Source organism: Misgurnus anguillicaudatus, chromosome 5 (genome assembly GCF_027580225.2).
Source record: "Misgurnus anguillicaudatus chromosome 5, ASM2758022v2, whole genome shotgun sequence".
Classification (NCBI taxonomy): domain Eukaryota; kingdom Metazoa; phylum Chordata; class Actinopteri; order Cypriniformes; family Cobitidae; genus Misgurnus; species Misgurnus anguillicaudatus.
Window position 1 is genome coordinate 24,036,035 of NC_073341.2, and position 121,896 is coordinate 24,157,930.

Consider the following 121,896-nt stretch of genomic DNA (forward strand, 5'->3'; position numbering starts at 1 on the left):
TCCATACAGATTTATTACCAGCATTTTAATTCAGAGGTGGATTCCAGTGGGAGGAGGAGGGACATATACACTTTTTTTTTTCAGGTAATAATAACTTGTTTGTTTGTTTGTTTGTTTGTTTGTTTGTTTGTTTGTTTGTTTGTTTATTATACTTTGTATCTTGTGTAATTATTATAAATATTTTTGTTTATTAAAACATTTAATGAAAAAATGTAAACAAGGAACTTTTTTCTCCATACAGATTTATTTCCAGCATTTTAATTCAGAGGTGGATTACAGTGGGAGGAGGAGGGACATATACACTTTTTTTTTTCTTTCAGGTAATAATAACTTGTTTGTTTGTTTGTTTGTTTATTATACTTTGTATCTTGTGTAATTATTATAAATATTTTTGTTTATTAAAACATTTAATGGAAAAATGCTAAACAAGGAACTTTTTTCTCCATACAGATTTATGGCCAGCATTTTAATTCAGAGGTGGATTACAGTGGGAGGAGGAGGGACATATACACATTTTTTTTTCTTTCAGGTAATAATAACTTGTTTGTTTGTTTGTTTGTTTGTTTGTTTGTTTGTTTGTTTGTTTGTTTGTTATACTTTGTATCTTGTGTAATTATTATGAATATTTTTGTTTATTAAAACATTTAATGGAAAAAATGCTAAACAAGGGACTTTTTTCTCCATACAGATTTATTGCCAGCATTTTAATTCAGAGGTGGATTCCAGTGGGAGGAGGAGGGACATATACACATTTTTTTTTCTTTCAGGTAATAATAACTTGTTTGTTTGTTTGTTTGTTTGTTTGTTTGTTTATTATACTTTGTATCTTGTGTAATTATTATGAATATTTTTGTTTATTAAAACATTTAATGGAAAAAATGCTAAACAAGGGACTTTTTTCTCCATACAGATTTATTGCCAGCATTTTAATTCAGAGGTGGATTACAGTGGGAGGAGGAGGGACATATACACACTTTTTTTCTTTCAGGTAATAATAACTTGTTTGTTTGTTTGTTTGTTTGTTTGTTTATTATACTTTGTATCTTGTGTAATTATTATGAATATTTTTGTTTATTAAAACATTTAATGGAAAAAATGCTAAACAAGGAACTTTTTTCTCCATACAGATTTATGGCCAGCATTTTAATTCAGAGGTGGATTACAGTGGGAGGAGGAGGGACATATACACACTTTTTTTTCTTTCAGGTAATAAAAACTTGTTTGTTTGTTTATTATACTTTGTATCTTGTGTAATTATTATGAATATTTTTGTTTATTAAAACATTTAATGGAAAAATGCTAAACAAGGAACTTTTTTCTCCATACAGATTTATTGCCAGCATTTTAATTCAGAGGTGGATTACAGTGGGAGGAGGAGGGACATATACACACTTTTTTTTCTTTCAGGTAATAATATCTTGTTTGTTTGTTTGTTTGTTTGTTTGTTTGTTTGTTTATTATACTTTGTATCTTGTGTAATTATTATGAATATTTTTGTTTATTAAAACATTTAATGGAAAAAATGCTAAACAAGGGACTTTTTTCTCCATACAGATTTATTGCCAGCATTTTAATTCAGAGGTGGATTACAGTGGGAGGAGGAGGGACATATACACACTTTTTTTTCTTTCAGGTAATAAAAACTTGTTTGTTTGTTTGTTTGTTTATTATACTTTGTATCTTGTGTAATTATTATGAATATTTTTGTTTATTAAAACATTTAATGGAAAAATGCTAAACAAGGAACTTTTTTCTCCATACAGATTTATTGCCAGCATTTTAATTCAGAGGTGGATTCCAGTGGGAGGAGGAGGGACATATACACACTTGTTTTTCTTTCAGGTAATAAAAACTTGTTTGTTTGTTTGTTTGTTTATTATACTTTGTATCTTGTGTAATTATTATGAATATTTTTGTTTATTAAAACATTTAATGGAAAAATGCTAAACAAGGAACTTTTTTCTCCATACAGATTTATTGCCAGCATTTTAATTCAGAGGTGGATTCCAGTGGGAGGAGGAGGGACATATACACACTTGTTTTTCTTTCAGGTAATAATAACTTGTTTGTTTGTTTGTTTGTTTGTTTGTTTATTATACTTTGTATCTTGTGTAATTATTATGAATATTTTTGTTTATTAAAACATTTAATGGAAAAAATGCTAAACAAGGAACTTTTTTCTCCATACAGATTTATGGCCAGCATTTTAATTCAGAGGTGGATTCCAGTGGGAGGAGGAGGGACATATACACATTTTTTTTTCTTTCAGGTAATAATAACTTGTTTGTTTGTTTGTTTGTTTGTTTATTATACTTTGTATCTTGTGTAATTATTATGAATATTTTTGTTTATTAAAACATTTAATGGAAAAAATGCTAAACAAGGAACCTTTTTCTCCATACAGATTTATGGCCAGCATTTTAATTCAGAGGTGGATTCCAGTGGGAGGAGGAGGGACATATACACACTTTTTTTTCTTTCAGGTAATAAAAACTTGTTTGTTTGTTTGTTTGTTTATTATACTTTGTATCTTGTGTAATTATTATAAATATTTTTGTTTATTAAAACATTTAATGAAAAAAATTGTAAACAAGGAACTTTTTTCTCCATACAGATTTATTGCCAGCATTTAAATTCAGAGGTGGATTACAGTGGGAGGAGGAGGGACATATACACATTTTTTTTCTTTCAGGTAATTATAACTTGTTTGTTTGTTTGTTTGTTTGTTTGTTTGTTTGTTTGTTTTGTATCTTGTGTAATTATTATTAATATTTTTGTTTATTAAAACATTTAATGGAAAAATGCTAAACAAGGAACTTTTTTCTCCATACAGATTTATTGCCAGCATTTTAATTCAGAGGTGGATTACAGTGGGAGGAGGAGGGACATATACACACTTTTTTTTCTTTCAGGTAATAATAACTTGTTTGTTTGTTTGTTTGTTTGTTTGTTTGTTTGTTTGTTTGTTTATTATACTTTGTATCTTGTGTAATTATTATAAATATTTTTGTTTATTAAAACATTTAATGAAAAAAATTGTAAACAAGGAACTTTTTTCTCCATCCAGATTTATTGCCAGCATTTAAATTCAGAGGTGGATTACAGTGGGAGGAGGAGGGACATATACACTTTTTTTTTTCTTTCAGGTAATAATAACTTGTTTGTTTGTTTGTTTGTTTGTTTGTTTGTTTGTTTGTTTGTTTGTTTGTTTGTTTGTTTGTTTGTTTATTATACTTTGTATCTTGTGTAATTATTATAAATATTTTTGTTTATTAAAACATTTAATGAAAAAATGTAAACAAGGAACTTTTTTCTCCATACAGATTTATTTCCAGCATTTTAATTCAGAGGTGGATTACAGTGGGAGGAGGAGGGACATATACACTTTTTTTTTCTTTCAGGTAATAATAACTTGTTTGTTTGTTTGTTTGTTTATTATACTTTGTATCTTGTGTAATTATTATAAATATTTTTGTTTATTAAAACATTTAATGGAAAAATGCTTAACAAGGAACTTTTTTCTCCATACAGATTTATGGCCAGCATTTTAATTCAGAGGTGGATTACAGTGGGAGGAGGAGGGACATATACATTTTTTTTTTCTTTCAGGTAATAATAACTTGTTTGTTTGTTTGTTTGTTTGTTTGTTTGTTTATTATACTTTGTATCTTGTGTAATTATTATGAATATTTTTGTTTATTAAAACATTTAATGGAAAAAATGCTAAACAAGGGACTTTTTTCTCCATACAGATTTATTGCCAGCATTTTAATTCAGAGGTGGATTCCAGTGGGAGGAGGAGGGACATATACACATTTTTTTTTCTTTCAGGTAATAATAACTTGTTTGTTTGTTTGTTTGTTTGTTTGTTTATTATACTTTGTATCTTGTGTAATTATTATGAATATTTTTGTTTATTAAAACATTTAATGGAAAAAATGCTAAACAAGGAACTTTTTTCTCCATACAGATTTATGGCCAGCATTTTAATTCAGAGGTGGATTACAGTGGGAGGAGGAGGGACATATACACACTTTTTTTTCTTTCAGGTAATAAAAACTTGTTTGTTTGTTTATTATACTTTGTATCTTGTGTAATTATTATGAATATTTTTGTTTATTAAAACATTTAATGGAAAAATGCTAAACAAGGAACTTTTTTCTCCATACAGATTTATTGCCAGCATTTTAATTCAGAGGTGGATTACAGTGGGAGGAGGAGGGACATATACACACTTTTTTTTCTTTCAGGTAATAATATCTTGTTTGTTTGTTTGTTTGTTTGTTTGTTTGTTTGTTTGTTTGTTTATTATACTTTGTATCTTGTGTAATTATTATGAATATTTTTGTTTATTAAAACATTTAATGGAAAAATGCTAAACAAGGAACTTTTTTCTCCATACAGATTTATGGCCAGCATTTTAATTCAGAGGTGGATTACAGTGGGAGGAGGAGGGACATATACACACTTTTTTTTCTTTCAGGTAATAATAACTTGTTTGTTTGTTTGTTTGTTTGTTTGTTTGTTTGTTTGTTTGTTTGTTTATTATACTTTGTATCTTGTGTAATTATTATGAATATTTTTGTTTATTAAAACATTTAATGGAAAAAATGCTAAACATGGAACTTTTTTCTCCATACAGATTTATTGCCAGCATTTTAATTCAGAGGTGGATTCCAGTGGGAGGAGGAGGGACATATACACATTTTTTTTTCTTTCAGGTAATAATATCTTGTTTGTTTGTTTGTTTGTTTGTTTATTATACTTTGTATCTTGTGTAATTATTATAAATATTTTTGTTTATTAAAACATTTAATGAAAAAAATTGTAAACAAGGAACTTTTTTCTCCATACAGATTTATTGCCAGCATTTAAATTCCGAGGTGGATTACAGTGGGAGGAGGAGGGACATATACACATTTTTTTTCTTTCAGGTAATTATAACTTGTTTGTTTGTTTGTTTGTTTGTTTGTTTGTTTGTTTGTTTGTTTGTTTGTTTTGTATCTTGTGTAATTATTATTAATATTTTTGTTTATTAGAACATTTAATGGAAAAAATGCTAAACAAGAACTTTTTTCTCCATATAGATTTATTGCCAGCATTTAAATTCAGAGGTGGATTACAGTGGGAGGAGGATGGACATATACACATTTTTTTTCTTTCAGGTATAATAACTTGTTTGTTTGTTTGTTTGTTTGTTTGTTTGTTTATTATACTTTGTATCTTGTATAAATATTATAAATATTTTTGTTTATTAAAACATTTAATGGAAAAAATGCTGAACAATCAACTTTTCTCCATACAGATTTATTGCCAGCATTTTAATTCAGAGGTGGATTACAGTGGGAGGAGGAGGGACATATACACATTTTTTTCTTTCAGGTAATTATAACTTGTTTGTTTGTTTGATTGTTTGTTTGTTTGTTTGTTTATTATACTTTGTATCTTGTGTAATTATTATGAATATTTTTGTTTATTAAAACATTTAATGGAAAAAAATGCTAAACAAGGAACTTTTTTCTCCATACAGATTTATTGCCAGCATTTTAATTCATAGGTGGATTCCAGTGGGAGGAGGAGGGACATATACACATTTTTTTTCTTTCAGGTAATAATAACTTGTTTGTTTGTTTGTTTGTTTATTATACTTTGTATCTTGTGTAATTATTATGAATATTTTTGTTTATTAAAACATTTAATGGAAAAAATGCTAAACATGGAACTTTTTTCTCCATACAGATTTATTGCCAGCATTTTAATTCAGAGGTGGATTCCAGTGGGAGGAGGAGGGACATATACACACTTTTTTTTTCTTTCAGGTAATAATAACTTGTTTGTTTGTCTATTATACTTTGTATTTTGTGTAATTATTATGAAAATTTTTGTTTATTAAAACATTTAATGAAAAAAAAATGTTAACAAGGAACTTTTTTCTCCATACAGATTTATTGCCAGCATTTAAATTCAGAGGTGGATTACAGTGGGAGGAGGAGGGACATATACACTTTTTTTTTCTTTCAGGTAATAATAAATTGTTTGTTTGTTTGTTTGTTTGTTTTTTATACTTTGTATCTTGTGTAATTATTATAAATATTTTTGTTTACTAAAACATTTAATGGAAAAATGTTAAACAAGGAACTTTTTTCTCCATACAGATTTATTGCCAGCATTTTAATTCAGAGGTGGATTACAGTGGGAGGAGGAGGGACATATACACATTTTTTTTCTTTCAGGTAATAATAACTTGTTTGTTTGTTTATTATACTTTGTATTTTGTGTAATTATTATGAAAATTTTTGTTTATTAAAACATTTAATGAAAAAAAAATGTTAACAAGGAACTTTTTTCTCCATACAGATTTATTGCCAGCATTTAAATTCAGAGGTGGATTACAGTGGGAGGAGGAGGGACATATACACTTTTTTTTTTTCAGGTAATAATAACTTGTTTGTTTGTTTGTTTGTTTGTTTGTTTATTATACTTTATATCTTGTGTAATTATTATAAATATTTTTGTTTATTAAAACATTTAATGGAAAAAAATTGTAATCAAGGAACTTTTTTCTCCATACAGATTTATTTCCAGCATTTTAATTCAGAGGTGGATTACAGTGGGAGGAGGAGGGACATATACACATTTTTTTTTCTTTCAGGTAATAATAACTTGTTTGTTTGTCTATTATACTTTGTATTTTGTGTAATTATTATGAAAATTTTTGTTTATTAAAACATTTAATGGAAAAAAATTGTAATCAAGGAACTTTTTTCTCCATACAGATTTATTTCCAGCATTTTAATTCAGAGGTGGATTACAGTGGGAGGAGGAGGGACATATACACATTTTTTTTTCTTTCAGGTAATAATAACTTGTTTGTTTGTTTGTTTGTTTGTTTGTTTGTTTGTTTGTTTGTTTATTATACTTTGTATCTTGTGTAATTATTATGAATATTTTTGTTTATTAAAACATTTAATGGAAAAAAATTGTAAACAAGGAACTTTTTTCTCCATACAGATTTATTACCAGCATTTTAATTCAGAGGTGGATTCCAGTGGGAGGAGGAGGGACATATACACATTTTTTTTTCTTTCAGGTAATAATAACTTGTTTGTTTGTTTGTTTGTTTATTATACTTTGTATCTTGTGTAATTATTATAAATATTTTTGTTTATTAAAACATTTAATGAAAAAAATGTAAACAAGGAACTTTTTTCTCCATACAGATTTATTGCCAGCATTTAAATTCAGAGGTGGATTACAGTGGGAGGAGGAGGGACATATACACTTTTTTTTTCTTTCAGGTAATAATAACTTGTTTGTTTGTTTGTTTGTTTGTTTGTTTGTTTGTTTGTTTATTATACTTTGTATCTTGTGTAATTATTATAAATATTTTTGTTTATTAAAACATTTAATGAAAAAATGTAAACAAGGAACTTTTTTCTCCATACAGATTTATTTCCAGCATTTTAATTCAGAGGTGGATTACAGTGGGAGGAGGAGGGACATATACACTTTTTTTTTTCTTTCAGGTAATAATAACTTGTTTGTTTGTTTGTTTGTTTATTATACTTTGTATCTTGTGTAATTATTATGAATATTTTTGTTTATTAAAACATTTAATGGAAAAAATGCTAAACAAGGGACTTTTTTCTCCATACAGATTTATTGCCAGCATTTTAATTCAGAGGTGGATTACAGTGGGAGGAGGAGGGACATATACACATTTTTTTTTCTTTCAGGTAATAATAACTTGTTTGTTTGTTTGTTTGTTTGTTTGTTTATTATACTTTGTATCTTGTGTAATTATTATGAATATTTTTGTTTATTAAAACATTTAATGGAAAAAATGCTAAACAAGGAACTTTTTTCTCCATACAGACTTATGGCCAGCATTTTAATTCAGAGGTGGATTACAGTGGGAGGAGGAGGGACATATACACACTTTTTTTTCTTTCAGGTAATAATAACTTGTTTGTTTGTTTGTTTGTTTGTTTGTTTGTTTGTTTGTTTGTTTGTTTGTTTATTATACTTTGTATCTTGTGTAATTATTATGAATATTTTTGTTTATTAAAACATTTAATGGAAAAAATGCTAAACAAGGAACTTTTTTCTCCATACAGATTTATTGCCAGCATTTTAATTCAGAGGTGGATTACAGTGGGAGGAGGAGGGACATATACACACTTTTTTTTCTTTCAGGTAATAATAACTTGTTTGTTTGTTTGTTTGTTTGTTTGTTTGTTTGTTTGTTTGTTTGTTTGTTTGTTTATTATACTTTGTATCTTGTGTAATTATTATGAATATTTTTGTTTATTAAAACATTTAATGGAAAAAATGCTAAACAAGGAACTTTTTTCTCCATACAGATTTATTGCCAGCATTTTAATTCAGAGGTGGATTACAGTGGGAGGAGGAGGGACATATACACACTTTTTTTTCTTTCAGGTAATAATATCTTGTTTGTTTGTTTGTTTGTTTGTTTGTTTGTTTGTTTGTTTGTTTGTTTGTTTGTTTATTATACTTTGTATCTTGTGTAATTATTATGAATATTTTTGTTTATTAAAACATTTAATGGAAAAAAATGCTAATCAAGGAACTTTTTTCTCCATACAGATTTATGGCCAGCATTTTAATTCAGAGGTGGATTCCAGTGGGAGGAGGAGGGACATATACACATTTTTTTTCTTTCAGGTAATAATAACTCGTTTGTTGGTTTATTATACTTTGTATCTTGTGTAATTATTATGAATATTTTTGTTTATTAAAACATTTAATTGAAAAAAATGCTAAACAATCAACTTTTTTTGTTTTTACGGATTTCTTATCTTTTATTGTCTATGATTCTTACAGATATGGGAAATGGCTACGAAAGACAACATTTCGCACCTCGACTGTCATAAAAAGAAACGCTATACTTAAAAAAAAACTGGTTAGTTTGATGCCTACTCGATCCCTGATGCGTTCTTCTAGCCGTTAACACTATTTTTACAACACTAAGAAGGCTCGACACAACATGAAACTTTGCTCGAAGTATCACCTGAATCTCTACACATGAACGCGAGCTTTGAGAACATTGTTTGTGTACACAGTGTTTACTAAAAAGAAAGGTTTTGAACAACTGACTTTGGTTGTTTTGGTGTCCGCTCGTCATCTTTGCCAGATGTAAATAATTGATCTCCGAATGCGAATGAATGAATCTTATATGAGGCTCCTTTTTCAACTAGAAGGTCAATATTGTTTTTCACTTGCGACAAAACAACGAATTATATGGAACTATGCTTTAGGAGATATCCATCTTTACTCTCCTCCCTTCTTACATCGCATTCGGAGATCGATACATCTTGACTGGGAAGAACAAACAATGTTCTCAATGCTCGAGTTCATGTGTAGAGACACAGGTGATACTTCAAGCAAAGTATCATGTTGTTTCGAGCCTTCTTAATGTTGTAAAAATAGCGTTTTGATGCTCACAACATATTGAATGCATAGCTTCTAGTTCTTTTGCGACCACTTCAGGTACTCAAAATGGCAGAAGACAAGTGAGTGACTTCAGCTGATATTCATGTATAGAGGGTATGCACGTGACGTCACCTTCGGCAAAATGACTGTGGTTACGCCCACTGAGTGGCAAAAGACAGAGCGGCAGAATTTATATCTTTAATGTTGACTAAGTAAGGCCATGTCAAAGATTGAAATCAATGTGAAATTCAGATTTGATGCTCCTCATCTCATAATTATATTTTAAGACTATATAGGCTATGTAATGTAAGGGATGGTGTATCAAATTAGCAGAGAGTTACATCCAACATTAAATGAACACAGATCAGACAGTCCCTACAACATTTAGCCGCATGCATAGACTTCCCTCTTAATCTGTAACATTTACGTTTTTTTTAAGCTAAACTAACTCTATCTTGTACGTTGCTCTAATAAAAAGGAGTATGAACATTTGGGTCCCTAAATGCTGTGAGTTGATTCTTCTGACAGGAGCAGAAGGGAGATTTGGATCTATTGCCAGCAGGCTGTAACAGGCAGATGGGTTTACACACAAACAACAGAAAACATCAAGAACATCCAGACTGGCACAAACAGGAACTCAGTGAAGACAAAGTCTGGATAATGAGGCGCTGCTAGCAGGAGATGTTAATTCATTCTGTGCTATGACAGGACAACTGTCCACTCGGATTGTACATTGTATCTCTAAACTTTCAAAGACATATGTGACCCTGTCTGTGAAATCCAGATAAAATCTGATAATTATGATTTCAATCACTGATTTAACTTTAAATTTAATCTTTGACATGATGACCTTACTCAGTCAATATTAAAGATGCCAAGGTTAAATTTACACACAATGGTAGGATGATGATTTTATGTAGAAAACAGGAAATCCCCCCAAAAAAGACTTTGGCTGGGTTTTTACAGGCAGGTTCGCATATGATGATAATTCTTTATTGTTTTAAGTAATTGCACCATGACTATACGACGTAACAGGATTTATGTTTAAATAAGTTTAGCTTGTTCAACAAAAAAATAATTCAAGATAAAGAAAAACAATCAAAAATGAAACATTCAAGCATTTTTATTTAATTTATTTTTTTGTCTATTTTACTGTTGTTCTTTAGAGTGAGATTTTGTAAGCTACCATCTAACTGTAATAAACTATAATCACCAGCAGATGGCGTACAAATGTCATAGCATCAAAGCTAAATAGCAAAGAATGACAATACTATTGTAATGAAATACTGGTGTACATATATGAAGCACAAATATGGTTTGAAATAGCGTCTTGTATTATTCTTACAGTGTATTCAGGCTTCACATAGTATAAATACATTTATTCCCTTAAAAGTGAAACGATAACACTGGTTATACAAGAAACTGTATCTCAAAGTGATGGAGAGACTGTTCCTATCTCTTTATGCTTAATCAGTAACAGCCTTCAGCTTATTAGTAATATAACACATAGAGTCGGTTCATATACATTTACGCATTTGTCTGATGCTTTTATGCAAAGTCAAAGTGCATTCAAGCTTGTGATTCAAACCTTTGCACAGCTAACACAATGCTCTACCGATTGATCTACAGGAACACCACGTACTTTTTCCAATTTAATTTAAAGCCCTCAAGCATTGTTATTCTATTTCTATGTTCATTTTTCTCTTGTATTATTGTGTAGGATCAATAAGAACAACTTGAACCTCAGAGTCGTGTGCTAAAGGTTGAAACTCGGTAGGATGTGTGTTATCAGGGCTCTTCACTGAGAGTTGAGTGGTTTAGGGTTGCATGTTCAATATTGTAGATGTATGGTGTTTAATAATTGATTCTTATTGAATCCAGTGTTTCCACAAAGAAATGAAGAGCAGCATCACCATTAGAGGACTTTAGTTACACTGACCACTTAATTGTATGTTGATTTTCTCTAGTAAACTTCTCACAAAACAATACTCTGTCTGAAGAAAAAGAATGGAAAGAATGTGCATTACAAATTTTACACTATTTACCTGTAGACCTAATTTTGCGGCAAGTGCAGACTTAATGGCACACTCAGCCCCTGCTGTTCTGCATGGACAGTTCATGCATTTTTTAATGTTTTCATCTCCGGTCTGACTCCACATAACATTGAAAACATGGCCCATAACACCATTGATCTTTTCCTCGACTCACTCACTTTGTCTCTCTGCTTGTCTGTCTGCGTGCCTGTCTATTTAATGGACCAATATTAGGTCTCTCTCATTGGTGCTGGAATGATGAGTAAAATGATTCTTGTAACCGTTCTGTAAGATATGGATTTGCTAACCAAAATGATTTTTGCATTTGGTTTACTTTTGTAAAGCACACTGTAATATTACCCAAGAAGACTTTTAGAAAGTCAATTTGTAAAGGTTATATAAACTCTGATAGAATCATGATGATGCAATATTCTTAATATCTTTATGTCCGTGGTTGTTATGGTGTTTATGTGAAAGTATTAACTATTTAACAGTTCAAATGCCCTTAGAGCCAGACATCTCTCATATTTACATATGTAGATGCATCAGATGTGGGAACTGTTAAAATGATATAACAATGAATTCACAGCCATCTGTTAAATCAAAAGGCGACTGAAAACCTGTAAGACAGTAAAGGTCCTGACTCTTGTTACCAATTTCCTGAATAACAGTCATAACTACTCATCTCTCTCTCTCTCTCTCTCTCTCTCTCTCTCTCGCTCTCTCTCTCTCTCTCTCTCTCTCTCTCGCTCTCTCTCTCTCTCTCTCTCTCTCTCTCTCTCTCTCTCTCTCTCACTCTCTCTCTCTCTCGCTCTTTCTTTCTCTCTCTGTCATCAGTGTCATTCAGCTCTGAGTGCTGCATCTTTGTAAGGCCAGAGAGTAACATAAAATCAATGTTTCATTAACTTTTAATGAGTTAGACTGGCTTAACAGCACCAAAACAGATGCTTCAGTGCCAGCTTTCAGGCTGACTTTAGGTGCTGACTTGACAATAGTTTTGATCTTTTTTTGGGATACTTATAGTCTTGATGCATGTTGGGAAGGCTGATCACAGTTCAACATCTAATGGAGATTCTGAGATAAGTGTAGTGAGAGTGGAGCAGACAGGAGTTGCTGATTTGTGACTTTGTATTTATGACGTACATTTCCCGGCTTTGGATCTAAAAGTTGGAGGGCAACTTTATACCATCAGACACAGGAAGTGTCCCCCTTAAACGGAACGGCTTGAAACATACTAAATGGTCATTTTTCGTAAATTAAAGACAGGGACTGGGGTAGGTTAGGGCAGTGGTTCTCAAACTTTTTCAGCATGCGGCCCCCCTTGTGTACGGTGCATTCCTTCGCGGCCCCCCAAAGAAAATTTGTGACAAAAAACAGTTCAACTTTTTAATAAAAAACATATTACATTATACAAATAAGTAGTGCTTTTGTTTAGTATGATAAATTAATGTATTTTATAAAATGTCATAAAACTGGGGCCCCCTGGCATCATCACGTGGTGGGGGCCCCGGCCCCCAGTTTGAAAACCACTGGGTTGGGGAATTCAATATACAGTTTGTAAAGTATAACATGAGTCTATGGAATTAGACGTCCTTGTATACCACTGTGTGTGTGTGTGTGTGTGTACCTGGTAATTATCACGTCGTGGGGACCAATTGTCCCCATAAAGATAGGTATACCAGTGTTTTTGTGACCTTGTGAGGACATTTTGATGTCCCCATGAGGAAACAAGCTTATAAATCAAACAGAATGATGTTTCTTGAAAATGTGAAGTAGCAGAAAGTTTCCTGTGATGGTTGGGGTTAGGGAATGGGGTAGGTAAGGGGAATAGAACATACAGTTTGTATGGTATAAAATGCATTACGTCTATGGAATGTCCCCACAAAACATGGAAACCAGTGTGTGTGTGTGTGTGTGCGTGTGTGCGTGCGTGCGTGCGTGCGTGCGTGCGTGCGTGCGTGCGTGCGTGCGTGCGTGTGTGTGTGTGTGTGTGTGTGTGTGTTCTTGCTCTAGCCTATGTCTAAAAAAGGAAGGACAATAAAAAATTAAAGAAGGTAGAGCAATAAAAAAGAACAGGCGCATCAGACTGCTTGTGCTATTGATTTTATTGTTCATAAACATCACTATTGGCTTTACCCCTCATAACAGGCAAAATGTAGCATCAGAACTGGAAAAATCTATATGTCTACACGTAGAGGAAGATAGAAGATAAAGAGAGAAGGCAAGGAGAAAATGAGAGACACTTTGAAATCTCTCAAGGACCATATGGAGGGCTGTGAGTTGCCTACCATATGCTGAAGGCTTTTGTCATGGAAATAACTCTTTATTTTTTTGGCACTTCATGTTATTGTTCAGCCAGGCTGGGCACTTCCACAAAAGAAAATATAGAAAGAGGGAGAGAGACACGGACAGATCCTTATGAACAGAGAGAATGATTAGCATTGTTAATATTGCTGGTAGCTACAGCAGGTAATGAACCGATGGAGTCCCTGATCCTTTTCGGTCTGTCCAGGGTTCGACTGTTCAGAAAAGGTTAAGCAAATGTTTCATGCGATGTCTCATTATTGCTATGGTCTATATACACATATATTTACACTTGTTTCAGGAATAATGCTTTTAACTTTTGCTTTCTCCAACTTTACTCAGGTTACTCACATTTCTTTATGTTTGTGGAACAAATCTTTTTTTATATATAAGAGATGATGGTAGTCCTTTGGAATAGCCATTTTAAAAGAAATGCTAATGGTTTTCATAATAAAAATACCCTCTGAATTCAAACTTTATTCTAAAGGCAATGGCAAATATCCAAACCTAAAGTAACTTTTAGGTCAAAGAAGACACTGTGTTGACTTTCCACTGGTGGTGCGTCTGAAATATGAAAGATGCAGAACAAAAGCAGGATGGGTGTCCAACAACGATGCAGAGTTCGGCTAGGACACGGCGTGCCGATGTACCATGGATTGATAAGAGATGAAGTGCGGTAGAAAAGTGGGAGGGGAAAACTCATTATCTATTCCCTGCAGGTTTTGGCCCATTACTGAGATTGTGCCGTCCTTTTTACAATATGCAAAACGCTGACAGAGCCTTTGGCTGCTGCTACTCGACCTTTCTTACAAGGTCAAACACAGACTCAATTATGTTCCTTGACTACTGTCTGTCCACCAACACCTGTTAACCCCTTATGGGAGTGGACATGCATGTGAAATATAAACATGTGTTTGCATTTACATTTATGGACTCTTTCATGCAAAAATCAACTTAGAAATGTGCTAGTCATATGGTTTTCTATAGATCAGTAAACTCTGATTGGATGAACTGCATGGTAAAGGACTGCAAATGCACACCTGTGACTGCTCATTCGATTTTAATGCACACATAATAGCTATGCCTACACTTAACAGCCTAAGTTAGGATAATGAATAAAAACATAACTATTTATTAAGCATATGGTGCTTTTATCATAGTGCTGTTGCAGCAGTTTCATAAAATTATAAAAGTCCATGCGGTAATTTACCATAATAAAACCAAATTTAATGCACAGCTTGTCATGGTTTATTGCTTTACGCTGTTTTTCTCCTTAACGGTGGTAATAAAATGTCTGTGTCGTAAAATACACAGTTTGGTTAATATTAATTGCGACTGTCTCTGCACCATAGGACAGATGTAAAAGAGACTGATTATATGATTGAGCCTCTCATCCTTTCATCTCCAAACACCTTGATGCCATATGCTCAGTTATTACCAGCAATTCTGCCATTAAGCCTCTATTTTGTTTCATCTCCGTCCTGAACTCAGCACTCAGTCTGGCTGACTGAAACACTCGGATTGGTCAGTGAAAGGGGCGGGGTTATTTCTGGGTGTGGGATTTGGGACTGGGGGTCACCGAAACCCATATTCATATCATCGTATGCCAGCTGCAGCTTTGGGATCCATTTGGATGGTGAGCTAAAAGCAAATGCATGAAATACTTCATGCGTCGGGATAGTCTTTTATAATTACATTCGATATTGCAAAGATGTTAGACAGTAGTAATAAGTTTGTGTTGATGATAATAATACAAGTAAAAAAACCTAACCATTTTGCTCTTACAAAAAGGCTGCACATTTATTGGATGTGACTAGTTAAAATTATTGCTGCTGATTCCATTATTAAAATGTCATTTTGTATGTACAAAAAGAGCAGTTAAGGTTGGCTCCTACAGGGAGCAGTATAACTTCATTTTGCTGTGCATGTCATTTGGGATTTCACTGGTGTGTGTAGATGCACAAGATATTTATGGAATACTGAATTGCTTGACATTTGGAAATGAGATGAGTTGTGATGTCACACAGATGTGGGCGGAGTCACAAAAGCACACCATTTACTGACGCTATAGGCAGGAAATGGAGTAGAAACAACGAAATGGAGAAAATGACCTTTGAGATATTAAGGAGGTTTCGTTTATTGCCCTACATTGACTGCTAACAGGACAGCTGTGATTATATAAGTGGCTGTACCTAAGAAGAATTATTGCCCATTATTCAAAGCATCATCACCTGAAATTCCTCCGTCTTAAACACTGCATACCGTTCCTCTCCAAAAGACTAAATTCCCTCTACAGCTGAATCATGCATATAAAGAGTTTCATTAAAGAGCAGCATCTTAAAAGTTCAACGGCAGTTCAGAATCCATTACACAAAAAGAATAAATAAATAGGTGCATAAATAAATACACATTAATAAATAGGGAAATGAAGATAGATAAATAAATACATAAATACTTAGCAATACTGAAATGGTAGAAATGAGGTTTGTTTGATGGGTGCTTAAAGAGCTCGAGCAGAGGTTAGGGGTCATACCTGCCTCTGGGTGAGGTAATCATGGAGCAGGAAGACAAGGGGAGGAGCTCCTGTCATGGGGAGCACATGCAGTCTGGTTAAGTGTGTGAATTGTGCAGGAAGACCACCAGAGATGTTCAAACTCTGCTGCGATGTCATTGAACGTCTATGTCGTAATGAGAGCGCTTGAAATGTTCAGTCTCAAGTGCCGTATCCTCTGGGCGGCAACCGCGGTAAACTTGAGCAATGGCCACTCTTCTCTATTTTACAGCAACAGTTACAGGAAATGATTGGCACAATAAATAAATAATTAAATAAATAATTATGGAACTAAGGAATGATGGGAATATAAAAATAACACATATAAATAAAATACCAAAGTGTAACAAAAGTTTTCACCTTTCCAGAGGTCTACAATCTTTTTTTCCTTTTCATTTTTTGCAAATACTGTCAATATTCACATTTTCGTAAAAAGTTCACGTCGGCAGTTGCAAAAGAATTCAAAATAAAAGAGCAGCATAAAAATACAAATTGATTTTCATTTCTCAAAAAAGCGTGTTGTTGTCCTTTTTTATGTTTTTTTTCTTTCATATTTGCTATAAAACATCAGGAATCTAAATATTATTACTATTGTTATTAATAGCATTATGTTCATAAAAATTTGCATGCCAGGCCTCATAATTGAAAGAGTCTTTATGAGTCTTTTTTTACCAAAGAAAAAATCCAGCATCTATTCATTATTGTCTTCTTATTATTGGGTTTGTTTGGTTTTTTCTTGGTGAAAATATTGCTTTCTAAAAAAGGGAGAGTGGGGGAAGTTGTGGAGGAGTAAGTGGAGGAATTTCGAGAGTGTTATCATTTATCTCTTCTTAATCTTTCTTCTCTCTTATCCTGCATCTGGTGTTGTTAATTTTCAGATCCGGATTCGTCCTCGTCTCCAGAGCCTCTGAAGCAGGCGGATTCGTAGTGCTTGTTCAGGTACGACTTCAGCGCAAAGGTTTTATTGCAACGTTTGCAGCTGTAACTTTTGAAGGCCGAATGTGTCTGCATGTGAGCTCGTAGGTTGGATCGGTCGGCGAAGGCTTTTCCGCAGTGGGCGCAGGCAAATGGTTTCTCTCCTGTATGCGATCTCATGTGCCCCTGAAGAAGCCACGGCCGGCTGAAGGCTTTGCTGCACACGTGACATTTGTGCTTGAGGTCATGAGTGAGAATATGCATGGCCAGCGCAGGCATGGACACGTAGACCTTGTCGCAGGTGGGACACTTGCGTGCCATCTTGCTGTCGAGGCTACGGTGAGTCTGCTTGTGTCGGCTCAGATTGGAGGAGGTGGCGTAGGTCTTTCCACACTCGTTGCAGGTGTGTCTGGCTCCTCCGTTGCTGACCCCGCCCACTTCCTTCTCCTCCGGGTCTTCTTTACTTACTTCTGCGACCTCTCCCTTCCTTCTTGAGCGGCCGTCGGATATAAAGAACGCATCCATGGTGTAACCCTCGGTGAGGGATTCGCTCTCGCTGCTGAAGTATCCACGGGCCGTGAGGCCAGACTGAGGACTGTCCGGATGCTCCAGGTCCGGTTGACAGTATTCCCCTCCACCACTGCTGACTGGGGAGTACAGTGGATCTGGCAACCCAGACCCAAGCTTCATGTCGGCCTTCTTCTCATCAGAGTATGCAGTCGAACTGATGTAATCCTGGATGTAGCCTGTAGCAAAGACAGATTATGCATGAGCAAAATATTCATGTATTACCCTCCTGCTTCTCTACGCAACTGTAGATATGTGAAAAACAATTAAAGACACAGAACTACAGACAATGCACAAATGATTAAGCTTACAGGTGTGATAATGGACAGAAAAAAGAAACGGGAACCATGATGTTTAAACCTGATTAATGGTTGGCTGATTAAGCAGGTTAACTGTATTGGAGGCATAAGTGTCTGATTTCTCTCTTTTATCAGATGAAGAAGCTACTCTGTTTGTGATAGGATTAGCCTAGTGGCCCTTGTAGAGGTCTGTGTTTATATATCCGTTATAAACAATACAATGCTGAGAGGTTTTCATTCAAAATGGTTTCAAACTGTTTAAAGGGAAGTAATTAATTCAATGGGACTTTTTCGAAACACTTTCACTTCCATCAAAAGAGAACTGGTGTTCTTTCCCAGATTTTAAACTACCAAACCCCCCTTCGCATTGTTTATTTGAAATATGACGATATCTTTCCTAAGACAAAATATCTTATTCTTTATGTGGACTGAAACAAATAAACTCCTAACTAACTTCTCTAAACAGATTATTGGGGCCTATTGCAGAGAGGATCGAGCCTTAATGCATCGTGAGGGTCATTTAGGAGCCGCTAAAAGGATTTCTGGCAGCCGCGGAGCCCAGACACACATTTATCGACATTTGAATTTAACAGACATAATATGGCTTCCAAGGTGCCATGTCTTCGAATAAAATGTTTTTAATTCAATAAGCCCTTTAAAAGAGAAACCCAAAGGCATTTAATACACAGCACATGATCAGTTTGAGTGCTAATAAACCAATGAGACTAATGCTGCCCATTACATGCTATCAGAAATTCCCCACTTCCCAGTTCTAAAATAATAACTAGAGTTTGTCGCGTTCAAGTGTTTCATTGTCGTAAAGACACAGGATTAAGGTATTTTGATGGTATTTTTATATACTGTATAATATGGTTCAAATGATTATTTATATACATACACATGCAGGACTTTTTACAAGGCAATGTAGTTGTAAAAACTTATAAAAATATCTGTCACTACAGCAATTCTCATCCACAATGTTCAAAGTTTATGGTCCACAGAAACTTTGTATCAAAATTATTTTGGAGTTTCCCAGTGGTAAATTCAACTTGATATGGCGTCCAATGCCATTTCCCAACTAGGTAACCTGTACGATAATTTCAACAGAACATGAAGGCACAATAAAGAAAGCAAAGTGCATACTCTGTGGCATAAAGTATTCATTTGTAATCAAAGTATTCAAAGTATTCACCATATTAATTTATTACGATTTTGCAGTAGGCTAAAAACAAAACTTTGCTGTATTGCGTAGGAGTTAACAGGTTTGACATTTCGCGGTAAAAAAAAAACCAAACATTTCGCTTTACTTCCGGGTTAATTTACCTAAAACTTTAAAGATTTGTTTCTTTGTTTGTTTATTTAGTATTTTAAAAAATGTTTATTTAGTTAAATCTTAGTCGTAATAAAATATGTGCATAACAAGTGTCAGTCAAAAAGGACTCTCGTATCGCGTTTAATGCCCAGTAATGCTGTTAAGTCAAACAGCTGACTGTGTGATTCTGAGACGCCGTCTTTGTCTCGTGTCGTTCCTCGAGAGCTTATGAAAAGGCGATCGCGTGTCTTTAAGCGATAGAAATGTCTCTTTAGCATTCTTGTCAGCTATTCACTGATGTGACATGCGGTGTTGTTCTTCCTTTGTTTGGGGGGTCTTGATGCTTTGACCTTCACGATGCAGCAAAACATCAGCCTGTCACAATAATGACACACATTCATATAAACCGTCGATGGAAAACAAGATACGGTTCGTATTCATTAAAAGCCAATTTTATTTTAAAGTAAGATATTTTGCCATTAGTATTTCGTGGTGTAATTTAAAGCAACACACACAGCTAAAATAAAACCTTTGATTATAAATTTAATTCATGAAGAGCAGCATAGCTTAAGCCTTAAGAAAATAAGCCATGTTTTTAAAGGTTAGTAAAAGACCAGTAATCATGTTTTTTTTATTGTTTATCATTAGTATTGTATTTCCATACTCTTACTAGTTTTTAATATTAAGTTTTAATACCATAATACAACTATGATTATAATCAATTACTTTAGTATATTTGTTAATATTAACTATAGTAAACTGTAGAAAAATCCAACATACTATAGTGTTTTTAACCTGTTAATAAAGTATGCTACAGTATTAACTAAATTGATCAATTCACTAGAGTTAATGCTACAGAATGCTGTAGTACATTAACAAAGTGTAGTTATTAGGCTACTATAATATACTACAGTATACTACAAATTACTACATTTAAATATAGTAAAAACTTACAGTAAATTTTCACGTTGGTAGTAAAACAGTGGTTAATTTCCATACAGGAAAAGTTCACGTAATCTTACAATGACCCAAAAATATAGGTAAACAACAACTGTCTGCTTTTGTAACAGGTGGGAAGATATCCCTCATGTCTTATCTTGCTTATCCATGAAAAACAGCAGATCATAGAGAGCCACACATCTGTTCTAAAAATCTGCCTGTTAGGACAGAGAGCTCGCAAACTCCCTTTAGTCTCACTATAGCTTAGTTTAGCTCAGCCTGTCCCATCATATCTACTTATGGATGCTGAGCTTACTCTCTATGTGATGCTATTTGTGTGTGTGCGTGCTTCCTGTACCCTGCTGCCTCATGTGACAAAAGTCATTGCTGCCGCAAGCATTTTCATCCCCTCTTTCTCCTTATCTTTCCTTCAAGCCGTACAATACTGTACTAAAATGTCTCGGGAGACGTCGATGATGGCTGAAATTCGAACCCACCCCCTATTCCCCCAATGGCACTTAGATTCATGTGCCCGGAAGCAGGAGCGAGAAAAGGAGAAATAGTTAGATGAGGAGGATGGGGGAGGAGAAAGAGCGAGAGAGAGTGTGTGTGTTTGGAGCAATGTTGTGGGATGTTGCGGAGGGGGGGGGGGGGGTTGGATTGAAACTCAAGGGCAGTATGAGCTAAGGACAAACACAAAACACCAGCATCTATGCGCTTAGCTTGACTCTCCGTGTGTTAGCATTAGCTGTTACCGACCCTAAACTGGTATCAGCCTGCTGCCTTTCACATGGCTTTATTCGGATAAGCTGATCTCCCTTGCATGACCTGATTTGCTTCAGCACATCTGCATGTGTCAAAAATACAAAAACAAATAAAGGTTTTGGGGGTACAATGGAGGAAGATGAGGATGGGGGGCTGGGGTGAAAGGATGGAGGCTTTTAGGGATTAGTTTGGATCTTAAACCAAAACAGAACGGCACATTTTATGTAACATCTGCTGGACTTTACACAGTGCTCAAAACACAGCGTCAAATCTGACTTCTGCCCTTACAAAAGGATATTTTTGATATTTTATTAAGATTTGAAAAACAGGTAGGGCAACTGTATGTGTAGCTGCATAAAAACAATATCTGAGACAGGCACCATACTCACCATTTTCACAAAGCCGGACACCCAGGCTCGTCGTGGGATCGGAACGGGAGCGAGTAAAAGAATCTTTGAGCTGATCATGATGATGATGGTGATGATGATGATGATTAGATGTTGTCACGGGAGACGAGGAAAAATCATCCAGCTTGATTTTCTTTACCAGAAACGAACGCGGCATGATTCACACACGGTCGCACGCAGACGCAGCAGAAATCCCTCACATCGGCCGCAGACAGAAAGCCAACACAGAAAAATATCCCGGAGAAAATCTCGGTGCTGTCCCGCTTGAAACGTCTCTATTCCACCAACAAAAGAAGCTCCACGTCCCAGAAACCACAACAAAACAAAGAGTCAATGTAGGAAATAAAGAGCACACGGGAGGCGAGAAAGATGTCTGATGATTCAGGACTCTATGTGTGTGTGTGTGTGTGTGTGCGTGTGCTTGCTACTGTACACACACACGCCTGCTACGCTTTGGAAAAAAAGGGAAAAAATTCACTTGTTCAGCACTGGATAGCTCCTAGCCTGCAGCGGAGGCGGTGGAAAGGATAGAGAAGAGAGAGAGAGAGACAGAGAGAGAGAGAGAGAGACAGACAGAAAGAGGCAGAGAGAGGAGAAACTGTGAGACTAGCTGAGATCAGCAGTCAGGCAGGTTTTATAGAGGCAGGCGGTGGGAGAGAGATCAGGTGGTACATCGCAATGGAGCTGCTCAGCATTAATCCATCAAACATCCCTCGGGACACACATCACATTACTACTGAACCGTCTGTGCCTTCACACACAGGCAGACAGACAGACCCCCCTCTGATACCCCCCACCCTTCTCTCACTCCCCCATTCAATGAGAGAGAGAGAGAAAAAGAGGTGGAAAGCCTGAAATGTCACGCAGATCTCAAACTGAGTTGATATAACAATCCGCATGCATTCTGTCCTATTCTGTTCTGTTCGCCGTCCCGTCTGTCTCACTGACAAGCGAATCAAATACCGACGATTGGCGCGCCGTACCTGCTTCCTCTTTCTCTAAATCAGCAACGTCAGTTATAATTCATATACTCTTCCTGTGCATTTTAACCTGCTGCATATTCTTGAATAGCAAGAGCCCATTAACCGTAATGTATTGGAACTTTTTTTGCCACTCGAGCAGCTTTGCAGCAAATCTCTAGCACGTACATACAGTACACTACACACAGGATTGTTTCTTTACATTAATGAGGACTTCTGTTTATTTGAATTATACTTTAAATTCCATGTCCCGTCTCAATTCCAAGAGAAAACACAAACCGATTAATATAAGTAAATAAATGCACGATAGGTTGCTTTGATTAAAAGTATCTGCCAAATGCATACATGTGAACTAACAAAGACCTGTTACATTATTAGATCAAACATGAATTGGGTATGAGCCAGGACCACCTTGGCCTTTGAAAGCCTGGTTGACCATGCACACACACACACATAGCAACAACAAATGGATATGTGAAGAATGAGGGAAGGTGCAGGACACACTTGCTGATGGATCCTCGCAGTACGGGATGATGTCGGCATCTGCCTGCATACTACGGCTTTTATGTTCTACATGTCTTTGTGCTCGTGTGTAAAGCTAGAGGGAGTCTCTGAAACCTGCCCCCATTCACTTAATGAAGTGTCTGAATACATCACATGCCAGTCTCTCTCGCCCTTTCTCTCCCTGCGAGCAGTTCTCTAAAATAATTATTGTACAACATAAATGGCTTTTAGAATTGATTTCATTTCATGTCTGTAACATTACTTGGATGTAGATAATATATTAAGAAGGTGTATAAATTTGGATGCAAATTATCAATTGAATATTTTATTTGTTATTAAAATTAATTAAAAACATGATGGTCGTTTTTAAAATTGTAGTAATTAAGAGTAAGTAATCAAAAAATCTTTATTTATAAAATGTACCTATTATCATATTTTGTCTTTATATCTATTAGGGGTGGGAGGAGATCTCACCACACAAGATTAAAAACTCGAGATTTATCGTCGAGGTGAGAACGGTTTTGTTATGTCAGACAAAAGTTGAATTTGTTTCAAAACCTTTTATAGTGCATACATTATACATTATATTATTCTGTCATTCACTTCGTGTGCTATTTGTTGGGGTTTAAATGGAATTAAATGGCGTTTGGTCAAATTTTTGCATGTCCTCAATGTATAAGTGAAAGTAAAATAACAATGGGCATATCTATCAATACGCCGCCCTAGATCAATACATTTTACATATGTGTATAAATTTATATATATACAGTACTGTGCAGAAGTCTTGGGCCACCACCACCAGACTTGTTGTTTTAGAAGTTTTAATGTCCATCCATATTTATTTTTCAATCTATTTTATTAAGATACAAACAGAAAATGCAGGAAATGTGTACATTTTCAGGACTAAATGTCTTCTTTAGGCATCGTCTGTGTTTAGTGTGACCTCTCTTGGCACTAAACACATCTTGAGCGTTTTCGAGCAGAATGAAGTAAAAATACTAATTTCTTTAAAATGAGAAATTAGGATTTAATTTTATTTAGGTTTAGGAAGCCCTGTAGTTTCCTGCTATTGCTCAAGTGGAAGGGGAGTTTACCCTAAAAACTTGACACATTTACATTTTTATACAGTTTTTCTTGTATTTTCTGGATGTATTCTATTAAAGAGACTGAGAAACAATTATATATGATCACTATAACATTGCAAAAACAACTAATGTAATTCTGGCATGGTGGCCTAAGATTTTTGCACAGTATTGTGCATATACTGTATATGCTTTAAAATATACTGTATGTATAAATCTGCAGCAATGTACAGTCAATAAATAAATATAAAAAAAATTTAAATTAATATTTTGCTGAATTTAACTGACCCTTGGACATATGTAGCTTTTCCATTTAATATTATTCCAATGGACAAAATCACTGAAATTATCAACAAGTGAAATGTTACAGGTTGTGTGTATGACCCCCCCCCCATCCACCCATCAAACACACAAAGACAAAAATCCCAATCTTTCATTTGAGCATCTGGTCAGTGCCCCAGGACAGGCAGTTCCCTATACCCCACCCCCAGTGCCTGCGGGCCAGATCAGATCTGCCTGCTGCGTGCTATGAAAGGCTTTGGGTTTCATCCAGTGATTATTGTTTGGGGGGATTTATTCTGTATCTTCATCTATCTCATCCTCAGATAAAGCTACTTTTTCTTCTTCTCTGTTTCTCTCTCACTCACTCTCTCACTCTCTCTCTTTCTCCTCCATCATTCTGTCTGGAATGTTTCCTGTTTCTCCGGTCCCTGGTGTCTGATTCTCTTTACCTTCTATGTGGTTTCATTTATCCAGTATGTTCTTCTTGCGCTGCTCACAGGAGAAACACAAAACCCACGTTGGGAGATGCTGTACTCCTCTTTCCTTCCTCTCATTATCCCTCTTCTCATCATCCTTCTCTCTCTCCCCTGCAGTCTCTCATTGTTTTGTGATTTGGTAAGTCATAGTACACCATGCCTTCCTTTAATGTTTCTCAGTAATAAACCGAGATTGGATTTTGGAGCTTTTTGGAGGGTTGTAGCAGAATTGTTTCTGCTCATGTTGTAGGCTGTGTTTTCCCCTGGAGCTCTGGAGAGACTGTCTGAAAGCATCTTTACAGTGTGTTCTGAAACCTTTTGTCCTCTTTTTCCCTGTGATGCTTTATAAAGACTTTATAAAATTAAGTTGTTTATGCTGGTTCTGCTTTTACAACAAAATATGTTGTTACTTTTTTTTAATAAAAATTAAATATATATTTGGAAGCCAACATTAAGCCATTACATTGCAAGATTCGTGTTGTATTAAGCAATGACATATTGAAAAGTGGCAAATTGTTAGATGACAGATATTGTGTATTTTCACCTTTAGGCTCAAAAGGTCAATACTGATGAAGCAATGACACTTGTAGAGGCCTCTGATCACATCCCTCTCTGTTCTTGTCTAAGCCGCTAGATAGCACAGCACTGGGCCTCAGGGGCTGAGAGTTATAAATCCAGACAGTGAACACTGTGGACACATTTGATATATCCTTCAATATATCCCTAGATTTGTCTCTAACCTCATAGTTTCAGGTGTGTGTATAGTGCAGGACTCAGTAAGAGAGAGAGAGAGAGAGACTGTAAGAAAATAACAGAAAGAAAGAGTCGCTCACTCTCTCTCAAACAGGCTCCAGAGATGCCATTTTGGGCCAGATGACAAATGGCTCCTGTCTGCATTGCTGAGGGAGAGAAGCATGCTGGGAGATTGCTCATTTCCACATAATTACCCTCCTTCTCTCTCTCTCTTGAGATTCAAGATTCTTCCACTTCTTTTTCTTTGTTTTTGCTCTATTGTCTGTCAGTACTAACACAGTCCAGAGAGTTGATCTTTATTAACTTATGCTGTGTCTAGTCAACAAAAGTACAAAATATAGATTTTCGATGTTGTCCAAAGTTTTTCAGACAGTCTCAAATCTAATATCTCTCATCTTAACTTTTCTTTTTAATTGCCTTTCTGTTCACCATATTTTTCTTGTTTCTGGATAAACTTACATAAATTGTACATATTGGAACCAAATGTATCTATAGTCTCACAAAGTTTTGTGATATTGTCACGTATTTTTTGGATTCTTTTTTCGTGATCGTATAACGAATTCCTGTTTTCGTGTTATTATCACGTATTGGTTACTCAACTGCTTTTTCCTATTTTTAAACCATTGTCGCTTCGGTTTAGAGTTAGATTTGGTGCTTGCATTAGAATGTTACTTTATATATTGGTTTATACTATTTTTTCTGTTTTATTTTTTTATATGTCGCCTGGCGTTAGGGTTAGAGTTGGGTTTGGTTAGGGATGTCATTTTATGTAAATGTAACCCTAAACCGAAGCGACAATGATAAGAAAATAGAACTAAACAGTTGAGTAACCAATACGTGATAATCACACGAAAACAGGAATTCGTTATACGATCACGGAAAAACGCAAAAATTCGTGATAATAGCACGAAAAAAGAATCAAAAAATATGTGACTATATTACGAAATTTCATGAGACTGGGTAGACATATTAGGACCTTTGTAAAGGGTACTGCCCCACTGACAGCATTTATAGACTCTCAGGTTGTTTTCACATCTGTAATTCGGTTCATTTGGTCCGGACCAAAAGCAAAAAGTGATACATTTTAACTTTTTTAGCAGTTTTGGTTCCTTTTTACACCACACTGATTGCTCTAATCCGCACCAGTTGAAACGAACCAAAAGTCTGTCATGTGAAGAGATCCACATCACTCATTGGCCACATGTATTTGAATGTATTTGCTAAACTGCTTCTCGATTGGTCAGAATCAACGTGCGCAAAATTCCAACAGAACCGTGGAAGTAAACAAAAAGAAGGAAAATACAGCAAACACCATGGACAGACGGCTGCACACTGTAATTATGTCTCCATTGTTGTTTTACATATTTTATACAGCACTCTAGACACGTGTAGATACTGACTACCAGCGGTCTGCATGTGTGTTTGCACGTCGACACGGACAACGACGCAAAAGTTTAAATGCTGGAGAAAGACACCGTAGGATCTATGCACAACTATAACGAGCCCTGTAGGCACAATAAGCCCTTAAGTAAATATTGGACAGATTTTGGGATATAAATAAACTGATGGGTTGTATCAGACCAAATGCTTGGTTGTTACAAAACATGATAGGGTAAATTAATTATATTTTGGTGAAATATTTTGAAAAGTTTTATGTCAGTTTATCCAAACATAGTTTCATGTATTCACAATATTTCCATGTTTTAAAACTAACAAACATGGGAAAGGGTCCGAGATAAAACTTGATTTCCAAAGAAACGCATTTATTAGGTTGGATAATAAAAATACACAGTCAGAAAAGAATGGTCCCTGGGTGTCAGTACCCTTTTATAAAGTACACCTTTGTACCTAAAGATTTCATATTAGTATTTTTGATTTACATATTGATACCAAATGTATCTGGTACATATAGGACTTTTGTAAAGTGCCAGTTTTTTTTGGACCATTTATTGTATAGCTCAACTGTAGTGCAGGGTGTTAATAATCTTTAGAGATGCATAAATTACATAAACTACAGGGTTGTGATATTATCACAGGTAACACACATTACATAACTACACGCGTACTTAAACACGTATAGCTTGAATTCACTGTAAGTGGCTTTGGATAAAAGCATCTGCCAGATGCATATGTAAATGTATCACTTAAACTGCGAATGGGGTAAAAATTAACTCTGGCACATTTGTTTTTGTAATGAGACCTGTCAGCCACTAGCAGAAATTGTGTAATCACACAAAAACCAAAATTAGACTGAATCGGCTCTTGTCTCTGTTTAGTCTGAGATGTTGAATAATAGTATACATAATTGATGGCGTTCGTTTCGTCTCTTCAAAACGTCTTCAGAGAATGAAGGGCCCTTCAGCGATGCCTGCACTCAGCCAAATTACACTTAAGTACCTGCTCAATATTTTAACAGGACTCTGAAGTCTGGTGGGTGGGGGGAGTTAAATGATGGGGTAGGGGATGCAGGTGCCTTTATATATGACAGAAGGACTGGGCAGAAGCTCTTGATAACACTGCTAATGGGCCTCTTAGTTAAATACAACCTATTCAAATCCTGAATCCTGAATAGCTCGTTTTCACAGCACTTTTACACTTCCTACACGCTAGACAATCCATTTCATCACACGTCCTGCTTTCATAGCTGTACAGTTACACAATATTTAATTTTAGTATTACTCCTCGTGTCAACTTTGTCAGCTCGCAAATTTTATGACTTCATTCATGTAACTTGCTAACAATCAGGAGCACTTAAATAAGTGGCTGCATTGGAATGACAATGTAAAGTGTGTTGTCAGCCTGCAAAGAGAGCATCCATCCATGATTACAGACCTGTACGCTGCCATCTAAATGACTTTCCCCACTCCAGAAGTCCCTGAGGGTAAGGAAGGTTATTTCACAGGATGTGATTTTTCAATTTGTAACATATGATCAATGATCCATACATAAGAGTCATGCAGTCAAATAGTCATGACAATGCATATCTGCTCATAAAAAATAGCATTTTGACAATTTAGTCAAACCTAAAAAAAAAATGCATTTCATAAAATATTCAAGTGTCATCTGCAAACAATGAGGCTAAATTTGGTCACAGAAATATTGTTTTAAAAACTTTCACTTTGAAACCTGTTTTCAAAAACGTTATGTTCATGCCCCCAGAATGCCTTTGTTGTGTAAATGAACAACCAAAACGCATAAAATGTATCTTTAAACCAATTTTTACCTGTTCTATTTCAGTTCACACAGGTGACCTGATGTTTACGGAGCCCCTAAGGGGACAAGGAGCAACATTAAATAAAGTTTAGTTTCACGTGCGCACGTGAAACTTTTGCGTACTCACGTGAACGTTTCGCGTGCTCACGTGAACGTTTCGCGTGCTCACGTGAACGTTTCGCGTACTCACATGAACGTTTCGTGTGCTCACGTGAAACTTTCACGTGCGCACGTGAAACTTTCGCTTGCAAAAAAATTTTTGCACATGAAGGTTTCGCGTGAGCACATGAAACTAAACTTAAGATTTTTTTACTCCAATGTCACCTTAGGGACTCAGTAGATGTTAGTAATTTAATGTAACATTTTTTGGTAACAATGACACAAAAATTTAATAGAAGTGCCAGGATCTTAAACGGGATACAAAATAAATTGCAAAAACAATGACATTCAATAAAGTCTTTGACAGTCACAGCCAGTGTTGGGGGAAAGTTACTTTTAAAAGTTATTCATTCCAATATTAAGTTACTCCCCAAAAAAGTAACTAATTGCATTACTTAGTTACTTTTCATGAAAAGTAATACTTACTTTACTTTTGCATTACTTTTTCTTACTTGGCTGAATCTTGATCTCTTTCAGGCCTTGCAGGTGTTTTTTATGACTGAGAAGTTCTGCATTCAGAAATTGCATATTTTCATCACAAAAATGTCGAGCTCTGGCCTGCAATCGTCATTTCTCAAACTGTTCCCGCACAGGCTCGCACGCATAACGTACGTAGAGTACTATGTTCAGTTTAATTATTAATAATTATATATTTTTTAAAATCAAATTAATTAAATTGAAAAGTAACTGGCATTACTTTTTTTTAAAAGTAACTCAAATATTAATGTGTACATTTATAAAGTAATGCGTTACTTTAATCGGTACTTCAGAAAAGTAATATTATTACGTAATGCACGTTACTTGAAATGCGTTACCCCCAACACTGGTCACAGCAAACATGGGACAACGGTATGTTTTAATTTCTGTATTGAGCTCCAAGGAGGACAACAAACATAAAGATCAGAGTGGAGACCCTGTGGGCTGTTTCTGATCCTCACGGTTTTGTTCTGGTGTTGATTTGCAGCTTGTCAATGCACAAATTGACTTCAATCTTCTTGATTTTATTGAAGACTGACCCACTGAACCCAGAGATCTATACACCTGCTGCCCCAAACAAACACACACACACATGCACGCGCACACGCATACAGGGCTAAATAGAGATTGGCACAGGGACAGAGAGGGTGAAAGATGGTGTAAGAGAGCAAACCCGAGTGGTGCTCTTATCTAGTAAATCGGTTTGAATTGAAGCATCTTGCAGACTGTGTATGATGAGTGTGTGTTGTGTTTGAGTGAGTGATGCGTGAGTGTGTGTGTGTGTGTGTGTGATGGGGGTAGGGTGGAAATGGGATGGGGTGGAGGGGTGCTCTTTGTTCCCAAATCCATCTGCTGAAACATAACAAAGGGTAGTAAGAGAGGAGAGAGAGGGAGAGGGGGTGCTGAGAAATACTGCACAGATTGCCTGATGTTGAACGCTTGATGTGTTTGTATGTGGGTGTGCTGGTGTGTGGCTGAAACAATTTAATCTAGTGGTAAAGTGTTGTGGTGTGTTTTACCGTTGTTAAACACATTTCACTACAGGGCAAAGGTTGGCTTTTTCGATATGTGGGTGCAGGTAAGGAGGCTTGGATGAGGTGCAAGCTTAGAAAATTGGAAACTCGCTATCAAATAGCTGCAGAAAAAAATCGATGGAAAACATCCTGAAGGATTTATTAATGTGTTAAGATGAAGGTATACTGTCGCAAAATTATATAAATAATACTCCAAAGCCTAGGTGGTTGTTTAGTATGAAACTAGTTTGCTATCCATATCACCCAATGCATATATATGATTTTTTTATACATCATGTTAAACCACAGAATATAATGATATACCCAACTATACCCATTTTTAATCTTCAGCATTAGAAGCAAATCACTCTAATTTAGCTTTAGGGACACATAAGCGCGCAGCAGGCATTTTATATTGCTTTTGAAGGACAAATGCTGTTGCTGAAGCTCTGTGTTTCTCAGTGCACCAAATGGTAACACGTTAGCTGCTTTGCAGATTTTATGAATGTCATTAATGGGTTGTAACAGGTGCTCTTTATGCTTGCAGAGGCAGAGGTGCGTGTTCAGCAGAATCATGAGAGACACATACCCAACACTGACATGTGTGACTGCAGATCTCTTATGGACCTGATTATGACCCTGGAAACATCACTGATTTGGCCATCTATGGGATTAATTACTGCACCACCCGGGAGCGCATTAGTCTGCCGTATTAGTCATATCGCCATGATCCATGTGCATTCACTAACATTGAAAATACAACATTCATTTTCTATCAAGCCATTATTTTAATTTTGTCTTGAAAATTATTTAAAAGCTTTTTTAAAGTATTTAAAAATACTGCATTATTCAATCATGTCCAAACCTTTATTATTGCATCTCTTTCTTTATGTGTCTGGTGCAACATTAAGGTCAGGCCTTGATGTTTCATTATTCGTGATTTCTTTGTATGAGGGCAATGCCTTAGGCACTCACAGTATATTGCTGCAAAAGTGTGTGAATGGTTGACCATATGCTTTAAGAACAGGGCCATGGCCTAATTTCGAAATAAATTGTCCTGTCTAAACATAACCCAACACACACTTGCACATGTGCATAAATATACAGTATTGTGCAAAAGGCGTCAGACACCACCAGCTTTGTTGTTTTAGCATAATTTTAATGACCATCTTTATTTATTTTTCGCACATGCACTTCTTTAACATAAAAACAGAAAATACTAGAAGTATTATACGTACACAAAATGTAAAAAGACAAAATTATTTGAATAAAATAGCTACTTCGGGCAAAAATCTGAATGTGACCGCCTTTAGCACTAATCTCAGCTTGAACTCTTTTAAGGAGACTCAAGTCCTGAAATCATTACATTAGAAATAAGAGTTTTGTTAAATTTAGGTTTCAGTGAGCCTGCATGTCCCTGTTGTTCCTCAAGTGTAAGGGAAGGTCACATTGAATACTTCACACTTTACTATATTTTTATTATATAAAAATAGAAAAAAATGTCAATGCTGCATACAAATGTCATGTATTTTCTGGTTATAGACTGAGAAAAGTTGTTATGTGTCATTTGTTCAATTGTGTCATTTTTAATATGACATTGTTTGAGGTGTCTTTCTTATGACAACTTGACATAAACCAATACATCATAACTTCATAAATCTGTCATAAACATGACATAGCAGAATAATTATCAAACTTAAGAAACTACCTAGCTTTATGTGTTATTACATTACATTAAACTGTAATTAAAATGTAATTACGTGTTAATACTCTATAAATAGTTTTATAACAGCATCATGAATATTTTTCTTGACCTCAACTACAGTGTTACAAATTGAACTTATCATTAAAATATAATTAAGTGGTAATACTATGTAAAATAATTTTAAATACCTTAACAAAATGCAACTGACACGTCAAAAGTTTTAGGTGATTCTGTCTCCAGATGCAATCAAATATAATTGTATCAATTTTAATAATAATAATAATAATAATTATTATTATTATTATTATTATTATTATTATTATTATTATTATTATTATTATTATTATTATTATTATTATTATTGGAGGATTGATTTTATTTCTCTAACACCTGGAAAAAACATTATGAACCGAAGAATATTCATAACACTGTTATAAAACTATTTGACAGAGTATTAACACTTAATGACATTTAAATGACACATTATATTTGTACCACTGTAGATGAGGTCAAGAAAAATATTCATAAAACTGTTACCGTGGGTTTACACCAGCAGCGTTTGAGGCGTCAAAACGCGTCTACTGCGTCTAGTTTGCCGCTTGAACATTTTGAGTTAACTCGCTTCATTCGCATGTGAAAGCCGCACGTGAAATTCTAGTCAAAGAGACATTCATGCGGAAATTTGCCTCATGTGAGGGGCTTTTGCGACTCTGCTCGCTTCCTGTAATCACGTCATTACTGAGCAAGCTCCTGATTGGTTAATGCGGCGCGTTTTTCTGCCAAAGCTCAAATTTTCCAACTCGCGCATTTGCCGCGACAACGCTCAATTTGCGTCTTTACATTGACTTAACATTGAAATCACTCACGCTTGACGCCTCAACCGTGGTTGCTATGAACGCAGCATTATAAAACTATTTGACACTTAATGACATTTAAATGACAAATTATATTTGTACCATTGTAGTTGAGGTCAGGAAAAATATTTCTGATGCTGTTATAAAATTATTTGACAGAGTATTAACAACTTATGACATTTTAATGACAAATTCAATTTGTATCACTGGTAAAAAGTGGTCAGTTATGTTGTCTTGGTAATGTCAAGTTGTCATGACAAGTTATGATGTATTGGTTAATGTCAAATTGTCATAACAAAGAAATCTTAAACAATGTCATCTTTACAACAAAAATGACATAATTGAACAAATGACACTTAATGTGCATAAAATCTCCTTCATGTTCATGACACGTGGCATATCATGATTATGAAGGTGTCATGTCAGTCTTATGAACACCCCTTAAGTAAAGTAAAGCCTTCCGCGCCTAAGCCCAAGTGAACCACGCCCCGGCCCACCTCTGCAACCTGGCCGCGGCGCGATTAACCATTCCGCGCTCGGGCGCGAAACAGAGCGATCACACTTGTCAAACAAACCAGGCTTTGGGGGTCAAACGCGCCCGAGCGCGGTTTGGTTTGGATAGTGTGAGTGCGCCCTAAGACTTTTGAACAGTACTGTACACCATACACACCGGCTATATTTATTTGGGAATGGGGGGGTGTTTTGTTTAATGTTTCACATGAAAAAAATCCTAATTCTTGTCCACACATATTCTGTAAGATCATTCATTTGATCTACTAGTGCATCCCACTAGACATTATTAACGTATTAGACAGATCACTCACACGCACTCAGTCCAGTTGGTATTTTATGCCACTCAGTTGTCATCCTTATCCACTTAAGGTCACTTTGTTTCTTTTTAAAGACTAAAAATGGAAATGTGGCTTTATAAATATGCATGACCATGATTGCCTCCCAGCACTCAGAGAAAAATATTTAGCATCTATGTTTATTCAAAGGTTCATTTTTCTGTTGAATTCTTTTTTGAAGATACTTTTCTCCTGCAGAAATATCAGATGTTTCGGCACAGGGTGACCTTCCGGAACATGACAGCTTTCAAAACTTAACTGTCTGTGTTGCACAACACCTTTGGACTTGTGCAACATGTGAATTGTGCAGCCAGCACAGCAGAAAAACATGTAGAGTTTAAACTCGCTGAAAGACTCACAGAACAAAATCCTGTGGGGGAGTCAGACATGCTCAACCTGTAACTTAAGGTGAGGTGTTATGGTGTTATGGTGTTATAACATGAGAAATGCAAGTGTGGTTGAATAAACAACAGTATCTCAATAAATGAGAAAGAGAGAGAGAGAGAGAGAGAGAGAGAGAGAGAGAGAGAGAGAAGCATTGGCCTGAATGTAAAATTCATCGTATATTGTCTGTCCTATTTTTTTCTTCCTTTTTTGTGTTTCTTCACTGACCTTACTATATAGAAACCATTGGGGAATTAAAAGAAAGTCAGCAAGTACTCTAATATAAGAAGAAATGAAAGTTTTTTTTTGTGTGGAGGGGTTGCATTCCAATATTTCCCCCTTAATTTTTAATAATAATTCATTTCTGCTTATGCTTGAATTTTGCCGTTTTCAGTGTTTCTTTTAAAGTTTGATTCTCTCTATAAAGTATAAACACCGTGGACCTGTAACTTTGTCAAAATATTGCTCTGTTTGGTTGAGAAACCCAACCAACCTTGTTTTATCCACCCCCAAGCAACATTGCCTCAACCAGTAGCTGACCAGTTGGAAAAAGGGAAAGCATTCAGAAATCTTTTTTTGTAAATTATAAAACATTTTACAAATCTATTTATTTGTGTTAATGCAAGAACATATTTAACCTGCAATACAGGGCAATAATTTTTTTTCATAAATTAAAGTCATTCCATATCAGGGGTCACGGCAACTTGATTTCATGCAGAATGCATTGTGCCATGACAGTGCAAGTTTAGAAAGGATAAGAGAGAAATGTGCACACAGAACTCAATGACAGCAGAAATGACTCTGGAAAGGTAAGAAACTCTCTGAAGGTTACCATGGTGATGAGCTCATAGTGTTCATGTGGCTCGGGTCCAAATGGACAATCTCTCTATCCATTCATTATATAAAAACAGTTTCCTTTCCAGACATGAGTAAAAATCATAAATCAGCTGGACGAGATAGACATAGCAAAAAAATCTGGGAGTTAGAGGTTACATTTATATAGTGGAAGGAAATAGAATATACACTTTGTACAGAATAAAAGTCATTAAAGTTCCCATAAAACGAACACCTGTACTCTAAGGAAAAAGGTACCAAAGTTGTCACTATAAAAGGTCCTAATATGCAGTGGCGGCCGGTGACTTCTTTTTTTGAGGGCCCTCGATGCGAAGTTCGTCACAACATGTATGTAGCCGTCATGTGTGTGGTTCTTGGTTTCAGAATATGTGTTTGGCGGGCCCAGTGGACCTGTGTGCATCACGTGTCTTGCCAAAATAAGTGCCTGCTGCAGACGTGTCTAAAGTGTTTAAGATAAAAGAGACGCTCGCGTTTGCCAGATACTCGCATAATCTCATGCGTAATCAAAGTTTACTGTTACGGGAGTGTCTTGCATGTATTTTGTGAACGCGAGCATCTCTTTTAGCATAAACGGTTTTGATTTGTGTGCAGCAGGTACTTATTTTGACAAAACACGTGATGCACATGGTTCACATGACGCAACAAACACATATTTTGAAAACACGGCAACACACATGACACTCCGAACACTTATTTTGAATTTGCGCCCCTCGGAAGAGCAGTCACGAGCCGCCATTGCTAATATGTACAATTTTCATTTTAAATGCTGGTTTGCTTGCATCTGAGCATTACACACACACATATACCTTGTTTACACCCACTGGTCAGTTAGATGGGTAAAACACATTAAAACACCCCTGAGCAAAAACTGTTCTGCACAGTGAAAAGATAAAATAATGCTCAAAACAGAAGTCTCAATATTAGCCATCTGTTGTGGAGAAATGTGTTATGTTACCTCTAGAATGTCCTTATAACACATTCGCATAAGAGGCGATCGCTGAATATAGCTGTGTGGGACTATCAGAGTGACTTACGTTCTGTTGCATTATCGTGCCAGGCTCATACTAATACAGTTAATGCGCTATTCTCCAGATGTGCCTGCCGTCAAGGTCATCTGAAGGCTATAACGCAACACTCATTAGCATTCAAGCAGACTGAAGGGAAATTTCTTAGATTTCGTCCTCTTTAGAGATCCGCAAGGTGGGAAAGCTGCTGTTGGGAAATGAAACATGAACTAATCTCAAAAAGGTCTGCCAACAGTTTGCTATTACATTAAGGGGTTTAAAGGTAAAATTCACCCAAATATGAAATATACCCACCCTTATGTCATCCCAGATGCGTATGACTTCCTTTTTTTAGCTGAACATATGTTGACCGCCATATAAGAAGATAACATGATAGTATTTGAAATTAACACTATTGAAAGGATTTTCATATTTGGGGGAACTATTGCATTAACATCAGACAGATTGTCAGTCTATCTTTATCTCCTTATCAGTTGTCACGTGTGTCTCAAATGCCATGTGTGCTATGAACGCAGAAGGCCTTTTGTAAAAGAGTTGTATATATCATTAAACAATGATACGCTGAAGATTTACTGACCTTAGAAATGTACGGACCACAAATTCTTTCAACCATAAGTGAGCAATAATGAACTCAACACAACAGACATACAGGCTCATACTTCCTCACTGTGTTTCACATCCTAAAAGGTCCCCATATGTCTCAACACACACCGTCAGCAAATAAAGCATCCCGGGGGAGTTAGATGACCCTCGCCGGACCTCTCCGCTACAATAAAGCCAAAAAAACCTTTACATCTGCCTGACAGTGTGAATGACATAGAGAGGAGTTTATTAAAACGTCATTAATGAATGCGTTACCGTAACGCTTAAACAGCTGAATGCAGAGAAGCAGCTGATTGAACTCGAGAGGAACGGCCAGACACCATCTACGATGTGTAGTGTTTTATAATGATACACTTTGTAACATAGCACCAAAAAACAATGATCGTTTCTGTTAAATTTAATTTTCTTCTTTCAGAAACAAAGTGGGTTGTCACCCTAACATAAGTTGCAGGTTGCTGATAATCAAACACAGTATTTTAGTACAAATTCATTGATTTACACTAGCACACTTGACTGAAATGTTAACAATGATCTTAAAAATCGTTTAATCTAAAGGTGTTTGGTTAAATACTTGAAATTACTAGACCAAAATATACCAAATAATTTAATTTCTGTTATTTTAATACTCATTTTTATAGATGACTTTTAGACTGATTATTGAAGAAAAGCAGCCAGTAAGAGCCCATATTCAATGTAAACTTCTCAATATTCTAATAAGGTGAAACTTCAAGAAGCTTCTTGATATGACATGAGTATGGTTTTGCATCTTCTAGGCAAGGGTGACTGCACTTCAGATGATAAAATATAACAGAGTTTTGGTTACAACATAATTCCCACAGTTACATTTGTGTTATGCATGGTTTGTATGAGTTTATTATTATTCTGTAATGTGGAAAAATATAAATAAATAATAAAGGAGTGTTTCAAAATTTTGACCAGTGGTGTAAAGTATAATCTTACTGTATTAACTATTTCCCCGCCATTGACGAGTTATCTCGTCAATTAAGAGACAACATTTGCATAAAAAAACATGTTCCTGATGAAATTTTATGTTATTCTGTAATACCACAATTATTCACATTATCCACTTACCCAATTTATGAAAAAACTGAAGCCAAAACATTATTTACTAATTTTAAACTCAGTTCTGAATCTGACCTCTAACAAAATTCCTTCACAAAAATGCAATTATTTAAGCTTTTTGCTAAAAAAAAAATTTTTAAAGAAAATATAATTTATATCTTTAATATTGAAATGCATTGAATGCACGCATGTTAATGTGCATGTTTTGTACATCCTAAAAGGTCAGTTTTCATATTTAGTCTATGTAATTGTATATTATTGCATTCCATATGCCTTTCATAGTATCTACAGTTTCAGCAGTGACAACATAAACAAGCGGCTGTCGCGGTCCGCACGTAACTTCCGGTAAACTCCGCTAAGAATACATAACAACAAAGTTCTTTAAACGTAGTTTATTTATATAATAAGCAAAAAACAACACATAGATTACAAAGGAAACCAAAACATTTGTTATTTTCGACGAGCGATTTGTTCAAGAGATCAGTTTAGTAACTAGTCAGACCATTAAAAAAACGAAACCTGAAGTAAGGTTTGGATCCAGACGTGTATCACGTGCGTCCGATGAAACCGTCTATACTTTAAAAAATAAAGGTGCTTAAAAAGTCTAGTCAAAAGGTATGATATATTAGGGGAGAGCAGGGCAAAGCTTTATGGCTTTGGCTTCATCATTGAAAAAATATTTAAGTTAAATTAATAATTTTTTACACATTCAACACGCACACACATCTCTGCTACAAATGAACACTTAAAGTTTGTTTGTGAAAACAACCGTTATCGTACAATTATACCCAAACTGACAGTAGTGCAAACGTCACAACATACCCATGTGGGGTTAATTGTTACAAACAGAGGGTTTGTTGTAACACCTGCAAGAAAACTTTGTTTAAACACAAATAATTCAATAAAATTCTGTTTATATACTAAAAGTGGATATTGTTTATATATCTGCCTATAATAGATAGATATCCACACATTTATTCATCCATGATCCCTCATAACCATTCTTGTATTATGCATCAATGATATAAATAGATTTTTTTTAAAGGGGTGCACAATTAAGACAAAAAAAATCATAATTGTGAGTTATTTCCCTTGATATTGTATTAACCATTATTATTTTGATTAATTGTATTGACATTGTTTTCATTTCATTATCATTGTATACTGAAGGCTAAGTTGTAACACTGTGTGACAACTAACCCTGCTGTGTAAAAATGTTTTCAAACCTAGCTATCAGTTATGAGTAGATGACATGTTTCAAAATAATGTTATGTTTTAGGTAACAAGACAGTGAGTAAAATAATATATACAGTAAGGTTGGATTTGGTGACTTTGCACACCCAACTCAGATGAAGATGAAGAAATTTACTTCCATGCCTCCAAAACACTTTGTTCAATATCTTAATGAAAAAACATCAAAACTTTTCACAAATAAACAGGAGATCATCTTGACAGTAGGAGAAAAAGACCAAAAGCACAGATTGCTCGGCCATGTATAAATATGTATCGTAGCCGTGTTACAATTAACCCCGCGTTAGTTTGTGCCCCGCTCACAGAACCAAAAATAGTTCTTTCATCGCTTTTATGCACCAGTGTATAAAGTCTTACAATCACACTGTCATTATATCTTTCGCATTTAACTGGGTTGGAGTGTTCGCACACTGTATGTTTTCAGTAGAGTCTTTACATGTTAGAAGACTTAAGGGCATGTTCATATCAGCGAAGTTCAGTCTAAAGCAGATGGAACTCGCAGCAGTGATTTTTAAAGAGCCCTCTACCCTCTGCAGCTCTCACGTGATGCAAAATAAGGAAACCAGGTGGCAACACGCTCTCAGACCAGCTGGAAGAGTGAAAGACCATCTGACACTCAGCCAGAAAATCATACACTCTCTCCACCGAACACTTTGCATGTCAATACCAGTGTCGCACAATGGGAAAGAGAAAGACAGAAAGAGAGAGATGCAAGAAATTGAGCTAATTATCCTGGCATTCTGTTATTTCTATCCCATTTTTCACAGCTCAACAATTGGGACTTTAAATGGTTAAACTAGCACAGTGGCTTGTAAGGGCCCTTATCTTGTAAAGTGGCACATAGTTGGTGTGGATGTGAAGAGGGTTGTAAAAGGTCAATTAAGATAATTCTTTAATATACACTTTACTTTCAGACTTTGAGGAAACTCACAAAGATTTCTGAAATGTCACATATAAAACATTATAGAAATGTACATTTCTTATAAGTTGTATTGTCTGAACTACCATATGATCATCAGATGTTTCATTGTGGAGATTTCAGGAAACGTCTGGTTTCCCCTGAGATGCTGACTACAGTGAAGAGGGCATCTGCATGATCTCCTGACCTCTGACCTCCAGGCTTTGCATAGGGTGGATGGATGGAGGGTAATTTAGGCTTTTTACGCCCCGTTAGGATCACTCAAGCATTCCTGAGTGCCCAAGAATCAGGGTCAGCAGCTGACACCTCTCTCACTCTCTGTGTCTCTTTAACTCGCCGTGTCTCTCTTTCTTTGCCTCAGGAGAACAGGATGAGTGAACACTGCTCGTTTTTTGTCTTCCCTCATCAGTTAATCATTTCTGCCTCTCTGATCACCTGTAGGGACTCGAGCATGAGCAGAGGGATCTGTCTGTGAAACCTACCATAGTTATTGGTGGGACTTTAGGTTCAGTAATTTCACTTTATTGGTCAGTAATTGACTTTATTTACACAAATCTTACTTTAGTCATTTCATTGGTATTTAACAATATTTTGCAGCCTTTTGCTACAAAACCTACATGACAAAATCTCCAATCACTCTTCTCTGTCCTTTCTGAATTAAGGAAAAAGGCTCAAACATTCAGTTAATATCCTAATATATTCAGGTAAAAAAAACTCTTGCAAAATAATTCTTCTGTATAGGCTGTCATTGGTGTTTTGAATCATTTGAATCATCGTCTAAAATAATTGTACATTTTCTCTGAGTGGAAGAGTTACTGATCTTTGGCTAGTGGCCCTAGTGGTTACAAATCTGGGCTGGTGACTCAAGGGCTGCCTGGTCCATTCTGAACTGGTGTGACTGGAAATTTTACTGGTAATCATGCCCTAGCAAAGCAATTTCAAAATGCTACAGAGGTGGTTAGGGTCTCTGCTACCAATTCACTGCAGGTTGCTTTGACTAAAAGCAATTAAAGTCCCAGCTAAATGGTGAGTTATAAATTATACAAATAAAATATATGCAATGCTAGTGTTTATCTATATTAGGCTACACTAATTATCTCCACTCGGTATTAACGATGGCCAGTTGTCGTGGATCTATTACTTTGCATAGATTTCTATTTCAGGTCGCTTTTAACTCATTAGATTCTTACAACAGCCGATGTAAATTCAGGCCATCTTCAGCAAGAGTAGAGCTGTCTACAAAAAAATGCAGTAAATGAGCGCCATCTAGTGATGGCAGGTAAAAGTGACAAATGAAAAGCACATACCAGTAATATTAACCTGAGTCAGCGTTTATAACACATATTTACTTAGTGATGATAAGCTAATGAAATTTAATGATAATGTCTGATGATATCCTCCTCCCACAATAGTTACGATAATTAAATGTTTCACAATACCATAAATAATCCACAATAACATATAAAAATACAAATAGTGAATTTATAATGGACCAAAGGGTAAAATAAAAAAGCAGAGCAGACAGTTATAATGAGCATTCGTTGTTGCAAATATCACCAGACTGGAAAAAGTGAAAGATGTTAACCAGAGGAAACATAACAACAGAGCCCAACAACGATCCTGCCTGCGCTGCCGCTCCACACCACACGAGAGCGCTGTGACTGCGGTCCCGGAGAATCACACCCACCATCACCTTCACATAACACATCAGGCCAGTAAAGAAAACCCACGACAAAACCTGAAACACAAAAGAACATTTGTACAACACTTTTTGTACAACTCGCATACTGTCCAAAATCGCATAGTGTAACAGTGCATACTGAATTAATTTTTTTTTTTGTGGGAAAGGAGAGTGAAAAGTTGATGTGCATCTTCTAATCTTGATCTTGTTTTAAAGAAGACACTTTATTTTTATTCACTGAAGTGTCTGGAGGTGAAAGTATTCAACAGAAAAATAGTTGTTACAGCAGTTTAAATTTATTTTAAATAATTAAAATAATGGAATAAGGTATGTATTATATATATAAAAAACCTACAAATTAAAATGTTTTATGCCAAAAATGCTAAAAGCATAAAGCCACAAGTCTTAACTAGTTCTCATCAAAATTTTAACTTTAAATTCCAAAAAATTATGTTTCTGTCACACTTTAGTGGTTTTACCAACAACGGCCACCAGGTGTCAACGGTTTGCTTCCTACTCTTTTCACAAATAAATAAATTACTGTAACTGCATTATTATTATTACTGCTAAAAGCTTTGGAAATATGAATTCTACATTCTTAGAGCTTTCCAATGATATATAGTTTGTCATAATTTTTGAAGATTTAATGCATTCCTATAAGGGGTGGGGTCATGTAACAAAAAACTCTCACTACATTATTTTTCCCCAAAATGGAGATGAGATATGAAAACTAAACTCTTAGAGCTTTCCAACGATATATAGTTCGTCAAGTTTTGGTTTAGAATAGGGTATTAGGGCTATAAATATGTAAAAAGAATGTGGGCCTGCCTGTGGGCCCATGACATTTTAGAAAATGACTCTCACTGTCATAATGGTTCCAAAATAGCAATGAAATATGAAAACAACACTCTTAGAGCTTTCCAACTATACATTGTTTCTTATGATTAGAATTTACATGCAAAACATTGAAGTAAAGTATAGGCGTCCCGCTGCCGGGACAGTGACATTTAGCATGATTATTAATATTTTGAGGAAAACTATTTTCATAAATTATTCACTTACTCTCCCTAAATAATTATTTTTATAAAACACTGTTAAAATGTTTATTCTATAGGCTTAGACCTTTCCATCGATACATGGTTTATCCTGAATCAATTCAAAAATTAAATTTGTAAAGTGCATTTTCATGAAAAAAAAATGTGTGACAGTTAAAGGGGTCATATTATGATTTTTTTAAAGATGTAAAAAAAACTTTGGTGTTCCCAGAGTTTAAATTAAAACTCAATTGTGCTGTCAATTATTTTTTTTCTCTCTCTTTCTCTCTGCACTGAAAGGCAGTGCTGTGGTTGGATAATGCAGATTAAGGGGCGGTATTATTGTAAATGGCCTTGCTACCTACGTCACAAAACAGGCGAAATCTTAACGACCTATTTTTTCACATGCTTGCAGAGAAAGGTTTACCAAAACTAAGTTACTGGGTTGTTCTTTTTCATGTTCTCTAGGTTGATAGAAACACTGGGGACCCGATTAGAGCACTTAAACATGGAAAAAGTCAGATTTTTACGCTATGACCCCTTTAAGGAGTTAATTAAAAAATGCCGAAACAGACCATCTGGGTATTTCTCCCATACTGTTTTTTTTTTTTTGCCTTTTAAGCTTTCGGACATAGGCTACTGCTCATTTCCTATACTAATTGTTACATATATAGTATGGAAGTAGACAAATTCGGATGGATCAGGGTGGTCTGACATATAAGATTAAAATAATAACTAAGAGATAAAAAAGAAAGTATATTCTCTCTCACCTCATTAGTCAGCATTATTGATGCAAGCAAATGCAAAACTATGTTTTTTTTTTTGTGCATAATGAATCTCTCATATTCATCCTTTTTTAGCCAAGAAAGAGATTTTTATATTGTGTAGTAAAATAAACCACAATGAATCTTTTGTATTTAACGGTATCGAGACAGATCCAAACATTAATACGATATTTATCTACAACTGGACAGAACACCATACTAGGTAACTTACGATAAGAGCACTCCCTAGAGGCGTATCTTGTAGTAATGGACAGGGACTCATAGCAGCCATGGCCATATTGTACCCTCCAAAAACAGATCCCAGCAGACACAGGAATCCCAGAAGTACTAAAGAGCTGAAATAGAGCATAAACTCTTAATGTTACATTGCCATCATTAAAGACCAGAATCACTGTGCTTATCAAAATCAGAAAGAATTGATAAATTCTTTATAAAAAGAATATTATGGGTTAAATAATTCAAATTTAATATTCTGATATAATTAATGGAAAAGTTCACCCAAGTATGAAAATTCTCTAATAATGTATTTACCTTTGTGCCATCTAAGATGTATTTTCCTTACTTCAGTTTTAACCATTTTATATTAAAATACAATCTGGGATGGCATTCAGAGTAAATCTAAATCTAAATTTCCAGGCTGGTTAATACTTGGAGCTCAATTCAGCTAGCAAAGCTAGTCAGCCATCAGTCTTTCTGGTTAATCTAGTCAATCAAGATAGTTTTGCTTGTTGAACTAGTGACATCTGATGTCAAAAACAAGCACACCAACACCCAAAACATGGCATATGCTAGTAACCAGCAGTGCTGAAATATATGTACATTATATAAACAATGCTCATAATTGAAATTAAAGAGCGTTTGGGGAAAAACATTGCAATGATGCAAGCCATTGGATTGGCTACTGACGACAGTGCAGCTGAGAGGTGATAGGCCATATTTCCATAGGGCATACAGGAGAACGTCTGCACAGATGGCAACAGCCCATTTGTCACTCCATTAACCCACACTATCAATAAATACATAAATGCAAGCTGGTAGCTGCTATGCAGAGTTACGGGAAGTAGCAATCTGGTCTTCTTTTCAAATTTCTCTTCACTGTTTTTGCATGCAGTGAGTTCCACAGGGCTTTCCAAACCCTTGCAGACTGTCGCCACATCATCTGGAACAAGATTTTCAGAGGAGAGTTCAAAGGTACGAGGCACACGATTTAGCATGAAGAAAGCACCTAGACTTATTGCTGTCATTACTGCCAGGAATGAGAAAAAGACCTCTGGCGAGAAGTTGGGAGGGAGGTACCGTGTCTCCACCACAAAGCTAGGTTGTCCAGGCTCTGTAAGGTTATCCGGCACATACGAGACATTGACACATTCTGACATCCCAACCCCTTGCGCCAGCGCCACCAGGCCTGGAACCAAACCGCTCAGACCCTCTCCAATAAAGTACGTGGTGATGTATTTGGCAGGAAGTTGCATCATAAATGGCAAAAATGTGACAGAGGAGGTGCAATCGACAAGGGCGAGAAAGAACGTAAGGATAAAAAATGCTGTGCTACGTGGTTGCCCCAAAATTACTGTGGTGTTCTTCCAAAACAAAGCTAGCAGAATGCAAGCTGCAATACCAATTGAAAGGACCCCATAGATAACCAGATTTTCCCGTAGTCGACCACGGCAGAATTGATGTGCCAGGGTGACCACCAGAGGGCTGAGATTGGCGAGCTGAATGATAACTGTGAGGTAAGAGGGTAGGTCCCATCTCTCCGGCAGTATATTGACTATCAGAGGAAGCTCCACCCATAAGCCATTAATGGAAATCCAGGAACCCACACCAAAAGCACATGCCAATGCATGGATGTACAAATTCATTCTGATTCACTGTTGATTCTTTATCAGGAATTGAGTAAATTTAGAGGTTTAAATATTTTTCTCTCCACAGATTTTGTCGGTCAGTATCGTGAGCTGTGTCACTATGGTATCAGGTTTGGTGTCATATCAGATCAGTTCAATTTGATTTTGATGTCTTCGTGCTGTCCAAATGAGGACATCAGATGATCACCTTTATAAAATAACAAAAGGAGAAATGAAAAAAGAAATATTGAAGGTCTGGTACCAAGTATGTGCAGCTTAACAGTATGCCTACTTAATAAAGTATTACATCTGTATGGTGTATTATTGGACAATTTGCAATTTCAAGGTTGTGCACAATAATAATCAAGTGCAAGACAGCAAAATATAAAATAAAACAGTTAATAAACAAAATAAAAGATGAATTATGGATATAGCTTGCTCATTGTGTACAGGATAAGTCTAAGGTTTGTAGCAACCATGTGAACCTTTTTAAGAAACTGACAAGTTTATGACCCTGTCCATGTAAAAAACTATACTTTTTACAACAAAAAATTTAAATAAGTGAACTAGAAACCCATGTATTCAGGACTCTGAAAACACTTTGATCAAAGAGAACAGATAGGACATCATTGCATTTGCATGCTCTTCCAAAGTTCCAACTTGATAACAGTGGTGGCACATGTTCAAGGTATTCGGTCATTTTTTAGCTTTATATTTAATTTATATTTCAAAATGGTATAAATTATAGCTACAAATATAAATCCTATACATTACAAATAGCTTTGTTTTGTTTATCTTTCTGGTTTCTTTACTGGATCAGCTTTAAACGAATAAAATACTCACAGTCCTTCTGAGGCAATGAGCCACATTGAGCAGCCTGTTCCTCTTGGCACATACATTAGTTTTCTTTACACACAGGTAAGTCATAGATTCACCTTTCTTTCAGCCTTTCGTCTGGTGTCCAGCCGTTACAAGTTAACTTGTGAATTGTAACCTTAAGTCTAAGATGTCAAGAGTGATTTATGATTTTAACCTCAGCATAAATTTGTAGGCGGGGAAGTCTGTACTTGATCAGCCGCTGTAATGAAATGTGTTACTCTGTTGTCAGGTGACCGAATTACAGAAAAACACATTTTGGTAATCTGTGCAATTCAAGATGGTGTACTCAACTAGAGCTATAATGTCATTTATTATCTATCTATCAAAAAAAAAGGTATAAGAAGGAACAAAAGTTGTCACTGGGGCGGTACCTTTTAAACAATAAATTTTTGTACCTATAAGGTGAATATATTAGTACCTGAAAGTACACATTGGTCCAAATTAGTACACATTGGAACTTACGAGGTACATACTGGTACCTCAAATGTACATATCTGTATCAAAATGATTATCTTGATCTATTATCTTGATCTAGAACTTTGAACACTTTAAATAGAACACTTAGTAATAAACACACCCAGTACTGAATCTTCATAAAACATTAAACATGTCCTATTTACTTTTATGCTCACTTTGAGCAGAAAAACTCCAAACGAATAATCACAAAAGAACTTGCTTGTGACAAATAACAGCTTATTCAAGCAAACAAAACATTGGCAGCCTTTCTATGGTGTGACGTAAATGTACAACCTTTATTACTGATTAACAGCTTATATTAGGCATGAGCAGGGTTTCAACTTTTACCTAAATATAAAGGATTGATTAAAAAGTATTCATAATTCTGACAGACAAAAGGCTATGAAATATAGATAAAATATAAATTTGTACTTAAAATTAGATTTATTTATTTAAAAAATGCTTTAAAAATTTACATCTATGTGAAAAAGTCTTGTCTTAACAGGTTTTTTATAATAACATCAATATTATTCTGTTGACAACTTATTGCTTATTGTGATGTTTAAACACAAAAACAATTTTAAGAAAGATCTTTTCTCTCAGATACAATGACAATGAGATTCCCCTAAGGCATCTTGAACTATAAATAGCACAATTTTAACTGAACTGTAATTGCCTCTGTAACTATTTACTGAATGTCGATACACAAAATATTCAGCATGTTTTTAAAATATATTCATAATCTAAATTATAGTTTGATCTTGCAATGCTTATCCACTGAAATCATTCCAAAACACAGATCTGTAAAACATTAGGAGTCTACAGAAAATCACACAGAATGCATCTGTTGTCATGTATTGTTGCTCAACACATGCTTTATTTCCTATTTGGTTTAGGCACAATATTATAAGAGTTAGGAAAATAATGCATTGGAGCAACAGGCGTATCTGTGCATGAGAGTCAGTAACTGAACTTTGGAATGAAAGGTAGGCTAAAGGTAAATAAAACAGGATCACGTGTTACATGAATTTCTCCTCAAGGTCTTTAAAGTGGGTTAGTGTTTTAAATCAAGAGCATGATGTTGGGTGGTTGCAGAAATTTCTAGAATTTGAGTATGCAATTGAGACAAATTGGTAAACAGTGCTTCCCAAACCTGGTCCTGGAGGCGCCCCTCCCAGAAAGTTTTAGATGTCTCCTTATTTAACACACCCGATTCAACTCATCGGCTTGTTAGGGAGACATGTTTACCATTTTGGAAAAAGGCTGATAAGTTGAATTAGGTGTTTTAAATAAGGAGACATCCAAACCCTCCGGCAGGTGGGCCCCAAGGACCAGGATGGGGAAGCACTGAATTAACAGATAGCATTTTCCTGGTACTTCCAGTTCCAACGCTGTCTCACGAGAATTCGTACATATTTTACGAGTTGGCTCATTCGTATTAATTCATACAACCACATTCGTAAGTTTTGGTATACGGTTTGCCTTGACCCCTGTGACGTTGGGGTTAGGTGCGGTGTTAGGTTTTGTTGTTGTTGTTTTTTTTCATTAAAATCATACGTTTTTGCATGATTAACTTCTGCACGAATTAGCCAACTCATAAAATATGTGAAGCTGCCCTCCAAACTGCAGTTATCTTGCATGCATGTTATTTATTTATTAATATTTTTCTTAACACCATTCTAGCATCTACGGCTATATTTATGGCGAGAACCGGGTAATCACAAGTTAATGCACACAAGTTGATCTATGCATACATTGGGAAAAGGACAATTTAGCATCTCCAATATATGGGTGATTCTCACGAAACCATTGAAACACCACGGCACTAATGATTTTAGCTTTAAAATGTGTAATATAGTAACATTAAAAAGCATCAGAATTAACACAATACTGTGTTCTACCTTGCACAATGTGTGATTTCAACATAAGAATTTATAATTGTACATTTTATCTCATTTTCTGCTGAAATTCTCATTACTGCAATGTGTCCGGCTGTGTTTGAACATGCGTTATGTTGTAATTTAATCAAATTAACACAAAAATATTAAGAAAAAAAATAAATGGATGTTTTGCTAGACTACTTTAGATGACAGAAAAAATATTTACTGAATATTCATGTATAATAATAATGAAGAAAAATTAGGAAAATGATGTGTCCATGCCTGATGTTCTCATCCTCCGCAACACTTTTTGAGAACAGTTTAAGCACACATACTGATTTTTAATAAAGTTTGATTTTGAGTGACCAAGCACATGGACCAGTTACTTCAAGATGGCTACCAGGTAAGATCATTTTTTTACAGTTAATTTGAAATATTGTCTTGTCAGAATGCTTACACGACATTTTGATTATCATTACCGCAACAGATGCTTATTAAATGTTAATTTAATTAAAAGAAGCATAATACTTTGATTTTAAATGCATGTGCAGAATCTCCAAATTATGTTCTTCAGGTTTGTCATGTCATTTTGAAAATATGTCAGTGTTGATGTTTTCTGACTGTTGCGGTAATGAGATTTTTTAGGACTAATTTTTAAAAGTATGTTACAAAAAGTGTTAAATGATAAGTAAAAGTTTTTAAATTAATGTTCCCATTTACTGCAGACTTTGTTTTTCAATGTCTGGTGGGAAAAAAGTAAGCAATTTTTACATTTTCATGCTTGACATTTTTAAAACCAAGTTTTCGTGAGAATCACCCATATCCTTACTTGCATGTTTTTGGTCTGTGGGAGGAAAAGGAGTACCCGAAGTATAAACCCACACTGACACGGGGATAACATGCAATTTCCACTCATCCTATTTTGCGTAAGATGTGCACAAACATGAACCAACCATGTTGGCTTGACAGGCAAAAAGCAAAATAAATAACAGATACAAATCAGGCCAAAGTTCTTTATTAATTTCATTATAAATATGAACTTATTGACATAAAAGTTTTCAAAACAGGAAACAACAAAAAGGCATTAAGGCGTTATTAACATCTTTTTAACAAAAAGCCATCCTAGAAAAACCTATGTCAGTTTACTGAACGGGAGACTTTAAGGTGAATTGCAAAATCAGTTGACGCTGCGTTTTAAAAAGCTTCTCCCAATAAATCTCTAAGGATGAACATTCAGTAACAAGTGTGAATGCCAATGGTCATCAATCAAATGACCCAACAGCTGCGGCAAGTTCTCTCCAAGTCCCCCCTGTATAAGGGATTGGCTTAGTTGTGTTATCTGAAGGAAAATACAATATTTTTGAGCAAGCACAATGGGATTAGTTCAATATCCTAGCATCAACAAAGACAGATCTTTGTTTGCTTGCCTCAAATTAACTTTAACACTCTACACAATCAATAACACAATCAATCTATTATCACAACATCAATTTTCCTTACGCATTGCACACAAATCTAGAATCTTCTCTTTAAGCAAAATTCAGTAATGGCACAACCATATTCACAATCCGTTACGCTGGTGAAGTGCTTAATTATCAGACGGTTCTGTGAATTAAATAATTTATACCTTGACATATGATATGATCATCGATGCACAGAAGTCTAAAATTGTATGAAAGTAAATACAATCCTATGACAAAAATTTTATCGAATCTAAAAATTGGTTTAAGCTCAAATTCCCTGTACAGTCAAACTTTCCACTGGAGTGTCCTCTTCACATAACACCAAACACACCACAGACCTATCAGCTAAGCAAAAATAAATTTGGCATCTGGTTTAGTATAGAAATATATAAGATATTAGTCGAAAATACTACAATATTCCACTGAACAAACCTTCCTGAATTCAGATGAGAAGGAAAAAACGTAACACATGACGCACTATGAATCAGATCAAAACACTTTTCTTCATGTCCTATTTTTGAAGTTCTGGCTGACCTCATTGTAACAGTTTCACAACATGGACTGAGGAATGTACGTTCTGCAGAGCTGACCTATCTGTATTATTATCGTACTGACCTATCATTGACCTAGTGAAACAAACTGTCGCTAACAGTAACAAGACTATTAAAGTTTGGCATGAAAATGCACACACAAGTGGAGAGAAAATCAAAAGTAAGAGTATGATAAAATCATTTGGTGTAAACTGGATGTGATAGTTATTCATATCTAATCATGATTGAAACAAATATTAAACCGATTGCAAAAAATGGCACATCCAAAAACAATATATATAAAAATTCTGGAGGTACAGAGCCTCGCACATTTCCTCTTTACTCTTACTGGAGGATTGTTACAATGGTAACCACACACAATGAATACTGGCTAAACTACATTGCTTGAAAAGCAACACTTATATTTAAAGCAAAGCCAATATATTTTATTATTATTATTATTATTAAAGATTATCCTTATTATTTCTCCTATTTACTGCTTTAGATAAATATAAAGTAGAGTAAAATAACAATCTTCTAGTTCACCATTATTAGAAATTTATACTGGAAAATCTGTATGTTCAATAACTGTAAGCAGTTAGTTATGAGACAGCCAAATGTGATGGGTCTGTCTTGTTTATCATGCCATAACTGCCACTAGTATTAAATGAGAACATGCTAGCCTTAAACGTTTCACCTTAAACTAGCTGTGCACATCTGTAATGTAACGTATGCAAAACTAAACCTAAAGCAATGGAGTGTACGTTAAAATTTTCTGGACAGGCTTACTTAAACCATTACTAAGAAGAGATGAATACAAGATTAAAAAATGATACATGAGACCACAGAGGAATTTCATGGGATCTACATCTGAGAGTCAAGCAGCAACGTCGCTCTCATGGTGTATTTACACTGTAGGTACAAACACTAATGACCATAACATTGATCTACTTAAAACACTTCTAACAACGCAACGCTTACGGTCAACCGCTACTTGCCTACAGCACCTCTGAATTTGCAACTGTGCTTCAAAAGAAAAGTATAAACAGATATTTCAGATATTTATACAAGTGCGAGGATGAGGCCAAGAGAAGCAGTTTCTTTACTGCGATTCATTTTTTAAGGCGTACTGAAGTAAGACTGCATACTGTATGATGTTGCTCTGTCCATTAAGACACAAGCAACAAATGAAGACACAGGTTCTCAGCCCTGTACCCCCAAACAAGAAGAAGGTGAGAGCAAGAGAGATCAGTCCCAAAGGTCAAACCCAAGAGTGCAGAAGCTTTGACAGCAGTTCAATGTTAAAGAAAACTTGTCCAAAAAAGAGCTTGTTCAAGTATTGACACTCTGAATGATATTTTTTGCACTTTAAAAAGAGTTTTAAACATTTCCCAGAAGTTTTCAACGAGAAACCGTGTATGTTTAGATCAATAAAGTAAGCAGAGAGGAATATTGCTTTCAGTAACATCGTCAACCCTCTTTCTTTCAACCTTTTTTTAAGAATTGATGGCTTTGATGTCTTGCCATTCCTCTTGCGAGGGTGGAGAATTAGATGGAGGACAGAAGATTCTCCTACAAGCGGATCTGAGGTAGGGGAGGTGGTTCAGTGGCAGAAGATCATTACTTGGTTTTCTGGGCCCATCTGAGGTCATCAGATCTGGGCTTCTCTCCGGTCAGACTTTGGATCAGATCTTCCAAGCTTCTCCAGAATCCCAGTTTCTCCAGTGGATAGTTTAACCAGCCTGCCAGACAACAAAGAAAAATGCATGAAATACTTAAAGAGCATGTAAGCGTATGAGCATGTGGTTTGTTCACAATGGTGCAGCAGATATACCTGTGGTAATGCAGAAGTATGTTTCGTGAGGTGAAACGTGGTGAACTCTATGGTGTTTCCGTGGTAATATAATGTGACAGTCCTGAAGAAATGTCACCCATCGGGGGAGCCCATAATATGTGTGCGACCATTTATGGATCTGATTGGTCAACGTGACAAAAATGGCTAAAGCAAAAACATAACAGTACCAAGGGTAGTTTCGGTAGATCTCCGCTGGATAGAGAACAAGAGCGAAAGGAGAAGTGAGAAACTCAGATCCTCAAAAATTTAAAACATTTTGATTCAGTATTTGTGTGTATTAACATGATTGACATCTTACCTGGTGGCAGCATCAGGAAGTTTGCCGCCATTTTAGCCAGCGGGATAATGGTTAGCATACAGTTATCACCATTCGTCTCAATGAAATCATGCCGTGTGATAGCTGTTGGATCAATGTGGTGCTCTCGAAACGGTCGAATAAAGGCCTGGAAGTTAACCAACAAGGAAATTGTATTCATTTTTCTATACTATAAATAATTCTGCCAACGCAGCTTTTTTCAGAGAATGGCCAGTATCTGGTTCAACACTGTAGGGATTACAATGTATGGTGGATATTGTACTCATATACAGACATGCACTAAAACAGAAATTGCTTTTTGACAATTAAATGGTCTAAAATACTTTTAGCAACCAGTTATTGAAAGTTGAAGCCAGCTTTTGGTATTATATATAGTTCAATGTTATACATTAAAGGATTAAAAAAAATCCAGATAATTTACTCACCACCATGTCATCCAAAATGTTGTTTTTTGAGGAAAACATTCCAGGATCTTTCCCATTTTAATGTAACAGTTTTAATGCAGTTTACAATTGCAGCTTCAAAGAACTCTAAATGATCCCAAACGAGGCATAAGAGTCTTATCTAGCGAAACGATTGTGATTTTTGACAAGAAAAAAAAACACCTTTAAACCACAACTTCTCGCCTATCTCCGGTCATGTGACGCGCCAGCGCAACCTCACGCAACACGTCATCATGTCTAGAGGTCGCGGAGGACGTATGCGAAACTACGCCCCAGTGTTTACAAGTGTGGAGAAAGAGGACCGTTCCGACGTTGTTGTATGTCGAATGACACTAATTAATGTCTTTGTGCCAGTTTATTGTTTAAAAATGGTCCGCAAATGTCCGTTTCATATATGTAACACGTGACCTTTTCACGGCATTACGCAATTACGTGAGGTCGTGCTGGCTCGTCACAGGACCGGAGACAGAAGAGAAGCTGCATAAAAGTGCTTTTTTTTTCTTGTCAAAAATGACAATCATTTCGCTAGACAAGACCCCCATGCCTCGTCTGGGATCACCCAGAGTCCTTTGAAACTCTGTTGAAACTGCAATTTTAAACTGCATCAAAACTGTTATGTGTTGGTGTCCATTAAAGTCCATTAAAATTAGAAAAATCCTGAAATGCTTTCCTCAAAAAAACATAATCTCTTCTCGACTGATCAAAGAAAGGCATCAACATTTTGGATGACATGGTGGTGAGCAATATATCTGGACCCTTTTTTTTTAAAGAAAATTGACTAATCCTTTAAAAACAACACATTCACATTTACTTACATTTGTAACACCTTCATACAAATAGAAACTAGTCCAATGATACTGATGAACTTAATATGTATTTGTTGTATTATAAATAATTCAGCAGTCCAGACATGTATACAAGCGTGACCCAGTAATGAGTGAAATCCTAATCACAGACAGGGTGGCAAATGTTAACATGACCTCTTGACCTTTTGACATGCAACATAAATGAATTAAGGAGAAAGAAACAGTGTTTCATCCCAGTACCTTTCCAAAGATGGCCATATCTACTGATCCCCATGTGTCAGCACCCCAGTGGACCAAACCAGAAGCGAAATCTGCTGTCAGGATCCCTGCCACTACACTCACATAACAACACACAGACCAGAAGCAGAGATCAATTAGACACCTGATGCTTGACGTCGACTAGGCAAGCTGTATATAAAATCACTTTTAATGTCTTATCACAAACTCAAATCTCTTTCAAATTCACATGAAAACATTTTTTAACTATTAGATCATAACTTTTGTGTTGTGTATACCTGTACCCTATAACATTTTATTTGTGTGTTTGTGTGGGTTTGTGTGGGTTTGTTTATTGTACCAACCTATGCCCAAGAGGATGTACCAGGTGTGTCCCAGGTGGAAGTATGTTACCAGGTAACAGAAGTTAAAGGCCATGAGGGTAAAGCAAAGAACCACACTGATCCATTCCTGACATCTTTTTCCTGAAAGAAATAAGCCAAAAACAAGTCAAAACTTTATACAAAGCCAACATTTTTAATCTAATACAAACTAAACACATACAAGTCATCTAAAAAGAAAGCATGTGTCATCATAATTCATCGAACAACCCTCATGAAAATTTACCACGATTCAGACGCTTTTATTTCTTATTGAACTGTGTAACTATATTTATGTGGATTACATTTTCACAAAATCTACCAGAAAGAAAATATGAGGAACATAATCACATGATGTTTTTGTGACAGGTGTAGCTTTGGGGACAGACTGGCTTATCTTGATTCCTGTGCACCCTGTTACGAAAATGAATGAAAAACAGTTGAAGTCCTGCCGTCAGCATGTGTGACAACAATTTGTAAACTTTCATAAAAGTTGCCAAGTGTTTATCTATCAGGTCTTTACTTTAAGTGAACTGGTACCAAAGTGCATTGACAGCATCTCTTTGGAGTAATGCAGAATCTGCAAATGAAAGTTCTGGGCCCAGTAAGCAAAACCCCTTAAAGGGATAGTTCACCCAAAAATGAAAATTCTCTCATTATTTACTCACTCTCATGTCGTTACAAACTCACAAACACAAAGGAAGATATTTTGAGAAATGTTTGTAACCAAACTGCGCGTTTACCCCATTCACTTCCATAGTGTTTTTATTAAGTGAATGGGGTCCATGAATGGTTGGCTATTTCTCAAAATATCTTCCTTTGTGTTCATCAGAACAAAGACATTTATACCGGTTTGTAACAACATGACAGTGACATTCACACAGAAATTCGCGTCATGGTAGGGGCTTCTGCGACTCCGCTCGCTTTCTGTGATTACGTCACTAGAGCAAGCTCCTGATTGGTTAACGCAATGCTTTTTTCCGCCAAAGTTAAAATTTTTCAACTCGAAATTTTTCAATGAGACAGAATCGCGTCTACCGTGCCGCGCTAAACACCTCATTCGCGCCGCAAGACCTCCAGACGCGCGTCAATACATCTTCACATTGACTTAACATTGAAATCATTCTCACTTGACGCCTTCACCGCGGCTGGTGTAAACGCAGCATTAGTCTTAATCCCGGAGTATAGTCTGTTCATTTACGTGCACACGAATGTATGCGTACTGTCAAACGCACAGCCTTACAAAGTTGAGATTATTTATCTCGTAAATGTACACAAACGTTCAAGCATGCGCATTGCTCAAAATGTAATGCATCCCCTGGGCTACATACTACATTTTCTTGTACGTGCATGTGCGACCTATGCGTACAATGTACGTCGCGTTTCAAAAATCCGGCAGTGTGTGTACAGAAAGCAAACACTGTTCTGATGACAAATATAGAGTTACACGTACTCTACCAGGACCCTCGCGTATGCATAAAAAAGTGGGACTTAAGAATTTATCAATAGTTTACATTTACTGTATTGATTCCAAACCATTAGTTAGCAACACAGTGCAGTACAAATTCTGAAGGCCCTGAGTAGACAAACAAAATACAACCTAAACTTAAATGAGGTATTTCAAGGCACTTGAGTGGGTCTTTAATAGGAACAAGCGGTCAATAACCAATACAGTAGACAGCTTGTATAAAATAACTATTTACAGAGTACTGGCGCGTCAGATGTTCAGACAAACATAATCACAAATAATTGTAACTGTTAAGCAATCATCCAATCCTTCAGAAGTTTTCAACAGAAGGAAATGGTTACGACAGTAAGCTTGTGGGTCAGTTTTACAACAATTTTTTCAGTCACATTGTTTCCTTACAAAGATGCAATTGTGTGCAGAGGGGAAATTCAACTTTGGCCTCCATTCAGAACAGAACCATTTCCTAGCCAGAACAAATTTGAAGTGACCAAAACAACACAATTCACAACACGGTTGGCACAGGACTAAATCTAAAAAAACTGTGCTCTGTTGAAGTTGATCTGATCTAATACCAAGAATCTGAACACTCCCTCTGTTACTATGGTGACTGTAAACAGCACTAGTAGAGGACAATGACGTAAAGCTGGAGGACACATGAAACAATGCAACTTAATGGAAGTTACCCACATCGAAAACCAGCACCAGTCACTGTCCATTAACCACTGGAAGCACATCACCCCACCCACATATACGAACTCATATTTCTATTATAACACCTAAACCACACCCTAAAACTGGTCTTACTGTGCTGGTTTGTTATAATTCCTTATTGCAAATATGTCCTGTCCTTTTTATTTGTTTATGAGTTTGTTTATGTACTATATATTTGACAGTCATCGCAATGTCAAGAACAGGGGTGTCAAACATACGGCCCGCGGGCCGCATACGGCCCACAAAGGTGTCCAATCCGGCCCGCATGATGATTTATTAAATATGAAATACATATTTTAAAAACCCTTTCAGGCGGGTGTCTAGTTCGTTTTTAATATGAGAGACTTGCGGAAAGCAGCAAAACGCGGAACATAGACTAAACACGGTGCCCAAAAATCTTGCTGTTTTATTGTTACTGCTCCGCTAAAGATCCACTTATTCCGGTGATCCACTTCGTGTTTTCCCGACCGCTCCGCAGCATCTCTGTGTCCACTCTCTGCCTGTAGAGTGAAGACGACAGTTTCCGAAGTTCGTTGCATTAACAGGTAGATTAATACATTAAATCAGTTGTTAAACAACAGAATTATTAATTTGGAAGTTTGTTTATGTATTTCTTCCGGTAATGATTTGCTGTCGGTGTTTTAAAAGTGCTAACAAGTGCTAGCAAGCAAACAACAACAAAATAGCCACATTCTTATTAACGTTACAATACATGTCTAATCGATTTAATGTTCCCGATCAGATCTAAGTTAATATAAACACTAAATTTGCTGTTGTTGGCACACTTTGTAGACAAAAAATACAAAAAACACCAATGCCTTCACAAAATAACGACAGAGAACGGAAAGAGATAAAGGCAGATCAACATTGCAAACATGGATTCAAAGCTCCATCAAGCCAGCAGGTAAATCATATTGAATATTTACCAGATTGTCACACTTTAATTCTTGTTATTATATTTCCCATTATAATCACATGCTAGTAATATAACACATCATAATATTTTATTAAAACCATAATAATAGTACCAACCCCCTTAGTGCCCTTTTTGGTTTGGGCCACTGCCCCATCTAGCATTTTCATTTTCTAAATGACTGTTCTCATTACAAATATATTCCAAAGAAAAGTGAATGATTTATAAATAATTTTGCCATTAAGGAATAATGCAAAAGAAGTTAAATTAAGGCTTTTCAACCTAAGGCCAGTGGATTTTGTACAGATGTAAATTTGTGTGTATAATATGTACAGTATGAGTGTGACCTTATGAAATGTAGTTTTCACAGAGCTGTGTGTTTCTTTAGTTTTCTTGCTGAACAAACGAATTAATTGGTTTGTTTAGTTAATATTAACACAATTATTAGCACACTAAGGTTTAAAAAAAAATATCCGGCCCTCACATCATGGCGTTATTTACCATCCGGCCCTCAGCCTAAAATGAGTTTGACACCCCTGGTCAAGAATGTTCTCAATATACCTGAATTCAACCTAAATATGTATATATATGACATATACAACATTAATTCCTATTAAGAGAAAAACAGCTCCATGAACTGGCTAACACTCTGCTTTAGTGTTTTGTTTGATCTTTGTTGGATGTTAGGAGTTATTATTAAAACAAAGCTGATCACTTGTCAACACCTCCAAAAACTACTTTTCTCATAAGTCAATGACAATTTTGTGTAGTTCACAAATGTCCTTCTCTGTATTGAAAACAATATATTACTCATATTATGTCTAGCATGACTGATTGTCACACTTCCTGCCACACAAACATCACTTAATCTTTCCCTTCATTCTACAATAACAACTGCGCCGCGTTTGCCCCCACAAACCTGATGTACACGCGCTTTGCTACGTGTAGTGTCCGACCACTCTCGGGCAGGATGTGGATGGTCAAGACCTATGGTCGTAGTGTTAGGGTTGTTCCAGCCAAAAATCATCACTGACAGTCCGTTCAGTCCGCTGTGTGGGCAGAAGCGGGCATACACCGGTGCCGAGGAGAAACAGAAAACCAGTTAAAATTCTCACCTGGCGAGTATAACTCCGCTAGCTCTCGAGCACCCGCGTGCTGTGGTCCCCATCTCGCGCCCGGCTGATCCGACCCACTTGCTTTGGATGTATGAAAGTTTTCCGACGAACTGCTTTCGCTCTCGGGGCTCGCCATATTCAGTTCGGGTTCGGACGCAGCGGATGCGTTAATTCCGCATCCTGAACCACACGCCTCTGTCCGCCCTGTTCCGCGTCTCCTCCCTCCACCAATCGCGCTCGTTCCGCTGAGGCATTCAGCCAATCATAAATTGGATTGTCCCTGTACACAAAAGCATGCAGACCAATAGAAAGAAAAAATGTTCTGGCCCCACCCGTATGCAACCAATCAAAAAAACATGCAATACTGATGGGCGTGTTCGACTTCATCGAGAGCTGCGCAGACTGGTCGGCGTATGACATCAAGTGTCGCGAGAGTCTTTCGAAGGTTCTAGGCTTGCTCGAGTTGAACTTATAGCCTAAAAAAAAAACAAAAAAAATAACTCTGTTGAACTATACTAGCCTGCCACCGACTGGCGAGATCTGCCGGTTGCAGGTGTGGGAGAAGTAAATGAGTAAGTTGTTATATATTAATGACTTAGTTTACATTTTTGAGAATGTTTTATGCTTCCATTGATTAGAGTTGAATCTGTACAGTGAGCTGTTTATATTTTACACAACAGAAAAGTTTCACAAGTTTACCACTTCGATCGATTTGTACATACGGCAATTTATTAATAAGCCAATTTAGTTAATGAGCACTTTACCTTTTTGTTGATTGTACTTATAAGATGATCCATACTATGAAAATTTACATTTTTATTGTTTAATTCAAATCTGTGTATGACAATCAGAAAACAATATCACACAAACAAACATATGGGTAGCCTAAAGCTAAACCCTACTGAAAAAAAACAGCTTAAACCAGCTCCTCAGCTTATGGCGTGGCAATCTGGTTTTGCCTTGTTTTGGTCACTTTTTAAGATGAACTTGGCTGGTCAGGCCCATCTGACTCACCAACTTGACCAGCTTTTCCAGACTGAGAGGACCAGTCCCAGATACTGTGGCACACATCAAGAGAGATCTATTTAATATCTGTGTTTAGACATCTCCAAGATGTATTTTCTGAGTGTTTGCTCATCTGCAATACATCTCTGAGACATTTTCTGAAAGATTTCATATAGACATACAGAAGATGTCTGCAAGATATTTTTGACTTAGAATGTGTGTAAAACAACTTTTTTAAGACCTTTATCAGTTTTTACATACGAGATGTATTCCAGACCTTTAGCAGACATCTTACAGACATACCTGTGATATCTTGGGCTTAAACCAGTTACTGCCACCTTAAACCAGCTTAAGCCAGCTACCAGCTTATGCTGGTTATATCTAGCATGTAAACAGATGTAATAATAAATAACAGCAAAACCGGAAATCTATGTAAAACAGAATTCGGGAGGATAAAAGTGGTCTATCCATTAGGGTTGGGCAAAAAAAAGAAAGATCTGGAACATCTGAATCGATACCCAGCCCTCCGTCCTTCATCTCTGTCCGCACCGTGAGTTTTTGCTCCCTCGTTCAGTCCATTGCCTCATTCTCAGTATATCTATCCCAGTTAAGGAGGGGGGAGTAGCCTACTCTAGGTTTGGGTTAATATTTTGAGCTCAGATGCCAAGTATGCTTAAAGGGAACATATCATGAAAATCTGACTTTTTTCATGTTTAAGTGCTATAATTGGGTCCCCAGTGCTTCTATCAACCTAGAAAATGTGAAAAAGATCAACCCAGTCAGTAGGGGTGCGACGGATCACAAAACTCACGGTTCGAATCACATTGCGGTTTTTGAGGCACGGGTCGGATCATTTTTTCGGATAAGCAAAAAAAAAAGGATGGGTAAATCTAATAACAAATCAAGAAATTACAAACATTTATAAAAAGAACAAAGTTGCACATTAAGTAGGTTTAAAATTATCATTAGGATGATCACGTCTGACTGGAGCTGGACCGGACACATTCAACCGCATGTTAACATGTTATAATAAATTGTCTATAATATGGTATTTTGAGCTAAAACTTCACATACGTACTCTGGAGACACTAAAGGTTTATTTTACATTTTTAAAAAGTATTGTGAAATGTCCCCTTTAATTTCATATTTGATTACATGTTCATGTAATCAGAATGACCTGCGAAAATGCAGAGATGATAGGCTACATTGGGTGCATTCAGACACAGAAAGAAAAAAACATAAAAAATACAAAAGCTTAACATATTTATATTAAAATCAACAATCACAAAGAGCTAAAACACTGGGACAGACGCTGAAACCCTTGATCTAGCAGTAAGGTTGCTCTTGTAATGCCATTCCTTACCTACCCGCCAGATGGCAGTCTAGCCGCAACGTTGATGGAGCATAAGTGCGTATTGTGCAGCGGCCAACGCCTGCAGCTGCTTGAAAATGACGATAATTATTAAATATAAATGTAATGTTTGGAAAGGTCGGGGATAAAACAATACAGTATATTTATAATCTGCGTGAAGAAAAAAACAAACTTTAAAGCGCACCCAAATATTGCGTATCATGATCTTTCAGTGAGCAGAATGGCAATAATAGCATAAAGTAAGCCAAACTGCACTTTAAAACGGATTTAAATGCTTTCGGCGTTATTTTCATCTAATATTGATCAGATTGTATTAAATAGATTTTGATACGTTTACGTAAACGACGCCACTCGGTGTCCGTTGAAGATGAAACAGGTGTTTCTTAAAAGCATAAAACTGTCTGTCTTTTTTTAAGCTGTTACGTTTATTTCCTATTGTTGTTGTTTAGCTACCAGTGTGTTGGACCCCAGTTTGGAGTCGTGAGTCTGTCTGCGGTCAAACCAGAAAAACACGTCACATACCATAGACAATCACCGCCCACTTTCACAACTCTATAAACACCCCAATCCGAGATATGGGAACTGACTTCTGCTCTCCAGCGCGCGCTGGGTAGGCAACCTATTACCCAGATTACGCACATTAGACATCACGCACGCATCTAGTTATTTTGCAACTGCAAGACAAGTTGTTTAATTTAAGTTTAAGGTCTGCGTTGCTGTCATTTTCACTTGCGTTCGCTATACTTCAAGTTATCAGGGCGGTGAAACCCTGACCTCCGTCCTGCCGCAATCCGGCGGGTGTTAAGATCCATGGAAGTGGCCGGTTTTTACGAGGGGGACTACCTCGCCTTTCACAGCACCCATACCAACGGCAATCCGGTCAGCGACGGTATTTGCAAGCAGCCCATTAACGGCTCCATGACGAAGCTTCATGACATCTCTGAGCACGAGAAAGCCATAGACATCAGCATCTATCTGGACTCTCAGTATCAGCACCTGGCCAGCCAGGACGAAGCCCGGCACCGCGGAGTGGGAATCTACAGCGACTTTCTCTCGGAGGAAAGCAAGAGCAAGAGAGCGACCGCTTTACAGAACTACAAGAACTACATCTCGCTGACCGAACGGGACCCGAACCAACTGGCTTATCCTGAGATACAGGAGTCGCGCATAGACGCGGTGTTCAGTCCGGACTTTTTGGGCAGCTTCGCCAAAAGTACCTGGCGGCACGATCACAACGAAGAGCCACAAATGGATGGTTCCGGTGGTTTTGACATGCGCTCGTATTTGCAGTACCAGAACGCTCCGAGCGGCAGCCTGGGTAACATATCTACCGCGTCCTCCTCGTGCTCGAGCCCACCGGGCACACCTGCGCCGCCAGGTAAGGGGAGATCGCCTCAGCCTGGCGGCAAAATGTCCTCTGGTGGCAAGGGAAAGAAGAGGTTGGACAAGGAAAGCGATGAGTACAAACAGCGGCGGGAGAGAAACAACCTCGCTGTGCGCAAAAGCAGGGACAAAGCCAAAAGGCGCAACATGGAGACGCAGCACAAAGTGCTGGAGCTGGCGGCGGAGAACGACCGCTTACAGAAGCGCGTGGAACAGCTGTCCCGTGAGCTGGCGACGCTGCGGAACCTGCTCTCAGCTACCGGTCAATGCTGACGGGACTCTTATACAGACAAAGACTGTTAAAAGACTTTAAAGAGTGCCGAATTTACAAATAAAGTGTCCTGTGATCGATTATGAACGAGCGATCGCTCGTTCAATGCGTTTACAACCGAGAGAAAACATGAATGTTGACTGTGCGCCTGGATTGCGCAATCTCTCAATCGTGTGCTTGGTAATTTGGAAAGCCTGTCATGTATTTCGTCTGTAAAGTATTTTTGTACGGGTTTTAAAGTGAGATATCTACTGTTTAATATTCTGTTATTTAAATCTTTTTGCCCGTATCTGGGGCAGTGGTTGTCATGGGAAGAGTTTTACTGCAGAGGTATGATGCAACTCATTGTAACAGTATTGGAAACGCAGTGAAGTAGTCTTATAAAGACGGTAAAAGTACAACTGGTCTACTGCTATATAATATTTTATTGAATTAAATCATTTTTACGCCACTGAAATCCTGTGTGTTTATCTGCATTTTTATTGCTGCTATCATAAACAAGTACACCTTTGACTGCATGCAGGAAGATTCATTTCACACACACCCACCCACAGCTGCTGAGATTCAGATTGTAGCCTGCAGGTTACTCCTGCTTTCACCTTCATTTTAGTTCTTTCCTCACCCATCTAATGCTTGCCACCACAAATTTCCCTATTTTTAATCGAAGCCCTTTCTTTTGGTTTCAATGGGCATGAAATTGGCTATTTGATAGAAGTGCTGTGTTTCAAAATTGAGAACATGAAGGCTATTTGAGATCTGTGTGAGTCACGTCAGTACAAAGGTACAATTATCTAAAATACACAGACAGGGTCCACAATCCAAAGAGTTCAGTGATCCGTTAAAGACTCTGGTTCAAGGCTAGATAAACATTGAACTTACTAGCCCTTTAAACACATACACACACACAGTTTACAGGCTGCCTGATGTCTTAGCACTGTGTGGAATAAATATTAAACAGAGTTAATATGAGGATAAAATACTGCTTTTAAGTGAAATGATTTGATTTCAAGAATTATATAAAGCATATTAAAAAAAAAAAAATCAATATAAGGTTTGTATAATCAAGACTCATAAGTCAACATATGATGACCTTCAGATTAAGTACAGCACTCAAAATCCTCATTTGAGGCCTATAGGGCAAGATTCACCTGCTCTGGGCCCTTGTCAGTGAATTAAATTAGTTATTAATTTATAGATCTTGTCTCTGAAATAGTTTGTCTAAAGCAACCAAATTAAACATTGCACTGGGATAGCTGCCACATCATACAAACCCTTATCTCAAATAAACATTTCAACAATTGTAAACTGTTTCTGTTGCATGAAGGCATGAAGCTTTTGAAATATGGTAAATTTACAGTCCTAAGCAGTTGAGGTGGGTGAACTTGATTTAAGCTATTTTTAAAAAATGCTTGAATCAAAGTTACATCGAACCACAGACAGAAATTTCAATTCCCTTTTCACGCCGAAATGCATGTAATTTTCATCTTTCTGTAAAATATTTATTATAGGGATCTAGGCATGTACACCCTTAATAATGATGGTCTGTTTTGGGCTCTTTGGTTTTACCTTTAACATACACAGAAAAGGTTCGCTGTAGAAGATACATTTCTACAGACTATAAAATGGTAAGAAAAATGGTTCTTTTAAGATCCTTTTAAGAGCATTGTTCTCCTATATGGTATAGTGAATAAGAACCCTCTAGAACAGGGATGGGGAACTCTGGTCCTGGAGGGCCACTGTCCTGCACAGTTTGATTAGGGTTGGAACTAAACGGTGCAGGACAGTGGCCCTCCAGGACCCAGGGCTCCCCACCCATCCAGAACCTTGATTTTTGAAATTGCAAGGTAAAGGGAAACTTTAAGCTGTTGAGGTGTGACTGTTCCTGCTCAAGTCCTGTGGAAGGAAATGAAACCTGACAGACAGGTTGAATGACCCGTCAGTCAGGGAGGAGAGTAACTAATGCTAGGTAGACAAGGAGCAGTTCATCACCATGACAATAGAAGGCGGAAGAATGAAAAAGAGAGGAAAGGAGAAAATTATTTAGTTTCTTAATTTATGCATCAGTGAAAATTTTAAATATGTGATCAGTAGCATCTATTTCTAAGAAACTCTGCGGTAGTACAGTATATTCAGCTCGCTGGAATACAGTCTGACAAACAATAAATAATGATGTTTTGTCCTGACATCTTTTCAGATTTTTAGCCTGGTTCATGTTTGGACTGTTATAATTTCCACAATGCCTTCAACATACACTCAGTATTTAATGTTTATTCATGGTGTGATTAAACTGATCGACTTAAATACTTTCAAAATACCAAAATGTCACATTGTACCAAACTCACATTGTTTCGCAAAATTTTTTAATTGAAATTTTGTTGCTTGAAAGGGAACCTTTAGAGCTGTGAGAAACAACGACAAAGGAGGAAAGGGTGTTGTTTTGTACAGTGTATTTCACAACATCGTCCTAGAGTGGAGAAGGATCTGAGTTGCTCAACACTTCCAACTTCCTTCTATCTGTGCATGCATGTGTGTGTGTTTGCATGAATAATGTAACTGCTGCTTTTGATAGTCTCAAGTTAAAAACATTTCATAGTACAGCACCATCTTAATCTCTACATAATTATCTGCTATCTAAATATTAATTATGAAAGAAACATAAAGTTAACAAATGGCATGTAATTGGATATATCCTTTTTAAAACCTTTTTTTTTTTAGAGTTTTTAAGTAATAGATTTTAAGTATTTTTACACTTCAATAAAAAGTTCTTTAATCTACACTCTAAAAATAAAAGTGCCTAAAAGGTTCTTTTACAGCGATGCAATAGAATAACCATTTTTGGTTTCTCCAAGAACCAATTTTTCGTTACCTTTTTATAATCTAAAGAACCTTTTTCCCCCCATAGAACCTTTTGTGAAATAGAAAGGTTCTTCAAAGGTTCTTTTTGGAACCATTTAGCCAAAACTGGGGTTGCGTCCGAAAACTCAAAATTGCTGCCTTCTGCGGCAGCTTTCCAAGGCAGGAAGGCATCAAGGCATGTCCAAATCCAATGTTAAGTTTACTTCCTGAGTCCTGAGATCGTCTCCCACAATTCTATGCGTGTGCGCGCATGTGGAATGTGATTGGTCAAGCCTGGTCACATTCTGAAGGCTGAAGCACAAATTTAGTGTAAATACATTTTTAATTTGTACACCTTTTAATTGGATTTTTTAGCGAGAAATTAGTATTGTAGTCTTAAAATATGTAATTAGTTATCACAAAGGCGCTCTCTGTTTATATTCAAACACGCTGCCTTTGAAGTGTGTCTGAAAGCGTTTCTCTTAGCTGCCTTCATGCCTCCAAAGTCATTGCCTCATGAGGCAGTGAGGCAACAAGTCAGCTGCCTAACTGTGGATTCACACCAGGAGCGAGTTCAATGATTTGTGCAAGTAGATTACATACAAAGTCAATGCAAAATTGCGATCAAACGCGTCCTCAGGTGGGGCGATGCAAATGACACGATAAGGGTGGTGTGTTTGCCGCAAAAACACGTGCTACTCACCTCAAACACGTCTTCGTCCCCAAGTTGAAAATATTCAACTCTAGCGAAAATTCACATGACACGAAGTTTAATCCCCTGAGTAATCTAGAGCGAGGAACGGTATGCCTGCGTTTGGTGTGTACGTAGCATTACATGCTCTAGATTACTCGCTGGATTTAACTTTGTGTCATGCAAATTCTTCGCTCGAGTTGAATATTTTCAACTTGAGCAAAGACGCGTTTGAGGCGAATAGTGCGTGTTTTCACGGCAAACACGTAGCATACATTTTCGGATGCAGCCTGGTTCTTCTATAGACCATTTCATAGGATGCACGTGCGGTTACACGATTACGCGTCTGGTCGGAACTTTACTTACGGTACATTCACATGGGGAGTAAGCGTTAACGCTTCCTATTCACTTTTATTAGGTGATTTCGTCATGCGTTGCCAAATGGAATTGTGGATCCGTCGGCGCCGCATAACTGCCGTTGCTCGCTTTAAAAGTTGAAAATTTCTCAACTTTTCAAGCGGCAACGCGTGTGTCAGCCAATCAAAATGCTTTATGCAAATAACCTAGGAAGAGCCAGCCAATTACGTTTATGGAAGCATCCGTAGCGGCCACTGTGATTGGCTGTTGGCCACGCTTCAGACAAGCCTTCCATCAAACATTAACGCTTCTGTTCTGTGTGAATGTACCGTTACTGTTTCAGTTTTTTAATGGTCTGACTAATTGCTAGTTGAACTCTTGAATAAATACTTCATCGAAAATAACAAATGTTTTGGTTTCCTAGGTAATCTACGTGTTGTTTATTTTGCTTGTTATATAAATAAACTACTTTAAAAGGACTTTATTTATTCTTAGCGGAGTTTACCGGAAGTTACGTGTTGACCACAAAAGATGCTTGTTTATGTTGTTACTGCTAAAACTGTCTATCTATAGCATCATGAAGCACCGTTACTATAAAAAGTGTAATTATAAGATTAGAAGCATCAAACGTTGGTTTCACTCATTGATTTTAATCTTTGACATGGCTTCACTCAGACAATATTAAAATTATCAATATTATATTTTTTGATTGATTTGAAGTAGATATGAATGAAGTAGAAAAAAGTAAATCATGAAAAAATGACATCACATTTAATTGAATATAGATATTTGTATCTGAAAGTGTAAATTTTAGCTACAAAAAAGTGCAGTTTTCATTATTCCATGACTGTAACAATGATTCACATACATTTCATATGTCATCATACAGCTCTCTATATTGACATATGTGTCAGCCCTTTCATTCATATATAAAAAGGAATTACTGTTGTGTTAGTTTGTCCCAAAATACAACCTCAGGAACGATGCACGCTCACTTAGGGGTTTCCAAATTCAGGATTTAAAGTTTCCTTTCCCCTTTTACTAGAGAGCAATGCCCCTCCCGCTTCCAGGCAGGATTTTACCGTCAACAGTCTTGCGTCGCTCAGTAAAGGAATTGCTGCGTCACGCTAATATGATCCAGTCTACACTGGATTCTCATGCCTTCATCCCACGCACTATAGTTTACCTGGAAAAATAAAACTACTCCTCATACGGTATATTGTGGCTAAATAACTTCATCTGTTTCTTTAGAATCACTTTACAAATTGGCAGTACGAACTTTCAAATGTTTTCAATTATACCACACGCAGATCTTATGCCTTCTTCTCATGATGTCCTCTCACTTCCCTAAAATGACCCTTTCCTTGAAAACATATGCTGAAAGGAAAAATTTCTCTCAGCTGGTGCTCATTGCAAACAATGGGTTAAGGCCTTATTAAAAGTTGAGCATATATGCACCATTTTGGTTGTTCTGTTATAACTGCTGTGGTTAAATATTAACATGACCATTGTCACTACAGACAAGGCCAACATATCAAAGGTGAACAATCCCTGAGAGGGAACATTAATAAATCAATGAGTTTCGTACACCTTTCTAAGTGGTCAACATAACTTTTCAAGATGTTTGCTTTGAGCAATGTACTAGAGCGAACTTATGGGCATGAGTAAACATGTTTTTTTTATTTTTGTGGGCAAAAACATTGCTTTTATTAAAATCACTAACATTATATAAACCAACCAGAGGAAACAGAGCCAAGCTCTGGAATATTCCAACTCCACACTGTTGACAAAAGAAAGGAGAAAGTTTTTTACTGAAGCTGGACCTGAAGTGTGCCTGGCAGGTGCCCACATACGAGCAACCCAAATCCTATTCAAAAACTATGACAAAAACATATAAAGTGTTAATGCGAAGTTAAAGTAAATGTTAGTTTATGATCATTGCGGTGTACTACACGCAGTGGTCATGCAGGTTTGTGGGAGGGTCCGGGTTTGGCAGTTTGAAAATGCTTTGCTAATATTAAAGCCACTCATTCATTCATCCACCACTTCCCCATTTCTCTTTCTTTCCGTCCCCATGTCTTCTGATTCTCCTGGACTGGTGTAGATGACATTGACGACGAACATCCGGGGTCCTTGCGGCTCGATTGTCGGGAACTCATGCGGCTTCCGCAATGGCCGTAAGGGGTGGAGCAATGACCCAGCAGGACACTGGCCCAGATTTCGACACTGTTGCACTTCTGCTATTCTTCTGACGCTTGCGCAGTGGCTTACATCCACCGCCATGGTGTTGGGTTGTACTGGTCACATCATGCAGAACTGGGTTGAGTAATTGACAGCCTTCCTGTTCTTGCAACACAACAGAATAGAACATCAGTCATAATGATCATGCCATCACTGACCATGCATTTTGGAGCCTCACTTTTAAGGGAAAGTTTACCCAGATATGAAAGTTCTCTCTATTTACTTACCAATCATGCCATCGCCATCAGAAATATGACTTCCTTTTTTTCAGCTGGAAACAAATTAATAGTTTCATATACAATTCATAACAATTAAATCATATTAGGGGTCAACATGGTGAAGCACCAAAAAGCACATCCATTCATCATTATAGTAATCCAAATGACTCAGTGGGTTCATGTATTTCTTCCGCAGTACATTTTGTGAGAGAAAACAATTTGTGTTTTGAGCTTATTTAGTGATAGATACGCGACGGGTATGTGTAATAATAAAAAATAAAAAATGAACTTAAACATTAAAGAGCACCTATCTTCTAATATCACGATTTGACATTTCCTTTGGTGTGTAGGTGTATTAGTACATAACGATATGCATAAGGTACAAACCCCAAAGTAAACGATGACGCGAGTTATATAAATATCATAATATAAATATTTATATAAATATACATAAATATATTTTCTTCAACTACAACGAACACATGGATTGTATAGGCAACAGTTTACTTCCTGGGATTTATGATGTAGACAAGACCGACATTATCATAATTCCTCCCACTTGGACTCACAGGCTGTAAGTTAACTCCTGTTAACATTGCATTTTGACCGAATCTTTCAAACATGGTAAGGAGCGTCACATTTCCAGCTGAAGTCAGAGGTATTCAGGCCAATCACAATTTACAGATTAGCTGGCCAATCAGGGACACGGCGCTTTTCAAATCGATGAGTTTTGTACAAAAAATTTGCGTTTTAGGAAGACAGGAATATCAGGAGCTACATAAATGTACGCTATGTGGAAAATATTGTGTTTTTTAACCTTAAACCACACGAACACATTGTACCATCTACGCAAAATAAAGTTTTTAGCAATGAAATAGAAACCTATTAATTTTTTTTTTTGTTGTTATTGGATTATTGTCATTTTCTCTCCTTTTCTAAATTTTTGCATATGATTGTCTTTCTATTAGTGCTGCGATACATTTTCTGATTAATCTTAGCAGTGTTACTGGACATGTTTTAAAAGATTGATCGGGATCAATTGCAATACTGACGAGCCGTGGATAATCTATGTGCGCTTATTTCTTTCATTACGGAATGTCACTGAAAAAGTACACCCCTGCTAATGTACGACCCACAGCACAGAAGAACGGAAAATACAAAAAAAGAAAATAGTTTTCATTTGTTTAAATTTTCATTTTTTAAATTACATTTAGTAAAAGTAAAATTAAGAAAAGGAAAGAAAATGAAAATAATCCAATTTGTGTTTAGTTCATTTAAAAAAAAAAAATTTTTTCATTTATTGTGAAGAGTTACAGGACTCCGATGGATATGTGAAGTATTAAAGGAATATTCAATTTTCTTAAAAGAAAAATCCAGATAATTTACTCACCACCAAAATGTTGATGTCTTTCTTTGTTCAGTCCAGAAGAAATTATGTTTTTTGAGGAAAACATTGCAGAATGTTTCTAATTTTAATGGACTTTAATAGAACCCAACATTTAATACTTAACTCAACACTTAACAGTTTTTTTCAACGGAGTTTCAAAGGAATATAAACAATCCCAAACGAGGCATAAGGGTCTTATCTAGCGAAACGATTGTCATTTTTGACAAGAAAAATAAAAAATATGTACTTTTAAACCACAACTTTTCGTCAAGGTCCGGTCCAGTGCGACCTCACGTAAATGCGTGGTGATGTAGGGAGGTCACGTGTTACATATATAAAACGGACATTTGCGGACCATTTTAAACAATAAACTGCCACAAAGACACTAATTAGGATCAGTTAACATACAACAATGTAGGAACGGTCCTCTTTCAACACGCTTGTAAACACTGGGGCGGAGTTTCGCGTTCGTCCTCTGTGACCTCTTGACGTCATGACGTATTGCGGTGACGTAGTGGGGTCAGCTGGCGCATCATGACCGGATCTACACGACGAGAAGTTGTGCTTTAAAAGTGCATGTTTTTTGTTTTTCTTGTCAAAAATGACAATCGTTTCGCTAGATAAGACCCTTATGCCTCGTTTGGGATTGTTTATAGTCCTTTGAAACTCCGTTGAAAAAAACTGTTAAGTGTTGAGTTAAGTATTAAATGTTGGGCTCTATTAAAGTCCATTAAAATTTGAAAAATTCTGCAATGTTTTCTTCAAAAAACATAATTTCTTCTCGACTGAACAAAGAAAGACATCAACATTTTGGATGACATGGTGGTGAGTAAATTATCTGGATTTTTCTTTTAAGAAAATGGACTAATCCTTTAATCGCTATAAACACTCAATGTTTTATTTAATATTATGTTATGAGAGAACTTTCATATTTGAGCAAACTATTCCTTTAATGAGCCATTACATAAAAAATAATATCAAATGTTACTTTAACTTAACAAATTAAGTTAAACAATTTCAACTTGTTTTAATAGGTTATGTCAACTTATCCCAAGTTAAATAGTAAGTTGAATTGACTTGCAAAACCAAGTTCTTTTAACTTCTTGCTGCATTTTGCTGCATCAAATAGTATTAAACTACACACACACACACACACACACACACACACACACACACACACACACACACACACACACACACACACACACACACACACACACACACACACACACACACACACACACACACACGTTGTTGAACCTGTTAGTAATATGAAGCGTTAATCATAATAATAATAATAATAATAATAATAATAATAATAATAATAAATAAGAAAAACAATAACTCAATAAAACTGTGATTACATCACTTAAAAAAAAACTCAACAGTAGATAAATGTAAAATCACAACTGGACATTTATTTAAAAAATATAGCAGAGCATTTTTGTGTAATTAAACTACACTGTAAAAAATACTTGCCTTACATTTTTTTGTTGAATCAACTCGGATTTACAAGTCATTTCAACTTACTATTATTTATCTTGATTAGAGAGTTGTTATAACTACAGGTGAGTTGTTATAACTTATAAAATTAAGTTGACTTTTCTCAACAATATTTTATAAGTTGTGACAACTTATCTCTGTTGACATGACTTGTAAATCTGAGTTGATTTAACAAAAATTTTTAAATTTTTTTTTTTTACAGTGTATGAGCTGTGTTTATATGCTCACCTTAGCAAGCACCGCAAATGAATAATTTCCAATTTATCTGTAATTCGCACTTGTGAATTACTTGTGATTAAACTGAAATTTATCAAAAGCAAGTTTTTAACGGCAATATAGGACCAGAAACTTATTTTTGCTTGAGGCTTCATGTTTTTTTTTCTCCAAATAGTCCAAGACTTTCAGAGATTGATCTGTTTCTTGCGCTGATGATGTCACTATCTTCTTCACAAACGTTTATTTCCACCTGCCATCTCTCCATCAGCGAGCAGCGAGGGGCTCCCAGCCGCCCTAGCGTAAAGGTTGCATCTACACACTTCACCTTTACCATGAGATAGACAGCCGGTGCGGGCGGCTCAATATAGGCCACTGTCAGGATCAGAGGATACTGATATTGGTTGTGTCTGCATGTGCATGTGTATGTAGGCATGAAAAAAGCTCACGTGATGGAATCTTAACTGTCTTAAAAACACACCGTGGCACTCAGCTTAGCCCACATCACTATATTGGATCTCTTCCTTCCTGGAGAGATAACATACACAAGAGATCGCAGAAGAAAGCACAGAGCGTAGAAAGAAAGGTACACGCATGTCACAATTTCAACTGACGACAGCTCTCGATAACACATTGGAGGCTACTGTGTGCATTTAATGACCGATGCACTGCTTTATATTGAGTTCCTCGTACGTACTTTATTTCTGCGTAGATAACATTTATGATCACATGAGAGGGCAAGTTATGGAGGGTGGGACTTATTACAAACCACATAGAACACAATCGGTGACATATTGGCTTGTTAAACTCGAAAGGTCTTGAATAATGAAAAGCTTTTCCTTGCAGTACTGCGTATGTGTTTGAACTTTAAAAACCAGAAGAATCATTAGACACATAAAGTTAGTCCTTGACTTTGGGTTATCTCTGTTTCTGACCCAGGGTGCACTCAAAAATCCCCTATAGCCCTCTGCGGCATTATGTCTGATGAGTTGGCTTTTGTGCAGTGTTGTGTATTGTGATGTGCAGTCGGGAGGTAACTACTAGTGAAAATAAGTATTCCATAAAATCTATTATTTTGTAGTGCATCGCGGGAATTCACAGCTGTGAGCATTAAACATGAAACCCCTGTAATTACTCACTTTTACTTTTCTTTTGTATGAAATGAGGCAAAACTGAAACAACAAAACCCAGTCTGAGAACTTGAATGAGCGATTGCAGAGACAAATGCTGCGGGTTTCTGCCCCTACTCCCCTGAAACCCCAGACACACCCATTACAGCCAGACTTGAGTCAGATTTTCACAAGAATAATGCTCTCACACGCTAATACGGGATACTCAGCATTAATTTAGCTGGATATTATGAGCATGTTGGAGGTTAGCTTTAATCTCCAAGCGCCGTTGACCCCCGAGACAGTGTCAGAGATGCACAATAAACATCTTGGTATGGTTTCCATTGTTAGTGTGAAACTACAGTTTCTTGATCCGTGCTATAGAAACCTTCCCGGTGAGTTTGATACTGCACTGCATATAACTCCATAATCTGCAAACGTAAATAAACCGAAAAAAGGTCATTTTGTCTAACAATGATTTTTTATTTCAACTTTAGACTTGGCTTAGAAATCCATGATGCAATCTGGGAAAAGATTCCCGGTCAATGAGACGTAATGAGGAATGAGCGGACCTTATGTAGGTCATTTGTGGGTTTTCTGTCACGAACTCTGCAGCGCCTTAGAGGCCATCTGCCAAGTCATGTCTACTAAGAAATTTAGTCATGCTAAACAGAATGGAAAATGTGAATGTTTGAACCGATTAGTGACATACATTCACAAACAATCACGATGGATGAGGTGGCCTAAAAGTTCATGTTGTTATGATAAAAATACACAGCTGAGTAACACAGAAGCTGAAGAGGAAATAAAGCCTTCCTCTTGACCAAAACACTAAAGCCCAGTTTTCTGCATAGAGATATCTATAGAGTGCCCGGTGGCCAGGGTTCAGCTTAAGAGACGCTCGGGCGCAGTGTTGGCACTTGCCCAATCGGGCCAGTGCTTCCCCTCAGTCACTAAAATATATTTTCTGCATTTGTCTGTATGTATTCTTATGCAATGTTACCATTAAGACGTTGCGAATGTTCACTTCTCAGCAATTTCATGAGGTCTCTCCTACCTTATCCTTATTGGCTGTTGTGAGCACTGTTGCGTGTTACGTCAGTGGGTAGAGCAAAGAGACATTAAGATGGCAGCGGCCCCATCTAATAATTTTTATTCTCATTTGCACCTTTTTTACTAAAAAACAGAAATGTTCTGCAGATGGTTCTTTATGGAACCACATAGCTGATAAATTGCATAGTGTAGGACCTTGACTATTAAAAGTGTATTCTGGGAATATTTTTGGAATCTACCACCCCTCCCAGGGCCCTTATGATGCTACGCTTTCTTTGCCAAAATACCAAAACCGACACATGGTAAGAGTTAGAGAACATGCTGTTTTGCTTCATGTCCTGTGTTTGAAAACATCCCCCCTATCAATCACATAAAGTGGAGCGTTGCCGTGACGACCGTGATGTAAAGGTGGTGAAAAAAGAACGGTTATTATGGAAGATCTCAAGTTTTTAGCAGGTCACCGTGCAGCATTTACATCGCCAAGCCTCTGCACACGTCAGTGAGCGCGTGTGTGTGTTTTCACCAGGAGGAAGGAAGCGATCGTCGCACATAAGGGGAAGCACCGAGCCTTGCTGTTTACGTAAACTGCAAGTCAGATTGCTTTAGGGTGTCATAGAGTACATGCGCATGGGGCGCACACAGCAAACAGGAAATGACAGCGCACACACTTGTTGCCATGGTGATCAACCTCAAAAAAACAAGATGCGGTTGAGGGGTGCCCTCAAACAGACCGACAGCGTCCCTACACACGATGGACAGCGACAGAGTTTTTCCATTTACTTAATCAGAAAATAAACAAAACAATGGAACCTGCAAATTTATTTACCCAAGTCATATGATATTTTGTGATTGTTTTGTATGCTGACCTCATTTTGACTATACAACTTGAAGAAAGGTCACAGAGTTCAAGATGAGGATCAGTGGCCTTTACTCTGCAGTGCAGTCAAACATTAGTTCAAAAACTTTGGTAATACTTTACAATCATTTTGTATTTGTTTGCATAGTAAATGCATTAGCTAACATAAAGTAGCATAGCAATTTTTCTCTTTTTTATAAATATTTATAAAATTAATCATGTTAGTTGTGCATAATGCATTAACTAATGTGTTTTTTTTTTCATTAAGTAATGTTAAAAGTTAAAACTTGATTTTAAAAATGTATTAGTAAATGATGAGATGAATATGAACTACGATGAAGAAATGCTGCAGTAGTACCTTATTGTATATTGTTACTGATATTTTAACGAAATATCAAAGCATATAATAAGATCTGAATTTAGCAATTTTGCTCATTAGCTCCTATTTTTAGTTTGTTTTAAACTTTGTTAAGGTTTTACTGGCTACTTAGACTTTGTTTAAACATCTGCTGTTTGACACCGATCAAGAGTGAGTCAGAACGTGAGTCAGCCTCAGTTTTTTTCTCTGGAGTTTCCTAAATCACTTGCTCCCAGGAAATATTCAGGATCAAACGGAAATGGGAGGAGACTAAAGGAGGGACATACAGTAAAGAGAGATAAGGAAGGAACAAACCCATATTAATGCTATGACGGTGAATTGCATAGGACATTAGGCCAACACCCACTTAACAAATTAAAATCAAGCCTTGGTTTACAAACAATGCGAGAAGTGTCACCATGAGAAATAAAAAAACCGGGACAAAATAATAACAGCTTGGCTTACTCTAAAAAATGCTGGGGGGGGTTCAACCCACTGCTGGGTCAAAAATGGGACAAAACCAGAGTCTGGGTAAAATTAACCCAGAAAATGTTTATATCCCTGCTGGAGAAACCAACATACCAGCAAGACCAGCATATTTGGTGTTTTGGTGCCGGTTTGCTAGTGACCACCAGCTAAACCAGCACCAAACCAGCATAGACCAGCATGGGAATTATGCTGGTCTATGCTGTTTTTTCCAGTAGGGATTTGATCCAACAATGTATGTTCAACCCTTTCAAGTTGAAACAACCCAGCATATATACAACTCATGGCTGTAGCCAGGCCAGGGTTTGTATATTAGTGAGTCCCAGGGTGATATTAAGAGTTAACAAATGCAGTCTGTTTTGTCTGAACCTTTTTCTTTTTTTAAGCTTTGGGTACACACACTTTGGGGTGTGGACATTGTTATATAGCCCCTATTTATTTTAGTTTAATAAATGTAAAATCATAAACACATAATATTTTATGAACAAAAACTTTATAGTAGAAAAACCAACATACCAGCAAGACCAGCATATTTGGTGTTTTGGTGCCGGTGTGCTGGCAGCAAAACCAGCACCAAACCAGCATAGACCAGCATGGGATTTATGTTGGTCTATGCTGTTTATTTCATAGGGATTTGATCCATGTATGTTCAACCCTTTTCAGTTGAAACATCCCAGCATATACTACAACTCATGGCTGTAGCCAGGCCAGGGTTTGCATATTAATGAGTCCCAGGGTGATATTAAGAGTTAACAAATGCAGTCTGTTTTGTCTGAACCTTTTTCTTTTTTTGCCATTTTAAGCTTTGGGTACACACACTTTGGGGTGTGGACATTGTTATATAGTCCCTATTTATTTATTTATTTAGTTAATTAATAATAAATGTAAAATAATTAATACATAATATTTTATGGAAAAAACTGTATAGTAGCCTATTTTAATCAAGAACTTTTGTGCTCTTATGAATTTCTTCAGCATGACTTTGTTAAACTTTAACACACTGAACGAAATGACAAAGCCTATCTTTCTTCATGGCCAGCGTTTGCATATTTGGCATATTTTATTATTTTACCCGTGTTATATTCTATTGTTTTTTAAAAGTGCTGATACAGTTTCTTGAAGAAATAATCATGATGATTGTTGCGTTTATCTTACCGAATGTAGTAGCATCCTGTCAGCAAACCTGCCCGCGCTTAATGATGTGCCTGTCAGTTTAAGTGCTTGTCGCCCAGGGGTCAGATATTAGTTCGGAAAAACAAACAAAAATAATAGGCCATAAAGAGCCAAATTAGTTCACACATTGTCTTTCAGAAATAATACCTCGCTAACACTAACCTGCACCTACTCCTCACTTTAGACATTTCCAAAAATGTCACATTATTTCAACACTCCGTCTAAAGACTATTTTATTAATGGGATCTGGCACCCTCAGCGAATGCTGCACCCACGCCCTCAAACACGTTTGCAGCGGCTTATACGCAATATGAGTCGTTTTAAATGATTTAGAGTCAGTTTCCCAGAAGGGTTTAGATTAATCCAGGACTAGGCCCTAGTTATTTTAGAAAATGTATGTAGTTTTTTTTTTACAAACAAACCTTGAGACAAAACGATGTTATGTCAGTGCAAGGTGTTTTGAAATTAAAGCAGCTCAAACATACATTTTTAGTCTGGGTCCTGCTCAGAAAACAACCCTTTGTCATTTAAAGAACTTTAAATGTATATTTTTAATATAAAAACCTTATAGCTGGCTACCCTACATGTTGGGTCCATTTTAACCCAATGCATGCTGGGTTGAAAATAACCCAGAAATTTTGTTCACCGCATGTAAACACAGATTTAGGCCCCGTGGTGTCACAAGGACCAGAACAATGTTCCCGGGCCGCAAATATGCAACAAAACAATTAGCACGTGAATGATACCTGAAACCTGAGTTTCAGGTTTACTGCCTTTTTAAGGACGTTCCGGAAATTAAGCCCCGCCCACCCGTGTATTTTCCCAAGTAGTTGGATCAGCTTGTTCTGTCTTGTCTGTCTTACGTCAAAGTACCACGAGTCTTAGGGAGTGCCCTGACTCACACTCACACACACATGGACAAATACACACAAACACATTCCTAAAAGAGTGTGAATTACATACTGGGTACACACAAATGCATACTTATGCAGACACTCATCCCGAGTGTACTTTTAACCCACAATAGAACGTGATTGCACACACACAAACAGAAATACATCATACGGCAAGTTTATCATAACGTCAATCTTCACTATTCCAGAACAATACAATCAATTACAGTGATGACATTTCTCATCATTTTAAATCCTATACATCCTTATTTACTGTAAGTTTCTATTTCCTGTTGGTTCACATCCAAGTTATCCAGCCTATAAAGACAATCCAATTAAAAATGTCCTGATATTACTTTGATCCAAATAGTAAATGGCACCTGATGTCTGTGTGCATGTGTGCTTGTTGCCTGTCAGATTTGGGACATTTACAAATAGAACTTGATAGATGTGTAAATAGGTTTAGAAATATGTAAAAATCTATAATTTTTCAATTTTTTTCTTCTTTAAAAAAGAAAGAGGAAAATGACATCCATCAAAATAAGAGAAGAATTACAAGATGCCACTGTTACATATAGGTTAGAACACAGGAAATGGGATGAACTGTTGCTGTCATAAATCATAGTGTTACCATTGTAATTGATACATTCCGTACAATCTATTTACGCACGTGAAACCACATGAAACAATGCCGTAGTGTCCTTGGGTATTTAATATATTATACTAATTACTACACTTTGTAAATGCATACTTAATATATTACTTATATACTTATATATATATTGAATTAATAAACTGCAGTAATAACTGTAATAACTGTTTACTATGGTATGTATTTGTAAATGTGTTTTTACAGTTTACTATAATAATACTAATATATAACATACTGTTTTTCATGTCGGAGGTGGCAAATTAAATATGACCAGAGCATCCTAAACTAGAAGAAACTAACACAAACCAGTAAAGGAAACCACAAGCCAGCCCCCTTAGACCAGAACACACCAGAACAGTCAAGCAGCAAACCAACTGAAACTTGAAGTATGAATCACATTAAAGTCTCTTTCTCACATTTAGGAATAGATTAAAACCTAATTTTTTTAGTGATGAGTCCAATCAGCATAATTTAAAGTCCTTGTTTGTCATGAAAATACATAAAAATGATAAAGTTGTTCTAAATCACCAATTTGGGAATTTTTGTTTTACAAGCAGGGATAAATAATGGAAATGCATGTGTATGAAACCCAATTTCTGTGTGATGACACACAGAGGCATGTACACACAAGAATGAAAGCTGCTGAAGGGTGAAGTGGTTATGCAGAAGATCTTCAGAGCCGATGAATGAGTTACTTATACTACAGCGCCCTCTGCTGGCCACTTTTTATTTGTCCGACAAAAATTGCGTTTTTTTAGATAGCACATTTTGGTATTTTTTGTCTACTTGCAAACACATTAATTAATGCTTAACCACTAATCACTTCACATTTTCATTTACATTTAATATTAGTATTTAGTCTTTAATGCTAAATATTAGAGAAACGTACCACACCACCACAAAGGACCTTAAACTAATTCTTTATTCTTCAGAAAAAAATTAATCAAAATAAGAAACCCAAAACAATTAAATCAGAGAAATATGAGTTTATTATATCACAGAATCTGTATATTCTGTTCAAAAATAAAATTTCAAATGTCAACATATCCAACTCGAACATAGTATATGCTTTTATTACAAAAACAAACAGATAGTCAATATGAAGAATAAGACAATGGGATGGTGAGGAAAAGAAAACAGAAATTCTTGAGCCTTAATACATAAAGACCCAAGAACTTGATTGGTTCAACAATTGAACATTACAAACAAGGACACAGACAAATAAATTTCTCTATATATGTGTGTAAATAAAGCTGGCAAGAAGAGACATTTTACATTCAGTGGTCCAGCTATGGGACCAGATTCCAGGAGTCAGTCACTACAACGGGCCCCTCAAAATCAAAACCCTTGTGTGAATCACTTAAATCCATCTACAAACTGGAAACTACCCAACAACCACCATTCTGGATTGGTCAAGTGGTAGTGGAAATGTTACCACACAATGCTAAATCACAAATAAATTGGTTTCATTTAAGGACGAACAATAAACTGAAAATGAATTTGTCTGGAGGTTACTGCATTGGACTTTCACATGTTTACACTGTTTAAAAGTAACAGTTCATTATGCAGTGTGGCTCGATTTGGTTTTGCCCATTAAATATTTCCTGTTAATAATTACTATGACAATAACAATAGTAGAATAAAACATTAAAAACACAGACAGCTCACACCCACTGGTCTTTTCTCTCTCATTCATTCTGTGCTGGTGTTTTATTTTTGGTTAATACAACCCTCTTTTTACTGTTCATCAAGCACCTGTATTGCAGCAAAGAAAAATGTGAGGCAAAAGTTAAAATTCAAAGCCCCATCAGTTGCACCTCTAAGATGAAACATGAGTGCTAAATAGGCTTTATGCCCAGCTGCACTACTTCCCGAACTTTATCATTGGACAAACTGATTAATCCAGGTGTGCCCGACCTCAGTAGTCACAACAACAATCAGACACACCTGGATTAATCAGCCCGTCCAACAATGGCAGACAGGAAACAAAGAGCTGGCCGAAGCCCAGGAAGCAGTGCAGCTGGGCCTATTCTGCCACCTACTTGGTTAACAATTTACCAGTCATCTCTATGCGAATACTGAGGGATGTCCATTACATTCTGGTTACATTAAACTTAAAGGGCGCAGTTATTTTTATTGCATTAAACTTCGGGATGAGATTTCACTTCTGTGGCCCAACCACCAGTTCCAGCATTTTGAAATTCTGAACCTTATGGGAAAAAAAGAAAACATTTGTCCAAGGAAAGAAATACAGGTTGGAAAAAAAACTCTCCAGCAACAATTAAATGGAATGAGAAGACGGCCTATCAGTCGCTTTGCTTGTTTCGCGAGTTACATTATTTCTCATACAGGTGAAGAGCCGGCGTTACCTTTGGGTTTGTATAAAAGCTAAAGACACAAAAGATGGAAACGGAAAAGGAGGAAAGGTTCAGTCAGCTAGTTTGGGATGTTTCCACAGAGCCACCTGATGGAATAACAAACATCCCAGACCGTTTACGAACACTTTCTCTGACCCACACAAACACACACACACACACGCACACAGGTATCCTATTATGTACAGCAGGTTTGTGTGTTCAGCATGTATAAGATGCCCCCAACTCTGAGAAGAGCTAAACTTTTGTGAAGCTCCATTTGGAAACATAGTCATCATATTAAAAATGCAAAAAATGACAATTTAGATACATATACACAAAAAAACTCCCTTGTTGACTGCAGCAATAACAGTTTTTTTTTGGGATCTTTACCTGTGTTTAACATTGGGTAATAACACCTGAATTGTGAGGCCCTGAGGTTTTAAACGGACACACGTTTATTAAGTGCATGTAAGGGTGTATACAGACGACAGCAGTTTGGCTGAGAAAAGTCACTTGAACTCTCCCCAGATGTTTTCATTTCGAGAGCATGAGACAGGCCCAGCTGAGAGAAAGACAGGTCCAGCTGAGAAAGTGTGAGTGTCTGTGTGTGTCTGTCTCTCTCTTCCCCCAACAGCCAGCAGATGGGGGAAAAAGAGAAAGGATAGAGATAAACTGAAATGGAAAAAGAGCATCAGTGGACAAAGGTGCGGTAACAGATGTATGCACCTACAGCCAGCACCGTACACATGCACGCCTTGAACAGAAGGGGGCTCCAAGCATTGTGGGCAGCATCTTCTGGTGGAGTTTTGGGTGGGGAGCGAGCGGGTTTGGGAGGGGCTTCTGCCGCGACGATCGGGTTTTCATGTTGTCCGCTTGACAGTGTTGTCGGTCCGACCTCACCAGCTGTCCTTTTGCGAAGTTCTGGGCCGTCAGAGAATACTTGGGGTGCCCTAAAAGCACACAACAACAAACAATTACAGAGTAATTGGTTTGGGGGATGTGGCAGCAAGATTTCAATTTTGACATGGCCTTACTCGGTCAATTAAAGATAGCAAGATTTTAATTTCACAAAATGTTTTTAGATTATGCATGTATGATTATTTTATGTTAAAAATAGTAAATCACAAAAAATGACTCGCATGCAGGGTCACATATTGTTATGCCATACATAATGAGTGGTTTACCTGTTCGCACAGATTTCTACGTTGTTCGTCATCTCTGTAAAGAAGCGTGCAGGCTCAGATTTCACCTTGTCACCCGTGCCATTAGGGGGGTCTACTCTGGGTGGCGGTCTGGGAGGAGGAGTAAATTGAGGGGGGACATCCTCTTCATTGGATAACTCTTTCCATGACTCCTACTCATACGTGAACACATGAACACATACATTTTACTTAAGGATACATCTATAACATGGGTTACTTAATAACAAACCTTTGTTTTATTCTATCTGGGGCACAAGAAATAATTAACCACGAAAAGAAAACATTTCTGCATTATAACATGAGCAGCATGTTATTTCAACAACAGTACAGCGCTGCCCCACAAAGGCAAAGCGCAGTAACTACACATTTGGTCAAAATTAAGTTAAGGCTTGAAATGTCTTGTGACAAAGTCTTTGTTTATACTAGCTGGTTTGACTAGCTGGTTTGGAAACTTTAAGGGCATTTTTCTCAGTTTTAGTGTTTGCGTAGTTACTGCATTTTTCATTAAATGTTGCACCTTTAGGTTATTAAATTTTTTATCTACATATTAATCAGCATCAATTAGTGCTCCTGTATAGGTAAGTGGTAAAGCATTGCATTAGCACATCAAAAGTCATGGGATCTAACCTAGGGAACACCAATGCTGATAAAAAATTATTGTGATGCACTGTAAGTCGCTTTGGATCAAAGTGTTTGCCTAATGCATAAATGTAAATGTAACAAGAACATGTTATAAATGAAAAAAACTTTTTGGATATAATCAATTCTGGTATGAATGGCAAGAAAAGACAACTCTGAAATTAATAGTTAGCCTGTTAAATGTTTTATGTTTAAAATAAAAACACTATGATATATTATGTATGTTTTTTGAAGATTTTCATTTAAAATATCAAAACGGTCCATTTTCAGTTTCACTGATATTAATGTAAAAATAATAAATGGCATGAAAACATCTGATCTTATTTTCAAAATGCATATTCAGTTGGGCTCAAGTTCAACTTATAAAATATTTCTTTATTGAAAAAAAATATTGTCCGAACCTTCGCTGGAAAGGAAATACAGAGACTGGGCGTCTTGGTACTTTACTTTAATATCTGGTCAATAACATTGCCAACGGAGTTCAGAAATTTATAATAAAAAAAAAATAGGGATTAAAAATGGTTAGTTTACCCAGAATTAAAATTCTGCCATCATTTACTCACCCTCATGTCATTTCAAACCTGTATGACTTTATTCCATGGAACACCAAAGGAGAGGTTTACCACTGCCTTCCATACAGTAAAAATGGATAAGGAACAGGGACTGTCCAAGGGTTTAAAATTAATCCATATGACTTATAAACGGTTTCATCAGACCCAAGCGCATTGCCACAGACACTCGTCTGGCCCGAAATTAACATCCAGTCTGTGCTTGTTTATCGGTCTGAAGAGTGACCAAACTGACCTCTAAAGAGAATTTAAAAGAATTTAAAGAGCACCTATTATGTTGCTAAAAACAATGCTATTGTGTGTATTTGGTGTAATACAATGAGTTTCGGTGGTTTATGGTTCAAAAACACCTTATTTTCTAAATACCGTACACTATTTTTGCTCCTCTATGTCCTGCGCCCTGAAACGCGTTGATTTTGTACAAAGCTCATCGTTCTGAAAAGCACAGTGTTCTCCGAATGGCCAGCTAACCAGAACGTTGTGATTGGCCTGAATACCTCTGTCGTCAGCCAAAAAAATTTCGCTCCTTACCATAATTGGAAGATTAGCTCTCAATGCAAGACGTAACAGAAGTTAAGGATTACTAAAATATGAAAACTATGTCTGCATTTGTGATCGTAGAAAAGACAAACAACAAATGCTACTCCGCACTGCACAAAACTTGCGTTTGAATCATGGTTTAGTCAGTAGTAAACTCTTAAAAAAAAAAAAAGACTTACAGGCTGTGAGTCAGAAGCGGGTGGAATTATTATAATGACCGTCGTGTTAACGTCAACTGGCCGAGGAAGTAAACTGTTGCCTACAATTTGTGTGTTTGTTGTAGTCCAAGAAAAGAGAATTAAGTTGGAAAAGATTAAGCCGTTTGCACACAGACATTCCGGAAAATACACAGAAAATGCATCCTGGATTTTTCTGGGATCGTTTGATTTTTTTTGTTCATTCACGCTGCCAATGATTTGCCGGCATCTGCAAAGACACGTGACCCGTTTAAAGTCCAGCACTATCTTCTACGCAGCGTCTGAAGTTTACATATTATTTATTATTTCTCTCCCCGGAAACCACTCGCGTGCATTTTTGTTTATGATAAGACTATAAAGTAGCGCGTGACGCACCGTTATGCTGGTGAATGATCTCAGCTTCAAAGTGGATATTTGCAAGCTCCCTGATCTCTGCTTTAATCCAGCTTTCAGACATCTCATTGTGATTGTTAATATGCATTTAAACCTTCGTTTTGTGGAGCTGAGCGATATTGTTGGGATGACGCACGGACATTTTAAAAGGTTTATTATAAGCTCAAATGAGCACGTGACGCGATATTCTTTTATGCTGATGAATGTGCTATGCTTCAGTCCAGTTTGCTGACATTTCTTGTCGTGAATATTGTATTGCATGTAAATCCCTCATTTTAAAGAGTTGAACAACTTTATGTTGCCATTACACCAGAGGTGGGTAGTAACGAATTACATTTACTTTGTTACATGTACTTGAGTACATTTTTTGGGTAACTAGTACTTTTAGAGTAAATTTAAGGATAGGTACTTTTTACTCTTACTCAAGTACATTTCTAGTGAAAAAAACTGTACTTTTACTTCGCTACATTCGGCGGCGTTACTGCGCTACTGTCAAGTGGTATTAATTAATTAATATATTTTAAAAAAAGTTTATAGGGTGTGTTCGAAAGTTTCGCGAGACAGGCTGCGTCACGCTTTAGCGCGCGCGACCGCGCATAGATGATTGGAGAAGCAGATGAGGGCGCGTGTGCATTGTGCGAGATATCGGAGGCAGATCATGCATGGCGGCTTCAAGTTCGGTCTATGTTTTCACTACAAGAGGTCAAAAAGAATAGTTTTTAAGTGCGATGCATGCTTTGTTCAATAAACGAGCTGACATCTCAGTGTACAGGAATTCAAGATCCAACCTGAAGTGGTAAGTCACAGTAATGTCTATTTGAACACTATTAATGGTCATTTCACACACTGTCCGAGTTTTTTTGCCATATGCACTCTTGTGCAAGCGATGACCAAACAAGTGTAAGTTAAACCATACAAACAGCACGTTCACATCTGCACATGTCCATATCATTTCCCCACAACTAAACAAACTGAACAGCATAATGTAATGACGTCTTGCATTTATACACAAATCCGGACACCTCACTAATGTGTAGAAAATACATTCAAATAAAAACGGGATTGTATTTTATTTAAATCCTTCCTAAATAATGAATGAATAAAAATAAAAGAATAAAGTTTGATTTTAAAGAAACATGTATTATATATTATAATAAATGTAGAGTTGATTTGCACAAACAGATAAGTTCCATATGAAATTCTAAAATAATAATTTTTATTAAGCTCCTGTTTATGTTCAGTAATTGCACTTTAATGGCAATGAAAATAACCTATTCATATAAAAACATGATAACAAACAGACACACACATTCTTTGTTTACTGTTTGCATGTTTAAAGGCAGATACTGACAAGTTTGTGTTGTGAACATGAAAATAAATACAGAGTTAACCGTCAGAAAAACATCTGTGTTTTTGTGTGTTTGAGATTTTTTCTCAAATGACACGTTATGTGATGTTAATGTACCCATTGCAGGACTGAGATAGGCTGCTTTACTTGTATATAAGCAGAACAATGAGACTTTTAAGGAGAGGTTTGTGAAAACCCTCCAAGTAGTCTGAAATTCAGTGCTTTTGCGCTACTTCTTTATCAGATCGGAAGTAACGAGTAACTAACTACTTAAATAGTTTTTTCATCTAATACTTTTTTACTCTTACTCAAGTAAATAATTAGATTGATACTTTTACTTGAGTACATTTTTGTATAAGTACTTGTACTTTTACTTGAGTACAGATTTTGGGTACTCTACCCACCTCTGCATGACACGCATGTCCTCACTACGGCATGCGCGTCATTGTTTATGCATCTCATTTATCATTTCCTGATAACTGCTTCAATCTAGTTTGCGTCATTTTTCGTCGTGAACGTTGATATGCATGTAAATCTCTCGTTTTAAAGAGCTGAACCATAGCTTTTGTTGTGATGATACGCACGTCCTCACTACGACATGCCCATTACGGCATTGTTTCGGCTTCTTGTTCACACAGAGGGTTTTCCGTGTATCTTACTAGGTCCTCTTTCCGGCAACGATCCCAGAAGATTTACGGGACGTGTTTGCGTTCACACAGAAGCTTGTCTGGCAATTTTACGGGTATTTTCTGGGACCAAAGGTCTGTGTGACGTCATCGTTTACTTTGGGGTTTGTACTTTTTGCATATTGTTAACTTGTACCAATACAAACTTACACACCAAAGGAAATGTAAAATCGTGAATCGAATAATTGGTGCTCTTTAAGAATCTAAATCTTACATTGTATACATTCATTTTACACAGTAATGTTAGCTCAGTGTAATGGTTAATACACTTTAGCTATGATTTGAACTTAGGGTGTTTTCACATCTGTAGTTCGGTTCATTTGGTCCGGACCAAACGCAAAAAAATTATACATTGTAGCTTTTTTTAGCAGTTTTGGTTCCTTTTTTATACCACACTGTTGAAATAAACCAAAATTCAGTCATGTGATAAGATCCACATGTCTTTGAACGAATTTCCTAAACTGCTTCTCGACTGGTCAGAATCAACGTGAGCAAAATTCCAATGGAACCCCGGAAGTAAACAAAAAAGAAGGAAAATATAGCAGACACCCTGGACAGATGACTGCGTGCTGTAATTATGTCCGTGGTTCTTATACATGGTTTGTATACAGCACTCTAGACAAACTGTTCATTTCCAGAATGAATCGCGAATGCGGCTTAAAAACAACGTTTTAATGCACTACAAACGGCGAAGACACTAAATTTAAAAAGCACCCTAAGGTAATTTACTGTTAATTTGTTTTGCGTGTTTTCAGAAATTATCTTCTACTATTGCTATTGATTCTTTGGGGAAGTTTACTGAAAGTTATGTGTGGTCCACAAAAGCTGTTTGTTTATTGTTATTAAAATATGTTATTTTGGCGTTCTAAGGAAAAAGTCACACTAGATCTTACAGACATAGGGATTGGTTGCTTTTTCTGTTCCTTTAAATTACCTGTATAGAGGTGTCTCCCATGATGTACTTGGCTCCCTCTATGACCGCGAGGTAAGAGAAACGAAGCTGATCTGCTGTTTGTATCAGACCCATGCGGTATCGCCGCATTTCCAACAAAACCTCTCGGATACGGACCGATGATGGATCTTTCCTTTGAGACATCTGAAAACAAAACACACAATAGCACTTGGAGATGTTGTGCTGAGCGGCAACTGATGGTATAATCTGCTAACAGCAAACTCTGAAGTGATTGTGTTATATCACATTTACATAAGCAACTGAGATGTCCAGCAGGCATTCAGACTAGAGATGTCAAGTGTCACCACCAACTACAGTGGAGTAAGTAAAAAAGTAACAATACCTATTATAATAACTTAATATGCTACTGAAGTTATGTCATAACAATCAAGCTAGTATAAATACAGCTTATATAAAAACAGTAACTAGTTTATCCTCTTAACGTTTACTTAAAAACTTTAACTGTTGTTAACATTAGAACTTTTCTTCATTTGTACTTTTATTTGTGTTTTAAGTTTACATCTGATAATATTTATTTTGATATAAACTATTAAAATGTTTTAAAAAAAAAAAAAAAAAATCACCAGTAAAAGGCAGGTGTCTACGAGGCAGAAAGTTCCAGAACGGCCAATACCAGCACTGCAGTGGACCACAACAGGGCCGTGGTCCGGGCTCAGACAGCCCGACTCGCGCACTTTAAACAGAAAGTTGAGAAAAGACGCAGGTGATTCAGGTACACCAAAATCTGGCCATGTGGTGTAGTGGAAATGAAGAATCTCCCGTGTTTCCTGTGTCTTTAAACATACAACAGCATAACATTAGTCACAATGACCATACAGATTGTCATATATAAGCTTCACAGCCCTGTTCGACATGATACTCTATGAGTGCGCCATAGAGCTACAGTGTATACTTTTGAAGGTATTAACCTACAGAGATGAACAACTATAAATAGTTGTTTCTGTATATTAAGCATAGAAAGTGAATTGGGAAAAGACCAAGCATCTCACCGACAGATTTTCCAGCTCCAGCAGTCGCACCGTGTAGTACGACTTGACATCCTCCGACACCAAAGTGAGTTTGAGGTTCGTGTCCTCAAACACCGCCTCCTTCTCTTCTCGCTGTGGCCAGTACTGAGCACACTTTATCTGCGTACACCAACCACTTTCATTATACACACAACAACAACAAAACCCAGCCAATATACTCACTCCACATGAATAAGACATGTATCACAGATCCAGTTATGAGGCATGTTTCTCTTATCGAGCCTTTCTCTATAACACGATTCAGCATCACGACCCCTCGACAGCGCTGCTCCCATACCATCTCCCAGAAATGACCACAGGTATTCGGTAACGGACCCTGAATGCATAAACACAAACACTTAATCCACCACAATTCATTTGCATTTACACGATTGAACATGGCCATTTGTCCTGAAAGTTCTTGAGGTGTCAAAAAATTGAGTTGTGCCATGTCTCGCGGTTTTAAAAAGTTTGACCGCGTCCTGCATGAACGCCCTCTAATCCTCTCCGGAGTATTGAGCGCCGCCCCGGTCCGCAATTCAACGTCAATCATCTTGACACAAATTGCCATCTAAGAAATTGCAAGGTACAGCTGGAATTTTGCCAAATAACCAATCACAAAATTAAAAACAAGGGATGGATGTGAAATATTGTCAATTATTCAGTCAGTTTTGAGTAGCCTTGTCCAACCCTGCAACATATGGGTAGTTGACATGTAAATGTGTTATATGTTGTGAAACAGCTAAAATTAACGAATTAAAAAAACTCAGAATATACAAATAGCTTGAGAGAGGTTTATCTTAATGTTAGAGCTACAAATAACATGAGAGAGTTTTGTGTTCAATTTTTTTTTAATTTTTTCTTAATTTTGCTATGTCACAGCATTTGACACATTTACGGTTTCAGGGTTTCCCGCAAAAAAAAATTGTTAGTTAAGGTGGTAGGGTTGGGCAGGTGGGTGATTTCCGGGGGGAAATCATATCAAATGGCTAGTTATCCTCCAGACGGACCACATCTTTCATTTCGGCTGTGTGTGTGGCGCATGCCCACTCACGGTGTGAAGCACGTTGGCGCTATTTTCCGAGATGCACTTGACAGCCTTTTGTACAGCAAATTTTTTTTTTTTTTTTTGACAACCTAGTTAAGGCGGTAGGGTTTCCCAGCTTAGGCGGGCCACCCGAACTGCAAAAGCACTGTGGGAAACCCTGGGTTTATTTGTCAATTACCCATATAAACGTTTTCATCCGTTGTCGCGGTTACAAATCTGGACAGAACTTAATTTCTGGTCTCTGTTTGTTTGGTTTGATGGTCTGTCTAGTGGCTTAAACTGAACTCTGCAACAAATATCTCTTAAAAAATAAAAAATAAAGGTTTCTTAAAGACAAGGGAAGATGGCAATCATGGATCGCCGCTATGTAAAGGGAGGTTAGCTCAGTGCAGTGCAGTGTATCAGAAATGAATGACTCTCAAAGGACTCTATTGTTATTGGTTCTTTGTGGAAGTTTACCAGAAGTTACGTTTGTTTCACAAAAGCCGTTTGTTTATGTTACCACAACATACTGAAAACATCTACAGAAGTATATGCATTTGAGAGACAATTATAAAACATCAAACAATCTAAAAAAAAATTAAAATGACTCTTAACGCAAGAAAGATGTGCGGTAAATCTCACTTGAACAATCCCACATAGTCTTTTTAGGTAAAGGGCAACGAAGCTGTGGGTGTGCATTTTGTTTCGCGTTTATGTCCAACAAAGCTCTGACTGAAAGAGGCCGGCAGGTTTAGACGAGTCTGCTGCCGTCTCCAAGCATCAGTGTGCTAATTTATCACTACAATAAAGAAACATGTCGTGCTGACGCAATGCCAGATTTCACAACATTACCCACTGTACTCTTCAGATATGCATACGAAAAATCGCAGAAAGATGTCACAAGCATCAAAGCTTGACGTCACTGTAGTAAGTTGGTGAGTCATGGGTGACCTAAAAGTCATGGCTGGGCAGGTAACACACATGATCACCACATTTCTCTGGTTTAGTGAAATCCGGGCTTGTTACAAATGAACACAAGAGTTGTCTACTAACAATGTCCCTTCTCAATCGCTTCTTGCAGAAATGTTAAAAAAAAAGTGTTAGCTGTATAGGTAGGGGAACTACCACCGCCAACTTCCCAGGCCAATTTAAGAAAGATCACAGCTTCAGTCAGCAGCATTTTAAAATAAACTAATATGTACTTGTAGATTGTGTAGACTTTGTTTGACTTTTTAAATGTGTGTTTAATAGGGCTGCCCCGTAATAGTCGACGAATCATAAGTCAACCAGGAGAGGCTTGTTCAAATCAATTTTAATTATTTGATTATTCGCAGAAAAACTCCTTAATTCTTAATTGACAGAGATGTGAGGTGGAGTGATCATTTCTAAAGGGTAATTTTTAAACCAAAATGTTAAGGTGCATACTCTGCAGGCAAACGTTATATGCATGTATTATTCTTTTAACCTCAAAAATATATCCTACACTTATAAAATCTATTTAAATGTATTTAAAATATATTAAAGGCTATTTTTGCATTCTAACCACAGTTTTTTAAGTGTTTAAATTTATATATTTATATATTCCTTCATTTGACTCTAATTTACATATCCTAAATTTAACAAAAATATTCACAATTACATTTTTAAAGAAAAGACTTGTATAATAATGTTGCCGTTCACATCTCACCTCAGAGATCTCATTTAATCATGAAACATGGACAAGGAGAGACTGATTAGATGTTTAAAACCTGAAAAATATAACAAGCAACAAGTATAGGTTCGCTGGTTTGTTATCCCTCAAGCTGCACAAGAAAAGTGGAGGGATGCATCTCTGTACAGTACATGACAAAAATGAAAAGATAGATAAAAAACACCACAGGTAAAGAGCTTGTTAACCCGCCAAATCCTGGCCAAATTACAGAGATGTCAATTCGCACAGAGTTTAAACGAAACTTAAATGAAATATGGTAGGTCACTTGCGAGAAATTTTTTATTTTAAAAATTACAGACATGACCGATTCGCATGGAATTAAGATTAAAGACAACCTCCGCAAATGACTAGAGGTCACCAGATAATACTAACTCCGTTTGAAAAGAGCACAAGCTGTACATTGTAATTGATGTAATACTTATAAATTATTTAAATCGCTGAGCGCTTAATTTATATTTCAAAGGCTTATTATTATAGTTCAGTATGTCTCTGTAACATAAAACAATGTTAGAAATGTTACAGATAACGTTCTTTCTTATCCCTGAAACTCAAACCATTATCAGATGCTCCCTCCACCATATATTTATATTTAAATAATAAATAAATATCACACACGTGCGCTTAGTCAAATAATAGCGAAAATTAATGACTAGGAAAATCTTTGGCCGAGGACAGCCCTAGTGTATAGACCCTTTTACTGTTTGTTCACGATGACGTGGCAACGTATGCGGGCGCAGTTTGGCAACGGAAGTATGGCAAGAATCAGCAGTGAAGCAATACAGACAGAGCAAGTTATTTTAAAAAGTTGACTTATCAACTTTTTCAACACAGCTACCAGATTCGTGTACTATAGGTGAGTGGATAGAAGACGTTAGCAGATGGCTAAATATAAAGTGGCCAGATACATATATACGTAAATTAGTATATTATATTAGTGCAACCAAACGCAACAACGAGACATTTTGATGCCGGGAAACCGTTTTAATAAACCTTCTGACTGAGTTGCTAACACGTTAGAACCACTGGGAACAACACCACTTCAGTTGCCAAAATGCGCGCGCAGGCTATTTGATCACGTACACTGTAAAAGGGTCTATAAAATATAATTATTTTTCCTACATGTTAAAAATAAATGATCGACTATTGGGGGATTCTCACGAAACCATTGAAACACCACGGCACTAATGATTTTAGCTTTAAAATGTGTAATATAGTAACATTAAAAAGCATCAGAATTAGCACAATACTGTGTTCTACCTTGCACAATGTGTGATTTCGACATAAGAATTTATAATTGTAAATTTTATCTCATTTTCTGCTGAAATTCTCATTACCGCAATGTGTCCGGCTGTGTTTGAACATGCGTTATGTTGTAATTTAATCAAATTAACACAAAAATATTAAGAAAAAAAATGGATGTTTTGCTAGACTACTTTAGATGACAGAAAAAATATTTACTGAATATTCATGTATAATAATAATGAAGAAAAATTAGGAAAATGATGTGTCCATGCCTGATGTTCTCATCCTCCGCAACACTTTTTGAGAACAGTTTAAGCACACATACAGAATTTTAATAAAGTTTGATTTTGAGTGACCAAGCACATGGACCAGTTACTTCAAGATGGCTACCAGGTAAGATCATTTTTTTACAGTTAATTTGAAATATTGTCTTGTCAGAATGCTTACACAACATTTTGATTATCATTACCGCAACAGATGCTTATTAAATGTTAATTTAATTAATAGAAGCATAATACTTTGATTTTAAATGCATGTGCAGAATCTCCAAATTATGTTCTTTCAGGTTTGTCATGTCATTTTGAAAATATGTCAGTGTTGATGTTTTCTGACTGTTGCGGTAATGAGATTTTTTAGGACTAATTTTTTTAATTATGTTACAAAAAGTGTTTTTAAATTAATGTTCCCATTTACTCCAGACTTTGTTTTTCAATGTCTTGTGGGAAAAAAAATAAATTTAAGCAATTTTTACATTTTCATGCTTGACATTTTTAAAACCAAGTTTTCGTGAGAATCACCCTATTAGTATGAATGGTATGTCGCTGAGTATGTCACTTCAGAGTCCCGACAGGTGGTGTGAATGCAACCAGAAAAATAATACTGGGAAATATTTACTTCTCAGAAAAACATCCCAGTACTCGTTTCTGTAAATTATTACCAGAACTAAGTGGTCTGAAAGCGGCTTTTGTGTATTATTTTAAAATTCTGATTCCTGTTTTCTAAGTTTAACACAACAAAATCAAAATTTTTCCAAATACACCCAATTAGCATTCTTAACCATCCTTTAGGGCAGTGTTGTTCCTGGAGGCACACAAACACTACATGTTTTCCAACCCTTCCTATTGAACACAACTGAATCCACTCCTCAGCTCATCAAATAATGGGGCCTGACCCCATGTGGGACACATCTAAAATATGCACTGTTAGTGTGCCTCCAGGAACAGGGTTGGAAAATGCTAATTTAGGGCATGTGTCCCAGGTTGGGAGTCACTGTACTAAATCACGTTGTGGGATGTAAAGCAACAGCTTCTATAAAAATTTAAATGAACATATTTTGGGAGTGTCAGAGATTAAAACGCAATTAAACACAAAGAACCACATTAAGAACAAATGCCTGTTTGGACTTGACAAGCAGACAGCCAACAGTTAGTACCTCACCTGAGTTAGTATGTAGTTTCTCTGTGCTTCCTCCACAGAAATCAGACTGGCATTGATGTAGTCATTATTACCGATCTCTAGACAAATACGACTGTGGTCAACTGTAAAAAAAGAAAAAAAAGAGAGAGATTAGCTGTGAGGTACAACACTCATGGTGCTGACTCATGAAAGTTTAGCTGTGAAACAGATCTTTTTCAGGTCCTGTTCTTAGTTCCTCAGAAGGGAGAACAAACACTTATCAAAAAACAATTAAAACACACATTTTATTCAGCAGGATATGCTGTGTGTTGTGTTTTAGTAAAGGACTATCTTTTATTGTTTTAAAAGAAAAAAACACTAAGGCAGAAAGGAAACCACAAGAGCATCGCTCTTTAAAGTCTTTGTCACAGAAGACTTAAAAAAAGGAGAGAAAAAAAAGACACGATATCTTCAGTGTGAAAAGACTTTAACAGTTGACTGATAACAGGCCCCTTCCGTTAGGTGTCACTGAACAGGGGAAGCAAGCGACACACTTACATGGGCTGACGTCTCTGTAGCGATTACGACCTCTGTTTTCTGGAAGTTTGGCGATCTTGCATGGTAGGTCACTGGACTGCAGCCTAATTTCCTATATAGAAAAACAAGCATGGGATGAAAATGCTTATACTGGTACTAAAGAAAAACAAATCTTAGGCAAACGATTTGCTTGGTTAAACTGTGTGGCTGAGAGTCACTGTATGCAAATCAAATCCCCACACACACACACAGTTAGGACCACCAGCAAACAGTTATTTGAAGACTTGTTTTCATAACACTAAAGCATGAAAGTGAAATAGGATAAAAAACCAGAACAAGTGTAGACCATTACAAGAGTTACTCATCTATCTATATACACCGTACTTCTAATGCAAACGAAGATTATATGTAGTTTATATCATTTACAAATGATAAATAACTAGCTGTTGACATTATAGCCATTTAAAGCAACCACGAAACGGATTCAGCCCCATCTCAGCATCTCTAAACCAGTGACAGGTTGACACGGCAGGTCAGAATCTGAGCATCTCACTATATCCAATCTCCGGTCTATTTATTACTGAGGACGGTAACACTTTCCCCAAACATTAAAAAGAATCGGCTCAGTCTGACTCTTATGATCGTGTTTAACCAAAAAACACCAACAGGTCATTATGACTGCCTAATATTTCTCTGATGTGTTTTGGGAAGTTCTGCTGGTACTCGTTCTGGCCTGCGGGCTAACCTGAGGATGGCAACGCGCTTATCGCGGGTCTCGACTTCCGTTATAACACTTTGTGTCACGATCCCATGAAAAATAAACCGATATGATACTCGATAAACTGTCGAGCGCCCGGAGTGAAATCTACGGCTTTACCTGGTAAACGGCGGTCCAGTTCCCGAGCTCATCAATTTCCCGAAACTCGTCTTCCATTGCCGCGTGTGCTCCCCACCGCTCGAAGGATCGTTCCCTGCCAATACAATCAATTTTAAAGTCAATGTCGAATCACGTGGAAATAAATTACTTTTAATGTCCGCTTTAATTTTCGTACTGAAGGCTTTAATGTTACTGTTGTGTCGCTCTTACCGGAAACACGCTGCTTGCTCCTCCCGCAACACGGCTCTTCGCTGTCCACCGAGACCACGCCCCTTCTCCATCATGTTGACCAATGATAGGGCGTGTGTGGCCTCGAAGTCAAGCATAGGACCAATCAGCGTACAGAAAAGGGGGCGTGAAAACCACTACGACCAATCATAGTGCGGAACTCAATACTTTTAGGGTATTGTAGTTTTTGTACTTCGGGGATTTTACACGTGCGTAATGAGTTTTAGAAGATATGTTAAAAGCTTATTTTACAAACAAAACTTTTCTCTTTCTAATATTAAAGGGGGTATATCTGTTACAGTTAACATGTTGTACTTATTACTACGGTAACTGATTTTCTTTATTCTTTTTTACATAAAACATTTCGATATTGCATTGGTTTGTGCACGTCATCTTCCATTATGGCAACATGTCTCACGTAAGATATATGCGTAATAAATTAGTTTGGGAATTTTATAAAAAGTCCTTTCTAATAAAAACAAGTTTTCCAGTTCAGAACAGAAATTATTGTTAGTTACACTGAAGTTTAATTTCCAACAAACTCCAATATACAATAGTCAACATTTGAAGTGGATCAAAAGCATTCATCAAAGTTGTCCTAAGACAAGAACGGGTAATGGGTATTGATTTTAAGACAACTTTTAGGAACGGTTTTGATCCACTGCAAATGTTGACTAGTATAGTTTCCCAAGAACCATTTTCCTGGGAATTCTTTTCCTGTTTCCAAAAACTATGCTCAGTGTTGCACGCTTCCTACCCAAACACCCACCAAACTTATGGTAAATAAGGCATCACATGTACAGACTTACAACCAGCACTGGCAAATCTTCCAAACTCCTGTACATACATATATCCAATATCATTTACATGAATGTCCTGAACCTGTCTCATGATTCTTTAAGGTACAAACTGCACATGTATAGGTAGCCTATTCCTGTTTATACAAATATTGTAGTACTTTAATATATTCCTGTCCACATAATACTTTCCTATCACGCTTTCCTTAACGCATATCTGTTTAATTAGTAGTTTTTGGGAAGTTAGGATGCTTGAAAACAATTTGGATGTTCTTAAATGTCAAGGTACAACCGCAGTTATGGGGCTTTTATTAAAAAGATAACAAATATAAACAGTAAACATGATATCACATCATCCAGTGAAACCAAGTGGTCTTTGTGGCTTAAAATGTTTGTAGCTTTCGCTCAAATACTGAAAAATTGCTACTTCAATGTAATGGTTAAGCTGTTACACTTGTCAGATGGTACAACCAATGTTAAACTAAAAAAGCAATGTAAAACTAAAAAAGCTATTTTATCAAACACATTTTAATTGTATTTAAAAAGAATATTTACAAATGTGATATTACAGGCTTATACCAGCATCTGCATTTAAGTAGAAGTCTATAAATGTAAATTCATTGCAGGTCAAAAGTCAAAGGGTGCAACTGCTATAAATGCCCATAAGAAATACAAAACAATAAGCTAAATAATTTTAATATGCTAATAATTTAGCTAATCCTTTTGTTTTAATAAAAACAAGTGTCTATAATTCTTATATTTTTGAAAAAAAAAATAGTTTTATTGTAAGTGGTTTACTCTTTCAAACTATTTTCAGGAAAATAATTGTATGCCACTATCAAATAAACAAGCAGCATATGAGTCATGACACTTAACAGCGCATTAAAACTTATCTGCAAATAGACATTGCACAACCTGACATATTTTTCAATGGTCATATCAAAAATACTGTGGAAAAAAATCATTAAAATATCACTGAAATGTTGGTCAATAAGCAAAACTTTTTTCTGAATCACAAATATGCATTGCCATAGATAATAATGTATGCGTTAATGTACGTTAATGTACATGTTAAAAATACGTTTATAGGACCCTGCTCGTCTTTGTATGAACGGCTAAGTATGAGGCCATGGTCGCTAGGCTGTTTTTTAAGCATTAGATTAACTATTTGGGTTTTAATATGAACTAAATCTTCTGGTTCTACAGGTTTCATGAGACTCAGCGACAGACCGTCGAGTTGCAACTCTTTAATCCACATTATCTGTTTACGTGAGAGCCTAGTACGGTAACGTATAACATATAATCTATTACATTATAAACTCTGATCTATAATAGTAGCCTGCTAGCTGTGATGATAGCGGTCATGTAATTCCTGTAAATAATGTAACGTTAAATGACCGAACGAGGAAGTATATTAGCATACCAGCTAATGACGTCTGATTCAACCAACCTGATTTAGTACCGTAATTTGTCATATTTTAGCTATATAACTAACAGTAACATATATAACACAGCCACGTTAGGGGATTGTACATCGCTGAAATGATAACGTGAATGAGCGTTTTTTAAATGTTTGTTTTGGTTAGCTTGTGTGCATGCTAAGCTAAACCACAATGACTGAAGCAGCTTGCCCAGATCTCTTGAGTTCAAAAACATTTCCTACTTTCAAGTGATGACACTTGATCGTATACAATACAAAACTAAAACAGATCTTACAATAATAGATAAATATATGACAAAGAAACGCGTTGGTGCAGATGGTAGACATTAATTGGCTCGTTTCATATGGATAGTGACGTACTATTAAAATTACTGTAAAATGTTTGTTAAGTTAGATGATGACACTGGGTATTAATATGTAACGAATTGATAAAGATTTACTAGTGTAAAGTTCATAAACTGCTTGTAACCCCTGATTGTCAGTTTTAAGTGATGGTCACAATTAATATACAAAATATCTTACATAAAAGAGCATTATTATGCCCTAAGTCCTACAATAGCTACATGAACAGTAGGCACAAAACCATGCAGCAATTTCTCTTATTTATAAATGTAAAAAATTAGACAAAGGAAATGTAATAATGTCTTAAATGCATGTGTTGATCTGTATCACCAGGCTCAGAGTGTACAGTGGGGACAGTAGGAACTCCGGGGAGTTTTAGGTTTATCTCCCCATGACAACGTTTCACCATGGTGACTGCGGCTCCAACAGTGATGCCGAGTGGGCGACCTCTGATGATGAAAGAAATATGGAGGAAGTTGAGGTCGCTGAACTTGGGCCACTGCTGAAGAGTCCAGAAAATTCTGAGTCAAAAGTGAGTAAAGAAAAAGATGGAGACTAGAAGATGCAGAGTTTGTTACTTTTCATCACTTACTACAGACACCTCATAGGACAGCTGACAAAAACCATGATTCGATTTCACAGGGTGCCTCAGCGTGTCCCGATGAAGATGAGGATGAAGAAGGTTTGCTGGTGGTTACACTGCCCATGCAGGCGCACCATGCCATGGAGAAGATGGAGGAGTTTGTGCACAAGGTGACCTCTTCAACTATCCCAGAAGTCCTATATTGACAACTTTTTACAAAAATGCATTATGTTCATAGTTCACAGTGGACTTGAAATAAAAGTATGCATTTTGGCTTTTCCTGAATTAAAACGACTCTTATGGTAGAACACTTCTCTTAATGTTACAAGATATGGGAAGGACGTTGGAGAGTTATCCCATTCCATCTTCTTCCTGATTGGCTAAAGGACAATGATTACCTGCTGCATGGACACCGCCCCCCCATGCCGTCCTTCCGTGCTTGTTTTCGAAGCATCTTCAGAATTCACACAGAGACTGGAAACATCTGGACACACCTGCTAGGTTTGTACTTAAGCCATGTCCTGCATGGCACAGGGGACCTCTTGACATGATGACGTATTGCGTGAGGTCACGCTGGCGTGTCACATAACCGGAGATAGACGAGAAGTTGTGGTTTAAAAGTGCACATTTTTTATTTTTCTTGTCAAAAATGACAATCGTTTTACTAGATAAGACCCTTATGCCTCGTTTGGGATTGTTTAGAGTCCCTTGAAACTCCGTTAAAACTGGCTGCATTTTTAAACTGTTACGTGTTGGGGTCCATTAAAGTCCATTAAAATGAGAAAAATCCTGGAATGTTTTCCTCAAAAAACATAATCTCTAAACATACCTAATCGTTTTGCTAGGTAAGACCCTTATGCCTCGTTTGGGACCGTTTAGAGTCCTTTGAAACTCCGTTGATACTTCAATTTTAAACTGCATTAAAACTGTTACGTGTTGGGGTCCATTAAAGTCCATTAAAATGAGAAAAATCCTGGAATGTTTTCCTCAAAAAACATAATTTCTTCTTGACTGAACAAAGAAAGACATCAACATTTTGATGGTGGTGAGTAAATTATCTGGATTTTTTTAAGAAAATGGACTAATCCTTTAAGTAGCTTCCAGTAGTGCCACCACATTAGACTCTTCTGCATTCGGGGGAGAGTGGTAGCGTGGTGTGCGCACTTTTCGTGGTGACGTGTGACGAATGTGGAGGGCGGAGGCACAGAGCATGGAGCAAAATAACCCTCCGCATTCGTCGTGCGTCACTGCGGAGGGTGCGTGCACTGCACTGATACTCTCTTCTGAATGCAGATTGAAAGATGGCGGCGTTACCGAAAGCTACCTATTTTTTGGTTTGTAAAGTTTTAAATATGGATTTAGTCAGAGCCGTATAAGTAAGTAGTTCCCAATGTCTTGTATTAGCTTGTTAATCCCAGAGTATAGTCAGTTTTTTATGTGTATGTGAAAATAAGTGCCCGGTCGAACATATAGCCTTGTGAAGTATAGTTTATTTGACTAGTATGTGTACACAGATGTTCAACGCATGCACATTGCGACAAAATGCAATGCATCTCCTGGGCTACATAACAAATTCTCCTGTAGGTGCATGCGTGACCTACATGTACAATGTAGGGTTTCAAAAATTATGTGATGCGCTTACAGTATTTTTGAGTTTTAATCTGAGTTAAGGGGTGTCTTGGCCTGATGGTTAGAGTGTCAGGCTTGTAACCCAAATGTGTGTTCAAATCTCAGCACCTACTGGTCTGGGTGTGTGTGCGTATGTTCACGAATGGGTTAAATGCAGAGATCACATTTCGAGTATGGGTGACCAAACTTGACAACCACTTGAACAGTAAACCTGTATTTCAGATAAGCCAACCCAAAGAAAACGAATGCAAAAATGTTTCCCTGCTAGGCCTAATTTTCTTTGTGTGTTTGGGAACACTAACTTTGCTTCGACCAAGCATGTCGTTCATGGCTCCCGTGCAAGAGAAGGTTGTGTTTGGGATGTTCTTCTTGGGCGCGGTGCTCTGCTTGTGTTTCTCATGGCTTTTCCACACTGTCTACTGCCACTCTGAAAAAGTCTCCAGAACATTTTCCAAGTAAGTGATAAAGCCAGACAGAATGATTGTTGACCCGTAGATTGAGTTCACATCAACTGAATATGTGTACGTGTATTTATAAGCATCAGGACTCATTCAGATGTCATTTTCTATGCATTTTCTTCACCAAATTGGATTACTCTGGTATTGCTTTGTTGATAATGGGCTCGTTCGTTCCGTGGTTGTACTACTCATTTTACTGCTCCCCTCTGCCACGGCTCATCTATCTCTCTGCCGTGTGCGTGCTGGGTGTATGTGCGATTGTTGTTGCTCAGTGGGACCGCTTCGCCACCCCTCGCCACCGGTCCACACGTGCAGGTAAGACTCAAAGTCACATTTGAAGATATGCCACTTGAAATTACCATGCAAAAATAATGATTTTGTTTAGAATTTATGTATAAGTCTAAATGAATACCAGAAAGATGCTTTGACCATAACATTGACCTTTTGAAATCATATATGTCTGTGTATAGGTGTGTTTCTGGCCCTTGGCTTGAGTGGGATCATTCCCGCAGTGCACTTTAGTATAGCAGAGGGTTTTGTGAAGGCAACAACAGAAGGTCAGATGGGCTGGTTCTATCTGATGGGTGCCATGTACATCAGTGGAGCAACACTTTATGCAGCACGGGTACCTGAACGCTATTTCCCTGGAAAGTGTGATATTTGGGTAAGACCTTTAATTGTGTGATTGATTTATTATGGAATTCCAATTACTCATTTTGTAATATACCAAAACGAGTAATGAAACAGTTTCTCTTTCCCAGTTTCAGTCTCATCAGATATTCCACGTGTTGGTTGTCGGTGCAGCATTTGTCCATTTTTATGGAGTCTCAAACCTGCAGGAGTTCCGCTATGGTTTGGAAGGGGGCTGCACAGATGACACGCTGCTTTAAAACAAGCTAATCTTTACATTATTTATCACAAACGATGTGAACTGTGGCCAGTGCCTGCGCACTTTACAACACGCTTTGATCCAACACAATACTGATTTAAAGATTTGTAATAACTCGGCAGGATTTTAACTTATTTTGGAATAAGAAATGTTTATTTGTTGAAATATTGGTAATTCTTAATAGATGATGCAGTCTTTTGTTTAGATTGTTCTTTAGTGCATATTGTGAATCACTGGAATAATCAAAATGTCATGCAACATTGTAAGTGTTGAGAGACACTACCTCCTACAATTTATGATTTTCTGACTCATTCGTTTATGTAATCTACAGGGTGGTTTTACATATAAGATTTTAATTGCTGGTCAGTGTTGTACCTTGTAAATCAAAGAATTGATTTAATAGAAACACACACACAAATGTTTCGGTGTCAGTTTTCATCGCATTATTTTGTTATCAATTTTTGACTTTTGACCTAAAATGACTCATAACTACAGCAGGTAACTAGCTAGGATTCACTTTGGATGTTACCTTACCTGAATCAAGTTCTTAGTCCAGACTATTTGCAGTGTTTTGGGTGTTCACAAAAGACTATCTATTTACAAACAGCAAAATAAAGATGACACCACGATCATTGGTTTCTAATGTTAGTCATCTTTATACAAGGTATATTTGAAATGTTGTGGTATGTTGTCCTTCTCTTTCATGTAAAATATTTGGATTATTTATACTTCTTTAAGAAGGTACATTTTTGAATAATCAATAAGATTAAGGTTAAACAAAACCTAACCAAAAACAGTTCTCTCGCAGTGTTGCTCTATTTTTTAATATCTTATTATTAACATTTATGCATTTGGCAGGCGCTTTTACCAAAAAGATACTCACAATGTATGTATATTTTAATCAATGTGTGTTGGGTATCGAACCCATGACCTTTGCGCTGCTAACACAAACCTCTACTAATTAAGCTACTTTATCTATTTTGATTCATTATTTTATTGCTATATAAAATATAATGCAATATACATTTAATATAAAAATACCTTTTACAAAGGTCAGCACCTAGTTCAAAGCTAATTTCATAATTAAAGTCACCAAACAATACGTGTGTTTGATATCATTTGGCCCCGGAAGAACTGACAGTTGGATGACGTCAAAATACCGCGAGATTGAGTCAAAATTAGGCTTTCTCTACCGCTCTCGCGGTACTGTAACGTCATCCGCCTGTCCGTTCCTGCGGCACCGCATAGAGACAGAGCGCCGTTATGCAAATTTGAAAACCACGCCCACCGGGGGGGAATTCAATCCAACCGTCTCCATTGACTTTGTATTGCGAGAAGCCGCCTCCTTGTCATTTCTGGCTTATAACAAAAAACTGAATAATGCCTAAAAGCTGCTGTGTGACAATATGTACAGCTAACAAGCCAAATAACCCAGAAATAAGTTTTTATAAGCTGTCGAGCCGCAAAACCCAGCCCCCAAGGAGAACAAAGTGGATCGCCGACTACGTTTCCCCCTGGTGGACGCAGTTCTACTAATAGAAGTACTATGAAAAGTTGCCTGTATCCATTTGTGTGTCTTTAAACGCTCGTTTTTTGGGGTCGACAGCCCATAAAAACGTATTTACAGATTAAACTTAAAAACAGAATAATACCTAAAAGCTGCTGTGTGAAAAGGTGTACATCTAACACGCCAAAAAAAAAAATAAATACGTTTTTATAAGCTGTCGACTTCAAAAAACGAGCGTTTAGACACAGATATGGAAACAGGCAACTTTTCATAGTACTCCTATTAGTAAAACTGCGTCCAATAGGGGTAAACGTAGTCGGCGATCCACTTTATTCTCCTTAAAGACTGGGTTTTACGGCTCGACAGCTTATAAAAACTTATTTCTGTGTTCTTTGGCTTGTTAGCTGTACATATTGTCACACAGCAGCTTTTAGGCATTATTCAGTTTTTTGTTATAAGCCAAAAATGACAAGGAGGCGGCCTTTTGCAATACAAAGTCAATGGAGACTGTTGGATTGCTTTCCCCCCCGGTGGGCGTGGTTTTCAGGTTGTGACGCGCTGCGCTCTGTCTCTATGAAGTCGAACAACTCTAGTGTCTATGGTCACGATGTGTACAGTGCGCGCGCGCACTTTGGTGGTGACGTTCCAATGTTTTGCTTGGGATGCGCGCACACGTGAGCGCTCAGGTCTTGTTGCTTTCACTGCTGGAGTTAAATTAATCCACTCACACCTGTGAGGGTCTCCCTGTTTGGGCTGTGAGCAGATGGACAAATAAACTATCGTGGGACATTTCTGCAGTGCTAAGGATCAGCTGTACGCTGTGAGGTAAGTTACGATACAGGTGTTCCGATTTAGTTAGCTTTAGCATGTAGCCACTAAATCAAACACACATGATATTTTATCTTTCACCTAATTTACACAATCGCTTTTTAAAGAAATCAAATTAACAAAATACTTAAAGAAATTCTGTAGAAATTATTCCTTATTACTAGCAACATCGTCCTGTTACTCATTGCATAACACTTACAGCAAATGTGTTATAATTTAAACGATTTTATGTGTTTATTCTATTGTTTTATTATTATATAATTAGGTTCTTCTTGTGATTACATTTTAAAGTTATTATAAAGCCTTGCATTATTATTAAGGGTAGTGCAAGTTCACCCCAAAATCAAAGTTTTGCCATTATTTCATATAATCAAACTATTATTCCACTGTTCACAAGAGGGAAATTTTGAATTTTCCCTTTCTCTTCTCTTTTGATTTTAATTATGTTCATTTGTTATCGTATAATGTGTCTAAAAAGCATTTTTAAGAAATTCAAAATTTTTCTAGATGCATCAAACATCTGTTATTATCCCTAGAGGTATTATATAGATGTGTGTATAGAGAAAAAGGGTCCCAGGCTGACAGTAATGTGTGTACAAAACAGATATGGATTTCAACATGTATGGCATCTAAGAGTTTAACTAATACAAATGCTTAATAATCTCATAAAAATCTGGATACACGGGGTGTCAACCGATTGTTTGTGTCCTACAGAAACCATCATCCTGAAGTGCCTGAGGTTTTGTCACTCAGCCCCATCCCCTGTTGTCATGGCACCCAAGGACATCATGACCAATTCGCATGCTAAATCCATCTTGAACGCCATGAATGCCCTACGAAAGAGCAACACACTATGTGACATCACTCTGAGGGTGGAGAGCACAGATTTTCCAGCCCACCGCATCGTACTGGCTGCCTGCAGTGATTACTTCTGTGCCATGTTCACGAGTGAGGTAACTAACAACCTTTATATGCACATTGATCGCGTGGTATTGTCAGGCAACAATTTGTTTACAATTCATGTGTGTGAGCAAACCATCCTCGGTCATGGCATATGAGAGCTGATAATAGCAGGTTCAATTCATGTCAGGGAAAAATAATCGTAATGAAGTGAGAGGCTACAAAGCAACACCCATTCTTGTTTTACAAAGAAAACTTGGCTGGATGCTGCCAAAGTCTGCTGGTTTGAATGATACAAAACACCAGATCTTGTTTCCCCTTTTTCCAAATCAATCTGGCAACTTTGTACTACTTAGTAGCATTTCTACTCCTTCACTGTAGATGGCGCAGCTGATCTGTTTTACTCCAGTGTACGACAAAGCTATGTAAATGGTCTTTTTAAGTGATCAAGTGGGCCTGTATCAAATAAATACATGTAATGGAATGATAGGACACGCTTAGCCCAAAAAAAAAACACTAGGCATTGGCTTTTTTCCAGACTTTATTTCAAGACAGTCTTGTACACCTGCAGGTGTTGGTATTGAGACAGGCTCACACATCACAGCCAGAACGTCTTGAATCCATAGCAGTATAAATATCATTAAATTTAATTTAATTAAATGTTATCTCCTGTTTAGCTTGCCGAAAAAGGGAAGTCGTTTGTGGACATTCAGGGCCTGACTGCATCCACCATGGAGATCCTGCTGGATTTTGTTTACACTGAGACAGTGCTGGTTACTGTGGAAAATGTGCAGGAGCTGTTGCCCGCTGCCTGTCTACTGCAACTTAAAGGTATAGAAACCGGATTGGTTTCAGTATGCGAACATTTATGTCTAAAAACGGCCTGCTGGTAATAATAATAATTATGAACGGTACACTTGGTAACAGTGGTATAAGTGGAATAATTGACTCCGGTCCGTTAAATTATTTCAAAATAATGCATACCCATGGTGTAACGGCACAAATTGCCACCTTGGGTGTGCATTATTTTCATATAATTCAAGGGCCCTTCGTCAGTTATTTTTTGCATATTTCTTGTACTCAGATAAACATCTTTCCACGGCATCTTTCTGGCTGATGTATATGCTTATTATATACTTATCAGTAAATCTTTGATACTGAATAAAAACCTGTTATGTGTTTAAGTTATGAGGGAATGCACTTCAAAGATCATGATAAGAGCTTTTGATAAACTCAATGTGAACAAGATGGCAACACAGGCACAAACCTGCATGAAATAAGGGGTAATTATAGGGGCAAGATATAAGCCTGCTGTTGGAACCCAGTTACAGAGGATAAAACATAAAGAAGAGTCTACAGTATTTTGTTCTGATGAATGAATTTACTATATAAAAAGGATCCATTCATTGTAGATCGTTATTTTATTGGATTAACAAATGCTTTTGCTATATTTGTTTGTTTTTAATTTCTACAAATTAATGACAATAAATTAATAAATAGTTGTTTACTTTTTAACGCTGTTTATTTATAAATAAATCATATCTTCTGATTTCTAATTAAAGGCGGAGTCCATGATGTTTGAAAGCCAATGTTGATATTTAAAATCACCTAAACAAACACGCCCCTACCCCAATAGAATCTGCAACCCGGCAAGGATGTCGGTTAGTAGACACGCTCCTTACTGCTGATTGGCTATAAGTGTGTTTTGGTAGTCGGCCCATCTCCTTTTCCAAAGCGTTTTTCAAACATTGTGGACTCCGCCTTTAATTTGCTTTTGTAAATGAATTGAACCTTATTGTAAAGTGCTACAGATTTTTTCTTCATCAGTCATTTCAGTGTACTCCGCTAAAACAAAACAACAAAATTTTCTAAAAACTTAAAAAAAAAAAAGTACATATCTTAGAATAATGCATAACAGTTTGGTTTACATGCTTTTAAACATGGCAGTTGTTCATACATCAAGAATATCTGCAAATGCATTCTGATTGGCGGAATAAACCCTTCAACATTACAAATACACCATATTCTGGGTTAGCACCTGGGTGCAAAAAGGAACATAACCATGCCAAATCCATCAGAACAGAGCGACACAGTTTTGCAGCAAGAATCATTCAACCTTGTACTTGAAATAAACAAAAATACTAAAAGAGTTGTGAAACCCTTATGCGAGAAGATGTTAAAAATATCTTTAAAGCACCTTTAACACTTCAAAGCTAGCCATTAAATCATGACTACTTTTTGCCAGTGGCACAAAACTCTAAATCTTTTGGAAGTTAAGCTCTTTGGACTCTTTGGAGCAAAGCACTAATATATAATTAAATAAGACTTAGCTCATATGAATAAAATGGCAAAACAGCATCTGTGTTGTCAAGAATGGTGGTAGCATTGCAATGTAGTGATATATTTTAAAGCATGAGGAACTAGAAAGCTTGCTCCAAATCCAAAAGGCTGAGTTAAAAATGTGTTACAATACAATACAGTTGGTTAATTTGTCTTTTGCAGTTGTGTTATTTTATTGTACAGAAACACACAACTGATCTGGCAGTATGTATGTTTGTTTGTCCTCCACAGGTGTGAAGAGAGCATGCTGTGATTTTCTTAACAGTCAGTTGGATCCTTCAAATTGTTTGGGAATCAGAGACTTTGCAGAAACACACAACTGCCTGGACTTGATGCAGGCGGCAGAGCTCTTTTCACAGAAGCACTTTGCTGAGGTAGTCCAACAGGAAGAGTTCATGCTGCTCAGTCAAAGTGAAGTGGAGAAACTCATCAAATGTGACGAGATCCAGGTGAGATTGTATAAAATGATCTCTTGAACTTTTCCAAATAGATGCTCCCTTATCTGCATTCAACTGCAATGTTATTATGCATATCTAGGCCTGAATAGTACAGTTTAGGTAAAACACTGATTATTAGAGCAGATGCGTTAGGGGCCATTCACATTTTGCGTTTACAACCGTACAGAAATCGCGACCGTGACACTTTCCTCTCCACTTTCGCTCCTGTAGCGTCTGCTGTTGCTAAGAAACCATGAGCCGCACTCTCCACAGATTCAGTAATGCATCTCCATGCATTGTTTTTTCTTTTGAGTCAAAATAAAAGCCACTTAACTAGGCCTGTCGCAATAACTATTTTATTGACTTATCGCACTTCTGTGATTTTTGAAAAGGTGATATATTGCAATTATCAATGCCATTAACTTTTTAGCCAATCAAGATTGGCTCTGTAATTTCTGTATGCTGTCTGTCTCAGAAGAGTAGCAGGGTCACACAGAGAGCGGACAATGAGAGACAAAGAGAAAGCATTATTTAAGCTATAATTTTCATGTTTTTCTGATAAATACACAGAATTTGAAAGAATAAATCAGACTGGATTTGGTTATAGAGCTATAACCCGCAACTCCGATGGGTGATTCTTACGAAATCCAGACTTAAAAGGTGTCCAGCATCAGATTTTTTTTTAAAAAGCCATTGAAGCCATTTTTTTTGCACATATAAGATTAAGGTCTGAACTTACTATAACCATTATTTTTATAGAATTTAAAAAATATTTCCTATAGAATTATTTACATTTTTTAGATGATCATTATAAAAAATATCATTACTGCAACATGATATTACATTAAATATATGTATTTACAAACTCATGTTTCGGTAATAAGAACTAAAAAATTTCAACTATCTGGAGAGAAAAAATAAGAACTGCTTGAGTGTTACAGTCAATTATGTCCCTTCCAACAATTTTTTTTGAAGATGTTAGTTCCTTGAGGGCTTAAACAATGATTAAAAATTGTTGCGGAGGATGAGAAAGTCGGTCTTGGACACTTTTTTAATTCCTTATTATTGTCTCTACATTTACCAATGATCACCAAATACCACATGTTTCTCTACTGTAAATGTTTATAGTATAACATGCACTGAAGCTTTTTATTTTATAGATTTTTTAATTATAAATATTTCCATGTCAAAGAACCCAAATCCAGTCATGGACACGTTCCGGTAATGAAATTTTTCCCTTAAAATGTGGGAAAAAAACAACAAAATTGGTTTGTATGATGTCATTCGAAACATGTGCAAAAACAGTACATGAAGAGATTTTGGTAACTGAATGCTTCTTATTTTGATACTCTTTCTCTGCATTTACTTTTTTTATCAAAATGTTTCATGACACCTCATAAGGCTAATTTTGCAAGAATCACCCCGATGTGAATAAGTCTTTAGGAGAGAAAATTAGCACCAACAAGCCAGCATGTCTTTGTTTGAAAAGCAATATATATTAAATCATCTGAAACATAACCATAACATCTAGTGTTTAGATCTGAAGCGTTCTACACTAGCTAATATAATCGTGACCCATAATGCGCACTTCTATATTTAAAATAACAAAATTTGAACGGCCCTGATCCTTCATATCTCTTTGACCCTGGTTGAAGATTACTGTTTGTCTGCAGCACATATTGTTTAGCTTTACAGTAATATACGGTAAAACCTAAACATTGGAAGTTTTTCAATGGAACATTTCTTCTGCAAGTTTGAAATACTCTCTTTTTTGTTATTGATGGTCTCTTTTTAAGCCAAAACCTCTAATAAAGACAAATAAAACTGCAAGTGCGGGCCTGTAAGACCCTTTATGTCTTGTTTGCACACATAGACTTCTTCAAACTAAAACATTTGCTTTAGTGTTATTAAGTTCCTGTCTCTCAGCACGGCCCATTTGTTTTAAAGGTGTTATTATAATCGTTGAAACACATGGTTACATGCAGACGTTGAAGACTATGTTCAAACCATAAAACGTTAAAAGTAGCAAACACTGCATGAAATTCATGCTGGAAGATTAGACTTTGTACTTTGTGTTTTGAATTGGTCATTTATTTTTTAGGTTGACTCAGAGGAGCCAGTATTCGAAGCCGTTTTAAATTGGGTAAAGCACAACCGAAAGGAGCGAGAGCTGTACCTATCCGATCTGCTGGAGTATGTTCGCATGCCGCTCCTCACCCCTCGATACATCACAGATGTCATTGACATGGAGGTCAGATGTTGTCAATCAATAAACACTGCCTGTATTAGCGCACCGCAATGTTTCCTGCTCTGTGATATTGGATGAATGCCATCTACACATCGTATTGAACGGTGTGTTTGTGTGTGTTTCAGCCATTGATACGCTGCAGTTTACCATGTCGAGATTTGGTGGATGAAGCAAAGAAGTTTCACCTTCGGCCAGAGTTGCGCAGCGAGATGCAGAGTCCCCGAACCCAAGCAAGACTCGGTCTGATGCCTCTGTGTGTTTTTAGCATTTAGACCTAAAATCATTATATAGAGATTTGAATCAGATTATGATGTATGTTCATGATGTTGTTGTGAAACCTTATAAAACCCCTTTTTGACTTTTTAGGTGCCAAAGAGGTCCTTTTGGTAATTGGAGGATTTGGCAGCCAACAGTCACCCATTGATGTTGTAGAGAAATATGATCCCAAAACTCGAGAATGGAGCTTTCTGCCTGTGAGTTTTTACATCAGCTACACTTATGTAATTAAAGGCGGGGTGCACGATCCCTGAAAGCCAATGTTGACATTTGAAATCACCTTAACAAACACGCCCCTACCCCAATAGAATCTGGACCCTATGTTGATAGACCCGCCCCACACATATGCGACCCAGACAACAATGTCGGTTAGTAAACACGCCCCGTACTGTTGATTGGCTACAAGTGTGTTTTGGTACTCGGCCCAACTCCCTTTTCCAAAGCGTTTCTCTTAAATTGTGCACCGTGCCTTTAAATGTCCTCTTCACATTAAAGGAAAACACCACTGTTTTTCAATATTTTACTATGTTCTTAACTCAACTTCGACAAATGAATACATACTCATCTTTTTAATGCACTTTTAATCTTTGTACAGCATCTCGTGAATGTGTTAGCATTTAGCCTAGCCTTATTCCTATGGCTCCAAACAGGAATGAATTTAGAAGCCACCAAACACTTCCATGTTTTCCCTATTTAATGACTGTTACACGAGTAAGTATGGTGGGACAAAATAAAACTTTTGTTTGGAGACATGGGAATGAATGGGGCTAGGCTAAATGCTAACACATTCAAAAAAGCGCTGTACAACGATTAAAAGTGCACACATTTAAAAAAAGATGGGTATGTATTAGTTCTTCTTAGTTGAGGTAATAACATAGTAAAATATGGAAAAACAGTGGTGTATTCCTTTAAATAAAGGTTGGTTGTATTATGTCTCAAATCAACAATGCTTTTATATTTTCCAGAATATTGCAAGGAAGCGACGCTACGTTGCCACTGTCGCCCTCAATGATCGTGTTTATGTTATTGGCGGGTACGATGGCCGATCACGGCTGAGTTCAGTTGAGTGTTTGGACTACACAGCAGATGAAGATGGAGTCTGGTACTCTGTCGCTACAATGAATGTGCGACGAGGACTTGCAGGAGCTACGACCCTTGGAGGTACATTTTTTTATTTTGACACTACATCATATGGATCATTATGCTAACACTTTCTCGCAGTTCTAGTGAGTGGGCTGTGTTTGTTAAGACTTTGTGAGACTTGGAACTGTGAGCATTAAATAGGACAGTACAGTTTACATCACAAAACTGAGAATGAATCTGCCAACCAAACGGGTTCAGTGAGTCTGAAATATGTAGATTCATCAAATAAGCTACATCGCCTGAAGTGCTCCTCTCGAGTCAGGTGACAAACCGCCCTTTTCTGTCAATCATAATGTTGTTATTTTTCAAATATGGCAGACATGATCTATGTTGCGGGTGGATTCGATGGAAGCCGACGTCACACAAGCATGGAACGTTATGACCCAAATATTGACCAGTGGAGCATGCTTGGAGATATGCAGACTGCCAGGGAGGGAGCTGGACTTGTGGTAGCCAGTGGACTTATCTACTGTTTAGGTAAAATTCAAGAGATTCAAATGTTTAATGAGATTTGAATAGCAGAATGATACAATATTTTGAAATGACTAGACATTTGTTCTGGTCTATTTGTGCTGAGCAACCAGAAACCAGAATTTCTTCAGCTTATGTAAACATGCAGTTACTTAGTTGTGTGGTGACTTTTTGTTATTTTGGATGCAGGAGGCTACGACGGTCTGAACATTCTGAATTCTGTAGAGCGGTATGACCCTCATACGGGGCACTGGACCAGCGTCACTCCCATGGCAAACAAGCGTTCAGGTAATTGTTTTAATATATCATCACTGTTTCTGAAGAAATTAAAGGGATGTCTGATTTGATCCAGAAACATTTTTAGTTATGCTGGTTAAAAGTCTCCTCACATCCTGATAGCAATCACTATGTTAAGTTGTTTAAATGTATTTGTAGAAATTTGTCATCTGTGAAAGGCGTAGGACCAAAAATGTTTAAAGGGCGTGTTGCAGGTTAAATTTTTCAACGAATTTGTGCAATTTGCTTGTTGATAATAAACATTTAAACTGTTATTCATTGTATTTTATGTTGTTGGGTATCACAAAACGGAATATAATACGAAAAAGTACAGCGGTTTGCAATGATTCTCCTTTCCCCCACAACGCACTGTATGACGTCACGCTGGGGAGAGAATTTACCAAAGCCACCTTGAGAGCATTGAGAGTGACTAGAGAGACGAGTAAAGTACACTTCTAATCGCGCAGATTATAGATAGATAGATAGAAAGACAGACAGACAGACAGGCTAGTATAGAGAGATAGGCAGACAGCAAAACGTTAGCATAACTCCGAGTAGAAAGTAAACAATACTCGTGCATGCTGGCTTGAGGGGGTCCATGATCCTGCCTGAAATTGGTGTATGCGATCTTCAGCACAAACAGATTTAGGCAGCATGTCTCAAATCCTGGAAGCTGAGTGAGGCACGTCACATCTGTTCGCGGGGAAAGCTTCTCGACCGTTAACCAAAACGCACTCACTTTCAGCCAGTAGTGGAGTGGCAATCGGGAGAGTCGGGACTTTCCCGGTGGGCCGGTCTTATAATAGTTATACATTTTGAGTTATATTAGCAACACCGTCTGGTGGCGTGATGTGCGGCCGGTTCCCGCAGCCCGCTGTGCTCAACCCGTTCGGCAGGTCCAACCATGTACAGGATTTATAAAAATACGGTGATCAATGAGCGGTTCCTCCTCAAATGGCATAGCCTGTCGTGATGTAAAAAGCCGCCGAACGTCTGTTTATTACAGTATGTATGCGGTCGGATCCGAGTGTGCTGCTGCTGCTGCGTATAAAATGATCGTGTGATTCGTTATGATCGCATAAACAATATAACAAAGCATCCTTTTATTTCACAAAACAATATATTTTAGATTTTATTTGATAGACTAGTAAGTGTGGATTAAGGATGTTTAAAAATCTCTAGCCTGGTGGTGAGGACATGATTGGATCATATCAGAGATTTGCGAAGTTTTATTTATCTCCACATATATCATAAATAATAATTAGCATGGTAACTTTGCAGTATACCACATTATATATTTCCTACGATGTATATATGATTTCCAAATGATATATATAAGTATTAAACGGCAATAAATGTGTCATCTATCTCTCTGGCTCTGGCTGAGGCTTTCTCCACTTCTCCCCAACGTGACGCCATCGCCGAATTGAGTAATTTTTTTTTAAATGATTTTAAAAATGATATACATATCTTCATTGATTTATGTACCCATTAATCGACAGTGGTGGTTAACCTGCAACACGCCCTTTAAACAATCATAGGTCTCGGCCCGAACAGACGTTGCCTTTTTTGTCCCTCATCCATAAGTGTAATTTGAATGCCATCGCGCAGCCTGTTCACGCAGACACCATACGTTCACGTGCGCTCACCTCCCGTCTGTAAACAGGGAGAATGGCAAACAACAACAACCACAGCATAACCTGCCTGGATCAGCAAAGAGGAAAATGCTTATGTTGCTTATGAAATTTGTGTTCGTTTACGTATTAGCATAACAATATAGTTACTACAACCGAAAGTGTGCTTTAACTTATTCTGATGTAAAACAGTTGTTTATTTCTATTATTACAGTTGTTTATTATGTATTTGAAAACATGTTGGTTATTTTGGTAATGTTATTCACTTTGTACTGCAAAGCTTTCTCACTGGTGAATGAGACATGAGATGTGGACGTCTGATCTGTGCGTGTTCATGTGTTTTGAAAGAGGCGCGACTTTGGATGGCGATTTGAATGGGGTGGGACTGTGTTTTCATAGCTAGTCGGCCACCGTTAGCATTTTTCAAACTTAGATACCCTACCTTTAAAGGGATACTTCTTTTGGAAGATATTTTGGGGAATGTTTATAACCGACCAATAACTGATCAGAGGCCTTATTGACTTTCATATAAGGAAAAAATAATATTATGAAGGTCAATGGGGCCTCGGATCAGTTTGGTTACAAACATTCCTCAAAATATCTTTCTTCGTGTTCATCAGAACAAAAAAATGATCTAAAATTCATTAGTGAATTGGTAAACGATGACAGAATTTTCATTTTTGGGTGAACTAACCCTTTAAGATAACTTGAGGCCTAAAATAATATTTGGAAGCCAAAATAGTCCAATGGGTTTCATTTGTTTTCTGCAGGTGCTGGTGTGGCTCTGCTGAATGATCACATTTATGTCGTCGGAGGGTTTGATGGAACGGCACACCTGTCTTCTGTAGAAGTCTATAATATCCGCACAGACTATTGGGCCACTGTGGCCAATATGACGACACCACGCTGCTATGTGGGAGCCACAGTCCTGAGAGGTCGCCTTTATGCGATAGCAGGGTGAGATATAACTCTCCACTTTTGAGCCGGTGTTAGTTGATTAATTTGCTTGTAACATGATCTTCTATTTATTTCATACTTTATACAAGAAAATAATTGAATTTTCCAATGTAACGTGATGATTTCTATCCAGTGTCATTTTTCTGTCCAGATATGATGGTAACTCCTTGCTAAGCAGCATTGAATGTTACGACCCTGTGATCGACAGCTGGGAGGTGGTGACTTCCATGGCTACACAGCGTTGTGATGCGGGCGTGTGTGTGCTTAGAGAAAAATGAGAAAAGATAGGAGTCTGAAATGGAGACGCTTGTTATCTGGATGCTGAAATGCTGCTCAGCGAAGCATCAGGACCCATTGGCAGCCTTTTTATGACTCCCTCCTCTTTTTTGACTCAAATTTTGTTGCCATCTGAGATCAGTCATTTTTTTCTCCCCAAAACTTGATGATGCTGACAGCTGGGCCCTATAAAGTGCAATATAATAATCTACTCACAGAGACGTGTGTATGCCTTCGTGTCCATGTGACTGAATCCTTTCTACATAAAGACTGACTGAAGGAGAAAATATGACCAGAATCATCAAGATGTCACGGGTGCTTCATGTGATTTCGTTCATTATCTTTAATGTCCGTTCTGACGTTATCTCTGACAGTTCTCAGTCTCTGGTCGCTGGGGCTGCACCCTTTGACTCAAACTCTTTATCAATGTGCCTGACGCACCGGGATTTTTTCATTATCATGTACAGAGCCGTCATAAAGATGCCACAATGCCAGTGTGCTGGTGTTTTATATGTTTAAAAGGGTGTGAATCAGAATGAACGAGTGGATAAAGCTGTGCTCTCAGTACAAAACTGAGCTTATTTTTGCTTGTTAAGTACTGGGATATTGGCACATTAATGTGAATGAAGGATAATTTGCATGGTGAATGATGTTCTGCAGTACATTATTGACGTGTTATGTTATTTTAATGGTGTGACTATGATAAAGACAATAAAGGAGATGTCTGTTTATCATGTAACAAAACTGACCTCAAAAGTCTTTCACATTATACCTTTTCTGTATAGATTGAAGAACCCACAAATCAATATTTAGCTTATTTCAATGTTTGAAATTCTACTTTTATATACTACTGGTCGTTCACTATGACATAATATTTCCTTTAAAAAATTGGCTAGGAATATTATTTATTACCCTTCTGTGGTTAAAAACAGCATATTACCAGCTATTTGTGATGGTTAACTTCCTCGTGACCACCTCCATAGGGGATCAAGCATGAGGTGATGCTGATACTGTGATTGATTTAAAATACACTTTTGCTGTTTTTTTATGCCATATCTCATCTCTAAATATGCCCCACCTTATAGATTATTGGTTGTTGGTTTCATTTGTATTTTCGTTAGAAAAACAGAGGAGCAAGAACATTTTTGAAGAAAAGGTGTTGAACAAAAGAAATACCTGAAACACGACGAAATTTGAACTTGTCCAGGATTCCCCCCTCCATCTCCCTTTAACCTATTTCCTTGCTAGGAAAGGCGGAGACATTCAGTTCATGAGAGCGGTTAGAAGTTTTGCAACATTTTTAAATCTGAAGGCGAGTGTTTGGATCCACCAATAGGAGGGCGAGGAGGGACTAAATCCCGCCGCTGGCCAATAGCGAGCAAGCGGGTATAAATATCAAAGCGCGTACCTTTAGACCCTTACATTGCTGTGTTGGCGGAGACACGTTACGCGTCTACACTCAACGGAGCTCAAAACCTGTTTCTTGGGTTTTTTCACCTGAAAATTTTGCACTTTTTTCGAAATCCACGAAGATCAAGTCATAATGGTAAGTTGGTCTATCGCTTCTAATAAAGTCAAAAGTGACCTTTGAAACGCACGATGGTTTTCTTGATGGAGTTCGGGTGGTTGAATTAATCTTTATAAAGTAACAGTTAACTTTTTTGTGGCGTAAATGTACGTTAACCACTTTAATATATATTGTTTTACTTTCTGCCCATTTCTTTCGCATCTTTTATTTTTTTGTGAAATGTGTCTTTGAGAAAGTGTGACTTGTAGACGGACTTTGTAACTATTATATGAATCATAAAATGAGTGCGACGTTATTACATTGGTGTGTAATGTGATCGGATGCAGCGAGGAAGAAACTGGTGAAATACCGCAGCGGAGGCCCCACGCGCGGGGTCCGGTGAGAGCGCGAGGCTGGGGGATGGGGAGTGGGCTGATGTCACAGTGATGTTTTTACGTACAGTTATACATTTTATTTATTTCGTCGTTTTGATGTTGACGGCTGAGAAAGATTTTTTTTATATTCTCTTCCGCTATTGTACAGAGTTCATGTTACTGTCTCCTTCCTGTCGCCCATTTTGCGATAAAGCGTGATGAATTAGAGACCGCCTACTTTACAACTACTCAATTTAAATTACAAACTTGTTTTCTTAAAAGACATTGGATTGCAACACTTGACTTAAAGTCCCCCACTGTCCCGAACAATATTGAAACCCCCCAAACTTATAATAAAACCCAATAAATTATTGGAGAGCGTTGCATGGTTGGTTATATATTTGCTACAAAAATAACAAAGAATAAAATACTCTTTGGTTTTAGTTGTTACCTTATTTTAATGCTTGTATAAATAAAAATGTATTACTTTTTATTCTGTTGATTCTTTTGAAAAAGTTTATTACGTTAAGTTTTTTTTTCAATTTGAAATTATATTAAACCTCTTTTCTAGTCTTACTTATAATAAGACTTTATTCTCACCATGAATATAGCCTTAAGAAGGTGGCATGGCGTTTTTGACAGAAAGAAAGGACCCCTAATGGACCCCAGCCCCTTGGTTTTAAAAGTGTTTCTCAGGATGAAAAAACATGATGCAAATCATTAAGGGGAGGTTTCCTGGACATACCTTACAAAAACATTACTGGTGTACTGGTTAAGAAGACAAACAATGGCACTGATTATTTGAAATGATGTAAGTGCAAGCTGTTTTCCGTTAAAGGTACAGTGTGTAATTTTTAGAAGGATCTCTTGACAGAAATCCAAAATAATACACAAAACTATATTATCAGGGGTGTATAAAGACTTTTCAAAATGAACCGTTATGTGTTTATTGCCTTAGAATGAGACGTTTTTATCTACATACGGAGAGGGTGGAAGCCACCATTTTGTGCAGCCATGTTTCTACAGATGCCCTTAACGGACAAACTTTTTTACTAAGTGGTCTTCAACGATGACATGTTTGTCCGGTGGCGGCAACCGTAGATTCTCTGTGTGTTTCAAAAGCGAGAGGTGAGCAGAGGACTGAGCCGTTGGTTGCAATTAGCAAACTCACCACTAGATGCTGCTAAAATTTACACACTGCACCTTTAAGGAAGCTCAAACAAGCTCAATTTAGTGTTGAACTAAACTTAAGCCCTATCCAGGGGAGTTTAAAGTCTCATGAACTTCAAGTAGGCTTTCTTTATAGTGTCAATCCTTCGATCCAAAACTAAAAACCTTTACTTCTATTTCCACCACAGTAGGTTCAAAAACGATTAGTTTATATTATCTTCTCATTAAGCTGTAAAATGATATACACACACCCACTCACTGATTGTAGGTATCTAGTGTATGTGTTTTACAGGTTTGGGTGGTTCCTAGTACACTTGAGTGTGACCTTTTATCTTCAGTTTGTGGTTGTACCATAATTATAGTTTCAAGTTCAACTTCATAATAAAGTAGTCAAACTCCAATTAGGGCTATTTGGGAAATTGTTGTACTCTACAAACTAACTCGAAGCTTGAGTTATTGTCTAATTTTAAACCTTGTCAGAATGTAACCTTTACTTTTGATTAATTTGTCCCAAGCACTGTGTGGAAATGAAGTCTAATGCTCCATAGCCAAAAAGAAAATGACAATAGTATTTAATTTATAAACCCATGTGTTACACCATTTTCTAACTAGCTTCTTTGTGTTTGTGTAGCGTGAGTGCATCTCTGTCCACGTGGGCCAAGCAGGAGTACAGATCGGCAATGCATGCTGGGAGTTGTATTGCCTGGAGCACGGCATCCAGCCTGATGGCAATATGCCAAGTGATAAGACGGTTGGTGTTGCGGATGACTCCTTCAACACTTTCTTCAGTGAGACTGGCGCTGGGAAGCATGTGCCACGAGCTGTTTTTGTAGATCTGGAGCCTTCCGTCATCGGTAAGTGATTTGAGTTTTTATAAGGGACTAAAATAGAACTGTCAATCATTGATAAAACAAGGTCATACGTGGCAATTTACTTTTAGCACAATACAGTAGGTTTACAATCAAATGCCTATTTTACTTTTCAGATGAGGTAAGGTCAGGGACCTACAAACAGCTGTTTCATCCAGAGCAACTCATTTCTGGGAAGGAAGATGCTGCTAATAACTATGCCCGGGGACACTACACTGTTGGCAAGGAGATTATCGATGTGGTGTTGGAACGTGTCCGCAAACTGGTAAGAACTTTTTGCAGTGTTTTCACTGATGTAATTTATATTAGTAGTACTCTTTATAAAGTTTAACTCTTATATCACCCCTGATCTAGACGGACCAGTGCACAGGTCTTCAGGGTTTCCTGATTTTCCACAGTTTTGGTGGAGGCACGGGTTCCGGTTTCACGTCTCTGTTGATGGAGCGTCTCTCTGTTGACTACGGAAAGAAGTCCAAACTTGAGTTTGCCATTTATCCAGCTCCTCAGGTCTCAACTGCTGTGGTAGAGCCATATAACTCCATCCTTACCACCCACACCACCCTGGAACACTCTGACTGCGCCTTCATGGTAGATAATGAGGCCATCTATGATATCTGCCGCCGAAACCTCGACATTGAGCGTCCCTCCTACACCAATCTAAACCGTCTCATCGGTCAGATCGTGTCCTCCATCACCGCTTCTCTGCGATTCGATGGAGCCCTCAATGTTGACCTGACGGAGTTTCAAACCAATTTGGTGCCATATCCCAGAATCCACTTCCCTCTTGTCACATACTCGCCCATCATCTCTGCTGAAAAGGCATACCATGAGCAACTGTCTGTCTCTGAGATAACCAGTGCCTGCTTTGAGCCATCCAATCAGATGGTCAAGTGCGACCCCAGACATGGAAAGTACATGGCCTGCTGTATGCTGTATCGTGGTGATGTCGTACCCAAAGATGTGAATGCTGCCATTGCCAATATTAAGACAAAACGGTCTATCCAGTTTGTGGACTGGTGCCCAACTGGATTCAAGGTGAGAAATATTATTTGTTGGAAATAAGAAGTCATTTTGTTAAATGTAGTTAAGTAGCAGGTATTAACAATGTCTCTTTCTAACAGGTTGGCATCAATTATCAGCCACCTACGGCGGTGCCTGGTGGAGACTTGGCTAAGGTACAGAGAGCTGTGTGTATGCTGAGCAACACCACAGCCATTGCTGAGGCCTGGGCCCGTCTGGACCACAAGTTTGATCTGATGTACGCCAAGCGTGCCTTCGTACATTGGTATGTTGGAGAGGGTATGGAAGAGGGCGAGTTCTCCGAGGCCAGAGAGGATCTTGCTGCCTTGGAGAAAGATTACGAGGAGGTTGGCGCAGATTCTGTGGAGGATGAAGAAGAGGGAGAGGAGTATTAAATCCACCAAAGGCAAATAAAAGCTGCTTTAGGCTGCTGATCTGAGGCCAATTGTAAGCACTTTCCACTAGTCCTGTAGAATGGGTAGTTTTAGGTTGGAGAAAACTGGTCCTAGATAAGCACTTATAAGCAGTAGTTACCTCTTCATTACCAAGCTGCCACATTATTGTCCTTATGTTTGTGATATAAGTGTTATGTTTCATTCTTTTTCTTTACCTCTTCTGTCATACATAAGGCTTTTCTGTCTGTGAATGTAATTTGTTTTGTAAGCTGTTTTGTCACACACACCTGCTGTAATTGACGAATGAGTTTCAGAATAAATTGTCAAATGTGTCCGTTTGTATGTGTATTATTTACCTGAAGGGAGCTTTCCAATTCATATCCAAAGCAAGAAATTAAATGATATACTGTGCTTGTAAAATTTGACATAAGATGTTTTTGGCACCATAATGGTGTAGGTTATGCATCAACCAGCAGGGGTTAACTGCCAATAGGAACCTGCCAAACCTTGTCTTGGGGTACATGTATTTTAATACCCAAATGAATGAATTAACCAAAATAATTTGGTTAACAAGCAATTGAGGTGGGAAACATGACTTGAGTTTAATAATGCCAGGGCTTTCTGGAGGTTGATAATTTTGTGCAGGCCTGTTTATGGTTCACCATGATGCGTAAAGTGGCTTGGGGCAAGTAAGTCTAAATTGGAGTTGGAAGTTTTCCTAAGTATCCTACACCTATGAAGCCACTTAAACTTTATTTAATGCATATATTTCCCCATTTTCAATTGATGGTAAACTTGCCAAATCTGGGATAACGTAAAAATATAATTTTGGTAATATTTATGTGACTAAATTTAAAAAATAAATCAAATTGATCTTTTTAGCATTTTCAAAGTAGTTACTGCTTCGGATCTCGAACTTTGCATTTATTGTGGGCTATTACTGCTTTTAATTCATCATTACTTGATCCCAGTTATGCATTTCAAAAAGTTTTGCAATATGTCTAGTCCCAGATGAAAATGCATGTTTGGGCCGTTTTAACTGAAAACAACTTGCCATACCATAAAACATCAGTGCCGTTGTTTTGTCTCAAGATGTTTTCTGTTTTTTTTTCTGATGCACATTTATAAAAGCTACCAAAATGCTACCGTTTTGTCCCACAATTGTATGTGTGGGCATGCACAAGGAATCTAATTGGTCCAGTTGGGAAAAAATAAAATGGGGGCCCAAGAAAGTGGCTGAAGCACAAATTTAGTGTAAATCAAAAAAAAGATTTACACCTTTATATTGCATTTCTAGTGAAAAGTTTGTATTGTAGTTATCAAATATGGGATTTATTATCACAAAGGTGCTCT

General features: G+C 36.9%; 8 protein-coding genes and 2 long non-coding RNA genes across 14 annotated transcripts; 6 read left to right on the top strand and 4 right to left on the bottom strand.

Annotated features, from left to right (window-relative positions):
* Positions 1 to 14,167: 14,167 nt before the first annotated feature.
* On the bottom strand, positions 14,168 to 22,173 carry scrt2 (scratch family zinc finger 2). The gene is made up of 2 exons (XM_055168987.2): positions 21,531 to 22,173; positions 14,168 to 18,005 (listed from the first exon to the last, which is right to left on the bottom strand). The coding sequence occupies exons 1-2, from the start codon at positions 21,703 to 21,705 to the stop codon at positions 17,212 to 17,214; spliced, it is 969 nt and encodes a 322-aa protein (XP_055024962.1). The 5' UTR covers positions 21,706 to 22,173; the 3' UTR covers positions 14,168 to 17,211.
* LOC141363950 (uncharacterized) lies at positions 19,528 to 31,669 on the top strand. Its single transcript, XR_012369668.1, has 3 exons — positions 19,528 to 19,866; positions 23,488 to 23,541; positions 31,035 to 31,669. It is a non-coding gene; the product is annotated as an uncharacterized lncRNA (long non-coding RNA).
* Positions 31,670 to 39,495: 7,826 nt separating this feature from the next.
* On the bottom strand, positions 39,496 to 46,658 carry slc52a3-1 (solute carrier family 52 member 3-1). Its single transcript, XM_073867765.1, has 4 exons — positions 46,202 to 46,658; positions 44,363 to 45,566; positions 43,726 to 43,842; positions 39,496 to 41,752 (listed from the first exon to the last, which is right to left on the bottom strand). The coding sequence occupies exons 2-4, from the start codon at positions 45,374 to 45,376 to the stop codon at positions 41,540 to 41,542; spliced, it is 1,344 nt and encodes a 447-aa protein (XP_073723866.1). The 5' UTR covers positions 45,377 to 45,566; positions 46,202 to 46,658; the 3' UTR covers positions 39,496 to 41,539.
* On the top strand, positions 45,596 to 52,206 carry LOC129413614 (uncharacterized). The gene is made up of 3 exons (XR_008634021.2): positions 45,596 to 46,046; positions 46,179 to 46,276; positions 52,068 to 52,206. It is a non-coding gene; the product is annotated as an uncharacterized lncRNA (long non-coding RNA).
* On the bottom strand, positions 49,573 to 59,012 carry peds1 (plasmanylethanolamine desaturase 1). Its single transcript, XM_055167325.2, has 6 exons — positions 58,790 to 59,012; positions 54,568 to 54,687; positions 54,227 to 54,318; positions 52,720 to 52,864; positions 52,401 to 52,613; positions 49,573 to 52,308 (listed from the first exon to the last, which is right to left on the bottom strand). The coding sequence occupies exons 1-6, from the start codon at positions 58,923 to 58,925 to the stop codon at positions 52,187 to 52,189; spliced, it is 828 nt and encodes a 275-aa protein (XP_055023300.2). The 5' UTR covers positions 58,926 to 59,012; the 3' UTR covers positions 49,573 to 52,186.
* A 2,721-nt stretch (positions 59,013 to 61,733) lies between these two features.
* On the top strand, positions 61,734 to 63,277 carry cebpb (CCAAT enhancer binding protein beta). Its single transcript, XM_055167324.2, has one exon. It carries the CDS (start codon positions 61,977 to 61,979, stop codon positions 62,820 to 62,822), a length of 846 nt encoding a protein of 281 aa, XP_055023299.1. The 5' UTR covers positions 61,734 to 61,976; the 3' UTR covers positions 62,823 to 63,277.
* Positions 63,278 to 79,816: 16,539 nt separating this feature from the next.
* Positions 79,817 to 95,828, bottom strand: ptpn1 (protein tyrosine phosphatase non-receptor type 1). Its single transcript, XM_073867766.1, has 10 exons — positions 95,759 to 95,828; positions 95,549 to 95,642; positions 94,693 to 94,783; positions 94,177 to 94,277; positions 88,996 to 89,093; positions 88,739 to 88,877; positions 88,313 to 88,522; positions 87,711 to 87,872; positions 82,387 to 82,556; positions 79,817 to 82,152 (listed from the first exon to the last, which is right to left on the bottom strand). The coding sequence occupies exons 2-10, from the start codon at positions 95,603 to 95,605 to the stop codon at positions 81,894 to 81,896; spliced, it is 1,287 nt and encodes a 428-aa protein (XP_073723867.1). The 5' UTR covers positions 95,606 to 95,642; positions 95,759 to 95,828; the 3' UTR covers positions 79,817 to 81,893.
* A 1,744-nt stretch (positions 95,829 to 97,572) lies between these two features.
* adipor1b (adiponectin receptor 1b) lies at positions 97,573 to 102,547 on the top strand. Of its 4 annotated transcripts, none has more exons than XM_073867770.1 (9): positions 97,573 to 97,692; positions 97,780 to 97,853; positions 98,690 to 98,888; positions 98,999 to 99,109; positions 99,269 to 99,440; positions 100,837 to 101,019; positions 101,150 to 101,341; positions 101,497 to 101,690; positions 101,788 to 102,547. In XM_073867770.1, the coding sequence occupies exons 3-9, from the start codon at positions 98,748 to 98,750 to the stop codon at positions 101,914 to 101,916; spliced, it is 1,122 nt and encodes a 373-aa protein (XP_073723871.1). In that variant the 5' UTR covers positions 97,573 to 97,692; positions 97,780 to 97,853; positions 98,690 to 98,747; the 3' UTR covers positions 101,917 to 102,547. The 4 variants fall into 4 exon arrangements, with proteins under 4 accessions (XP_073723871.1, XP_073723869.1, XP_073723870.1 ...); XM_073867768.1 differs by having other exon boundaries at positions 97,575 to 97,692; positions 97,780 to 97,858; XM_073867769.1 differs by having other exon boundaries at positions 97,588 to 97,853.
* Positions 102,548 to 104,028: 1,481 nt separating this feature from the next.
* On the top strand, positions 104,029 to 115,952 carry LOC129414476 (kelch-like protein 12). Of its 2 annotated transcripts, none has more exons than XM_055168546.2 (12): positions 104,029 to 104,247; positions 104,965 to 105,203; positions 105,828 to 105,981; positions 107,722 to 107,939; positions 110,029 to 110,178; positions 110,301 to 110,415; positions 110,542 to 110,648; positions 111,417 to 111,612; positions 111,913 to 112,071; positions 112,255 to 112,353; positions 114,746 to 114,932; positions 115,066 to 115,952. In XM_055168546.2, the coding sequence occupies exons 2-12, from the start codon at positions 105,021 to 105,023 to the stop codon at positions 115,208 to 115,210; spliced, it is 1,713 nt and encodes a 570-aa protein (XP_055024521.1). In that variant the 5' UTR covers positions 104,029 to 104,247; positions 104,965 to 105,020; the 3' UTR covers positions 115,211 to 115,952. The 2 variants fall into 2 exon arrangements, with proteins under 2 accessions (XP_055024521.1, XP_055024522.1); XM_055168547.2 differs by having other exon boundaries at positions 104,033 to 104,247; positions 115,084 to 115,952.
* A 642-nt stretch (positions 115,953 to 116,594) lies between these two features.
* tuba5 (tubulin alpha 5) lies at positions 116,595 to 120,875 on the top strand. The gene is made up of 5 exons (XM_055168606.2): positions 116,595 to 116,754; positions 118,891 to 119,113; positions 119,245 to 119,393; positions 119,483 to 120,163; positions 120,250 to 120,875. Exons 1-5 carry the CDS (start codon positions 116,752 to 116,754, stop codon positions 120,541 to 120,543), a joined length of 1,350 nt encoding a protein of 449 aa, XP_055024581.1. The 5' UTR covers positions 116,595 to 116,751; the 3' UTR covers positions 120,544 to 120,875.
* The last annotated feature ends 1,021 nt before the right edge of the window (positions 120,876 to 121,896 follow it).

Excerpts from the sequence above, each read along its gene's own strand:
- ptpn1 (XM_073867766.1), bottom strand. The coding sequence starts at position 95,605 with ATGGAAGACGAGTTTCGGGAAATTGATGAGCTCGGGAACTGGACCGCC. Across the intron at positions 88,878-88,995 it reads CGTGTTATAGAGAAAGGCTC|GATAAAGTGTGCTCAGTACT; the intron begins GATAAGAGAAAC and ends TTGGTGTACGCA. Across the intron at positions 88,523-88,738 it reads TGGAGCTGGAAAATCTGTCG|ACACAGGAAACACGGGAGAT; the intron begins GTGAGATGCTTG and ends GTATGTTTAAAG.
- slc52a3-1 (XM_073867765.1), bottom strand. The coding sequence starts at position 45,376 with ATGAATTTGTACATCCATGCATTGGCATGTGCTTTTGGTGTGGGTTCC. Across the intron at positions 43,843-44,362 it reads TTTTCCCCAAACGCTCTTTA|GTACTTCTGGGATTCCTGTG; the intron begins ATTTCAATTATG and ends TTCAGCTCTTTA. Across the intron at positions 41,753-43,725 it reads CTCTAGGGAGTGCTCTTATC|GTTTTGTCGTGGGTTTTCTT; the intron begins GTAAGTTACCTA and ends TTTGTGTTTCAG.
- peds1 (XM_055167325.2), bottom strand. The coding sequence starts at position 58,925 with ATGGCGAGCCCCGAGAGCGAAAGCAGTTCGTCGGAAAACTTTCATACA. Across the intron at positions 54,688-58,789 it reads AGCGGAGTTATACTCGCCAG|GAAAAAGATGTCAGGAATGG; the intron begins GTGAGAATTTTA and ends TATTTCTTTCAG. Across the intron at positions 52,865-54,226 it reads ATATGGCCATCTTTGGAAAG|GCCTTTATTCGACCGTTTCG; the intron begins GTACTGGGATGA and ends GTTAACTTCCAG.
- LOC129414476 (XM_055168546.2), top strand. The coding sequence starts at position 105,021 with ATGGCACCCAAGGACATCATGACCAATTCGCATGCTAAATCCATCTTG. Across the intron at positions 110,179-110,300 it reads CAGATGTCATTGACATGGAG|CCATTGATACGCTGCAGTTT; the intron begins GTCAGATGTTGT and ends TGTGTGTTTCAG. Across the intron at positions 110,416-110,541 it reads CCGAACCCAAGCAAGACTCG|GTGCCAAAGAGGTCCTTTTG; the intron begins GTCTGATGCCTC and ends TTGACTTTTTAG.
- scrt2 (XM_055168987.2), bottom strand. The coding sequence starts at position 21,705 with ATGCCGCGTTCGTTTCTGGTAAAGAAAATCAAGCTGGATGATTTTTCC. Across the intron at positions 18,006-21,530 it reads TGTCCGGCTTTGTGAAAATG|GCTACATCCAGGATTACATC; the intron begins GTGAGTATGGTG and ends TCTTTGCTACAG.
- tuba5 (XM_055168606.2), top strand. Across the intron at positions 119,394-119,482 it reads TGGAACGTGTCCGCAAACTG|ACGGACCAGTGCACAGGTCT; the intron begins GTAAGAACTTTT and ends CCCCTGATCTAG. Across the intron at positions 120,164-120,249 it reads GGTGCCCAACTGGATTCAAG|GTTGGCATCAATTATCAGCC; the intron begins GTGAGAAATATT and ends TCTTTCTAACAG.
- adipor1b (XM_073867770.1), top strand. The coding sequence starts at position 98,748 with ATGACAACGTTTCACCATGGTGACTGCGGCTCCAACAGTGATGCCGAG. Across the intron at positions 98,889-98,998 it reads CAGAAAATTCTGAGTCAAAA|GGTGCCTCAGCGTGTCCCGA; the intron begins GTGAGTAAAGAA and ends TCGATTTCACAG. Across the intron at positions 99,110-99,268 it reads TGGAGGAGTTTGTGCACAAG|ATATGGGAAGGACGTTGGAG; the intron begins GTGACCTCTTCA and ends TAATGTTACAAG.
- cebpb (XM_055167324.2), top strand. The coding sequence starts at position 61,977 with ATGGAAGTGGCCGGTTTTTACGAGGGGGACTACCTCGCCTTTCACAGC.